The 114,769-nt window shown below is 50.1% G+C and overlaps 2 protein-coding genes across 5 annotated transcripts; one reads left to right on the plus strand and one right to left on the minus strand.

Moving 5' to 3' along the window:
- Positions 1–2,014: 2,014 nt before the first annotated feature.
- On the plus strand, positions 2,015–80,595 carry HK1 (hexokinase 1). 4 transcript variants are annotated; one of them, XM_076010062.1, is made up of 18 exons: positions 2,015–2,034; positions 28,811–28,973; positions 47,527–47,675; positions 52,688–52,807; positions 55,636–55,731; positions 56,337–56,436; positions 56,550–56,733; positions 61,242–61,397; positions 63,340–63,573; positions 66,473–66,777; positions 68,031–68,179; positions 68,485–68,604; positions 70,298–70,393; positions 72,351–72,450; positions 74,595–74,778; positions 76,594–76,749; positions 77,608–77,841; positions 79,674–80,595. In XM_076010062.1, the coding sequence occupies exons 1-18, from the start codon at positions 2,026–2,028 to the stop codon at positions 79,816–79,818; spliced, it is 2,700 nt and encodes an 899-aa protein (XP_075866177.1). In that variant the 5' UTR covers positions 2,015–2,025; the 3' UTR covers positions 79,819–80,595. The 4 variants fall into 4 exon arrangements, with proteins under 4 accessions (XP_075866177.1, XP_075866176.1, XP_012618109.1 ...); XM_076010061.1 differs by lacking the exon at positions 2,015–2,034 and adding an exon at positions 5,196–5,441; XM_012762655.2 differs by lacking the exon at positions 2,015–2,034 and adding an exon at positions 8,611–8,798.
- Positions 80,596–84,203: 3,608 nt separating this feature from the next.
- On the minus strand, positions 84,204–94,420 carry TACR2 (tachykinin receptor 2). The gene is made up of 5 exons (XM_012762658.3): positions 93,657–94,420; positions 92,691–92,885; positions 88,587–88,740; positions 86,716–86,912; positions 84,204–84,788 (listed from the first exon to the last, which is right to left on the minus strand). The coding sequence occupies exons 1-5, from the start codon at positions 94,046–94,048 to the stop codon at positions 84,530–84,532; spliced, it is 1,197 nt and encodes a 398-aa protein (XP_012618112.1). The 5' UTR covers positions 94,049–94,420; the 3' UTR covers positions 84,204–84,529.
- Between the last annotated feature and the right edge of the window lie 20,349 nt (positions 94,421–114,769).

Consider the following 114,769-nt stretch of genomic DNA (forward strand, 5'->3'; position numbering starts at 1 on the left):
GAGTTGATGCTCTTAGTCTTAGGCAGTTGGAATTATGACTCAGGAGCTTGGGAGAGAGACAAGGACCAAAACTCTTGACAAGAGTGATGCTTTGGGCAGTGAACACTGGGACAGACTTACAGAAGACTGAGAGAGGACACACACTCAGCCAGCCCAGGGGAATCAAGCAAAGCCACATGCCTGTACCGGCACCCCAATTTGGGGAGCTTCTGCTTCCATGCCCCACTCACAGCCCTCTGGTCTTGCAAGCCTGCCTCCCTGCTGGGTTTTAGGATACCCTTTATAAAGGGGCCTCTGCAGAGTTGGGATCCACTTGCTTTACAAATCTCACCACCACGCCATGACCAAGTCCCCTGGGGGAAAGGCTCCTCAATACTGGTCCTTGGACCAATCTATGACTGAGGTTTCACTGGAGCTGAGTGAAAGAAGAGAAATAAGGACGGGCCGGGCGCGGTGGCTCACGCCTGTAATCCTAGCACTCTGAGAGTCCGAGGCAGGCGGATGATCGAGGTCAGGAGGTCGAAACCAGCCTGATCAAGAGCGAGACCCTAAATGGAAAGAAATTAATTGGCTAACTAATATATATAGAAAAAATTAGCCGAGCATGGTGGTGCATGCCTGTAGTCCCAGCTACTCGGGAGGCTGAGGCAGGAGGATTGCTTGAGCCCAGGAGTTTGAGGTTGCTGTGAGCTAGGCTAACGCCACGGCACTCACTCTAGCCTGGGCAACAAAGGGAGACTCTGTCTCAAAAAAAAAAAAAGAAAAGAAATAAGGACAATATGGAAAAGAAAATATTTTACCTTGTTGGAACAACAGGGTGGGCTGGAGACAGGCTGCCTTGGCTTGGATCCTAGCTCTTCCGCTCAGTAGCTGTGTGACTTTGAAGAAGTGACTTAACCTTCTTGGGACATAGTCTTCTCATCTAAAAAGGGGGGATATTAGTAGCATCCACCTCATCGGGTTGTTTTGAGGGCAAAACAAGTTAATATAAGCAAAGAATTTATAGTACCACCTGGTATATATAGTAAGATCTACCTAAGCACTAGCTATTATTATTGTAAAGCCAAATGTATTTAGTTTAAAAAGTGATCATTATTTTTACTTCTCTGGGTTAAAATATCTTTTCCTTTGGGAAGTTATGGTGATAGGAGATGAAAATTATAATTTTTATTTATTTATTTTATTATTTTTTTATAGATTTGCCTTCTTCTGCAAAAATTATAATTGTTAAAAAGATCCTTCCTTAGCATTCTAAAACTCCTGAAGGCGCTAGGGGAAAATATTCAAAAAAAAAAAAAAAGATCCTTCCTTAGTAAAATAAAAAATCAGCACTTAATTTTTGTTTGTATGTTTAATTTACTGGTCTATGAAATCCCAGAGCCCTAGTAACCCTGCCTAGGTGTTGGCATGGACTCTCTGCGTGAGAATTTCCCAGTATACCTTGGTGCTAATTCCAAGGGCAGGATTAGAGATCTTTTGCTGGCTCTCTGAGAGCTGTTATTGGGGCGTGGGGGCGGGGGAGGGGGGCAGTACTGGAAAGATCTGTCCCCGGAAACTCGGGGTGACCAGCCAGGTGATCTGAGATTGCTCTGGTCCAACCAGATCTGGGCTTCCTTTGGGGAAGGAGCTGGGTGAGATAAGGAGCTAGTCTGAAGCCTGGGCAGTTGGCAGTCAGTTAACTCTTCTTCCTCCAGGCCACAGTTCACGCATAGGCGGCTTGTCTGGGTCATAGGCAACTGAAAGAGGATGCAACGTCTAGAAAGTGACAGTGTGGGACTGGGCTTTCCTCAGCTCCCCTGAGGGACTGTCATTCCCAAAGGGGAGTAGAAGCCTCTGTAGGGGTCAAGGGAAAATTCCCTTTGCCCTCTGAAGGTTTGCTGAGACATCAACTGACAAAAGGCAGGTTAATAGCAGACAAGGCATACAAAGTTACTAACATGCGTGGGGAGAACCACAGAGTGATTTCCCCAACCCTGCACTGAGGTACAGAAGCTTATCCAGCCTCCTTTCAGAGGAGAGGGGGAGATGGACAAGGTAGGTAACACCGTGGGAGGGGGGGTGATGGATTACTGGGGAGAATGAATGGATGGGGGTGGGGGAACGGAGATTAATTTATCAATGGCTCTCTTTGGAAAGTGAATGAGCCTGGGAGGCAGATATTATCTTGTAAAAGGTCCTTTCTGGTGTGGTCACATTCTTCAGTCTTCTTCTCTGCTTTAGATGATGAGATAACTGGGAGGAGGAAGAAAAAACAATTGTTTTTCTGGGGGGTAGGTGTGTGTGTGGGGGTTCTTTTCGGTTGGTCTTTATGAAGAGAGGGGAAAGGTCTCTTCCAGTGTTTGTTGATCTTTAAGTCTGAAGCCCGGGCAGGCTGGGCTGGAGGTTAACTCTTCTTCTTCCAGGCCATAGTTCTTTTCTTTTTTTCTTATTTTTTTTATTTTAGCGTATTATGGGGGTACAAGTGTTAAGGTTACATATATTGCCCAGGCACAGTTCTTTTTTAAATTTTCATTTCTTTTCTTTCCCCATCCCCTTTTCTTCATTCTTTTCTCTTTTTTTTAATTCTTTTTTTCCCCCTTTGTTTTTGTGGGGCCACAGTTCTTTATGTATAGAAGGCTTGTGTGGGGCACAGGCAATAGAATGAGGATGGGACGTCTAGAAAGTGACAGTGTGGGATTGGGCTTTCCTCGGCTCCCCTGATGACTGTCATTCTGAAAGGGGAGTAGAGTATTTATTTCAAAATATTCTTTATACCAAGGAGCTAGGAATATCTGGGAGTGAAATATTTTCATTTCCTTCACCTCTTTTGGACAGAAGCTGAGAAAGGTGGTCTTAGGGGTCAGGCCCTCTCTGAGGCAGGCCGGACCCTTAGGATACCTAGGGGGCTGGGGCTTGGGTGAAGCAGGAGAGGAACCCAGGGCACAAGATTCAGCTGCAAGATTTAAATCTTGCACCCTAGGCCCCTCTCTTGCTTCATCTTGACCCTGGCCCGATACCCGAGGCCTATTGCCAGTAAATTCCAATCATTAGGAGCTGAAAACTTAAGAGGCCTCACAGGGGCCAGTCAGCAGTGTACATCAGTGAATCAGGAGGGCTGGGCGGGGGCTGGGGCTGGCTCAAGCCCCTGCCCTGTCCAAGGAGGACAGTGGCTGCTCAGCCATAGCTGCCTGTAGCCCTGTGATCACTGGGCCCTAGACCTTAGATTCCAGAAACCTAGATTTTTCTTTTTAAGTTCAAAATATTAAGGAGGTACAAATGGTTTTGGTCACACAGGTCCCTTTTGTAATGCTTGAGGCATGGCCATAAGTGCGCCCATCACCTAAATAATATTCATCGTGCCTGTTAGGTAGGAGAAAGTGAAATTTTCTTTTCTTTTCTTTTTTTTTTTTTTTTTTTTGAGACAGAGTCTCACTTTGTTGCCCAGGTTAGAGTGAGTGCCATGGCGTCAGCCTAGCTCACAGCAACCTCAGACTCCTGGGCTCAAGCAATCCTCCTGCCTCAGCCTCCCAAGTAGCTGGGACTACAGACAGGCGCCACCATGCCCAGCTAATATATATATATGTATGTATATATATATATATATACATACATATATATATATATATATATATATTAGTTGGCCAATTAGTTTCTTTCTATTTTTATAGTGGAGACAGGGTCTTGCTCTTGCTCAGGCTGGTTTTGAACTCCTGACCTTGAGCAATCCGCCCACCTCGGCCTCCCAGAGTGCTAGGATTACAGACGTGAGCCATCACGCCTGGCCTGTGAAATTTTCTAATTTTTAAGTGTCGGTCATATTTATAAAACATCAAATGGGCCACATAAGATGTTGTAGGCTGTGGTTTTAGCCTGGCCATTGCCAATTTATTGTGGGAGGCAGAACTTTGGAAAAATGAAAGAGGAAAGGAGAGGCTGAGAATGTGATTTTTTTTTTCACAACTCCAGTCACTCCAGGTGCTGGGGCTAGTGTCTCCTCACCAGCCTTCTCACACAGGAAGCAGAATTCTCTGCAACTCTGATGGGAAGAAAGTCACAATGAACTTCCACCCCATTGTGCTCTGCATCTGCAGAGCCACTAAGAGCCAGGAGGAACTGCCTTGGGCATCGCATTGCCAAAGACAGGTTGCTAAAGAGATTACAGGCCTATTCATTTTAGAAGTTTCTTCCAGATGTTCCCACGGAAGTTAGGGTCTAACCCAGTGGTTCTCATTCCTGGTGGCATCTGAGTTTCACCTGGGGAATTTTTAGAAAGTGATATTTGGACTGCACCTCAGATCAATTCAGGCTTGGGAGTCAGCATTTGTAAAAGCTCTCCAGGTGACTCTTGTGCAGCCAAGTTGAAAATCATTGATCCAACTAACACAAATGCTAGGTAAGAATCTTTTCCCAGGCATCTCTTCAAAGACAGGCTGTACATGTTAGCCCCATAGTGTCAGGATTCCAAGATATTGCAGAGGTTCAGGCACTGCCCTTATTTTTTCTTTTTCTTTCTCTTCATGAGACCTTAAACAAGCTCTATAACCTCTATACCTTCATTGATTGATTAAGTGTGCATAATGGTATTTGCCCTTCCAACTTCACCATGCTGTTATCAGGAGAAATGAGGCAGTAAGTGAGGAATTGCTCTGTGAACTGTCAATGTTATGCAAACATTATTGCTATTATGAGCGTGCTCCCAGGGGCGGGAGGTACAGCTTTTATCTGGTGGAGGGCATTTCTGGAGTAACATTCCTAGTGCTGTCGGTCCGATGGGAATGAGTGCAGACGTTCTGAGTTAGAACGAGCCTGCACTGTCTTATAGGGGTGTGTGTTTCATGGGGCGGCAGCCTGGCACTATCTGGTCCCCCCCTTCCCAACTTTACAAGAGGAACCACAGTAAATGGGCAGAGAGTTCAGGGGTCTGGAAGGAAAGGGGCCACCTGGAGGGTGAGGGAACCAAGGTCTCCTGTGGGTTGAGGTGTCTTTGAGGGTCCAGGGAGTCATGATCAAGGGTGCTTCCCTGGGCTCTAAGAGCAATGGAACAGGAGAAAGAGGCAAAATAATAAGGAAATGCATGTGGGGATCATTGGTGTGATGGCGAGGGGACACAGCAGTGCAGCGTGGGCTCTGGCATCAGGCAGCTGTCTGATTGGGGCAGATAGGACCAATCCCCCAGAAGACAGTCACTCATATCTGGCAGGCGGTCATGACTCAGTGTTACTTATCTGAGGCCCAGGCAGCGTGAGGGTGTGGGGCGGGATGGACAGAACACTGGCTGGGTGTGAGAACTGGGTTTGAGTCCCAGCTCCAAACTACCCTGACCTGAGACTGGGCAAGATGGCCCACCTGCTTCGTCGTCTCAGGTTCCTTGTCTGGAAAGAAGAGTCTTGGTGTATAGCTAGATGGACTCTGAGCTCAGTCCGAGTTTGCCCTGCCGAAGCCCTGACACCTGGGAGCCTGGGGTGAGTAGCTGTCAGGGAAAGCTTTTCGGGGAAGGTGGGCAAGCTCAGCCTTAGGTGAGAGGGGACACTTGGTCAGGAGGAGGTGAGCAGAGAAGGCAGGACAAGCAAGGGAACATGAGTAGGGCACACATGGAATGGACTCTGGACTCAGTGGGGGCTGAGGACAGTGGCAAAAGGCCTTGCTGTGGCCCCTGGGGTGGAGGAAGAGATAAGTAGGGAAGAGTGGAGTCAGATTACAGAAGGCCTCAGAACCAGGCAAAGATGTTTAAATTAGCTCTCTCAGGAAGGAGGGGGTCATGAAGGGATTTGGGGCAGGGTCATGATATGATTAGGCTGCTTTGTAGCAGGATTAATGTATGGTGGAGCTCAGAATGACTTGGATGGCCAGAAGCCAGGAACCAGGGAGGACAGCTAGAAGGCTCTTTGTTTTTTTTTTTGAGACAGAGTCTCACTTTGTTGCCCAGGCTAGAGTGAGTGCCATGACGTCAGCCTAGCTCACAGCAACCTCAAACTCCTGGGCTCAAGCAATCCTGCTGCCTCAGCCTCCCGAGTAGCTGGGACTACAGGCATGCGCCACCATGCCTGGCTAATTTTTTTAATATATATTAGTTGGCCAATTAATGTCTTTCTATTTATAGTAGAGACGGGTCTCTCTCTTGCTCAGGCTGGTCTCAAACTCCTGACCTCGAGCAATCCGCCCACCTCGGCCTCCCAGAGTGCTAGGATTACAGGCATGAGCCACCTCGCCCGGCCTAGAAGGCACTTACAATAATATTTCTGGCGCGGGGAGATGAGGCCTGTGGGTTGGGAAGCAACAGCCGGTCAGGCCTAGAGACACCTCTCAGGAAACACTGATAGGCCTTGGGGCCTGGTTGCATTCAGGGGGTGGGGAGGAGTGAGTCACCTTGAGAAGCTTCTGTCTCAAAGGCCAGGGAAGAGAAGAAAGCAGAGGGAGCCTTTCTTCCTGCAAAAAGAACTGCTAAGGGGGGCCTGGCTATTACGACTCAGCTTCTCCCTGACTTCAGCTCAGCAATTGTAACAGAGGCTGGGGGCTGGGTTAAGGGCCACACTCCTGCTCCTGATCACCCGCAGGGCTTGCCAGGTGCTGGCTAGGTGTGCCAGAGCACTTAGCAAAACAGAGCTTGCAGCTTTGTGAGCTTGGCAGAATCACATTGGCAGGCCTCATCAAATGGGGTTAGAGAACAACCATCTTGTTCTCATTCACTCAATTTTGCTTCTTAGCCATGGAGATAGTGCAAGTGTTTGATGTGTGTGACAAAAATCTCTCTGTTCTTGGTTTATAATTAGTATCCAGGGGCAGATTCAAGTTTTGTGGGGCTTGAAGCTTAAATAATTTGGGGGGGAGTGTCTTTGGAAAAGAATCCAAATATAAATACACACATAGACAGTTGCTAGGCCCTCCCAGGGCCTAGAAAGGGGGGGTAATGTGAGAGACGCGGAAGCTTTAACCTACCTCATCAGTTTCCCAATAAATTCTATGACAATACCTACCAGTGATTAAGTGTATGTTATGTACAGGTATTTTATTTATAGTATTTCACAACAACCACGGGGTGGGCATTAGTACCTGTATCTTTAGGATGAGAAAAGAGGCTCAGAGAAGTGATTCAGGATGACCCTCTGCACAGGCCATAAGGCAGGGGCGGGCATGCAAGCTGGACAGAGGGCTCTGGCCTCAGGACAGCTGTTATTTGGTAACAGCAGCTGTCAGGCCCCTGGGGGTCCTGAGGAGGGCTGTCCTGCACCTCAGCCATCTCTTCCCTGATGTAGCTGTACCTTTGGTAGGCTTGGCCAAGGCCCAGGGGCTCCGAGGACCCAGGGCTGGGGTTGAGGTTGGGCGGTTTGGACTCTGGTCATCTCAGGGCACCCAATGGTGCAGACTTGGTCCCAGGAATGTGGCCTATTTAGGCAGGGGGGCTACATACAACTGGGGGAGCACCGCTTTGGAGACACACAGACTCAAGCTCTAATCTTGGATCTACAATTTCCTGGCTGTATAAAGCCCAATAAGACTGAGGCCTCACTGAGCTTCAACTTCCTTACCTGTTGAATCAGAATAGTAACCACTTCTTTGTATTTTGGGCTCATTACATGCTATCCTGTAAGGTACTAATAAAGCTCCTGGCGGCGTCCGCACACAGAAGCAATTAATCTGAAGTTGTGATCTGTCCCATAGCAGCATATACACCTCCATTTCCTCACCTCCTCTCCTGGCCACCCGCTCCAACCCCAGCTAACTTCCCTAGGGGAAGTGAAAAAGATAGCATCTGGGAGAGGTGCCTGAACTGTGCCTCAGGCCCCCGTGGGCCTGGATGCCCAAGAGCAAGCGTGAGGACCGCAAGATGGGGACAGGCCGGGGCCTGCGGCCCAAGTCCCGCCCAGCGGGCGTGCGCCCTCAGGGAGTGCCACAAGAGCCTGTGACACAGGGGCGGCCGCTCTGGCTCTGGAGTGTCGCTGTGTGTTTAGCAATAAATATCCGCCAGCCGGAGGTTGGGCCGGTCGGGCCGGGGTGGGTTGATGCGCTGCGGTGAGGACTCAGGTGGGGCGCCGCACTGGACCCGCGGGAGCCGGCAGGCGGGCGGACCCGGGTGCAAGGTTTTCGTAGCCCCCGGGCTCCGCTTCCGCTCGCTTTCCACGCCCACTTCGGAAGCCCCCTCCCAGCGCCTCTCCATCCGCGGGACTCCTGGGGGCGAGCCCTAATTTCCGAGAACGGGCCCACCCCTTCACCCCCTTGGCTGCCCCGTCCCGCAACAAGCCTTCGGGGCCCCTCGTCCCGCCGAGCCGGGCGGCGCCTCCGGCCCACGCCCCGTACCTCCCCGCCGGCGCCCACCGCGCACGGCGCCGCCACCCGTGACGGTGCGCGCCGGAGAGCACTTCCCGCCCCGCGCCGGGTCCCTACGTGGGGGACGTGCCGGGTGATGCCGGACCCCGGGGGATTTCGCTGCGTCGCCCGCCCCCCTTCCGGCGCGGGAGGGAGCGGCCGCCGCGCCCCCCTTCCCCTGCCCGGACGCCGCCGCCCGGCGCTGCAGAGGCGCGCGGCAGCCAATGGGCGCGGAGGAGGTGGGCCGGCTGGCGGCTGTCACCCTCCCCGGACGGGAGCGCGCAGACGGGGAGCGCGCGAGCCGCCGCCACGCCCCGGGCCGAGTGGGAGGAGCCGCGGGAGGAGGAGGAGGAGGAGGAGCCGCCGAGCAGCCGCCGGAGGACCACTGCTCGCCCCGGCTGCGGAGCACCCACCGGCCCCACGCCTGCCGCCCGGCGCCCCCGACCGCCAGCATGATCGCCGCGCAGCTCCTGGCCTATTACTTCACCGAGCTGAAGGATGACCAAGTCAAAAAGGTGAGCCCCCGCCCGCGCCGCCGCCGGCGCCCTGGCCGCAGCCTTGCATTCCGGCATCCGCTCGCCGCCGCCAGCGCCGCCGCCTCCATCCTCCCGCGCCCGGCCTTCGCCAGGCCAGCGTCTGGTTGGGCTGCGGGCGCGGGGACAGGCTTTGCCCTTGGATTCTCCCCAGCATTGTCAGTGTGCGTGTGTGCCGCCGACGGATGGCGGGGCGGAAGACCCTCGAGCCTGGGCTGCTTGCTGCAGTGTCCTTGAAACTGGCCGTGGATGTCAGTGGGTCTCCGGGCCGTGCGGGGAGGTGGCCCGGTGGGGGCCGGAGGGCCAGTCCCCGGGGCCTGTTCGTAAGGGTCCGAGCGCCGTGGGCGGAGGTGTGATCACGGAGATGCTGGGGAGGTGAGCGAGCTGCAGGCGGGGGTGCTGGCTGGAGGCCAGACATCCCATATTTGGGGTTCCCGGCGGAGGACGTCGGGTGCTCTGGAGAAGCTGTCACCTGGGCCCTCCCAGCTGTTGCAGCTGCTCCTTAATCTGAGGACAGGGTGACCGGCCCAGCTTCCCGGAACGGGGAGGGGCGCGGAGGCCGCCGGAAACTTTACTCACAGGCCTCACTTCTGGAGCGGCACGTCTGAATGGAATTTTTTATTCCTCTTGAGCTGTAATTTCCAGCCAGCCCAGGAGCTCAAATACGAGACTCGATCATTTGAGTCGTATAGAGGTCTTGCTGTGGTTGCTTGTGGCGTGCGTATTCTTGCACTTGGACGCATCTTCCTCCCCTGAGGTGTTGGTGCCTTCAACATCTGTCTAGTGTAAGATACTGGCCGCTGGCGGGTCTGAAAGGTATCTCGCTCCCTTCTGCCAGCCTGGCTACCATATTTTTAAAGAAACAGCCTAGCTGTTGGGAAAGATGCCTATTTTATCAGTGCCAGGTCTGACACAGGCTCCTTATCCACCCACCCTGGGTGGTGACGTTATTGCTGGGGTTAGCTGGGATGGACCGACAAAGTCAGCCTGACTTTGGAGTTCAGACAGGGAATGCTACTACCTACAGGTGAGAGGCAGAAGTGGTTGGCCCTGATTTTTCTGCCCTGCACGTCACAGGATGCTCTGTTCTCTTCCTGTCCACCTAAGACGACTGTCTCATCTGGCACTGTAGGACACAGGCCTACTGAGGGCAGTGACCTCATCAAGGTCACCCAGCAAATTAGAGGCAGAGCCAGGGCGGGGACCCAGGTCTCCCAGCTCCTCTACCCTGGAACTTGAATGAAGCTCCTCCTCAAAATCAGCTGAGGGTGAGGGAGGTGCTGAGAGACCAAGCCCCTGGGGACACTCTCCTATCCTGGATCCTGCTCTGGGTGGGGACCAGGAGTGAGGTAGTTAGGAGATAGGCGTGGAAATCTGACACCATCCTTCATGGCTTTAAGTGATGACTCTGGGTTGTTGAACCATGGGACTCACCCTTGCTTCTGCAGAACACAACACGCTTGGAACCGCCCTCTGGCCACTAACCTCCAGGAGCTGTGTATGCCAATATGTGCATTTCATGAGTTATCCTCAATGGTGGTGTGCATCCTTGACGTTCTTCCTGCTGGAGCAGGGAGACAGTCCTCCCAGCATGGCAGGGCGTGCCGGAGCAGGCCTCTTGAAGCCAAGAGGAGTTTATTGCACTCCTGCAATTGGTATCCTCTGTGGCTCGAGACAGCATTCTGCTGGGGGTGGGGCAGGCGGGGCAGGCGAGGTGGGCGGGGCAGGCAGGGCAGGCGGGAGCCTGGATGCCCTTGTAAAACTTAACGCATCCACACCCACCACCACCTGTGTGACTGCTGGCCTCTCACTGGCTGGTGGCCTGTGGCTGCTGAGTTGAGCTGAGGTTGGACTGCACTCAGTGGGACATCTGTTTTATCAGACACACAGCATCTGTTGGCCCTAGAGCCCTCCACTACTGAGGGTGGCCTGATTCACATCTTGCATGCGTTGCACATTCTATCTACCAGGCCCCTGTAGGTATCTGAGTGTGTGACTTCTGATTCAGTTACAGCCCTTCTCATTCTGAGATGGTGATTTGGATATCCCTTTCCTCCGAAGCCCCAGAAGCTTGCTGGAGGAGGGCCTTGAGGCCAAAGCTTCAACCAGATATTATTTGTGAAGGAGATTCTTAAAAACAAGTTACTTGTTTGCATCTCACCAGGACTTCCTGTGCCACTTTCCATGGGGGGAGTGGGCAGATTCCTGCCAGAGGATCACCTCGACCTGCATGGTGGGTTGTGTGGCACTGCCATTCTTGAGTGTGATCCCCAGGAATCTTCATGGGCCACCTGAGGACAGGCACACAGTGGACACTTGCTCCAGTGACCTGGTCAGCTTTCATCACTCCTGGGTGTGCAGAGGCTGGGGGACCACGTCTGCTTTCCTGGGGTCCAGGACTTATTAGAGACTAGCCTTTCCCACCTACCACTCACCATGGGAAGGCTGAGTGGGGGTGCATGATTCCCTGTGCCTCCTGTGGGCCGGGCCCTGCTGCCTGCCACCTGATGGGGATCCAGGGAGGACGTCCCTCCCACCTAGCGTAGGCGGCCATGATGATTCAGTCCTCCAGCCCTAGGCAGCCTCGGGTCTCTGGAGACAGACCTGGTATCCCTCATCCATCTTTGTGCTCTCGGGCCCAAAGGTAGGGGGAGGGAGGGTAGGGATGTTTTTCAATAGTGATCTTGAAAGGGTGTCATTTCTCTCCTCATTGCCTAAAAGGTGCATCAGTAATTCAACCTTGTAAAATACATACTGAGTTGAAAAAGTTCGAATGTCTGACTTCCCAGCTTGTAGCCCCATTTTCCAGCCTGCATCTGCCTAATATTAGTTAGTAGGTGCTGTGAAGAGGGTGTCCTGGTATTAGGCTGAGCTAAGCACAAAACATATATTTTCCTTTCTCTCTTCTAGTGCTTTTAGGAGGAAAAGGAGGCCACGTGTGTGCTTGTGAGGGATTCCATTCATCAGAATCCCAGACATCTGCTAGTTTTGCAACTGGAAGCTGGGTTTTTTGATCTCTAGGTCACTTTTAACATGCCTCTCATTTTGCCAGCTTCTTCTACTCGGTTTTGCCATTAGGAGCCTGGAAGAGGGTTAAGAAGGATTGCTTTGTGCTCTGTTTAGAAAAGGAAGATGGGTCCAGGAAAGTCAGAACGTGGCCTCCCAAGAAAGACTGGACTTCCTTTCCTCTCCTCGAGGCTTGTCAGAATGGTGCACAAACACCAGTGGATTTTCCCAGAATGCTCAGTACTTTCCACCAGCAGGTGAACCAACAGGTGTGATTTGTCCAATGGCTGAACCCAGGAGTTCTTGAGTACTTGACCCAGGAAGACAAGGGAGGGTATGCTCAGCAATTAGAGGGCTGCCCGAGGTCCACTTCCTCAGGGCCCATGTGTATCAGCTGCAAAAGCAAGCATTAAAAAACAAACCCCCAAAATGCCCATTCCTTATTGCTCAGGGGTGAGAGTTAGAAAATTATGAAAAGTGTTTCTCATGCCTTGTGATTCTGATGTTGTACAAATATTCAGTGAGAGCTCCTTGGGGAATCTCCATTTCTATAAACCCTGTCCCCTCTACCTTAGATGTTCCAAGGGTTCCTCCCCAAGAGAAGCCCCATCACTTCATCTGGTTGGATAATTTGGTAATGTCATTCAGGAATAAACTGGGCGGCCCGGGTGGCTACGAGGTGCTCGCACATCTGGCCACACTGCGCACTGCTCCCACGCTCCTGCTGCTCTCCCGAGAAGGCATGGGCAGCTTTTCCCTAAAAAAGACTGATTTGGCGTGACTGGAACTGCCTCTGTGTGTGTCTACAGTCAGGGATTCCTGCAGGATGGAATTAGCCACTGGAGTTGGTGCTGAGCATGCCACAGGAGGCCCCGGGGAGCCGTTGGGTAAAGAAAGGCAGTCATATACCTCCAGGAATCAGCTATGGCCAGACAGCTGGCACCTGCTTATTGATTTGAGGGCCCTTAGAATCAAATCCGATCACCGGAACACAATCATTTCTTTAAAAAATGCTTGAGTCCTTTATTGTGTGCAGAGTACTGTGCTAGGCTGGGCAGCAACCATAAAGCAGGCAGAGATGGTCCCTGTTCTTGTGGAGCATAAATAATTATTTGCTGATATAATATGTGCAAAGCATAGACTCCTAAGAGGGCATGGACATGCAGGGGGGTGTGGTCAGACCTTGGGTGGAATCACTAGCTTAGGAACTGCTCAAAGCCAGGCTCCGGAAGTTAGCTCCTAAAGTGCTTCAGGAAGCTGCCCTCCCCTCCCCCAATCTTGGGGATGTGGCAGACATTATGAGGTAGCAGAAAAGGTGCCTGCTGCCTTCCAGCCTAATAAACCTTAACAGCAAGATATTATGGAGCCACTTAATGCACACTGGGTTGTGTTCATTGCATCTGATTTTAAAGAAGAATAGGTAAAATTTTACTGATGGATAGGTTTTTTTATTTCTGGAAATAACATTGACTTCTGGTAAATAGTACAGATGGGGATATTATATTATATTTAGAAACTTTGTAAGGTAGAGTCAAATGGATAGTAACCAAAATGTGATTTTGCCCTCTCTTTTAATGGTTTGTTGTGCCTGCACACCCTGAGACACTTCATTGGTGTCATATCAGATAGCAATTATATATATAATTGAGATTACATTCTAAATGTTTTATACACAGTGTATATATGCTTTCATTTGATCTTTCAAAAGCCTGGGCAGGTTGTCAGGGCAGGAAGTATTATCCTGTGCTTCCCAGCGCTCCTCCCTCCCCGGGGCATTCTGCTCCTGCCTGTGTACTGCACTGCAGACAGAAGGCAAGAGAGTTTATTCCCCATTTAGAAACAGGGACTGGAGGCCCACCCAGAAGAGATAAGCAGTTTTCCTAAGGTCGGAAAAAAAATCAGGAATGGGATCCAGAGGGCTCTTCTTGCTCACTCTGCTTCTTTCCTTTAGGGGGAAAAAACCCCGTTTTTGTTGATTTTAATGGTTTACCTTGGAACCTGTATTTTAATTCTCTCCCTTCACCCATCGATAAATACAAGAGTTAACTTTTTATTATGAAATATTTGAAGCACATTAAAATACTGAGATTAGCATAACAAACACCTCTGTTTCTACTACTTAGCTTGAGAAATTACAGACATAATTGTAATTTCATCGCAGACACAGTTGAAGCCTCTTTATGCTGTCTGTGATCCAGTTCTCCCCACCAGAGGCAATTTCCTAAATTTGATGTTTGTCATTTCTGTTCATGTTTTTTATGCCTTTATTACATATGCATGTGTCTATAAACAGTATATAGTATTGCTTTGTGTGGGTTTAATCTTTTCTAAATGGTGCTATACTGCATATATTCAAGCAATATGTGGTATTGCTTTGTATGGTTTTAAACTTTTATAAATGGTGCTGTACTATATGCATCCTTTTGCAAGCTTTTTTTTTTTTTAGCTTAATGTTATCTTTTGAGATTTTTTTTTCATGTTGATCTCTGTAACTCTGTTTCATGAATTTAAACTGCTGTGTGCTCTTACATAGCTTAAATATCCACAATTAATTCATTCTTCTTGTGATGGGCATTAGTGTTTCTAATGTTTCAAATGACCAACAACGCTGCAGTGCTCACCCTTCACTACATAAGCAAGTTTCTCTAGCTGTAGGCTGTGTACCTAGGGCTGGAATTACTAGGTGGAAGGGTGTGTGTTTCTTCCCATTTATAAGATTTTGCCAAACTGCCTTCCTCTGTGAATGCCGGTCCACACTCTCATCAGACGTGCGTGCAGGTTGCCGTTGTTCCACGCCAAACCTTGGTGTGATCAAACCTTTACAAATTCGTAATAGATAATTTTTAGAGTCTGTTGCCTCCCTCAGTCATTTCCATTCACATCACTAAGCATTCTAGCTTAGTTTAAAATTAGCCCATTTCCTAATTCACCTTATCAAGCAGAACCCTTGCTACAAAGTCTTGCTGAGTGAAGCTGACAGCTCCATTGACTGCTGCGCTGAAACACTTGCACAGCACTGGGGGTGGCCGTGGGTGCAGAGGAAGCTCACTGTGGCCCCTTGTGCTCCAGCCGCAGCTCCGTTAAACCTTTCTGGGAATTAAAACACTCACACGTGTGCTTTCACTCGCTCACGCTCTCTTCCTGGGTGGATCCCATCCGGGCAGAGCAGGCTTATCAGTCCCCTAAACTGTGCCCACCAGCTCTGTTCAGAGAAAGCGCAAGCCAGCGGCTTCTCAGACTGTTCTCCGTAAAAGGAGAGGGTGACTGTAGCCCTGGGGCAGGGAAAACTGAAATGTGAAGTCGGCGGCCCAGCCCTTCGCAAACAGAAGCTGAGCTGTCCCTGCGTGAGGCAGAAAATGTCGGCTCACGTTCATCTTGAGACAGGCCTGATTGCAGACGCTGGGACCTTGGGGTGCCTTACGAGGAAGGGGCCGTTTGATGCCCACTAGGCCGCCTGTCTTTCCTTTTTCTTAACTTAGGTCTCATTCAATGGTTAGTAGTAGCAATGCTAATTGAAGCCAACGTGGAATGCCCATCACACTCATTGCCAGGCGCGGTGCTGAAGGCATCCTGAGCATTAGCTTGTGTCATGCCCAGGAAGCCCTGCGAGGTTAGTGCGGTCACCACCTCCACGTTCGGGTGCAGACCCTGAGGCTTCCCTAGTGGACGGTAGAGCCAACATGCTGACCCATCAAGGCTGATGGCAGAGCTCCTGCTTTTATTTATTTTGAAAAATTGAGCTATAATTCACCTACTGTGAAACTCACCATTTAGAGCGCACAATTCAGTGGTTTCTAAAACATTCACAAAATCGTGCAGTTGTCACCCCTGATTCCAAAGCATTTTCATCACCCCACAAAGAAACTCTATACCACCCATTAGTGGTTACTGCCGGGTGCCCTACCACCCAGCTCCTGGCAACTGCTAATCTAGTTTCTTTTTATAGATTTGCTTCTTCTGGACATTTGATATAAGTGGAATCATATAAAATGTGGCCTTTTGTGTCTGGCTTCTTGCACTTAGCATAATATTTTCAAGGTTCATCCATGCAGTAGCATGTATCAGTTTTTCATTCCTTTTTATTGCCGAATACCATTCCACTGCATCTGTATACCACATTTTGTGTATCCACTTGTCGGTTGATGGACATTTGGATTGTTTCCACTTTTTGTCTGTTTTAAATAATGTTGTTATGAACATTTATGCATAATTTTTTTTTTTTTGAGACAGAGTCTTACTTTGTTGCCCAGGCTAGAGTGAGTGCCATGGCGTCAGCCTAGCTCACACACAGCAACCTCAAACTCCTGGGCTCAAGCGATCCTACTGCCTCAGCCTCCCGAGTAGCTGGGACTACAGGCATGTGCCACCATGCCTGGCTAATTTTTTATATATATATCAGTTGGCCAATTAATTTATTTCTATTTATAATAGAGACAGTGTCTTGCTCTTGCTCAGGCTGGTTTTGAACTCCTGACCTTGAGCAATCCTTGCCCGCCTCGGCCTCCCAGAGAGCTAGGATTACAGGCGTGAGCCACCGCTCCCGGCCATAAAATTTTTTGTGTAGGCTGGGTGTGGTGGCTCATGCCTATAATTCTAGCACTCTGGGAGGCCAAGGGCGTGGGATCACTCAAGGTCAGGAGTTTGAAACCAGCCTGAGCAAGAGTGAGACCCAGTCTCTACTAAAAACAAATTAATTGGCCAACTAAAAACATATATTAAAAAAAAAAAAATTATCTGGGCATGGTGGCGCATGCCTGTAGTCCCGGCTACTCGGGAGGCTGAGGCAGGAGGATTGCTTGAGCCCAGGGTTTGAGGTTGCTGTGAGCTAGGCTGATGCCATGGCACTCTAGCCTGGGCAACAGAGTGAGACTCTGTCTCAAACAAGAAAAAAAAGAAAAAATTTTGTGTAGACTTATGCTCTCATATTTCTTGGGTATATATGTAGGTGTAGAATTCTGGGAGAGCCCCTGCTTTTCATCACCTTAGGAAAGCCACCTCCATTTGGAAATGGGGAAACTGAGGCCCCTAGATGGTGAAGTGGCTTGCTGATGACCACACAGCTATGAGAGATGGGGACAGGCTACCACATCCCCTGACGCAGAGGCCCATGTCCTTTCTCCCCATATACCCAACTCTGTCATTTTGCAGTTTTGAGAAATAGATCCAAGGAGGGAAAGGCTAGGGTGGTGTGGGGATCCTCCAGGGCCCCCACTCCCACCTCCTGCCCCTCCCCACACCAGGTACTTGCTCATGCTTGGGGCCCTTACCCCAGTTGGTCATAGTTGATGGACCCCTTCCACTTAGAAAGGAAATTAGTCCAATAATGTCATTTACAGTGCAATGTTAGGAATTACCCTGTTTTTCAAATCTCTCCCTGGACTCTTTTCATTTGTCTCCCTCCCTCATCCCTGTTTGCATTTAAAAGAAGACCCCCAGGGAGGGCAATGTTTAACCTGCAAGAACACCTCCCCAGTGCTCCCTGTAAAGCCCACTCTGCCTGCCAATACTATATGCAACTGTTGATTTCATGGATTGATGACACATGGCTTTTGTCTTCACCCAGCCCTCATTTCTCTGGTGTCTCCTGGTACCTTCCAGGACCCTGTCTGGGTAGGTGGGGTGAGCAGAATGGGAGACCCAGGTCTTGGTTGTAATAGAGATACCACCTTACCTTTGCCAACTTCTATTCCATTTACAAAATACTTGTTAGTGAGATTGCTTTAGTTGAATCATTCCAGCAAGCTTGGTGTTTCTTCCTCCTGCATCTTATATATGAGGCAGGTAACGCCCAGAAAGTGGAACTGATGCAATTTTGGTGGCCAGGAAGCAGTAGGCTAGGGTGGGGACAGAAGCCTCCCTGACACCAGCAGACAGCTCTCACTGTACATGCAGAACTAGAACCATGTGGTCCCAGGCTTCAGACTCCCAAAGTCATTGATGGGGCTCAGGACATGCTACCCCCTAATACAGCACCTTGGCATTTGAGAAAACAGCAGAGGCAGGAAGGTCTCTTATCTTTCCCTTGCCCTTCTCCCTTGAGGCAGACCATAAAACCCTCATTCAAGAGGTGCCCACCCTGTACCCAGAAGAAAGGAGTATCTTTATCTCTGAAGACACAGGATTGCAGAGAAGAATCTGAACAAGACTTGCTGAGTTCCTCCCAGTTTATTACCATCAGATCACACACCCTTTGTCCAGTCAGACTTCTCCATGACTACCCACTTCTTCAAACCCGGCATTAAAAAAATACACAGGTTTACGTGTTTCTTGAGTTCTTCATTTACTTCTGAAGGCTCTGGTGTCACATAAAACTTGTTAATTTGTATGCTTTTCTCTTGCTAATCTGTTCTAGGGGCCTCAGCTATGAACCTAAGATGGGAAGGAAAGGTACTTCTTTTCCCCTAGACCGTGTTCTGCATTGCCGCCACCTCCCTGTAGAAACCGTCTTCCCAGGCTCCTGTAACGTGTCTGGAATGCTAGAGCTGTGCTGTCTAGGACAGGAGCCACCAGCCACATGTGCCTGTTGAGCGCTTGACATGTGGCAGTCTGATTTGAGATGTGCTGTTTTTTTTTTTTTTTTGAAACAGTCTTGCTCTGTTGCCCAAGCTAGAGTGCCGTGTGGCGTCAGCCTAGCTCACAGCAACCTTGAATTCCTGGGCTCAAGCAATCCTTCTGCCTCAGTCTCTCGAGTAGCTGGGACTACAGACATGCGCCACCATGCCCGGTTAATTTTTTTCTATATATTTTTAGTTGTCCAATTAATTTCTTTCTATTTTTAGTAGAGATGGGGGTCTCGCTCTTGCTCAGGCTGGTCTCGAACTCCTGACCCTGAGTGATCCTGGGGCCTCCCAAAGTGCTAGGATTACAGGCGTGAGCCACAATGCCTGGCCAAGATGTGCTGTTGAGTGTAAAATCTATACAGGTTTTCACGAACTTCATGTGACAAAAAGAATATGAAATAGCTCATTTAATAGTTTGTTAACAGTGTTATATGTTGAAACAATATTTTGGATATATTGGGTTAAATTTTAAAAATATATACATTTATACAAAAAACATATACAAAGAATATATATTTTTTTGAGACAGAGTCTTCTTTTGTTGCCCTGGGTAGAGTGCAGTAGTGTCAGCCTCACTCACAGCAACCTCAAACTCCTGGGCTCAAGCAATCCTCCTGCCTTAGCCTCCCGAGCACCTGGGACTGCAGGCATGTGCCACCATGCCCGGCAAATTTTTCTATATTTGGTAGAGATGGAGTTTCGCTCTTGCTCAGGCTGGTCTGGAACTCCTGACCTCAAGCAGTCCTCCTGCCTCAGCCTCCAAGAGTGCTAGAATCACAGGTGTGAGCTATTGCGCCTGGCCAGTAAAATATGCTATTAAAATTAATTTCACCCTTTAAAAAAAAACTATTGTTTGATTACTGCTGTCCCTCTCAGCAAAGCTGATACTGCCACATAAAATCAGCTTGCTCAAATTCTACCTTCCTCAATACTGACATATCTGGGTTTATCCTTATCCATAGCAAAGGGGTCACCCTTTTTTAAAATGTGGCTACTAGAAAATTTAAAATGTCTCACATTATCTTCCTACTGGACAGTGCTCTGCCAGACAGTGAAATTACAGCTCGGAAGTATGGACCCCAGAGGCACTCTGCCTTTAAAAGCCGTGGGTTCCTGTGTGTCCTTGGTCCTCAGTTTCCTCATCTGTAAACATAGGAGGCTGGAATCCATTATCTGTCTTCAAAGGACCCCTCTAACTTGAGCAGTGTTGTTTGGTGGCCACCAAGTTCTCTGGGCCTCAGTTTCTTTATCTGTCAGATGAGATGAATGGTTGCTACATTGCTGTCTGCCCACTTACCAATTTAGAGAGTGGACACTTGGGAGGTGTACAGTACTGAACAAATCCAGGTATTATCATTGTTATTCACCCAGAACACACCTGTAGGCGCCTTGAGTAGCCAGGTGGGGGATGGCAGCTTCCTGGATAGCAGAGGGCAGGCAGGCAACCCGATCTCTGGTCCCAGGCGGGGAGCCTGGGTACCGATCTGCCTTTGCCTTGGATGGTGCATGAGAGCTCATGGGTCAGTGGCATGTCCAGCTGCCCTGGCCAAATGGACAGATGAAAATGCCACCACGGGTTTCTGAAATGCCCATGTTCTGAGGAATCCAGGGTGCCCTGGCGCTTCTGTGTCTGCCTTATGTGACAGTGAGAGGGCAGTGTTCATTATTGCTGTTTGACTGATGGAAACACAGAGATGGAAATGACTTGCTCAAGGTCCCGGGGAGGCAGGGCCGTTGGATGAGACTGAGGTCTTTCAATTTCTGGCCCAGCCCACTCCCACCACTGCAGTATCTGCCAGCCACAGCATTAAGGTTTGGTGTCTCACAGTGAAAGTAATAATCCTGTCTTACCGGAAGTGCTGGGGACATTGGGAATGGAGGCTGGCCCCTTCTTAAGCCTTGGACCAGGAAGCTTAGAATTAAGCCTGTTGTTCCTGCCCTGCCACATTCCAGGGCTGCTCTGTTTCCCCTGAGGGACCAGGAACCTCCTTTCTTTTTAGCTGGTTCAGTGTGACAGCTTTGTTCTCTTCCTGGGCAAGGGCTTGGTCACTCTTACCAGGCAGGAAGCTTCTGTTCATGGGTGCAGAGGTCGCCAGGAGAACCTTGGACATGACCTCAAGGCCCTTTGCCAGTCTTCGCAAGACGAGCCTGGGGAATGCTGGGGGGAGTGCTGAATTTGGAGTCATAGCAGGTGCTGCTCTGGTTGCTGGCTGCTTAGGGCATTTTGCTTAACTACACGGCCCCAGGTTCTTCTGTGTCAGTAATGCCCACCGTGCAGATTGTGCGGATTTGGATCAGGGCAGCTCGAAGTGCCCAGCATGGCCCCATCCACATTTTTGTTCCTACAACCTCAGGTTCCTCAGCAAGAGCAGGGATCCTGGTTTCCTCCTGATGTGTGGGGAATAAACAGGGTTGTATGAACAGTGTGCGGTGCTTGGCTTGTGCATGCTGACGCAGAACCAGCAGCTGAAAAGCCCTGAGAGAGATATGTGAGCCGGGAAGAACAGGCTGGGAAAGGAAGCACCGGGCGAGGTTTTCGTGCCCGAGGGATGTTCTCACGGCCTGCTCCTGAGGAGCTCCGCGCTGGACGGGCTCCAGACACGGTCCCTCTGGTGCCATGCGGGTGATTCAGCAATCCCTGGGAAACTTGAATAGGGGTGGGAGAATCCTGATGGTCTTTAGGGCCCCTTGTGTCCCTCTGGGCCTCAGCCACGCAGTGGAGATGTTGCGAGGGGAAGGTGGAGGATAGAAACGTCTAGCTGGGCGCGGTGGCTCACGCCTGTAATCCTAGCACTCTGGGAGGCCCAGGCAGGCGGATTGCTTGAGGTCAGGAGTTTGAAACCAGCTTGAGTTAGACCCCGTCTCTACTAAAAATAGAAAGAAATTAATTGATCATCTAAAAATATATATACAAAAAATTAGCCGGGCATGGTGGCGCATGCCTGTAGTCCCAGCTACTCAGGAGGCTGAGGCAGGAGGATCACTTGAGCCCAGGAGTTTGAGGTTGCTGTGAGCTAGGCTGACGCCACGGCACTCACTCTAGCCTGGGCAACAAAGCGAGACTCTGTCTCAAAAAAAAAAAAAAAAAAGAAAAGGAATGCCTGGAACTCCCCGAAGCTCAGAGAGAGGCTGAGTGAGGGGGTGCTGCTGGGGAAGAAGGGCTGGGCCGTTTGGGGAAGAGGAGTCTCCGGGCCTTATCTGAGACCTCCCCAAGGTAGGCGTCACCGGAGGCCTCCCGCCCTGCAGAGGAGCCACCCAGCCCAGCCAAGGAGCCACCGCGTGGCACCATCTGAGGGCTGGGGGCACACAAAGAGCCCTGGAGCCATGGCCCCTGCACCCCTGGCGCCCACCGTCTAGCAGTTGGTGCAGACCATGTGCGGGTCCCTGCGGCACCTGGGAGAGACACATACCACGACGTGTCCCCCGTGCAGTTGACTCCCACGTAGAGAGCACCTGAGGCCGAGGGGATGCTGAGGAGAGGAGTGGACAGAGTGGGGCGGGGCGGACCATGGCCTGTGCTCTGGAGGTGAGTGGCGAGGCGGCCTTGGGAGGAAGAAGGTGGAACCGGGGGCGAGAGTCTGCGTATTGGCCAAGGAAGCGAGTGGCTGGTGGCGCTGTGAGGAAGGGCGTCTGGGGGTGTCGAGCCACTGTCAGCACCGCCGGTGGCCTGAGGGTGCTGGGAGTTGGTGTGTGCTGAAGGGACCCCACCAGGTCAAAGATGTCTCCCTTGTGGCCAACCTCCTCCTCCCTGCTCAAGGGTGCCGGGAGCTGGCTGCCAGGAGTGGCACGGAAACTGGGTTTCCCTGGCCGCCACCTGTGGCGGTGAGGTGGGGCTGGGCTGCCGCAGGCGCCACGTGCAGGCAGGAAGAGGAGCCGGGAGGCGCTGGGCTGGCACAGAGCGCAGCGGCGAGTCTGGTTGGGCCGGGGCCTTCCGCTTGCTCTGGCTGTGTGAACTTCCTTCCCAGGACTGTGTGAAAGAGGAAGGAGCTATCAGACAGCTTGTAGTGGGGAGCAGGCCTCCTGCAAGCCACGCTGGTGTGGCCTGCTTTCTGCAAGGCAGGGGAGCCCTGGCGCCCTGGAGTGCCCCCACGCCTCCCTCTCCAGGGAGCCTCTGGCCTGGGCTGCCTCTGGGCTGAGGGGAGGGTCCAGGACCAGGCACTGGGAGCTTGGCGTCCACCCCAGTTCTCTCGCCAACTAGCGGGTCACCTTGGTCAGTGGAGGGACCTCCCTGGCCTCTGATTTTCCCTCAGGGGGTTGGAAGCGATGATAACCTGCCCTGTCTCTGCAGGGGGGATGCATAAAGACCAGTGGGCGGACGTCCCGTGCAGAGCAGAGAGGCCTTTCTAGGTCAGAGTCACATGAGCACACCCGTGTGACAGGTGGAAAGACCCAGGTGCCCACAGGATGACAAAGCTGGAAGTCAAACGCAGGTGTCTACATTGCCCTGGCTATGCCCTGTCTTAGATCCAGGCAGCGTCCTGAGGAAATCCTAAGTGTGGCTCTGTGAGTTCCAGCGGTAGATAGAGCCAGAGTCCGGAGGGAAATAGGAAGGTGGACTTAAGGTTTCAAAGGAGAAAGCATTTATGATACAATTCCATTTTTGTAAAACAAAATAAAAACCTCAATCTCTACATGTACAAGGGCTTATTTAGGTAGGAAAACAATCCAACATAAAGCAGGGATATTTCTGGGGAGATTAGGGGAAGAACGCATACTTTTTACTTTTATGCATTTATGTGATAATTTGAATAGTTTTTACAGTAAGTATATATTACTGTTATTTAAGAAAATAAAACAGTGCAAATATTTCAGAGGAATTTTGCTGGACTCTTTCATTCGCCATGTTTTCAGGCATATTGAGCTTTACTTTTCTACAGAATAGGTCAATGGCATTTGTAGTGGATGCATTTTTTAGGTATTTAGGAGAAAGGACTTGGGGACACGTGACTGTGTCACTTAGGCAGGGATGGGTGGGAAGGAAGTGATACTGGGCGCTTGCTTTGTTTTTGGGACATTATTAAAACCTGCCCTAGAGTCCTCTGAGGTGGACATCTCATTATCCCCACCTTAAAAGTGAGGAAAGCAAGACTCAGGTTAGTTAAGTGACTTCAAATGGGATTTGAACCCCGCTTTCTTTTTCCACAGCCCCGTGCCACTCCCACCATGTGAGGAAGAGTGGAAATGCTTAAGGAGAATCCCCACATGAGGGGGTTATAAGGCGTAGAATCTAGACCCAGCTGCCACTTAATAAGCCACAGGACCTGGCATGAGTCATGGGTCTCAGTTTCCTCCCCTAGAAAACGGAGACAATGATGTCTTTCCTTCCTCCTTCACCGGGGTGTAGTCGCCGGAGAAAGGGAACTCACATTAAAGTACCTGCTTCATGCCTGGCGCCCTGCATCCTCGAGCTCATTTCATCTCTGCAAAGATCAAATGGGATAATGTGTGTGAAAGTCCTGTGTGTGAACAGCAAAGCCTTCTGCAAATGTGAGCTGTTATTAGTAATATTAATAAGCATGCAGGACCTATTCTCGGGTCAGTCTCCTTAGGAAAGGGAAGTGAATTTGATGGTGAAATCTCTGCCCTGCCCTTGAGCTAACATCCTTCTTAACCCTTCACGTCTGCCTTTTGCAAGTGAAAAGTGTCTCACTTGGAAAGTTCGTTTTAAAGGCCTGTATGGGCAGCTTCAGTCACACCGGTTGCCCTGCCCTTGGTCCTCACTGGAGAGTGGACGAGAGAGAGAAGGAACAAAATTTTCCATAGCTGTGTCCCCTTCCCCGCAGGGTGAAAGCGCCTGGCTTGGTTACCGGTGGTTACTGGAGCCTCCTGCCACGGCTGGCCTGCTCACTTAGGCATGTCCAGTCTTTTTTTTTTTTTTATTTTGTCCTGCCTTTGTAGTTTAACATGTCCAGTCTTGAATTTGCTTTTTGTGCATGTTCTGTTTGGAGCAGGGGGGGTGGGGCTGGGGTCGGGCACGGAAAGGTTTGTGAGTTTAGCCCAGTGCCAGGCCACTGGGTTCCTTCCTCAGCTGGAGGGCTCTGGGCCAGCGGGGCTTGGCGAGGCTGTGTTCTCTCCACTGATGACATCCTCCTACCTCCACTGGGGTCCAGCTTTGGGAGCTGCTGAGAGCATCATGGCCGTCTTGGTCCACGAGAAGGACAGTCAAGGACGAGTATTTGGATAGTATTTTGGGCAAGAGCGCCTGCCCTGGGCAGCCAAGCTGGCTTCCACCCCTACGGGAGGGGCTCTTCCCTTCCAGCAGGGGTGGACAGTGGCCCTCTGGGCCCCCTGAGGGCTGGGTGGGCTTCCTCGTGAGTCTCAGGCAAGAGTCTGCAGGACCCAGCTTGGCTGTGGTGTCTGGTGTCCTGGTGTTGGGCCCTGGCCCCTCCCCAGTTCTCTCCCAGCCTGACCTGAGTCCCACACTCTCGTGTCAGGCACCACGCTCGAGAAGGAGCATTTGGGGGCTCAGGGGTTCCTATCATGGTCCCTCTGAGCCTCTGTCTCATGATAGATGTCCAGAGACCGAGGCTTGCAGTAGAAGAAGACAAGCTGTGCTGTGCCCTCCCCCATCACCAAAATGTAGGGTGGGGAAGAGATTCTTTGGGACCAGCGTTTGGCCAGAGCAATAAAGCAGCAGTGGTTTGGAGGCAGCATCTTAAGAGAAGGGAGCAGGATTGAGGACATGGGGGTGTGTGTGTGTGTGTGTGTGTGTGTGTGTAGAGGGAGGGAGGGGAAGAGGGGGAGGAACAGACCTGGAGATGCTCTGGAGGGGGACAGACACAGAAAAGTTGGAAGGGCCACAGGCTTCAGCCAAACCCCCGAAGACCAACAGTTGGCCGTTCTTACCAGGTGTCTTGCAGAGATCTGGAGCAAACGGGCGGGCAGGAGTGACTTCCTCGATGCCCTCCCTCCCTCCCTCCCTCCCTCCCTCCCTCCCTCCCTCCCTCCCTCCCTCCCTCTACCTCCCCGTCCATTCTCAGCCTCTCTTTCCTGGTAGATGGGGCCGGGTGCCGCCCAGGGCTGGTCTGAAGGAGCTCAGTGAGGTACTGGGTGCTCTGAGCCCCTAGAACTTTTCCGCAGGTGTCTCTTGACCTGTGCTTTTCTCCAATGTCTCTGCAGTCCTCAGGGTGTGCGTCTGCTGAGAGCTGCCCCAGGTGCCAGCTTGGCTGGGCAGTGTGATGGTTACAGGGAGGTGACATCTCCCCTGGCCAGTCCAGCCCTGGGCCCAGGATCTATGCTGGATCAATGGCCCCTCCTGACCTGCTGAGGCCCAGTGGAGAGAAAGGGCTTTCCTTCGCTTGTCCCCAACGCACACAGGTCTCGGAGGCCCCAGTTTTGGTTCCAGCAGTGTCGTATTTGTATACCACTCTTGGCCCCAGTGTCCATGTCTCTTCCCAGAGGGGTTGTCCCCATGATGACTCATGAACTGAACGAGAGGAGGGAAGCGCCCCTCTATAGCAGCTTGGGGTCAGGCCGTGTTCTATGTCCCCAACCGACTTTTCCATTTGAGCCTCTAGGCTCTATTTGGGTTTGGCTCGGCTGTCCTAAAGTGTTAGGATTCTCGGATCAGAGCTGCACCTTGAGTTAGGCAGGATGGCTGTGGAGCTATGCAGAGCCCTGCTTTTTCTAGAAGCTTCTCCCTGTCCAGCTGGAAAACCTTAAACGGGCTCTACTTGGGCCTGCCCTGTGCGGAGTAGGGGGACCAGCCTTCTCCAAGGGTTGTGGATGATTGTAAGGAGGAGCATTAGACTTGCAGGCACAAGACCTCACTCCCCTGGCTGTGGGCTTTGCACTAATCAGCCTCAGTGTCTGCGTCTGTAGAATGGGGGTTAACAACATCTCCCTGACAATTTCGAAAACTGGACATGAAAGCACTTGATAATACCGTGAACCACAATATAAAAAGTATTCCAGCACCCAGCATTATTTGAATTCCTCCTTTGTACAACGCAACAGGTTGAGTTCCAAAGATCTATCCAACACATCTCCTTTCCCTGGGAAACTCCACACAGTATCAGAGACAGACGTATCAATAAACGGGTGGTCAGGATGTAGCCTCGAGGACGGCTGGAAAAGCCGCATCGCCGGTGCTGCACGGTCTTGCGCCTGGTTCCCCATCCTCCACCCGGCAGACAGCTTGGTCTTTCAGAAACACAAGTGTGCCTTGCGCGGTGGCTCACGCCTGTCATACTAGCACTCTGGCAGGCCGAGGCGGGCGGATCGCTCGAGGTCAGGAGTTCGAAACCAGCCTGAGCCAGACCCTGTGTCTACTAAAAATAGAAAGAAATTAATTGACCAACTAAAAAATATATATATATACAAAAAATTAGCTGGGCATGGTGGCGTATAGCTGTAGTCCCTGCTATTTGGGAGGCTGAGGCAGGAGGATTGCTTGAGCCCAGAAGATTGAGGTTGCTGTGAGCTAGGCTGATGCCAAGGCACTCACTCTAGCCTGGGTAACAGAGTGAGACTCTGTCTCAAAAACAAAACAAAACAAAACAAAGCAAAAAAACCCCACAAGTGTCACCATAGTTGTATTCCGGTTAAAGCCATCCCAAGGCACTCCCGTGCTTTGGGATCCAGTCTAAATGTGTTCATGCACTTTCAGGCCTTGCGTGGTTTAGCCTGTGTGATTGTCCATGAGGCAGGTGACAGGTATGGCTTGGGGGGGAGAGCATGAGGCTTGGGGACCAGAGCGAGAAGGCTGCCCTGGACCAAAATATACAGAAATGTCCTAGGACTGAGGACGCTGCGTCCTTGAGTCAGGACGTGAGTCAGGACGTCCCCAGCCACCTTGAAACATAGGCATGAGATGCCATTCTCAGAAGCAAATCAGCATACACATCATTCAGCCTTGTCCGGTCATAAATCTGTCTCTCGATCCTTCTGTGTGCAAGGCTCCGTGCAGGGGACAGGGGAGGTCGAGGTGACAAGCACAGAAAGCTGGGATCCAGGCCAGTCCATGCCAGGGGACCACTGCCAGACATGCCAGGCCAGACCATGCCCTGAGGGACTAGGACATCATTAGGAGGAAGTGACATTTGATCTGAACCTGGATGGTTAGGTGAGATTTGGGTAGCTGGGAAGGAAAGGGAGGGTATTTCAGGTAGAGGTGATAGCAGAGGCACGAAAGCCCAGGGCACCTACCAGGAGCGGTAGAGGTGGTGTGGCCAGAGTTTCAGAGAGCGGGGAGCCACGCCTGCAGGGTGCGGGTGGCTCGGTGATGGGAGGCAGTGCCAGGCTTTGAACGGGTGGGTGGGGGGATTGCCTAGGCTTGTGCTTTAGGAGCCAGTGTGGCGGTGCTGTGGAAGATGGGTTGGCAGGGGCACAGAGTGGAGACGGAACAGTGTGACAGTGGACGAGTCATCAGTCATCCAGGCGCTTGGTTACCAGGCTTCCTTAACTGAGGGGCGGCAGACAGCAGTGGACACCACAAGGACAGCTCCCGGAGGACAGGTGTCTAGCCCCAGGCCTGGCGCAGAGTAGGTGCTCAGTAAATACTTTTTCGAGAGAATAAATAGGAAGATACCATGAAGGAAGAGTAACTGTTGACAGCCAGTGGCAAAAGGGGGCCTGGGCAGCTTGAGGAGAGTGAGGAACCCAGGAAGAGGAGCGGGTTGGGTCAGTCCTGGTGGAGGGCAGGAGTGGTCTGATTGGGAGTGTGGGCACAGGGGCACGGGAGCCCAGGGGGCCGCCTCCAGACATTCTGAGACTGGGCTTAGGGTCTCTGTGCTCTGGACCTGCTGCCCCATGTTCTGGGAAGGGCTCTAGCACTTGGGCCACCATTTCTACCTTCCTAGAAGTCAAGTCTAAGGAAACCTCCCAGCACCACTGTCTCATGTTAACAATAATAGCAGGTGTTTGTTGAGCACTTACTGTGTTCTGAGTGCTTCTCTATCTCATCTGACCTCACAGTGTCTTATAAGATAGGTCCCAGTTATAAACTCAGTTTTTCAGTTGAGGAAACTGAAATTTCATAGCTGTTAAGCCGTGGAGCTAGAATTCTTAGCCTGTGTGGTACTGCCATCCAGGTGGGGTCATCCAGCCACCTCTCACAGAGGGAAGGAGGCTGAGGGGTTCCTATGATACTGGGGAAACTTGCTCCCACTACGTGCTCGGGGATTGAAGAGTAGCTTCCACGTAATATTCAAGGGTTGGAAAAGACCTTGGAGATGTCTGGCTCTTTTTACAGGCGAGGAGCCAGGGCTCAGAGCATTGCAAGCCTGCTCTGGGTGAAATGGTCGATGGTGCTTGAATGACCTTCCACTGTGGGAAGTGCCAGCATGGTGTTCCCTGCCTGTGGGAGCTGGTTGTCTCTGGCGGGCGGGCGCCTCACCCTGCCTTGTCCCCTCCCCCCGGCCAGACTTAAGCTGATGTGACCTACCTTGGCCTCAGCCTCACCCCCCTTCCTTCTTATCCCTCCCGCAGATTGACAAGTATCTGTATGCCATGCGGCTCTCCGATGAAACCCTGATGGACATCATGAAACGCTTCAAGCAGGAGATGAAGAATGGCCTCTCCCGAGATTTCAATCCAACAGCCACAGTCAAGATGTTGCCAACGTTTGTAAGGTCCATTCCCGATGGTTCTGGTAAGTCTCTCATCTGGAGATTGAGCTCTGAAGCCTGAATGTTTTGTGAAATCATCCTTCTGACATTCATTTGTTCATTCGTTCATTCACCATTGCATTCATTTGCTCTTTTTTTTTTTTTTTTTTTTTGAGACAGAGTCTCACTTTGTTGCCCAGGCTAGAGTGAGTGCCGTGGCGTCAGCCTGGCTCACAGTAACCTCAAACTCCTGGGCTCAAGCGATCCTTCTGTCTCAGCCTCCCAAGTAGCTGGGACTATAGGCATGCGCCACCATGCCTGGCTTATTTTTTCTATATATATTAGTTGGCCAATTAATTTCTTTCTATTTATAGTAGAGACGGGGTCTTGCTCTTGCTCAGGCTGGTTTTGAACTCCTGACCTTGAGCGATCCTCCCACCTCGGCCTCCCAGAGTGCTAGGATTACAGGCGTGAGCCACCGCGCCCAGCCTCATTTGTTCTTTTCTCCATCCGTCCATCCAACATATTTCTACTAAGCATCTACCATGTGCCAGGTACTGTGGATGCCATGGCTGGGCAGGGCCAACCTGCTCTCATTGACCTGACAGGCTTGTGTTGCTTTAGAGAGTATAGTGTTTATAGGTCGTGTGCATGCTGAGTGGGTTGCTTTTATGTGTCCAGAACATGAAGAGCTCCAGAACAAATGAAAGGTTTGTTTTAGAAGAATTCTCTCCATCAGGGCATCAAGGCCTCCCTCTCTTCACTACCCCACATAAGTAGCAATCCTACTGCCCAGGTGGGTCTCAGACTTAGAGGGAGATTCCAGTCTCTATTTGAACACATTTCCTACATGCTGAATCAAGGTAGCTTCCAAAGCAGAGAAATAGAGGAGGTAGAATTGAAAAAAAAAAAAAAATCCTCTTGCTCTGCAACCCTGTGGCTCATGTTGTGCCACATGAAGGGGATTTGGGGGGCTCCCTGAGGATTGTCTGTACCTCATCCCCAGAGGAGTGGCATCAGCGGCTGCACTTGGCAGAGTGGAGGCTGGGAGGGCGCAGCCTGGCCTGCTCAGTGGAAGCAGTTACCAGTTTGCAGAGGTGGGCGCTGTGCCCACCCCAGCTTGCCACGCTGCCCGGAATCCCCCTGTGAGCCGAGGTCTGTGCTGTAGGCTGGGGCTCACCTGCCACCCGAGGGAGAGGATGAGGAAGCCACGTTTCTCTTAGGGTTGTGTGCACACACCCTGTGAGTGTGGCCTCGCACGCTCCTGCCGTTTCTGCCCTGCTCTGGCAGCCCTTGTTTAAAGCAGTGTTTGGGGCATCTTGTTTGTGTGCAGCCTGTAAAATGGGAGCCAGGAGAACTGCGGCAGTCACAGCTGACGTTCTTGAAATTGGGCAAGTGCACGGCTTGTGGGAACAGATGGGCTTCAGCAGGAAGCCACTGGCCTCAGAAGTCCTGAATGAGATTCCAGTAACGATGACGGGCATGTACTGTTTACTCTGTGGCCATGGGTGGGGTCTACTTTGTGCACACACATTGGCATTTATATCTCCCATGTTTCCTTGGCTGTTTAAAAACATACTCCTCCTCCAGCGTTTTGTTCTCTTTCAGGTGTTGGTTTCTACCAATTTAGTTTTTTTTTTTTTTTAATGTAATAGGGTCTCACTATGTTGCCCAGGCCGGAGTGCAGTGGGTATTCACAGATGTCATCATAGCACACTGTAGCCTCGAATTCCTGGGCTCAAGCAATCCTGCCTCAGCCTCCCAAGGAGCTGGAACTGCAGACAGTGTAGCTTTTTAAGAACTACTGAAGAGATAGATTCTGGCCATCAGAGTGACTGGACCATGGTGTGTGCCCTGATGTCTCTGGCTGGGAAAAAGATACCTTTTTAGTTCACGCCTGCTTTTTCCAGCCCTGGATGTCAATGTCACCTGCATCCAGGAGCCCTGGAGCCTTTCCAGGTTTAGCAGAGTTCTGTAGCGGAGGCATGGCTGCCTGCAGCCAGCTGAGAGGAGAGGAAGGTGAGTGTGGGCTCCCCAGGAGAGCACCTCTGGCTTTGCTTGGGAGAGCTGAGAACAATAGCTGATCCCCCAGGCACCTGACCCTGAGTGACTGGCTCAGGGCAGACAAAAGGAGGGAGGGAGGAGCCACTCCCTTTCCTCCGCAACCCTGCTTCCAGCCAGCTCATGTCTGTGTCCCAGGGCCCTATGTCAGCAGGGGGCGCTCTCCCTCACTTTTGGCATGAATCATTTCCAGGATTGAGGGTCTCAAAGTGCAATTCAAGTACAGTAGTAATCTAGCCATTTGCTGTATTAGCTATTTCTCAAAACAAAGCCCAGAACTCATATATATTTTCCAGCCTCCTCTTGTAGATTCATAACAGACATCAACACACTAAAGGCCCTGATAGCGGGCATGGTGGCTCACGCCTGTAATCCTAGCACTCTGGGAGGCCGAGGCGGGCGGATTGCTCAAGGTCAGGAGTTCGAAACCAGCCTGAGCAAGAGCAAGACCTGTCTCTACTATAAATAGAAAGAAATTAGTTAGTCAACTAATATATATAGAAAAAATTAGCCAGGCATGGTGGCGCATGCCTGTAGTCCCAGCTACTCGGGAGGCTGAGGCAGCAGGATCGCTTGAGCCTAGGAGTTTGAGGTTGCTGTCAACTAGGCTGACACCACGGCACTCACTCTAGCCTGGGCAACAAAGCGAGACTCTGTCTCAAAAAGAAAAAAGAAAAAAAGAAAAAAGGCCCTGAGCAGTCCTGCAGGAAAGAAAGCTGTTTAACTTGGCTTAACTGCCTTTTCCCCAAACCTGTTTGATGTTTTTCCTCAACATCTGTTATAGTATTTCATCTATTTTGAGACACCCATTCTTTTCTTTAATTGGGTATCTCTGAAGTCAGTGATATATTGGACAGCAATCACATCTTAAAAATTATTATTGGCAGTGTTTTTTCTTTCTTTCTCAGTGTTACATAAAATAAGGATGTGTCTCCCAGTCAATGGTTTGGATCTTGTTCTGTTGCTCTATTGTGTAGTGGTGTCATCATAGCTCACTGCAACCTCCAACTCCTGGGCTCAAGGGATCCTCCTGCCTCAGCCTCCCTAGTAGGTGTGTGCTACCACACCCAGTTATTTTTTCTTTCTTTTCTTTTTTTTTTTTGAGACAGAATCTCACTTTGTTGCCCAGGCTATAGTGAGTGCTGTGGTTTCAGCCTAGCTCACAGCAACCTCAAACTCCTGGGCTCAAGCAATCCTCCTGCCTCAGCCTCCCAAGTAGCTGGGACTACAGGCATGCACCACTATGCCCGGCTAATTTTTTTCTATATATATATATGCATATATATATATGTTAGTTGGCCAATTAATTTCTTTCTATTTATAGTAGAGACGGGATCTCACTCTTGCTCAGGCTGGTTTTGAACTCCTGACCTCAAACAATCCTCCAACCTCGGCCTCCCAGAGTGCTAGGATTACAGGCATGAGCCACTGGGCCCGGCCTATTTTTTTTCCTATTTTTAGTAAAGATGGGGTCTCTCACTCTTGTTCAGACTCTTGGCCTCAAGAAATCCTCCTGCCTTGGCCTCCCAGAGTGCTAGGGTTGCAGGTGTGAGCCACTGTGTCGGGCCTCAGTGGCGTCTTTTATATTTTATTTTATTTTATTTTATTTTTTATTTCAGCATATTATGGGGGTACAAATGTTAAGGTTACGTATATTGCTCATGCCCCCCCCCCTTGAATCAGAGTTTCAAGCGTGACCATCCCCTAAACGTTGCACATCTCACTCATTGTGTTTGTATATACCCATCCCACCCACCCACCTGCCCGGCACCCAATAAATGTTATTCCTATGTGTCCACTTAGGTGTTGATCCATCAATACCAATTTGCTGGTAAGTACATGTGGTGCTTGTTTTTCCATTCTTGAGATACTTCACTTAGTAGAATAGGTTCCAGCTCTATCCAGGAAATAGAAGAAGTGCTATTTCACCATTGTTTCTTAACTCAGTGGCGTCTTAAATGCAGTGACATGTGTGACAGTATGCTCATGTTGGGAAACGCTGTCATGGAGTTTGTGGAATTGGCACCAGTAGCCTGGGCCCCATGTCTTCTTTGAGTCTCTTTCTTCTCTAGTGCTGACAGGGCCAAGTGTTTCGGGCCTCTCCAGAGCATGGACTAGCATTGAGAACAGAAGGAGGAGGAGGAGGAGAAAGAGAGACCAAAGCCCTGCACCACGAGGGCCCTCCCTGGGTCTGTCTGCCTGCACTCAGGCTCTCTCCCTGCCTTCTACCCTGTATTAATTTCCTAGGGCCGCTGTAGCAAAATACCACAAACTGGCTGGCTTTGAATAACAGAAATGTGTTTTGGAAGCTAGAAGTCCAAAACCAAGGTGTCACCAGCGCCATGCTTCCTCTGAGACCCTTGGTAGAATCCTTCATTGCCCTTTCCAGCTTCTGGTGGTGGCTGACAATCCTTGGCATTCCTTGGCCTGCAGCTACGCCATTCCAGTCTCTGCCTCTGTCATCACGTGGCCTTCTCCCTGTGTGTCTCTGTCTTCACATGGGGCTTTTCTCTAAGGATATCCTCTAAGGGTAAGCCCTCCTATTGGATTAGGGCTTACACCAATGACCTCATCTTAACTTGATGACATCTGCAAAGACCCTACTTCCAAATAAGGTACCAGGTACCAGGGGTTAGGACTTCAATGTAGTATCTTTTTAGAGGACACTGTAACCCATATCACATCCTATAGCCCCTCTCTCTACGGCTCCTCTTAATATTTATGGGTGGGCTCAGTTCATGTGCTCCATACCCACAGAGACATGGCCGTTGATGCCAAGGACTGGGATAGCCGTCCCCCAGTCCAGTCCCTGTCCCTTTGTGACATGAGGTGGTTCCTTTCTTATGTCCCCCTGACTCTGGGCTCCTTTATTATCCAAGAACTAGGAGCTCTCCCGGAGTACTCAGAATTTGGGTCTCCTTAATAGCAAATCCATGGTGCTGTTCCATTTTTTGAAATGTTAATCACTGCTTCCGCTGTAGTAATTAGTCAGCGACAGAATTAGTGGCAATCCCAAACCACGGAAGGGTAAATTGAAGCTCGCCATGGTGGAGAAATGTCCCTGCCCGGTACGTGGTGGTGTGATTTTACAGGCAAAGGGGAAAAACCCTTTCCTTTCTCACTGACCTTGACTCTGGTGGACTGGACTCAGAAAAACTTCTGAAAACATACCTGATAACATAACATTCTGATACATATCAGCTCAATTTTTATTAGTCTTTTTCCTCTTTGGATTTTTTTTTTTAGTTGCTCTTCAGTAATCTATACATTAATTTAAAGAAAACTAAATCTTTTTTAAAGTAGTAAAGGTATGAATAATAAAGAAGGAAAATATTGAAGTCTTTTTTACACTGGTGACTTGGCTAAGTAGAATTCCCTCTTCAAAACTTCTGTAGGGGCCAAGAGAAAACTTTCTCTTTGCCCTCTGAAGTTTTGCTGAACAATCCACTTACAAAAGGCAGATTTATAGGACACACGGCATAGAGATTTATTAGGTCATTTATGAAATGTCCAATTTTGAACAAAAAGTGTGTAGTTTATTTTATCTCAAACAAGAAGCAGTACAGTTAATCAAAGTACGCGCCTAAACTATCGACACAGTTTTGCCATCTTAACAGTGACTTGTTCATGCCGGCAGCAAAGAAGCCTGGAGAGCAAGTGGCGACAAAATTGTGAAAGGTGTTTTCCACAGCTTGTTGATAATTGAATATTTTTCTTTGCAAGAAGTGGTCCAAAGCCTGGAAGAAGTGGTAGTCAGTTGGTGCAAGGTCTAGTGCGTACGGTGGGCGACAGTTTCCAAGTCCAGCTTCTGTAGTTTGAACACCATTGTTTCTTGCGACATGCAGTCTTGCAAGAGGATTGGCTTGTCTCTATTGACCAGTGTTGGCTGCTTAATCACAAGCATCCTCATCGTTTCATCCAACTGGTTGCGGTAGACATTCTCTGTAATCGATTGACCAGGTTTCATGAAGCTGTAATGGATAATACCAGCACTGGACCACCAAATAGATACCATTAGCTTTCTTTGATGAATATTTGGTTTTGGACTGTGTTTTGGCACTTCATCTTTATCCAACCATTGTGCTGAATGCTTGTAATTGTCAAAAAGAATCCATTTTTCATCACATGAAACAATACATGGCTTGCCTTTATGTCGTGACAGCAAAGAAAAGCAAGCTTCGAGATGATTTCTCTTCTGATGCATATTTAATTCATGCAGTACCCAGCTTCTTTACCTTGCCCATTTATTTCAAATGGTCCAATATTGTTGGGATAGATATTGTTGGAATAGTAACATCAAACCTTGCTGCTAATTCACATGTAGGTTGAGATGGATTTGCTTCCACTATAGCTTTCAGCTCATCACTACCCATCTTGGTCTCAAAGGTTGCCAACGGCTCATTTTTAAGATTAACATCACCAGGACGGAATATCTCAAACCATCAACATACTATGCCTGTATTAGCCACGTCCTTCCCCAAACACTTTGTTGATATTTCGAGCTGTCTGCCCTGCGTTGGTTCCATGATGGAGTTCATATTAAGAAATAACACAAATTTTTGACTTATCCATTGTTTCACAGAAATTGCTCTAAAAAAATTTTTAGTGATAACCACAAGCCAAAATGAGTGTTTGAAAGGAGGATGTATCTTCACAATAATAAAAAAAGAAGTGTCAAAGTGAAATGTTAGAGATATCATCTGTCAAATTTTGTACTTAAGGAAATCGGACATTCCATACTTAGTAATCTTTCTTTTTCTTTTCTTTTTTTCTTTTTGAGACAGACTCTCGCTTTGTTGCCCAGGCTAGAATGAGTGCTGTGGCGTCATCCTAGCTCACAGCAACCTCAAACTCCTGGCCTCAAGCAATCCTGCTGCCTCAGCCTCCCAAGTAGCTGGGACTTCAGGCATGAGCCACCATGCCTGGCTAATTTTTTCTGTATATATTAGTTGGCCAATTAATTTCTTTATATTTATAGTAGAGACGGGGTCTTGCTCTTGCTCTTGCTCAGGCTGGTTTTGAACTCTTGACCTTGAGCAATCCGCCTGCCTCGGCCTCCCAGAGTGCTAGGATTACAGGGGTGAGCCACCGCGCCTGGCCTTAGTAATCTAATATTAACACGTACAGGGGAGAATCACAGAGTGATTACCCAAATATTCCAGTAGGGCCCAGAGGGATAGAGCCTATTTTCAGAGGGGCAGGGGAGGTGGAGAATATAGGTAATTGTACTGCGGGGCAATAAATGGTTACCAGGGAGAATGAATGGAAGGTGAACAGAGATTAATTGCCAGTGGTTCTCTTTGGAAATTGAATGAGCCTGAGAGACAGACATTATCTTGTGGTGGTTACATTTTTCAGTCTACTTTTCTGCAATAGCTAATGAGAAACAATTGTTCTCCTTGGAGCGTCTGTGTGGTCTTTATGTAGATAGGGGGAAAGTATCTTTCAGCATTGATTATTCTATAAGGGGCCTTTAATTCAAAGTACTCATTATACCAGGGAGCCTCATTTTGGGGTGAAGTATTTTGGCTTTCTTCAGCACCCAGTCTCTTGGGAACAGCTGTCTCTATGTCTGGCCTTCCTCAGTTGGGAAGCCTCGTTCCCTTTTTTTCTCATTTTCTCATTTATCTCTAAGGTTATCATAAGTACCAATTAGATTATAAGGTTTTTTGTTTTTTTTTTTGAGACAGAGTCTCGCTTTGTTGTCCAGGCTAGAGTGAGTGCCGTGGCGTCAGCCTGGCTCACAGCAACCTCAAACTCCTGGGCTCCAGCGATCCTACTGCCTCAGCCTCCCGAGTAGCTGGGACTACAGGCATGCACCACCATGCCCGGCTAAGTTTTTGTATGTGTATTTTTAGTTGGCCAATTAATTTCTTTGTATTTATAGTAGAGACGGGGTCTCGCTCTTGCTCAGGCTGGTTTTGAACTCCTGACCTTGAGCAATCCGCCCGCCTCGGCCTCCCAGAGAGCTAGGATTACAGGCGTGAGCCACCGCGCCCGGCCAGATTATAAGGTTTTTAAGGGTAGTATTGGCTATTTCATTGTTCTTAGCATAGTCTTTACCCAAAAGAGAGGTTTTTACCTAAAGGAGAAGCAAAAAAAAAAATACCGTGTTTCCCCCCAAATAAGACAGGGTCTTATATTTATTTTTCCTCAAGAAGACACCCTAGGGCTTATTTTCAGGGGATGTGTTATTTTTTTTTTTTAAGTACGGTACAACAATCTACATTTATTCAAATATAGTCAAGTCGTCTTCTTCTGGAACATCATCATAACTCTCCAAACCCCGAATTCCATCCTGAATTTCTTGCTACTCTATTTCCTTTAGAACCATTGGCCCCAATCTCTCATGTCCAGCAATAGAGCTCTCATTAAATGAGCAGCTCTCATCCATGTAACCTGCTCATCGTCTTTACCACTCCTCGACGAAATGCAGACGAAATGCATGGGTTGTGCAGATACGCTGCGTAGCCACGCCCATCACTAGGTCTTATTTTCGGGGTAGGGCTTATATTGAGCAAATGCTTAGAAATCCTGCTAGGGCTTATTTTATGGGTAGGTCTTATTTTCGGGGAAACACAGTATATATATTTGCTAGAAGCTTGGATGTGCCCATTATCTCTGTTCACTCAAAGCAGAACGATTCACAAGGTGGTCACAGTTATTTTAGGGCCCTAAATAGACCTAGTATTGCTTTCCAGCCAAAGGAAGGAAAATATTTCCTTTCTCTTCCTGAGACATTTGGGCTGTTTCAGTTTTCGTATCTGGGAAGATTGTTGGGTTTGTTGAACGTTCTCTCCATCTGTGAAATCTCCTGAATGTCTGGTGTTCTGCTTGGGTTTTTGACAAAAGATGTCAGGTTCTCATCTGGTAGTTGGCTTGCACACGGGAGGGCATGCCTTTGTATCACACATGCGGAGTTCATTCGCTAAGCTGGACTGAGGTAGGCATTTCATGTGGGCAGAGTGCTTATTTGCCCTGTACTCCAGCACAGCCCCGGACTGGAGAGACATCTGTCCTGTGTTTGTTTTCCATTATTTGCTAGTAATGAGTTGACTGTCATTATTAGAAAGTGGAGGGTTGCTAGGGGCCCTTCAGATGTTTTGTTTAACGAGCCTTGTCTTGAAGAGTGGTTCTCCTGGCTTCGGTGGAAATGGGAGTTGTGGGAAGAAGCCACACTAAAAGGGTCCAGTAGCAGGAAGGAAGGTTTGGAACCAGAGATTTGAAGAGGAAGTTGGAAGGAAGCCCACTGCTGCAGAAAGAGGCTGAACCTGAAGTTAAAGGAAAAAATAAAGTAAAAATCCAGAACCCTGGATAAATCTCTGGCTCTGGCATGTATTATCTGTGTGATCTTGGAGAAGTCACCAAGCTTCTCTGAGCTTCCATTTCCTCATTTGTCAAATGGGCATGATAATCCCTGCCCTGTCTGCTTCACGAGACTGTCACCAGGATCAAATGAGAGGGCTTTGGAAACTGCACGCTGCTGTAAGAGACACAGTGGGTTGTCTTCATTATCATCATCATCGTCACTATAATTTAATAATTGACTTAGTAAGAATTCTCTGGGAAGGCCTTTCCTAACCAATGTGGACAAAGGACCCCGCTTATCAGGCCTAAATGTGTAATCCCAGTCCCTGGAGGAAGGATCCAGGGTTTTCAGAACTCTCCAGCATCTCTGTTATGCGCTAGGTAAAGGAGGCAGAGTGCACAGGGGCTCTGTCTCACCCCTACTCTGGCACCCCACCCCCGAGCTAGCCATACAGAGTGTCGGTGAGCCACAGACTGCAGCTCTGGTCCCTGTGCAGTGGGCTGACTAGAAACCACAGCTGTGAATCAGGGAACTGACTTGAGATGGAAAGGGATGATGACAGATCCCTTCTGTTATGAAGGGCAAGTAGGTGTTTGGGGGATCCATTCCCTAATACAGATTATTGAACTCGGGAGCCTTCTGTTGTAGCTAAAAGAAATCTGAACTGAAATTAGTTCTAAAAAAAAGGGGCAATTTGATGTTCCCTTTTTTTTTTTTTTTTTTTTTTTTTTTTTTTGAGACAGAGTCTCACTTTGTTGCCCAGGCTAGAGTGAGTGCCGTGGCATCAGCCTGGCTCACAGCAACCTCAATCTCCTGGGCTCAGCGATCCTACTGCCTCAGCCTCCCGAGTAGCTGGGACTACAGGCATGCGCCACCATGCCCGGCTAATTTTTTGTATATATATTTTTAGTTGGTCAATTAACTTCTTTCTATTTTTGGTAGAGACGGGGTCTCGCTCAGGCTGGTTTCGAACTCCTGACCTTGAGCGATCCGCCCGCCTCGGCCTCCCAAAGTGTTAGGATTACAGGCGTGAGCCACCGCGCCCGGCCTTTTTTTTTTTTTGAGACAGAGTCTCACTTTGTTGCCCAGGCTAGAGTGAGTGCTGTGGCATCAGCCTAGCTCACAGCAACCTCAATCTCCTGGGCTCAAGCAATTCTGCTGCCTCAGGCTCCCGAGTAGCTGGGACTACAGGCATGTGCCACCATGCCCGGCTAATTTTTTCTATATATATTAGTTGGCCAGTTAATTTCTTTCTATTTATAGTAGAGATGGGGTCTCACTCTTGCTCAGGCTGGTTTTGAACTCCTGACCTCAAGCTATCCTCCCGCCTTGGCCTCCCAGAGTGCTAGGATTACAGAGTTGGGAAGTGCAGTTGTGAGTTGACTTCTTTATCCAGGGACGGACTTGTCTTTCTCTTACTTGTTCAGTCAGCCCAACTTTCCTTTGTGTTGGCTTCATGCCTGGGTCACCTCTCCCCTTGCAGTGGCAGAGGTAGCCCCTGTTGCCCAGACTGACATCTCAGCTCAGAGCTGGGCTCCCAGTGCAGAGCAGGCCTTGCTCCCACAATGGGTTTGGCAAGGGCCACGATTGGCTGATTTGGGTCATATGCCCATCCTGAATCAATCACAGTGGTCAAGATGGCTGACTCAGGATGCACCTGGATCACGTGCCTTGATCACGTGCCTGGATCTTGAGCAGGGGCTCAGCCCCACCTCCCACCTCATGGGCCAAAAATAGGAGGGCGGTTATCTAAAGAGGTGCTAGACTTCTGACAAAGCTCATAAAAATCTTGTTGCCCTTACCAGAAGTCATGCCTTGGTGTCCTTTGCCTGGCAGAGGCTAAGACCAGAGAGACCATGCATTTGATCCAGGCATTTACTATTGAGCTGGCAGCAAACATTGATTGATTGCCTCCTGTCTACAGGACTCAGTCCTTGGGGGAGGGAGGTAAGCCTGCCAAGTTGCCTTTGCCTTCAAGTTGCTTATCACCCAATTGAGGAAGATAAGATGTATATACATAAAAAATAATGAGCATCACAGTATTTGCCAAGTATGAGGGAAGGGAGGGGTCACTCTGGTCTTGCCATGGGTGTGACCATGAGTGAATCATTAAGCTAGTTTGGTTGAAGCTTCCTTATCCATAAACTGAGAAGGTGAATTAATATTTGTGCGATGTTTCCTAAGCTGCAAATGTGATTTTTGGAAGAAGAGGAATTGCTATTTCTTTTAGCAGCCACAAAGCACACCTTCAAAGGGAGCCAGGGTCACTGCTCAGGGAAGGATAAGGAGCTTAGCAATCCCCCATGCAACCTCCTCGGGGGCTATTTATCAAGACTCCGCTTAGATACATCAGCCACCACTTGCAGGTGTGTGAAGTGTCCAGTTTTGTCCTGGCATCTCATGGCCACCCTTTCTTCCCTGACGCTAACTCCTGGGGACCCTGCTGATCTGTGCCTGTTCAAGAAGGGAGCAGTGGAGACCTGGAGTGGGCAGACAGTAGCAGGAGGCTGAGATGGGCGGGGGTCTTTCTGGAGTGTGTAATTATGGACAGCTCTGTGTGCCTTAAGACCAGGCTCCTCCCAGATCTGCAGGCAGCAGAGGTCATTTCTCACTTACCCTGTTAGAAATATTTCAGGTCCCAGTTCTCCAAAGGTGCCACCTGAAACCTGACCCCTTCCTAGGTGAGGGGCTAAAAGCTCTTACCTGTTCTGTGTTGACGCCAACACTACCTAAGCAAGAGTTCCTGGCCACCATCCCCAGGGACCTGCTTTCTTTTTGATATATCTGATAATGAGACTTTTGATTGGGCTGGTAACTGAAAAATTTCCCTTGCTTTATTTTAAAGTTATGAGAGAAAGCCAGTGTAAAACATGCAATAAATGTTTATTTAAACATTAAAACAGTAAATAAATTAATTAAATAAGAATAGTACCAAACAAAAAATACCCATCATTTCATCTCAGCATAGCATTTACTTTTGTGCCTGTTATTTCCCTGTGCACAAGTGGTTTATAGTTGTTTACCAGGTTGAGCTTTTACTCTCTTCCTTAAAGAACAAAGCAGAACAAAACCAAGAGCTGCAAGGAGTCATGGATGTTGAAGAGCCCCAGAAAAGAAACATAGCCATCTCTGGTGTGCTGAAGACTCCTCAGATATCATCCTTGTCCCTGAGTTCTATCTAGGAAGCAGGTTTCATGGTTATGAATTTGAGTTTGGGATTCAAATGCTGGCTTTGCCACTTACTGGTTGTGTGCTTGGGCAGGATATCTAGCTCTTCTCTACTTTTACTTGCTCATCTGCAGAATGGGCATCATGACAGTACCTACTTCATAAGGTTGAGTGGATTAAGAATAAAATGATGCACAGAATGCACTTGGTGATTGGCACAGAAAGGCCAGTTGAATGTTGGCTGCTGGTAAAATAAAGTCTTTCTGATATTCTAGTGACTCACCTGCCTGAGAGGAGCCACTGCATACAAATTTAGTTTTTTAACTTGGCAGTAGTGTAAAGTGCCATGGGGCTAGGATTCTGATGGGAACCCAAAGAAAACCCTATGCTGATTTGAACAGCGCATGAAGTCAGGGCCAGCGTTTTTACCAAATCTATGATACTTGCTTCCCAGAATGCTTCCCGGCATTCTCCCTTGTTCTCCTTTTTTTGGACCATAGAAATTAAAATCAGTAGTGTCATGTGATATATCCATATAATGGACATTATTCAGCCATGGAAAGGAATGAAGTACATTCCATGGTACACCATGAGTAAACCTTGAAAACATGATGCTAAGTGGGAAGAAGCCAGTCACAGAGGACCATGTATTGTATGACTCCATTTATATGAAATGCCCAGATGGGGAAACCTATAGAGATAGAAATTACAGTTGGTGGTTGCGGGGGTGGGGTGGTGGGGGGGTGGGGGGTGGGGGGGTGTAGGGAGGTTGGGAAGAAATGAAAGGTGACCGCTAATGGGTATAGGACTTCTTTGGGGATGATGAAAATTTTCTAAAATTGGATAGTGATGATGGTTGTACAACTTTGTAAATATCCTGAAAACCACTGAATTGCATACTTTAAAATGGGTAAATTGGGCTGGATGCAGTGGCTTATGCCTGTAATCCCAGCACTTTGGGAGGCGGAGGTGGGGAGGATAACTTGAAGCCAGGAATTAAAGACCAGGCTGGGCAACATAGTGAAACCCTGTCCCTGCAAAAATAGCTGGGCGTGGTGGCGTGGGTGTGGTGGTGCCTGCCTGTAGTCCCAGCTACTCAGGAGACTGAGGCTGGAGGATCACACGAGCCCCCAGACTTTGAGGTTACAGTGAGCTATGCTTGTACCACTGCACTTAAGCCTGAGCAACAAAGGGAGACCCTGTCTGAAAAATAAAATAAAATGAAATAAAATAAAATGCATAAATTATACCTGAATTATATCTCAATAAAGCTGTTATTAAGAAAACCACCCAACTGATATGTTAAATAATAAGAAATATACATATTGGTGTCTGCCCTAAGTTCCTGGCACAAAGCTCCTAAAACCCTGTAATTTCCTGATCAGTAGGGGCACTAGGAGAATCCTTTGTTCTATTATTTGGTCTTTGACCCTGGTTCCTGACACAGAGCTCCTAAATCCTTTGGAATTTCCTGTTCTAAGGCACTGACACTAGATAGCCTTAGGATGAGGGCTGGTTGCCAGGGGAACCAGCCCTACAATTAAGAGGGTTGGTGCTTTCAGCCCTGCCCCCATGCAGGGAGGAGGGGGCTGAAGGTTGAGCTGGCTAACCAGTGGCCAGTGGTTTACTCTGTTGTGCCTATGTAATGAAGCTTCCATGAAAACCCAAAAGGCCTGAATTCCCAGGGCTTAATGATAGCTGAATGCGTGGAGGTTCCTGGGTGGCACACCTGGAGAGAGCATGGAAGCTTCTCGCACTTCCTCCTGTGCTTCTCTGTGTGCATCCCTGCCATCTGGCTGTTCATCTGTAATATCCTTTATAATAAATGGGTAAATATAAGTAGAGTGTTTCCCTGAGTTCTGTGAGCCACTCTAGCAAAGTAATCATACCCAAGGAGGGGTTGTAGGAACCCTGCTTTCTAGCCTGTGCATGGGACTGAGCCCTCCACCTGTGTGATCTGATGCCATCTCCAGATAGATAGTGTCAGAATTGGATTGAATTAGAGGACAGACACCAAGCTGGCTGGTGTGTTCACTGTTGAATCCGCTGCAGAATTGATTGCCTGCTTGGTGTGTGTGGGGAAAACCTGCACACATCTGGGGTCGCAGAAGTATTCTGTGTTGTGGGAATAGGGAATAGGAAAAACACACTTTGGTTTTTCCTCTGTGTCCCACACAATGGCATAACAGGTTGGTGCTTAAGGAACAATAAGCAGGGGTGCCTTGTATGAATGAATGGACCACGAATCCCTGTGATCATGCAGCCCCAAGCACTTATTCACCTGTCCTGGGTACCAAGGACAAATGCAAAGAATCCTAAATTGTGGTGCTTCCCTCAAGGAACCTAAGAGAGATGATAAGAAGAGTGAAATTCTGTGAGAGTCCTTGGTTTGTTCTTTCATTCCTCTACGTCTTCATTAATTCTGCAAGTATTTATTGAACTTTCACTGTATGCCAAGACACTGTTCTAAGTTCCAGAAATATAGCAATGTGTCAGAGTTAACAGCTTGGTGGAGTCAAATGCAAAGATAAGTCGGCTTTATAAAAGAGAACACTTTTAACAACCTACTTAAAAAGAAAAAATTAAAAATCTCAATGGACCCAGAATAGCTAAAACACTCTTGACAAAGAAGAACAAAGTTGGAGGACTTTGACATCCCAATTTCAAAATTTACAGCAAAGCAACAGTAATCAAGACATTGTGGTCCTGGTATAAGGGTAGACATATATAGAGATCAGTGGAGCAGAATTGAGAGTTCAGAAATACACATACATTTATGGTCAATTGATTTTTATCAAGTGTGCCAAGACTATTCAGTGAAGGAAAGAATAATGTTTTCAGCAAATGTCCAGGGACACAAGATATCCACATGCAAAAGAATGAAGTTGGACCCCTACCTCACACCATATATAAAATTAACTCAGAATAGTCAGGTGTGGTGGCATGTGCCTATAAGTTCTATCTAATTGGGAGGTTGAGGTGGGAGGATCCCCTGAGCCCAGAAGTTTGAGACCAACCCAGGCAACATAATGAGATCCCATCTCAAAAAAAAAACAAACCCCAGTTAACTCAAAATGGATCAAATGCCTACAAGTGAGAGCTAAAAGTAATAACACTCTTAGAAGAAAATATAGATGTGAATCTTTGTGACCTTTGATTTGGCAATGGATTTTTAGATACAACACCAAAGCACAAACAACAAAAGAAAAAAATAGGTCAATTGTACTTCATCAAAATTAAAAACTTTAGGGCTTCAAAGGACACATTAAGAAAGTAAAAAGACATATCACAGAATGGGAGAAAAATATTTGCAAGTCATATATCTGATAAAGGACTTATATTTAGAACATATTAAAAAAATTCTGGTGGTGGCTCACACTTGTAATCCTAGCACTCTGGGAGGCCGAGACGGGCGGATTGCTCAAGGTCAGGAGTTCAAAACCAGCCTGAGCGAGACCCTGTCTCTACTATAAAAATAGAAAGAAATTAATTGGCCAACTAATATATATAGAAAAAATTAGCCGGGCATGGTGGCGCATGCCTGTAGTCCCAGCTACTCGGGAGGCTGAGGCAGGAGGATTGCTTGAGCCCAGGAGTTTGAGGTTGCTGTGAGCTAGGCTGACGCCACGGCACTCACTCTAGCCTGGGCAACAAAGTGAGACTGTCTCAAAAAAAAAAAAAAAAAAAAATTCTTACAACCCAATACTAAAGGCAATGCAAATTTTTAAAACGGACAAAGGATCTAAATAGACATTTCTCCAAAGAAGACATACAAATGGCCAATAAGCACATGAAAAGGTGCTCAGCATCATTAGTCATCAGAGAAATGCAAATCAAAAGTGAAAAGATGGACAATAACAAGTGTTGATGCAGAGGGGAGAAACTAGAAACTTCCTACATTTCCGGTGGAAGTGTAAAATGGTACATCTGCTTTGCACAACAATGGTAATCCCTCAAAAGATGAAACATGGGTTGCATTTGACAGGGCAGTTCTACTAGGTATATACCCAAGAGAAATGAAAACGTGTCCAAACAAAAACTTGGACACAAATGTTCTTGGTAGCATTATCCAAAATAACTAAAAGATGGAAAAGATCAAATTTCTATCAGTGGAAAAATGGATAAATAAAATGTGATATAACCATACAGTATAATATTATTCAGCCATTAAAAGGAATGAAATACTAATAACATGCTCAATAACATGCTTAAAAAGATTTTGCTAAGTGAAATAAACCAGTCACAAAAGGCCATATTCTGTATGATTCCATTTATATGAAATGTCCAGAATAGGTATATGTAAATCTATAGTGACAGAAAGTAGGTTAGTGGTTGTTTAGGGCTAGGGGAGATGAGGGGCTTGGGAGGTGATAGTTAAAGGGTACAGGGTTTCTTTTCTTTTTTCTTTTTCTTTTTCTTGTCTCATTCTGTTGCCTAGGCTAGAGTGCAATGACATCATCATAGCTCACTACAACTTCCAACTCTTAGGCTCAAGTGACCGTCCTTCCTCAGCCTCCTGAGTACCTGGGACTACAAGCATATGTCACCATGCCCAGCTAATTTTTCTGGCTTTTATAGAGATGGGGTCTCTGTATTGCCCAAGCTGGTCTCAAACTCCAGGCTCCAAGTGATCCACCTCAGCCCCCCAGAGTGCTAGGATTACAGGTGTGAGCCACCGTGCTCACAGGTGTGAGCCACTTTGACATTATGAAAATGTTCTAAAACTAGTTGTGGTTGCGTAACTGAATATACTAAAAAACCATTGAATTGTATACTTTAAATGGGTGAATTGTATGGCATGTGAATTAGATTTCAATAATGCTGTCGCAATAAAATAAGATAATAAAGGTCTTTCCTTAGGAAAATGAGATGCCCCAAAGCAGTCTGGCACTTACTGCCACAGGACTGGGGGGGCTGGGGGGGGCTTGGTGTACCACTGGGGCTCAGGGAGGTAGAGGTAGCTGTCATCCCTGGTGTGATACACATTGGGACAGTGGGGATATCACCTTGACATCATGAATAAAGCTAGCAGATTTTAATTGACATGTTTGGGAGCATGTGCAAGGGTAACTAATGAGATACAGAGTAAAGAATGTTTAATGTTGGCTGAATGGTTGGAACCTGCCCGTAGCCACCTCCCTTGGTGTGCTGTTTGGTGGTCTCAGTGTACAGTGTCTCAGCGTCTTGCTCTGTCCCGCTGCGGACGCCCAGGTACTGCACAGTGGGCTGAGGGAGGTCTCTGTAGCGAGCCAGCTTACTTTTATGTATGTGACCAAGAGGGACTTCTGTCAAAAGCATTCTCTGGGTGGAAGCAACGCAAGTGTCCACCAGCGGATGAATAGATAAACAAAATGTGGTTTATTTATACCATGGAATGTTATTCAGCCTTAAAAACGTGTGAAATTCTGATACATGCCACAACATGGATCAACCTTGAAAAACACAATGCCGCGTGAAATAAGCCAGACACAAAAAGAGAAATACTGTATGATTCTACTAATATCGTGGCGGTTACCAGGGACCGTGGGGGAGGGGAAGTGGGAGTTGTTGCTTAACGGTTATAGAGTTTCTGTTTTGGAAGGTGAAGAAGGTTTGGAAATAGTGGTATCTGTTGGTTGCACAACATTGTGAATGTGCTTAATACCACCGAATTGTACACTTAAAAATGGTTGCAGTGGTGAATTCTATGTTGTATGTATTTTACCACCACAAAAAACAACCCTGTGCAGTAAGTGGAGCTCTGGGCTGGCTTTAATTGGTGTCTGAGCCGACACACAAGGAACCCACGGCCTGACATGGGCTTCAGAGGTAGAGTTTTCTGAGTTGAAATGCTACGCGATTTTTATTCATGGATAGCGGTGCTGTTTTTGAAATGGGGTAAGGAACTGGAGAAAGATGGGCTGGGAATTTGAACTTAATTCAGTACTTCTGTTGCCCTGAAGTTGGAAGTGCAGCAGGAGCAGGCAGACAGGGCCTGGACCCTGCCTAGAAGTGGGCATGGCATGTGACCTTCTCCTAACACTGGAATCTGATGTGATACCTGTTGTCTCCCTGAACAGAAAAGGGAGATTTCATTGCCTTGGATCTTGGTGGGTCTTCCTTTCGAATTCTGCGGGTGCAAGTGAATCATGAGAAAAACCAGAATGTTCACATGGAGTCCGAGATATATGACACTCCAGAGAACATCATGCACGGCAGTGGAAGCCAGGTGGGTCCCAGCTCCTTCCGGGTCAGCCCCATCGGGCCTCGCCCCCAGGGCATCTCCTGGGAGCAAACCTCAAAGCGCTGGTGTCCTGAGCCCCTGGAAGAGGGTTGCTGGAAGGAGCCCGTCATAGCTGCATACAGAAAAGGGACTCCGGGGTGCAAAGACGGGACAGCCTGAGTGGGGGCTGGACTGTGCTTGAAGACATGCCCCCCGTCGGGGTAAACTGGCACAGTGGGAGTATCGAGCCCGTGGGGAGGGAGGCCCACAGCTCTGTGGGGTGAATGCACTGATCCCCTGAGGATGCTGGGCTTGGTTCCCCAGCACGGGGTTAGTGGAGCCCTTGGGCAAAAATCCCTCTTCCGTAAGGTCATTGGCCTCCTCACCTGCTCCCCAGAGGCTCCAGCCTTGTCAGGCAGGAGGATTTAGGGTTCACAGCTCTGGGCTAATGGGGGGGGGCCCTCGTTACCTGATTTAAAATAGCGTTGTGCAAGCCCTTGGCACAGAAAGCAAAGAAAGCAGGGCCTTGCCAGGAAAATCACCCCCTTCTCTCACGCGTGTGTGGGGCTCAGCCCCTCCAGGGCCCCACCCTCCAAGGGCTTCCTTAGTTCCCTGCCCGAGGGGCGTGCGCATGCCCAGGAAGGGCCCGTCCACCTGCTTCCGGCCATCCGGTTGTGGCAAGTGGTGAGTCCCTAGCACACTGAGGACCCTGTGGCCCTGAAGGGGCTTAGGCATCCCCCCTCAGGATTTCCGTTGTTTCCAGGTCCCTAAGCCTGTCTGGAAGACATTGGGGGGGAGTTCTCTTCCTCTCTCCTGTAGACGCTGTGGCCTCCCCAGTCATGGCTGCTGTCCAGGGTGCGTACTCAGAGCTTGCCAAATGTTTGCTTTAGGAAGGGCGTGTTCTCAGCGAGGTTTGTGACTAGGTTCTCCGGGGAGCCCATTTGTTCTGGGGTGGATTTTGAGATGAGACCCAGGAGTCTTCTCTTGACTCCACTTTATTCCTGAGTTACCGTGGGTGGGAAGCCATCATCCTTTCCTTATCCGAGGGACAGGGCGAATCCTGGCCTTGAACCTGCTCCCTGGGGTTTGGGTTCAAAGCTTTTCAGTCCGTGTCACAGTGAGCATTGGCAAGGAGCACTGTCACTAGAGCAGGTGAACCACTTTACAGTCAGCCACTGGAACCAGCCACGTCACTACTGATGGCCCTGCCTGAGACCCAAGTCACTGGGCTGGAGAGACTGGGCCACCCGTCCCTGCCTGCACGAAGGCCGCCCCTGGTGGGTCTCCTGGCCGTGCGCAGTTGGCTGTCATGTTGCTCCCCTCAGCAGCCTGGGGTCTGGCATCCTGCCCTTTTGATTTTGGCGGGTTGAGCCACCTAAGCCTGGTGCCTTCAGCACTGGGACTCTCACCCTGTGCTGCGAACATTCCCTGTGCTCTTTGGCTTCACCTTTTAGGAGTGGGTTTGTTAATTAAGGGGGTGCCCCCACAGGTGAACACTCAGCTGTGTTCACTTCCACAGTAACAGCCTTGCTGCTGCCCCCTTCATCTCAGCCTCTGCCCCATCTTCCCCTCTTCTCAGCCCCAGGGTCACTTTGTTTCCTGCTGTCTCTGTTTCCTCCTCGGCCCCCGTTAAGCAGTCTGAAAAGATGATGGTGATGATATAGCATGATTATAGAAAATACTTACCCGGTGCTTGTTATGTATAAGTGATGTAAGCACTTTGTATGTGTTAACTCATTCAGTCATCACAACAACCCTGTGGGGAGGTAGTAGTATTATTCCCTTCTCACAGATGGGGAAATTGAGGCTCAGCTGTTGGATAAGTAGCTCACACGTGGTGGAACTGGGATTTGAACCTAGGTGGTCCAGCTCCAGATGTTACAGTTGCAGCAGCTTGGAACTCCTAGGCTGGGTTTTGGCTTTGTCTTTATTATTTGTTTTTAATTTTATGAGGATGAGGAGAAGGGAGAGAGGGAGATGAGGGAGAGAGGATTGGAAGACAGGAATTGCCCCTCCAGAAGTTTGGGGTTAGGGTAGAAATGACGTTGTGGGGTCCATCTTGCTGGGGTCTCTTATCAGCCTATGGGGTATTCTGGCAAACCAGGGTCCTCATTTGGCCCATGAAGCGACTCAGACTCACTGATTATGAGCAATGGTGAGTTCTTGGGGTTTGATCACAAAGAATTCTCATCTTCTGTGATATGTGGGAATTTTAAAATAGAGAATTTTAAAATTTTCGAACTTTTTATTTGAAATAGTATTGAACTTATAGGAAAGTTTTGAGATAAGCACAGAGAGCTCCTATAGGTCCCCTTCATCCAGATTCCCTCATTGTTTTTTACAGAGGAAACTTTAATAATAATAATCTCTATTCAGATCTCTTATATACGCACGGTGCTTTGCACACGGGTCTTTGATCTGTGTCCTGCTGCTCCACTCCTCTCACACTGAAATTGGAAGCGTATCTTCCCTCTTTGAGTGACCGGAATTTAAAGTAGAAAATTACAAATCTTTAACTTTCTTTCAGTTCTTGCCCTTTTTATTACCAGTTTTCCCTATCATAAGCATTCTTTTTATATTTAACACTGTTAGAGAAAGATTTATTTACCATGTTTGCTAAAAGTGATGAGGCAGAACTTAATTGAGGGAGGGCCATGGACAGAGGTGCAGGGACCACGGCAGGAGGGTCTTGCATTAGGGAGAGAGATGGGACCCAACTCTCCTGATTCCCCAGTGATTAACTATGCCCCTTTCCGTATCTCTTTCTACAAATACACACACACACACACACACACACACACACACACACACACATACACACACACACATTTTCTCTCTCTCCCCTCAAAAATCTCAGCGCAATTGTAAGCGCAATTTTAGAAGCATGAAGCAACATTCTTGAAGCCTCACTTATTTAGTTTTGGGAATTTTGCAAAATAATTGTTTAAGTTCAGAGAGACTAAATCTGTGTGTATGTATTTTTAACATAATGAATATGTTGTCAGGAGAGAAAAAAAATTTTCTTAGACACTACCATTTTGAGTCTAGGGAGGTTGGGTAACTTCCCTTCCCGGTTGATCCCAGATGTAGGTCAGCCAGGGCCAGCTTCCTGCCTCCCCCGGCAGGCTTAGAGGCCTGGGTTGTGGGCACTCTGCAGAAAGGGCCCTTCTCAGTGCAGCGCTCAGAGACTTGTGTCTGGCCTGGAATTGGGGCTGGTTACAGACCCGGTCCATGTGAGCCTGTTTCTGCAGCCAGAGCTCTGCCAGCCGCTCCCTGCCTCTTCCTGCAGAAGCCTCCCTCCTGAGGCTGCAGGGGAGCCTGGAGCTTGCGAGTGCAGATGGCATGGGGCGCGAGGACCGACTTAGTAATGATGGGTTTGTATCCGTGTGAAATATAGGTCGCGGGGAGCTTAGCCGGGCTTCTCCAGGGGAGGTAGTCATGTGTCAACTCAGTCAAGGGTGCCACCCACAGCCAGAGTAAGAGTGACTCAGGGACAGAGGCTACTAAATCAAAATTGATCAGGTTTTCCATTAGCTTGGCAGCAAAGTCTGACTTTAAAGCTGGCTTCAGACACATCTGGGGAAAGATGGGAATGGCAGTAATGGCTTCTGGCCCGTTCTAATGGATGCCCTGCAAGGAAAGCCTTCAGACAGATGGCCTCGTCTGGGAGCAGGGCTGGGGCTGCTCCGTATGAGTGTGTTTGGTTCTTCCAAACACTGCCTTCTGGGCTCCAGGAAGCTCAATGGCTGTGTCAATCCCATAGTTAAGAAAGGTCAAGTGTTGTGACAGTCATGAAAAAGATAGAGAGGGTTACCTAGACTGTGGCGTGCCTGCCGGAAGAGCATGTGTATGCTCAGGTTGCATTAATAGAGGTATAGAGCTAAAGAAGGGAGGCTGTTAGTTCTACTAAGCACTATTCTGATTGGAACACATATATGGAATATTATCTTCAGTTCTGCTTACATTTTCGAGGTGACGGGACTTATTAGGGAGAGCCAAAAAGGTTACCTTAGAGGTAGTGAGCCTCCTGTCATTGGCAGTATTCTGCGGAAGCTAGGGAGCCACTGTTCTGAGCTCTTTCTAGTGGATTCCTAAGAGGTGAGTGCACCTAATAAATCAAAGATATTGTGTCTTAGAGCAGGCAAGCTTAAGATACAACCCAGTAAATAAATTTCGGTATATTCCTGTCATGATGAGAAGGAATGGTCTGTAAAGACATACAACCACGCAGAAGACTCTCATGCATGGAATATAGAGTGAAAGAACGCGGACACCCAAGGGTGCACACTGTCCTATCCCCATTGAGCTACCATAGATAAACAGGCAAAACTAGTGGAGGGTGCTGAAGTCAGGGCAGCTGGCAGGTGCCCCTGTGGGGCTGGGTGGCAGCGGTCGTGACTGCAGGGGCAGGAGGAAGAGGGTGTCTGGGTGCCTCTAACCTGGTCTAGGCACTGGTGGGTGCAGCCTGAGAGAACCCAGAAAATTCTACACTTAGCATGTATGTACTTTTTTGGGCATGCCTATTATACTTCAGTAAAAAGTAAAAATATGGTAGTCTGAGGATTGCTAAGTCGCTCCACTGGGCTCGAGGCTGTAGAGTTGCCCGTGGAGTTTTTGGAATTTAGTTAGCAGTGTGGGAAAGGGCCAGAGACTCCTCCACCTGGGCGGCCGGTGGAGACCCATGACCTGTGCATTATGGAGGGATGAGCTGATTTTCTGTTAGTTTTACATTTTTCTCAGTACCCTAATGATGCCTGTTAGTGACTGCTGAGAGGCCAGTTCTATCTGAAGGTTTTGAAATGCTGTCCAGGAGCTGTGCTGGCCACGGGGTGGCTCTTTTTAAGTGGCTCTTCTCTGTGTTCACATGCAGCGCAGCTTTTCAGACGGGGCCACCAGGTCCCGAGAGGATGGGCACCCCGGCAGGTGTGCTCCTTCCCGTGTTCTCGGGAGGGGACCGGTTACGCTTCTTCCTGAAGTCCCCTTTGTCCCACCTGACTGCCCTCCCATGCTTCCTCCAGCTTTTTGATCATGTCGCCGAGTGCCTGGGAGACTTCATGGCGAAAAAGAACATCAAGGACAAGAAATTACCTATAGGATTCACATTTTCTTTCCCTTGCCGGCAATCCAGAATAGATGAGGTAAGGACATCCTGGGGTTATTGGGCTGCGCAGACACCCCGGGGTGGACAAGCCTGTGAAGCCTTTTTCTCCACCGCGTTTCCCTTTTGCTTGTGGGATGAGCTGCGTGGCCGGTATTGTTAAAGAAATGTTTGTAGAAATTGTGATGTCATGATGTAGTGCTTATTTTTTTTCTGTTACCTTGGTTATGTATGTATTTTTGGAGACAAATCATGGCATTGGTGGCCACCAGGTAGGGAGAGCCTTTTATTACAGTCGAGCAGGTGAAGGAAAGGAAGGTAGGTTTAATGGCGGTGGAGAGAGGGGAAGCCCTTGGCCAGAGGTGCCGTGGTTACCTGGAAGCCATGCTGGTTGCTGCGAATCTGGCCAGGGCTCCGTCCCTCAGGTGCCAGAGCCACCTCTCCACAGCGTCTGCTGGTCAGTGGCTCCAGCTGCACCCACCTTCCTATTTATCATTTGTTCATTCATTCATTCATGACTAATCGTGTGATAGCATTGAACCTCAGAGCACTGTAGCAATACAACATAAATAGTTGTAACCATGTTCTTCTTCTACGTGGAGAGACAGAAGCACAAACAACACACACCTCTCCCACGAATAAACTCCTAATATCAGGCATTCTGCTAATTGACATTATCGAGGGCCCGTCAGGTGCCAGGCTCTGAACGCACACAGTCTTCAAACACCTATGAGTTAAGCGTTTATGATTCCCTTTTCACAGATGAGGAAACTGAGGCTCAGAGGGGCTAAGAACCTGCCCCAAATCTCCCAGCCAAGAGAAGGCAGAGCCTGTGCTCATAACTAGTCCACTTTGCTGCAGGATAGTAGTGTTTGGGCACAGGGCACCTTCCACACTTGCAGGTAGCACCCCTAGGCTCCTTTACCCCTTTCGAGTGAGCACCCTCTCCTGGGCGCTGCTTCCTGCTGCCGGAGCCCTTACATCAGAATCAGCAAGAAGGGGTTTGAGAGCCCAGCAGGCCACAATGCAGCATAGACACCTCCCAGAATCACAGGGCTTAGGAATGGCAGATGCTGGACCAGGGCCCAGGCCCCACCTCCTGTCCAGTGCCCACCCTCCCTCCAACATCTGTGAATGCTTCTGAGATGCTCAGTCTGATCTTTTGTCCTTTCAGGACTGCTGTGGCCACAGGGAGACTCTTGCTTGGGTATCTGACACTGCTGCCCCTCCAAGGTGTTCAGATCAGTTTGGCCTCTAGCACGTCCTTCCCGAATCCTTTTGCAAAGCCTGTTGTCAGTACTCAGTTTCCCTCAGTTTTTGAGACCTCACACCCCGTGGTTGCTGGAGTGTGCATTCAGCAGCCGTTTGCAGAGCGCTGTCGCTGTGCCAAGCGTGGGCTCAGCCCTGGGAGAGAATGGCCCGCAGACGTGGCCTGCCCCCCAAAAGGCGCAGTCTTCCCAGAGGAAGGCATTGCAGGAGCAGGGAGAGAACGTCCTCATGGGCACAGGGGCTTGTAAGGGGAAGCAGATGTGCCTCGGAGGGGGCATTGTGGGCAGAGAAGGAGTCATAGGTGGGGACCCCACCAGCCAGCCTTGACCCCATCCCAAGAAGGCTTCCTGGGATGGACCAGGCCACCTGCCAGGGAGCCAGTGGGTCTGTCCAAGAGGCCTGCACATGCTCTTTCAAGGCTGGCTGAGACCTTCGAGACTGTCTACATCTAGGCCACCTCTTATTCTAGATGAGCAAAAGGAACTGCCCACAAGGAAATGGGCAGAAGGTGTGGAAACAGAACCGGGCTTCCTGATTTTCAACCCCGCCTTCTTCCCACAACTGTTTGGGAAGGAGGAGGGGAGAATTCAGGAGAAGAAACAAGAGTGTCCAGGGGCTTCTGCAGAGCCTGGCTTGGTCAGTTAATGCTGAGTGAAGAACCACAAGTTCTTCACTTGTGGCTCACCCTCAGTGCCTCCTGTAGTCGGTGTGGCTGTTACAGTGAGCAAGGGCAGTGCCTGTGTGGGCACGACCCCCATCCCCGGGTCACCCTGGTGACCCCTGGAGATCTTCAGGGTCTTCCAATGCTGTTACATTTGTAGTGACTTTCCCCAGTCAGAGAAAAATGGTCAAGCATTAATGCAATAATTATTTTTCTATTTTAGCATCTTTGATTATTTTAAAAAATTACAAAGCAACATGCAGAACTAGTGGAACAATAAAATTGTAAAGCAAAAAAGTAGAATTCCTACCCCTCCATATTACCAAGTGAGTCACCATTGGGTAGCTGTCCTTGATGTTTCTCCAAAAATACACAAACAGAGATGGGATCATACTGTACACATGGTAGAGTCACTGCTTACAAACGGGGGTCAAGTTCCGAAGTTGGTAGAGAGGCACACATCTCACATGGAGTCGGCACTGTCCCTGGAATGTCCAGGACCTGGCCCTTAGAAGCTCAGTAGCCAGAATTATCTTAGCATTCTGTCCTCTTTCCAATCTGGCTCCAGCTGTCTCTCCTTGAGGCTGTGCAAGCCGAGGTCTGGTTGGAAAGCAGGGTAGGGCGACCAGGGGTTTCTCCTGTTCTCTTTGTACGCGGGGTCTGGCCATGCAGTCAGATCGGCATGGCATGTGGCACTGCTGTTCCTGCAGCCACCTGCTTTATTCTGGTGTGACTTGGATATTGTGAGCAGGGTCCCCCTTCCCGTGGTACCCCCCAGAGAAATCCGTCGTGTGGGTGAACAGGAGAGGGAACAGGCTCTGGCTCCCTCACCCCGTGTGATCTGGAGGGAGCCACTCGGCCCCTGGAGCAGTGCCCAGGGCCCTGGGGTGCTGGAGGCCTCCCAGCCCGTGTCCAGCCCCGTCCGTGCTCCTTTGCAGGGCATCCTGATCACCTGGACGAAGCGATTTAAAGCCAGTGGTGTGGAAGGCGCAGATGTGGTCAAGCTGCTTCACAAAGCCATCAAAAAGAGAGGGGTAATTTCTCCCGGGCCCTGCTGACCCCGGCGCTCAGAGGGTAGGGGTGTGGGGAAAGGGCTGCGTCCTAAAGCAGACCGAGCCCCTCCCTGGGGGTGGGGGGACTCGGAGAGTGACACCAAGGTCTGAGGACCCGGGCAGGGGTCCAGTGAGGGTCCACAGCCTGGAATGTCAGGGGTGCTTCAAAGCTGTGTTCTCAGAAGTGCTTCTGCCCAAAGGACCCAAGGCTGGGGCAGGGGTCACCTCCTTGTGACAGGAGTGCTGTCACAGATGCAGCCTACCGTGCTTAGCACAGGGCAGGGGAGCCAGCCACACGCAGGCACGGGGACCTCGTGAGAGGTTTATGGAAGAATGTGGCTCCAGGAGTCAAATCCACTCCCCACAGACTCTGAAGCCAGGTAATTAAGGGAAACTGTGAGGTTTCCATGATTTAATCACTGCACTCTGATCCAATTAATTTGAGTACCAGCAGTAATGGGACCAGTACCGCCCACAAGGCGGGGTGGCTATGAAAATGAGAGTGCTTGTGCCAAGCTCTGCTAAGGTCGGTGATCTCTGCTCCCACGTGTGAATGGGCGGTGACACCCCGGTGCCCCTGTCCCCAGGACTATGATGCCAACATTGTAGCCGTGGTGAACGACACGGTGGGGACCATGATGACCTGCGGCTACGACGACCAGCAGTGCGAAGTTGGCCTGATCATTGGTAACGCCCACCCCCCAACCTTGGTGGCTGGTCCCTTCGTTCGGCCAGTGTTTCCAGGAGGCTCAGCCTCCGCTCGCTTGTGTGGTCTCAGCTTCTGATCTTGTCCCTCCAAGGCACCGGCACCAACGCGTGCTACATGGAGGAACTGAGGCACATCGACCTGGTGGAAGGCGACGAGGGCAGGATGTGCATCAACACGGAGTGGGGCGCCTTCGGGGACGACGGGTCCCTGGAAGACATCCGCACCGAGTTCGACAGGGAGATCGACCGTGGCTCCCTCAACCCCGGAAAACAGCTGTGAGTCCTTGGCCTTCTATTTTAGCCACAGAGGTGACTTAGGGGACATTTAAGGAAAGATTTGGGGTGAGAGAGGAAAGGGGCGTGAAGCCAGGTAATCCCAAGCGGAAAAGCCCATCTGGATTTGCATTTTTGTCATTCCTTGTGTGGTTAGATACGTGGCTGTGGAGTTTGTAGCTTAAAAGCACTTGTTAAATAATCTTCTCTTTGTTTAATTAACACGATGGTTGTATCTGTGTAAAACATTTGGAGACTTAGAGCATAGAAGCATTGATGCAGCTGGGTGAGGAGCTCACAGCGAACCCCTCCCCCGAGTGGGGGAGCAGGGCTGGAGTCGAGGGGGGTCTCAGGAAAGAAGACCAAGAGGTGGTTGGGAGCACAGGACCTTTGAGCCTCCTGAAGAAGAAAACAGCCTTAAAATTATCCCTTGCTGCACACACCCCAAATTAATGTTAGTGGTTCGAAAATGCCCTCCTTCCTCCCAAGTAAAGCACAGAAGCATTAGTGTAAAATAGGGTGCAAAAACTACATGACTGTATGCTATAGTCACTAGCCTTGCTGTTCAGGGTGAGAGAGGCCACGTGGAATGTGGGGTGTCACTGAGCCAGGGAGAGTGAGTGTCTGTTCACACAACACATTTATTGAGCACTGATTGTGTGCTGGGCTCTTAGGATCCCACACGGTGCCTGCCCTCCCAGGGCTTACCGTCCACACGGGGAGTGGGCCAGACACGCAGATGTCTGGCGTGCAGAGGAGGGGATGAGCATGGTGTAAGTCATGCAGACCTTAGGGAGGGTGGAGAAACTCCTTCCGTGTCAAGCACAAACAGATGAGTCAGACTTGATAAAGAACATCAGGCTTATACACAGACGGGTTGTTTTTGGACTTGGAGGCTCCTGGCTGCAGAAGTAGGAGAGCTGTCAATCAGGCTAGAGTGGGCATTGCTTTCTTGGGGCCACTGTTTCCTGAAGTGCATGCTCGTGTTTCTCTGTGAGGCTAGCGTGCGCTGAGAATTGGGAGTCCCTGCCTTGTCCCAGAGTGAGAAGCTCTGTTTCTATGAGGGATCCGATGTCCGGCTTCCTCTCTCCAGCCCCTCTGCCCCAGGCTTTAGATGTTCTTGCCATGCACCCGTTTCATGCTGCAGATTTGGTCCCGCCATCTTTCATGTTTAATTCTCCTTCTCCCTCACTCTTGTCTTCTTGGGCTTCTTGCTCTTCTGCTTTCACTGTTGTGGCTGGAATCTCACATCCCTTTTCGCTGTGATTCCTCGTCACATCCTTCATAATGCGAGGAGACGCCTCTGCACAGGACAGCAACAGCAGTGACCACAACAGCAAGCATGGGTGGCCAGGAGAACAACGCCCACCTGGGTGGTGGTGGAGCCACTACGTTTCTTTTCAAGGCAGCCCCCAAACACCTTTCCTTTCTGTTGCTCTGCCCGTCCACAGACTCTCTCAGCAGCTCTAGTCCTGGTTTGCCTGGACGTGGGCCTCTCCCTCCTTTTCTTTCCCTGGGCTTCCAGCCGGAGCAGACCAGCTGCCAAGGGGACTCCTAATTGACATGCACGTCCTTGCTCAAGACTCCCTGTGGCTGACTCTTCCCCTGTGCCCATCCCCCACCACGTCTCGGTCCTGCCCAGGGCGGCAGGAACGCTGTGGCACTGCCCCCGCTGGTGATCTGTGGTGGGAGGTGTCTGCGGCAGATCACGACTCGCTTGATTTCCCTTGAGCAGAGGAGGCGCCGGCACCAGCGCACGCTGCCGGTGCAGGAGCCAGTCTCCGTGGGCCTGGGCTTGAGGAGAAGGTGCGGGAGAGGTGCTGTTGGCTTGGTCTGATGCTCTGATGGGGGTTCTAGGGACTGGAGAGCACAGACCCTTGGCCTAGGGCCTCCTTTATCTGGAAAGGGAGAAGTCAGTATCTATTTGTGAATGGACATCACGTGGAAAAGTGAGCAGGTGATTCTGGGTGTCTCTAGAAGGCAGAGTGAGAAGCAGTGGGTAGAGGTGCCAGGAGGCAGATGTTCGCTCATCCTAAGCGGAATAACTTTTCTTATAGTCACACTGCCCAACAGGGACAGGCTGTCTAGGGAGAAGGACAGGCAGAGGGGATGGGGCTAGGTGGCCGCTGGCATGACAGTAACAGCTAGCATTGAGTGATATTGCCCACGAGACAGGCAGAACCGCACAGTGGTTAGAGCATAACCTCTGGAGTTAGATTTAACTGGGTCCAAAATGTGCATTTGCCTCTTGGTAGCTCTCTCTGTGGGCAAGTTCTGTAGCGTTTCTGCATCTCTGTTTCCTCACCTGTGAAATGGAGATAATGCTAATGTCTGCCGCATAAAGCTATAATGCAAATAAAATGTTTTTTTTAATTATTTTTTATTTTTAATGTTTTTGTTATTTATTTTATAGAGACAAGGTCTTGCTCTGTTGCCTAGGCTGGAGTGCAGTTCCATGACCATAGTTCACTGTAGCCTTGAACTTCTGGGCTCAAGCCATCTTCCCACCTCGACCTCCCAGAGTGCTGGGACTAGACAGACATAAGCTACTATACCCAGCCATAGAAAAGTTTTTTTGTGTTTTTTTTTTTTTGAGATAGAGTCTTCCTCTGTTGCCCCGGGTGCCCTAGAGTGCAGTGGCTTAGTTGTAACTCACTGCAACCTCAAACTCCTGGGCTCAAGCGATCCTCCTGCCTCGGCCTCCTTGGTAGCTGGGACTGTAGCTATTAGCCATGTTGCCTGGCTAATTTTTCTACTTTTAGTAGAGATGGGGTCTTGCTCTTGCTCAGGCTCTCAAACGCCTGGGCTTAAGCGATCCTTCCACTTCCCAGAGAACTAGGATTACAGGCGTGAGCCACTGTGCCTGGCCGCCGTACAAATTAACACATTTAAAGCCACGGTCCCCAACCCCTGGGCGGCAGACCAGTACTGATCCATGGCCTGTTGGGGATCAGGCCACAGAGTTCCATGTCCCCGCTTCCCCCAGTCCATGGAAAAATTGTCTTCCATGAAACCAATTCCTGGCGGGCAAAGGTTGGGGACCGCTGCTGATGTAAAGTGGCTAGAAAAGTGTCAGACTCATAGGAAGCGCCATGGCACGCACTATTAGCCAGACTCGGCAGCACCGTCTGACCTGTATCAGCCTGTACCCCTCATACAGCCTTACAGGGGAGCCCTGTCAGTATGCCCATTACACAGGTGAGGAGACTGAGGTGACCTATTCTAACCGTGGCTCCTGCCAGCTCTGAGATCTGGCTCGGGACGACACAGAGGCTGTTCCCACAGGAAGCTGGGGCGGCAGCCGGGCAGCTAGGTCTCGGAAGGGCACTCTCCCACCAGGTGTCCCCACGTGGTCACGGCGGGGCCGTCCCGTCTGGTTCTGTCAGGAGCGAGAACAATGAGGACTGTGTGTCTGACAAGGCCTGCGCCGTATGTTGATGGACAAGGGCTGGGCAGGCAGGTTCCAGCAGCATCCTTGGCTCCCCGGCTGGCTGGCTCTGGCTGGAACAAATTGTTTTGCTGTGTCACAGCCAGCTCTGGGTTTACCAGCTGGGCTCCCTTGGAGGAGAGGCCGGCCCCTGCCATGTGGACCTGCCTCTTTGGTGATCTGCCCTGCTCAGGGTTCCTCCTGGCCCTGGTCAGCCTGGCCTTGGGGACTGCATCTGGCTCAGATATGGCTTCCTGGCTGTCAGCTGGGCCTTCCCCAGTGTGTGTGGGCGTCTGTCTCAGGCTCCACCTGGCCGCCTCTCCTCTGCAGCGCAGGGCTCCAAGTGGCTGCTGCAGTCACCGAGCTTCATGCCACACCTCCCAGGGGAGGGGAGAGTGGGCTCACTCTGATTGGCCCATGCCTGGACAGGCCAGAGCAACAGGATGAGCTGATTGGCTTTTAGCTCCTCAGAGCCTACCCTGGAGTTTAGAGTGAGATCAGTGGGGGAGGAGTGGGTTCCTAAAGCAAATTCTTGGTCCTTTATTCTGATGCCAGGGAGATGACCAGCGAATGAGGCTGCCTTTCCCTTAGTGAAGACATTTAGTAGACTGTTTCCGGGCCACCTCCCTCCCATGGGGATTGGAGTCTCCCAGAGCGATGGAAATGAAAGTCCTTTAAAAAAAATACAGCATATATAGTTCCGTAAGAGATTGTCATCTCATTTCTCTCTGGGGCCTTCTCGTTGTCATCCCCAATCTAAATCCTAACATCCCCCTGCCTCCAGGCAGCCTTCCCTGCCTGCTCCTGCCCCATTGTGTTCCCCTGGGCTCAGGCATGGGGTTTGGATGACCCACCCTCTCGGGTGTCAGCGTCCCCCCACATGCCCCTGCCCTGCCCATCCCCCCCCTCCCCGCCCAGCATCTTGTTCAATCACTCAAGAGCCACAGCGGGCGAGGCTGAGGGCTTGTGGGAGCTGAGACGGAGCCTTCCTCTCCTTTGTGTCCCTCCCGCTCTCACAAGTTGCCGCGTGCCATGTGCAGAGGCAGGACCAACAAGGGCCGGTCCATGTGCTTTGCTCCTGCAGGTTTGAGAAGATGGTCAGTGGCATGTACATGGGCGAGCTGGTTCGGCTGATCCTGGTTAAGATGGCCAAGGAGGGCCTCTTATTTGAAGGGCGGATCACCCCGGAGCTGCTCACCAGAGGGAAGTTTAACACCAGCGACGTGTCAGCCATCGAAAAGTAGGTACCACCCCACCCCCCGGCTTTTTGGGGGTGGTGGGGGCAGAGAAGAGGGATAGGCCCCTCGTTTCCTCCTGAGTCCAAGTTTGGTGGCCTTTCCCCTCCAGAGTGTCAGGGCTTTCAGGATCAATCCCCCTCCCTCTTAGCTGACCCATCCTGGGCTGGTCTCCCTGCAGACACCGTGTGGCAGTTGAAGAGCAACCTAATTAGCAGCAAACGCTTCATGGACGATCTTCCTGTTTATTGACCAAAGCCTCCTCCTCTCCTACCCCATTGGCCTCTCACACACTCAGGGCAAGACTAGAGTCCAAGAAGAGGGTGATTCTAGCCCAGGGCCTGGGTTCTTGGAATTTCCCCTTGGAATATTATGACCTTCTCCAACAGCTAGAAATGTTCCCTGGCACACAAGTTTGAGAGACATTGGTTAACAGGTGAGCCAGGGTAGATAGACGCAGAAGGACAGAGTCCAGCCAGCAGCCTGACTGCTGCCCTTTGGCATCACACGAGAAACCCAGGATTCTCTGTCGTGACAGTTAGTCGCAGGCCTTCACTCTGAGACAGAAGTAGGTAAACTCTATCCCAGGGCCAGTTTGATGTAGTCTGTGCCTCTGGGTCTCAAGGGCTCTTGTTCTGTGGCTGACTCCCTTGTGCCACCTGGCTCTGTTCCTGGTTCAGGAGGTTGCATGTAGCAATGCAGAACCACCGGGGTGAAGATAAGGGTAGCTTGCTGCCACACTTGGTGCAAGGAGTGCCATTTTATCTCTGCATGAAGTGGTTGTTCCCACTGTTCCCTGTGTGGTCCTGGAAATTGGGACAGAGCCAGCAGCTTTGTAACCCTGGCTCCTGGGAGAAGATGCCCATCGGCTGTCTTTGTGGTTAGAGAAGGCAGCTGCTAGAAGGGGAAAGGGGCTTATTTGGATTAATCCTCTGCCAAATGCATGTGCTGGAGTGTGTCCTAGGACGAATGTCATTCAGGGACAATAGGTGCGGAGCTGTGGCAAGCTGGGAGCCATACTACTGCATCTCCAACCACCTTGTGGTTGGTGGCTGGGAAGGAAGGGGGGCTGGAAGCTCATGGCTGGTCTTGAAAGTCACTGGCAAAGTCAGGAAATGCCTGCCTTCCTCCTGGCCTGCTTCTTTCTGGTGTTGGCTGTGTGGTTACCAGGAAACATTAACTGAGTTAGCTCAAGAAAGCATGTGTATTTATAATAAAGGCCATCTCCAAAAAACCTGTAAAGTACATCCCACAAGGGCAGATGTTAGAAGCATTCTCTAAAATCAGGAGTAAGACAGTATCACTAGTTTCTATTCGACATTATACTGGAGTCATAGCCAGTGTTTTAACAAAGGAAAAAGGAAAGAAAGAAATTAAAGACCTAAAAATCAAAAAGAAGTAAAATTGTCATTGTTTGCAAATGGTAAATGTCCATATTGAACACCCCAAAAATATCTACAGACAGGGAATAGCATAACAGAAGTTACAAAAAGAACTCTAGAGTGAATCCAACAAGAGATATATGAAACACATATAGAGAAAATTAAAATTTGACAAACATCAAGAAAGGAACATCAGCACCTGGGGCCTGGGACAACTCACAGACCCCAGGAGCTGGAGGTTCCCTGCCCGCATGAGCACTGGGCCCTGGGTAGGAGCAGTTGTTCCTCCCCTGTTCATAGGCCAGGTACGTGGTCTTGCTCCTCCCTTCTCTCCACGTGCCTGGCCCGTCGTAACCCAGCCTGATGCAGGTTTTCACTCCTACCCAGTATTTCTTGCAGAGGAGACTCCCCTCCCCCAGGCTCTCCTTAGACATTTGATGGTCTCGATCCCATGCCATGCACACGTGGCGAGTGGCTCCTGCCTTCCCAGGTACCCTCGAGCCTCAGTGCTTTGCCCTGCCTGGTGTGATCTGTAATCTGTAGATATTGGCCTCTGCCTTCCCAGGAACAAAGAAGGCATCCACAATGCCAAGGAAATCCTGACCCGCCTGGGAGTGGAGCCGTCCGATGACGACTGTGTCTCGGTCCAGCACGTGTGCACCATTGTCTCCTTTCGCTCGGCCAACCTGGTGGCTGCCACGCTGGGCGCCGTCCTGAACCGCCTGCGCGATAACAAGGGCACGCCCAGGCTGCGGACCACGGTTGGTGTGGACGGGTCTCTTTACAAGACGCACCCACAGTGAGTCCGCCCTTTGCTGTCATTGGCACTCCACACCCATTTGGGGGTGGGGGGGACGGGCCTTGTCTGGAGGTCAGAATTTGCTCCCAGAAAACGTTTTTTTGGCAGACAAGACGATGCCTAGTTCTGGGCAGAAAAGTCAAGAGTTGCCCATTTGGGAAGTACCGCTGCCAGCTGATCCTGGCTGGTGCTGCTTCTGCAGGCCACCATCCTCCCCCCTCTGCAGAGAGTGTGTTAGAGACACCTGTCACCTGGAGGGCTGTCATCCTCATTATAGATAGCATGGGTCATAGGTGCGGTACCTGCATTCCTGTTTTAGAGGCTCCTGGTAAAATCTTCCACACCCTCAGACATTATTTTTTTTAAACGGGCAATGTTTCCATGCTTGGCGCTTAGAGCCAGCGCCTTGTGAGTTGTAAGTGGTCCCCATTGCTGAGGACAGGCTGGTTCACCACGCTGCTGTCTGGTCCCCATGCCGGCTCACCTCAGCTTCTTCAGAAGGCCCCTTGACCAGTAAGAACATGGCTTGTACCTTTTTAAAAGGCCAAAGGTAAATTGTAAACCTCTATTAAGTTTTTTTTTTTTTTTTTTTTTGAGACAGAGTCTCGCTTTGTTGCCCAGGCTAGAGTGAGTGGCCGTGGCGTCAGCCTAGCTCACAGCAACCTCAAACTCCTGGGCTCAAGCAATCCTCCTGCCTCAGCCTCCTGAGTAGCTGGGACTACAGGCATGCGCCACCATGCCCGGCTAATTTTTTATATATATATCAGTTGGCTAATTAATTTCTTTCTATTTATAGTAGAGACGGGGTCTCGCTCTTGCCCAGGCTGGTTTTGAACTCCTGACCTTGAGCAATCCACCCGCCTTGGCCTCCCAGAGAGCTAGGATTACAGGCGTGAGCCACCGTGCCAGGCCTTATTAAGTTTTAATGATAACTACCTGCAATGGGATTATTTTGTGCAGGACCTCAGATTTTTTCCCACTATGCATGCATGTGCACGTGAAGTAGCCTTGCAGAGACTGTGCCTTCATGCGCAGCTCTGGGGACAGTTCAGAGGATGTTGACTTTGGTTGAAATTGCTCTGTGTTGCTGAGGGGATAGGGCTTGAGCTAGTTAGATGCAGTTATCTGCCAAGTTCACAATTTTGTTTTTAAAGACATTTGTAAAATTCTTGATAACGAAACCATTTCATTAGCCATTTCTTTCTTAGTTTTAGAATTTCTTGGCTAATTTTTAGACAAGAAAGCACAGGGATTTGCAGCATCACTTTAAAATTTTATAGAATTGTGGTAAAACAGATATGCAATAGGTCGTCTTAACCAATTTTAAGTATACAGTCCAGGGGTGTTACGTACATTCATATTGTCACGTCACCGTCACTACCAGCCATCTCTAGAATTCTCTTCATCTGTGGCATCACATTTCTAAAACCAACTTTGATTAAATGTTTCTCATTTCAGAAGTAGTACATACTTGGTATAGACACTTTTCAAAAAGTTACGAAGAGAATAGAAGCCATTCTTTATCCCACCCCTTGGACTTGACCACCGTCAATATTTTGGGGAATTGTGTTTCCTGTTTCCTTTGGCAGCAGCCATGCTGCACTTACAGTGGACCACAGTCCTGTCCTAAAGTCCTCTTCTAGCCACTGAGAAATGTCCAGGCTTTTGAGGAAGAGGGGAGGGCCAAGTGGAAATGCAGAACAGGAGTGGCTATTGATTGAACCCTTCCTGAGTGCCAGTTACTGATTCAAGCATTTTATTAACTCATTTAGTTCCCTCCACATCACTGTCCGCAGACACTGAGACCCTCATTTCCTCCAAGGTCACTTGCTCAAGGTCACCTGATATGGTATGGGAGTGGTAGTCTCGCCCTTGTTTTTGGATCTTTCTTTTTCTTTTCTTTTTTTTTTTTTTGAGACAGAGTCTCACACTGTTGCCTGGGCTAGAGAGCCTAGCTCACAGCAACCTCAAACTCCTGGGCTCAAGCAATCCTTCTGCCTCAGCCTCCCGAGTAGCTGGGACTACAGGCATGTGTCACTATGCCTGGCTAATTTTTCTTATATATATTTTTAGTTGGCCAATTAATTTCTTTCTGTTTTTAGTAGAGATGGGGTCTCGCTCTTGCTCAGGCTGGTTTCGCACTCCTGACCTTGAACGATCCACCTCAGCCTCCCAGAGTGCTAGGATTACAGCGTGAGCCACCGTCCCCGGTCTGTTTTCAGATCTTTCAACACTACTATTGACCACTGTGTTGTATTATCTTCTCTTCATGGTGAAAGACAAAATCTAGAATTTTTTGTGTTTGATGCTCATATAATACTTGGAGTCTTCTTTTTTTATGCGTGGTTATGGGCAAGTTCATTTTTCCCTTTTTATTTTTTTATTTTTTATTATTTGAGACAGAGTCTCACTCTGTTTCCCAGGCTAGAATGCTGTGGCATCAGCCTAGCTCACAGCAACCTCAAGCTCCTGGGCTCAAGCAATCCTTCTGCCTCAGCCTCCCGAGTAGCTGGGACTACAGGCATGTGCCACCATGCCCGGCTAATTTTTTCTATATATATATTAGTTGGCAAATTAATTTCTTTCTATTTATAGTAGAGGCGGGGGTCTCATTCATTCTTGCTCAGGTTGGTTTCGAACTCCTGACCTTGAGTGATCCTCCTGCCTCGGCCTCCCAGAGTGCTAGGATCACAGGCGTGAGCCACTGCACATTTTTCCTTTTTACCTGTCTGCATTTGCTAACTTTTCTACAGTGGATGTTTATGACTTGCATAATGAGAAAGAGCAAGTGTAGAAAATGGAATTAAAGAGTGGAGAGAGACGGGGGCGGAAGGGTGCGGAGGTCCCCAACAGACAGATGCTCATTCCAGCTATGTGGCATGTCTCCTCCTCCCCCCAGGTATTCTCGGCGTTTCCACAAGACCTTGCGGCGCTTGGTGCCTGACTCCGACGTGCGCTTCCTCCTCTCGGAGAGCGGCAGCGGCAAGGGGGCCGCCATGGTGACGGCAGTGGCCTACCGCTTGGCGGAGCAGCACCGGCAAATAGAGGAGACCCTGGCCAACTTCCGCCTCACTAAGGAGATGCTGCTGGAGGTGAAGAAGAGGATGCGGGAGGATATGGAGAAGGGGCTCAAGAAGCAGACGCACGACAAGGCCTCGGTCAAGATGCTGCCCTCCTTCGTGCGGGGCACTCCGGATGGGACCGGTGAGGGCCCGTTGGGGGCTGGCGTGCCTCTCCTGCTCATGCCAGGGCCCAAGTCACAGCAGGGCTGGGCAGAGGTTGGATTTTCCAGAGGTTGGATGTCTTTGCACTGGAGGTGCATGATTTTGCAAGAGCCTGCACTTGAACCTCTGTTTTCCATTTTTATCACTGATGTGTCATGTGTGTGACTTGGCAGTTCTTAAGTCCTGATAGGGTGAGTGTAAAGTGGGCGGGGGCCAACCCACCTTCATGCTACCCTTAGTGGTTCTTATCGGAGCTGAGCAATCTGAAGAGCTTTTTGGGTGAGTCCTTAAAGTAATGAGTATTTATGTCCTATGCATATGCCCTACATGTTAAGTTACTTATTATTGCATTGTAAACCACTCTCAAAGTTAGCGGCTTAAAAAACAGGCACTGTTTGTTATTGCTCGTGTGACTGTGGGTTAGCTGGGTGCTTCTGCTCATCGGGGCCAGGTGTGGTTGACCTCTGTGGGACTCATTCCTGCATCTGCAGTCAGCTGGGGGTCAGCTGGGAGGCTGATGGCAGACGGCTCCCCTTTATACATCCAGCAGATCAGTGTTGGCCGGGGTGCAGGGGTGCCTGGCCCTGTGTCTCATCCTGGTGGACCACCAGGCTGTTGTCGTGGTAGCAGCAGCGTCCATGAGGACGAAGGGAAGACTTCAAAGCGCCTTGGAGGCTGAGGCTGGGGACTGGCTCAGCTTTGCCTCTGCCATTCTCTTTTGGCCAAAGCAAGTCATGCGGCTGGGCCAGATCAAGGGGAGGAGAAGTAGACTCCATCTTTTGGTCTGTTTGGTGGGAGGAACTGCACAGCCACATTGCAAAGAAGGCCCGGTACAGGGAGGGATTGATTGTAGCCATTTCTGCAAATACTTTATACATTGACATAAATTATTAATTTTCATATGAGGTTTTCTAAAACCAGGGCATTGTTGGTAGGCTTTTTAGTAACCCTGGTGAAGTCTGTTTGTTGCGACAGGCAGTTCACCGGCGGGGCCTTTTGTCCTTGCAATATGGCTCACAGTTGGAGGTGGTCAGTGACACGGTGCCTGTGCTCAGTGACTCCTCTGAGCCTGTGCCGTGTGCTGGAGGGAGGAGTCACAGCTTCTCCCTGGATTCAGTATGGGATACCCTTTTTGGATGAGTTCTCCCCTGAGAAGTCTGGAATCTTGGAGTTACTGGCTGCCAAGAAGCACCTAGCTGTTTTTGACATTCTTTATGTTCTTGACTGCAACAGAGCATGGTGACTTCTTGGCCCTGGATCTCGGAGGAACGAATTTCCGCGTCCTGCTGGTGAAAATCCGTAGTGGGAAAAAGAAAACGGTGGAAATGCACAACAAGATCTATGCCATTCCCGTTGAAATCATGCAGGGCACTGGGGAAGAGGTGAGGCAGTTCTGCTGGTGTGTGTGCACACGTGGCTGTGGCATTAGTGGTTATGTGATGACCAGAATCCTCATGTGATCCCTCGGCTGTGCATTTGTGCCCTTGTGGCCCCAGAACATCGGGTACTTTCAGCTATAGCTGGTTTATGGTGCTCCAGTGACTGGGAAGATCCTGGAGAAGGGGCCTCTGTGTGTGTCCGGTGTGTTTGCACATGTGTGTGTTTATGCGTGGGTGCACACATGTACGTGTGCACTGAAAGCATGAAACCACAGAAAGCATGGCTAGTCGTTTCTTTTCTCTTACAGCTGTTTGACCACATTGTCTCCTGCATCTCTGACTTCCTGGACTACATGGGGATCAAAGGCCCCAGGATGCCCCTGGGCTTCACATTCTCATTTCCTTGCAACCAGAAGAATCTGGATGAGGTGAGTGCCTTTCCTGCAGGCCTCAGTCCTGGGGCAGCACTGACTGCCCTGTGACCAGGGAGGGCTGGCTCACACATCACAGTGGGTTGACCCAGGCTTTTTGTTCTTCTTTTATCTTTGAAAACACTGCCTCTTTGGGGAAGCCTGTTCCTCCAGGCTCTTCTGTGTTCCCTATTTCTTTGATTGTTGCCTTGATTGTGGCACATATTAAGTGACTGTGTCTGTCTTTCCTGCTAGTAGTATGCTCCCTGAGCAGCATCCCTTGTCCCCACACGCCCCAGCATAGTGTCTGATCAGAGGAGATAAATGTCTGTTTGGTAAATGGGATGGGCCAGGGCCCAAGATCAGGGATTGAGCATCTGCTAAGTACCAAGTGCTGGGCTGAGAGCTGCAGGTCACAGTGCCTGTCCTCAGGGAGCCCGCAGTTCAGTGGGAGAGCCAAGCCCTCAGACCAGCGCCGGCACTGAGCGGCAAGGGCCGGGGCAGAAGGAACCCGTGCTGGGCAGAGCCACGGTGATGGACCAGAGTCAGGGCGGCAAGATGGAGCCTGTCCTGCTGGAAGAGCTACAGGGAGCTGTGCGTGCCACGGGAGGAGGCCCGGGAGGGGCCTTAGGCCAGGATTTAAGTCTTGATTAACAGCACTAGGATAGCTAGGTAGGGCCGCCTGCCTCTGTAACCAGTTCATCCAGTCATGTTGCTGACTTGAACTTTTTCCTCTAAAGCCCTTTTAGATCTCAGCAGTTGGATCTATATAAGCTTGTGGGTTTTTTTTTTTCTTGGAGCTTTTAAATGTCCAGTGATTTTTGTTTGTTTGTTTTTGTTTTGGGTTTTTTTTTTTTTTTTTTTTTTTTGAGACAGAGTACGACTATGTTGCCCAGGCTAGAGTGCCATGGCATCAGCCTAGCTCACAGCAACCTCAAACTCCTGGGCTCAAGCAATCCTGCTGCCTCAGCCTCCCGAGTAGCTGGGACTACAGGCATGCGCCACCATGCCTGGCTAATTTTATATATATATATTTTTTATTTGTCCACATAATTTCTATTTTTTAGTAGAGACAGGGTCTGGCTCTTGCTCAGGCTGGTCTCGAACTCCTGACCTTGAGTGATCCGCCCACCTTGGTCACCCAGAGTGCTAGGATTACAGGCCTGAGCTACTGCGCCCGGCCCAGTGATTTGATTTTTTTTTTTAAAGCAGTTTGCCTTCACCTGTATTCATCGTAGTGAATACACTCCTGTGGCATTTTTCTCAGCAAGTGTTTTAACTTCAATCCAATGAAACCTAAAATTTACTTTAGGTAGTAACTGTGTCACCGAAACCACACGTTCTTTCAGTTATATTGTCCCCAAACTCTTCTTCAGGGGAACCAGTAGGTTACACCAGGAGCAGCACCAGGCTGAGAATCAGAGAATCTGGGTTCTTGCCCAGTATTGGCATTTGCTGACTGAACGTGGACATAGCTATTGACCTTGATGCCTCATTCTCTCCATCTGTAAAATGGGGATTTATTTCAAACCTCTTGGAAGACAGTAAGGAGCAGAGTTCTATTCATGTTTTATTGGTTTGTGCCTCGAGTGTTGGAACTCTGTCTCCATTTGTTGTAAGTCCTCAGCAGTTGCTAACTCAGAAGGGAGGGTGTGAAATTTTGTATTCTGCCCCAAAAGGTTAATCACACAGGACTCTTTTCATGTTTCAGGGAATCTTGATCACCTGGACAAAGGGTTTTAAGGCAACTGACTGTGTGGGGCATGATGTAGTCAACCTACTAAGGGAAGCGATAAAAAGGAGAGAGGTAACTATTAAAAGAATATTTTTAAAGATCTTGACTGTGCTTTTGGCTTATAAAAATTGTGCTTGTGTGTTGTAGAGGATTCAAACAATACAGAAACATGTGATCTGCATAACAAAAGCTCCCCATTTCCCCACTCAACTGCTGGCAATAAAACTAGGGTTCATAGTTTTGGGTTGTTAAAGGATGGGTTTTTTTTGTTTTGTTTTGTTTTAAGAAAGGTAAAGTCATGACTGTCATACAAATTGAAAAAGAGAGAAGCAGCCCCTGACATCTGGGCACAGCCTGGCACTCTCAGTCAGGCCTTGGCGTTGTCCTGTCACACACAAAAGAATGTCACAGAGTGCACAGACAATTCTTCAGAGTGTAAATGTCATGAGAGCTGCTCCGTGACCATGATGGGGTCAGAAGAGAATGAGACGACTGCATGACCCCATCATATCTCGGGACGTAATCGTAGCATTGCCCCCAATTCCCGACAGCATCCAGTCCAGAGCAAAGAGCTTCTTTCAACCTGCCCCCAAACCACAACACAGACCCGAATTCTTTTTTTTTTTTTTTTTTTTTTTGAGACAGAGTCTCGCTTTCTTGCCTAGGCTAGAGTGAGTGCCGTGGCGTCAGCCTAGCTCACAGCAACCTCAAACTCCTGGGCTCAAGTGATCCTCCTGCCTCAGCCTCCCGAGTAGCTGGGACTACAGGCACAAGCCACCATGCCCGGCTGATTTTTATATATATATATATTAGTTGGCCAATTAATTTCTTTCTATTTTTATGGTAGAGACGGGGTCTCGCTCAGGTTGGTTTTGAACTCCTGACCTTGAGCAATCCGCCCGCCTCGGCCTCCCAGAGTGCTAGGATTACAGGCGTGAGCCACCGCGCCCGGCCCAGACCCGAATTCTTTAATGGTTCCTGTCTAGCACTTCCTGAGAGGGGCCTCGGGTGTCCTCCTGCATCGCAGTGAGTCAATAAGCCCAACTTCGCCCAGCCACGGGTGCGTTCCTGGTGGCCTTTGGCTGGAGGGCACCGGAAAAATATACAGTGGAAAATTCCAAAGATTTTATTGAACTTATTAATTAATGAGGGAATTAGTAAGACATTTTTAGAAAAACAATAGTTCAAATGACAATCTGAAGAGTAGACAGACGAAATGAATGTGTGTGAAAGAGCCCTGAGTTGCACCTGGCAGGGTGTGCTAGACAACAGCTGGCGTTGCCTTGGAAAGATACCTGCTGAGCTGTCTTTGCCCATCCTGCAGCTATCAGTGTTGAGTGTCTACTCTTCCAGCTTGCTTTCCATGCAGGTACCAACACACGTGTGCACGCACACACACACATGCACACACTTTTAAAAAATGGGAATCCTATATATTATTGCAACTTCCTTTTTTCATTTAACATAAAATCTTTTCTTGTCATTACATAGAGACCAACCTCATTCCTTTTCCTGCATGCGCAAGATTCCAGTGTGTGCCTGAACTGTAGTTTACATGACCCCTTTTGATCTATATTTGGGTCGTTTCCTTTCTGGCCACTGCAAGCCATGCAGTGAATAATATCCTTATACATGTACCCGTGTGCTCCTGCCTGGCTAGTTCTGAAGGACAGAGTCCGAGAAATGGATTCCATATTTCCATTTTGCCCCCTGAAAAGCTCTAACTCTTCACACGCCCAAGAGAAAGAGCAGTTTGGCCATTGCCCCTTATCTTCCCTGTTCCTCAGTTCCCTCCGACACTCAGAACCATCTGTGAAATGGGCGGGATCCTTTCCCTTCCTTAGAGCTCAGATTGCAGCTGCATCATTAGTAGCAGGTATGTGGTCAGTGAAGGAGCATTTAAGTGAGAAAGCTGTCTCAGGTGACGCAGCAGTGGCTTTCTGACTGCCATGCAGCGGAGTGACCAGGCAGGACTCAAGCCAGGGCAGAATGATCACATTCCTAAAGGTGTGTCCCTTTCTTTCCAAAGGAATTTGACCTGGACGTGGTGGCTTTGGTCAACGACACAGTGGGCACTCTGATGTCCTGCGCTTACGAGGAGCCCACCTGCGAGGTTGGACTCATTGTAGGTGGGTGTCCTGGAAGGTCTCTCTGCTAGGGGAAGGAGGAAGGCTGGGGTTTTCCTGTCCTCTGTGCGGGCCATTCTGTAGGTCAGTACCGTCCCCTGACCACCTCCAGAGTTCAGTGCTGGGTGGAGGCTGCAGAGTTCTCCAAGGGGCTCTCCACTCCCTGACACCCCCCGCAGTGCTGCACGTTGATCGTGATCAGACTGTCAAGAGCTGAGCCCCGGGAATGAGGCACCCCACAAGGCTCACGGGGCTTGAATGGATGGGGGCAGGTACCTGGAGCTGGCCTGGTCAGCATGGCAGCTCTGTGGGGCTTGTGGGGAGGGGCTCTGGGCAGGTATTGCAGGGGTAGGGGGGCATCTGAGGCTGTAAAGGAAGCAGAGACCACCTCCTCTCCTAATTATGCATGGAGCTGGAAAGGGCCAGGGTGGTCTGGAGTGTCATTTTGCCTTTAGCAGCCACTGTTTGTGAGTGGCCCCACCCAGCAGAAGGGGTGCAGAGGGGTTATCTGTTGGCTCTTCAGACTGTTCCCTTATATTCCAAACACGTTGAGGGGCTGGGCCCAGAGAGCTCATAACTCCTAAAGCCTATTGCTTTGGGCTGTGGGGAGACCGTTTGTCTGTTGATCCTGTTCCTAGTGTGGAGGATGTTGGGGAAGACGCCAGACAGGTTTTTTAGCCAATGTCTGCAGGCTCTCCCTGGGCTGGGCAGGAAGGGGTGGCACCCCCATTCGCTGAATGTCTAGAGATTGGGATGAGGCCCCAGTGGGCCACCCTCCTGGTGCAGGGAAGACCTTTTCACTCACTAGTAAACCACTTTTGGCTTCTGCTGAAATTCAAAAGACTAGGGAGCAGCTCCTGGCAAGGGTTGTTTGGGGCCTGGCTTTAGGGCTTTGTCTCTTCCTTTCTTTTGCTAAACTTTCTCCACCCAGCACCTCCCTTCTTAGGTGTGAACCTGAACTGCCAAGCTAGAGTGACAAAGCAGTTCTCCTCACCTTCCCACCTGGGAGGTCAGGCCCGCCCAGTTCAGGGCTGCCTGATTAGATGTTGCTGCCACCAGGCTCCAGCTACATTCAAAGCCACTGTTTCTTTCCACTGAATGGATCTCTTTGCCCACAACTCCATGAGCAGGAAGCGTGTTTTGGCTTTCTTTGTACTTACCCCCCTTCCATTTCTTGGAGCTCCCCTTCTCTCAGCTTTAGCCTTGGGTGAAGGGAGCTGAGAAAACAAAAAACCAGAAATAATTCAGTTGCACAGTCTTCTAGTTACACTTGAGTTTCTTCCCCTGATGAGAGTTCATCTACATCCCACCCAGGATGGGTGCTCAGGGCTCCAGTCTATTCAGTGAGACCAGGCCAGTCACCTCAAGCTTGGATGTCATGGCAACTAAGATGGCTGTGAAAGTTCCAGAGCTTTCTCTCATTTCTTAGCTCCTCATGGACTGGAACAGCAAACAGTTCATGGCTCTTCCCTCGCCTCACTTGGAGTAACCCTGTTCAAGGGGGTTCAGGAATGGAAATCTGGGGCTCCTCAGCCCCTGGAGAGCACAGACCAGATTGCACGTGTGCAGTTTGTGGTTGCACCCAGAGAAATGTCCCTTTTTTCTCAGGAGAATCATCCAATTTTCATAGGTCTGTGATCCAAAAAAGCTAGGAACCATTGCTTTATAAAGACACCCTTGACATACTGATGTTACTGTCCTTACCTGAACCAACCACCTGTGGGCTTCATTCCAAAACACACAGGAGAGTTTATGAGAATTAGTGTATGTATATGTTTGTGTGCATGGAAAAAAACAGACATTTTTTTGTTCCAGTCTGAATATTGCCTAAAATTCTGCCATTGAAGATACATTATTTTTGAGACCATCTTCTATCAAAATAAATTTAGCCCTGCTAAATTTACAGGTGATCTCATGAGGCTCTTGGTATAAAGTAAGCTGATCAAATGCGTTCTGGGTGATTTCACTCAGACTCTCCGTTTATACTTTGTTTTCTTGGGAAACTTTGGGAAAGCAAAGCGATTATTTTGTTCGTCTAAAAAAACATACCCTTTACCTGTGGAATCCCAGGCCCCAGACCCCAGGCCTGGTTGCAGGACCCCCAGGTGTGGTGGCACAGCCATTCATCGTCCCCTTGTGTGTCTCAGGGACTGGCAGCAATGCCTGCTACATGGAAGAAATGAAGAACGTTGAGTTGGTGGAGGGGACCGAGGGGCGAATGTGTATAAACATGGAATGGGGTGCCTTTGGGGACGACGGGAGTCTGGAAGACATCAGAACAAACTACGACAAACTGGTGGATGAATTTTCTCTGAACGCTGGGAAACAAAGGTAATTCTGCCTGGGGTAGGAGACACCTAAGGTCAGGCTGGGGAGAGAACATTTGGCGGCACCCTGCTGCTTGCAGTGGAAGAAGTTTCTGGCATGAGTGGGTCTGAGCAGAGGCTTGAAGACTGGTCCCTCTGGTTCACTCCTGACCTTGGCTTTGGTCTAAGGATAGCAGAAAACTGGTGGATGGGTCCCCCCCCCCCCCCGAGTGTACAAGATGGCCTGGGGTTGATGTCCTGTCCAGGGGTCTCCTCTGCCCAGGAATATGCCCAGATGACACTTCTTTTGGTGACCTTTTTCAGCCTGGAAGATTCTGGTCTGCCCTTCTTGTTCTGTGTTTCTTCCCCATCAGAATAATGGGGTTGGGGGTTGGGGTTGAGGTGCAGTGGAGGCCGCTGCAATTGTTCTTCCCAGGACCTCCAGCACCCCCTAGTGGCTGTGTGGAGCTTTGCAGTTCAGGTCACAGGGACCATGTCTGAAATGGCGGTATCCACCTTACTCCTAAATGAGATGAATGACGCGTTGTCTCAAGTCCCCAGGAATCAGGCTGTCCTCTGCCATAGCCGGGATGAGTTGGTCCCAGTTGTATCCCTAGGAGCAGAAATATGGGCCAAAGTAGCGGCCAACATGAGTTGTTCCCAGCTGCCCTCAAGGTCTTTGCCTTTTCTTAGTACCGTCTCTGCTAGTACTTAATGTTTTTCTATAAATCAACTTATATTTGCTCGCTTAAAATTAATGAGGGAGGAAAAAAAGGGAGAACCATTACCGTGGATAGGTGGTAATCATAGAATGAATATGGTGTAAAATGGTGCTATTCAATCCTACCCAGATACTGTAGCCTGCCAGAGGCCCTAAATCTAGACCTCCTTTTTATAAAAAGGGAGGTCAGCAAGTGTTGGAAGGGGTTAAAGCCATGTTGGCACTGAACTGAGTTGGTTTTCTGGATCTAATGAGAATGACTGGGTGGGTGATGACAGTTCTGTGATTCTATGCAATGTCACGTTCTTTTAGCCATGGGAAATCCTCTGGAGACCCTGAGTATCTGGATTCCAGTGGACTCTTCTCAGCTTGGAGACACTGGGCTTGGGCGTGTGCCATGGGAGCATTTAAATCCCTTGTTATTTCTTGAGGCAAGAACAGGTTGACCTCATGTGTGCTGTGGCCAGTGTGTTGTAGCCACTGGAATTCTCTTGGCAGTGTCATCTTATCACTGCTCTGTGCGTGACCATGCTGTGGGTGTTTGCAGAACCTTAACAAAATCTAGGAGCTCTCTTGTCTTCTTGTCCCTTTAAGACTCATCCAGTCCTCTACTTACTCAGCTGGCATTTATGGGGCACTGGACTTAGTGCTGTGCCGTGCTGTGCCCTGGGGACTCAGAGCTGAGCTAGACGCACATTCCCTGTCCTGGGGCTGTCACTGAATTGGGGCGTGAGCAGTGAGCTCACGTGCGCTGTGAAGGAGGAAAAGGGTGAAGTGTGGGGGAGCCTGAAACAGGCAGGTAGAACCCAGATGGGAAGGACAATAGGCTCTCGGGAGGTGGTCTTGGGCTGAGAGCTGGAAGTTAGGTAAGGAGGGAGGCTGGTCTTCCAGGCAGACATGAAGGCCAGTGATTTTGTTTCTGATGTGGGCAGGGTGGAGGAGTCCCTGGTGCTTGCTGGTCTCTTCTGGCTCTGCAGGGAGCACAGGGCAGGGCACACAGCTGGCCGCTGATGACACCCCTGAGGGGCAATAAGAATCCCAGAGTGATCGTGAGACCAAGGGCTGACCCTCCCCTTGGCCGCTTTGCATAGACGCCCCACCCCCTTCCTCCTATCTCAGGTTTGAGAAGATGATCAGTGGTATGTACCTGGGCGAAATCGTCCGCAACATCTTGATCGACTTCACCAAGAAGGGATTCCTCTTCCGGGGGCAGATCTCTGAGCCGCTGAAGACCCGGGGCATCTTTGAGACCAAGTTTCTGTCTCAGATCGAGAGGTGAGTGGGTAGGGCTTCCCTGCCGTCCACCCATCCATTAGAGGTCGCCTGGCCAGTGGATTGTGATGGGGGTGGCAGGGACACTCACGGGCATTTTGGCAATTTGTGTGGGGTTTTTCCCTCCTCTGGTATAGGAGGCCCTGAGCATTTGCATATCGCCATCATATAATTGTATTACAAATCACTTTCCTTTTATCCATCCTTTATGTCAGGGCATTGTATTGATTTGTTTGAAACTGCATGTGTAAGTGGTTGTATGAATTGCATTTGAGGAGAGTAAAGGTGCGTTGCAGACACTTGTGTTGAAGGGGCACAGAATCCACCCCCGATTCATCTGAAAGGCAGCCTGGGGTTGCACAGCTTGGCCACCCGGTAGCTGCATGTCCCCGGCAAGTTGTTCTGCCTTCCTCCTACTTCCCTCTTGTGGAGGGAACATTTCATCCTTGCCTTTGCTGTCTTCCAGGGCAAGCTGTGCGAGGAAGAGGAAAAGTGGCTTAAAAAAGCAACTGTGCAAAACACCACCTCATTCTTACAGTGGTCATAATAACCTTACGTAGGCTCTGGATAATAGCTGACAAAGCCTGTGCATTGTTTTTGCCCAGGCAGACCATTTTTAGTATGCACTTCCGTGGCATTAAGTATTAATGCACTCACATTGTTGTGCTACCACCACTACCATCCATTTCCAGAACCGTTTTCATCTCCTCAAACTGCAACTCTGTACTCACGAAACACTGCCTCCCCACTCCCCCCTCCCGCCAGCCCCTGGCAGCCAGCGCTCTGTGAATACTTTCTGTTTCTGTGGGTTGCTCTCAAGGGTCCTGCTTTATCCGGGCCCCTGGCCTTTGTCTCCCACAGCGACCGATTAGCCCTGCTCCAGGTCCGGGCCATCCTCCAGCAGCTGGGTCTGAACAGCACCTGCGATGACAGTATCCTCGTCAAGACCGTGTGCGGGGTGGTGTCCAAAAGGGCCGCGCAGCTGTGTGGCGCAGGCATGGCTGCCGTGGTGGACAAGATCCGCGAGAACAGAGGGCTGGACCGTCTCAACGTGACTGTGGGCGTGGACGGGACGCTCTACAAGCTTCATCCGCAGTGAGTGGGCCTTCCAGGGGGATGGGAGGAGCCCTTCAGGGTTACAGGAAAGCGGGGTATGGGTCCCACCAGCATCTGCCTCCCCAGGGCGCAGCGTCCAGGGGCCGTGGCTTGTCTGGGACGAGGTAGTGAACCGCTCTGGGGTTTGACTGGCACCCTCAGCGAGGCAGAGAAGTGGCTGCCGTTGGCCGGCCTTGGCCAGCACATGGCATGACCTTGCTCTGTGCCTCCTGGGCCCCTCTTAGGTGGGGTGGGCAGTGGGAGAGGGGGTAAGGGTGGCCAGGGGCTTGCCCACCGGCCTGGCTAGCTGTGGCCATGCCAGAGGCTGTGCTTGGTACATGGGGAGGGACAGTAAGAAAGGAAGAGGAGGGCTATTGTCTTGTTCACCAGCAGAAGCAGGGTTTGCCAAGCCCTGGAAGGGCAGGAGCAGTTTGGCCCTGGGCTTTGTGGCTGGGAGGGGGTGGGAGTGGCCTCCTTTTGGTCGCATGTCTGACACCCCACCCCATACAGGTGACCCTGTTTGGGTCTGCTGTATGATCCACTGCATGACTCAAAGCTTGGTTCTTATGAACAGAGCATCCATATTATTTATTGTCTAAACTGTAGTACTTTTGCCAGTGAAAAGGGTGCTGTTAATAATTACTCTGAGACTTATAGACAAGCTGGGACCATCCCAGATAAACTGGGCCGTAGCATCACCCTATGTATTTATTTATAAGCAACCTCGCCCAAAGGCCGTGGCGTGGGATAGGACCATCTCTCCTGCTCCGTCCCACCTCTGTCTCTCCACCTCATCACTGTCCTCACCGTTAAGTGAGCAGCACAGGGGCGTGGCGTAGGGCCCGGCTTTGGAGCCCCCTACTCTTGGATTTAATCCTGGTACTGTCGTTTAGAAGCTGTGTGCAGTTGTTTAATCTCTGCAAAATCCTGTCTTCTTCATGGATGACCACCACTGGCAGGACTAGAAATTAGGTCTTTAAAGTACGGGCCCGGCGAGGTGCCTCACGCCTGTAATCCTAGCACTCTGGGAGGCCGAGACGGGCGGATTGCTCAAGGTCAGGAGTTGGAAACCAGCCTGAGCAAGAGCGAGACCCCGTCTCTACTATCAATAGAAAGAAATTATTTGGCCAAATAATATATAGAGAAAATTATATATAGAGAATAATATATAGAGAAAAATATATAGAGAAAATTATCTGGGCATGGTGGCGCATGCCTGTAGTCCCAGCTACTCAGGAGGCTGAGGCAGGAGGATTGCTTGAGCCCAGGAATTTGAGGTTGCTGTGAGCTAGGCTGACGCCACGGCACTCACTCTAGCCTGGGCAACAAAGCGAGACTCTGTCTCAATCAATCAATCAATCAATAAATATATATATATATATATATATATATAAATAAAGTATGGAGCACCCAGTAGGTACTCAGAAAAGGACTGTCAATATTTCTGAGAACCCGTTGCCTCAAGCATCTGCAGCTTGGCCTGGTCTTTCATTTTTCAGCACAAAATGCAGGCACCTGGAGTCACCTCGTTTAGAGACTACCCGCCACTGGAGGGCTCTTTGGGTGCCGGGCTGTTGATGGGGGCGGGTGGGCTGGGGGCCTCAGTGGGCTGCGGCTGGGGGTGGGTAATGGTCGCTCCAGCGTGGCCCCCTGGACCGACCAGTGCACCTGCCACGGGCTTTTGCCCACATGAACCCACTGCAACATCGAAAAATCCCAAATCAACCCTCACAGGCCGGGACCGTCTATGCTTCAGTGTTTTCGGGTGGGCCTGGCGTCTCCTCCCATCTTCTTGCTCCACCTACCTTCTCTTCTGTTTCTGTCCTCTTCAGCTTCTCCAGAATCATGTACCAAACCGTGAAGGAACTGTCACCGAAGTGCAACGTGTCCTTCCTCCTGTCGGAGGACGGCAGCGGCAAGGGGGCTGCCCTCATCACGGCCGTGGGCGTGCGGTTACGCGGAGAAAAGAGCAGCTAAGAGCCCGGGACGCCCGGCCTGCTGTCCCTACAGCACTTCTCTCTTCGAGCGGCGACCCCTGCCCCTCCCAGTGAGCCGTGCTGGGAGACGCCGGCGCCTGCCCGAGCCCGCCTCGGCCACGACAGGGAGGACAGCAGAATCCAACTAATGGCGCATAATGTAGGGTACAAAATAGAGTGTGTGCTGTTGATAATATCTCTCACCCGGATCCCTCCGCACCTGCCCTTGCCACTCTGCATGATTTGATTGCGACCTGGTCCCCACGTGTGGCGTGCAGTGGCATCCATTTCTGCTGTGTGCATTCATCCAGCGGAGTTATTTATTGGCTCGACGTGGAAAGTCACACCACCAGACAGGCCTTCTGGGTCTCTGCAGCCCGTCCTTGGGGTCAACTCTCCCCCCCCCCCCCCAAATCCCCCCGTGTGAAATGTATTATCACCAGCAGACACTGCCGGGACCCCGCCCAGGGGCATGGCCTGAAGGCGAGTGTGGACATAGCATTAGCCGCTTCCTCCCGTCCCAGCACCCACTGCGGCCTGGCGTCCCGCTGGGATGTGTCAATGCCACTGAATCGTGTGTCCGTGGAAGCAGTCCTAGCCGCGTGTGACAGTCTTGCATTCTGTTTGTCTTGTGGGGGGAGGTGGGCAGTCCCGAGGGAAAATGTCTTGTCTCCATTTGGGTAAAAGGAACCAACCAATGACCTATGCCATCAGCAGAAGTTCCCATCGCTTTCGTGAGCCATGTTGTATGACCTAGTAAACTTTGTACCAATTCAAAGACCCGAGTGGTGCTTCGAGGCTGGGGGTCTGGGTGGGGAGGCTGTCTAGGGGCATGGCGAAAACCAAACGTTGGGGGTTCTTGGGGCCTTCTGGGTGGGGGAGAGAGTTTAAAATAAAGAGTATCATCTTCAGCCGGCAGCCTTGGTTTGGTACGGGGACTTCTGTGCCCTCCCTGCAGAATGTCACAGAAGCAGCCTCTTGCTGTATGTCCACTGCCTGTCCCGCTGGGTCCCTGCCCAAGTCCCGGGTCCCACTCCATGGGGAGGCTCCTCGGCTTCCACCCCAGCTCCTTTAAGAGGGTCAAGAACGGAGGGCCTCTGTCCTGCTCGCTCGTAGCTGGGACAGAGAAAAAGAAAAGGTCTCTTTTGGGTTTAATGAGAGGACACTGCAGTGTTGTCCCCACCACCAAGACCCACCTCTAAGACAGCGGATAAAGCGTGCTTCATTGCCCTTAAAGCGCCCAGGGCAGCAGGCTTGCCGCACTTGCCCACTCCCCGATTGTAACCACTTCGGTACGAGCGTCCACTGTAGTCCACAGCCACAGATGAACGCACACAGCGACTTTAGCCAACAGCCACAAGCTTTTACTTTTGCAGCTTTATCTCTGCAGTTGCAGTGTGTACGTTCAGCTAATAAGTTACTAGCTTACTAGCTAATAAGTTACTGTGACCTTTTTTTTTTTTTTGGCATGCACAATTAAGTATTTAGATTATTAATCTTTTCAGATAAGTAAACTCAATGGAATACTGGAGTGATCCTGATGCAGCCCTCTGGTTTTGGATACTTCCTAGGTCAGGAACTTTAAAACTGCAAAATCAGAAAACTCCATCGCTAAACAAGTCTAATTGTGAGAAAGATCCTTGAGCAAACCTATACAAAAGTGCCTTCCAGGCCGGGCGCTGTGGCTCACGCCTGTAATCCTAGCTCTTGGGAGGCCGAGGCGGGCAGATTGCTCAAGGTCAGGAGTTCAAAACCAGCCTGAGCAAGAGCGAGACCCCGTCTCTACTATAAAATAGAAAGAAATTAATTGGCCAACTGATATATATATTAAAAATTAGCCGGGCATGGTGGCGCATGCCTGTAGTCCCAGCTACTCGGGAGGCTGAGGCAGAAGGATCACTCGAGCCCAGGAGTTTGAGGTTGCTGTGAGCTAGGCTGACGCCACGGCACTCACTCTAGCCTGGGCAACAAAGTGAGACTCTGTCTCAAAAAAAAAAAAAAAAAAAAAAAAAAGGGCCTTCCAGGAATTTCCATGTTTTTAAACTTTTCCTGACATTCTGATTCACAAAATAGTGTGTCTTATCTTTAGGAGCTCTTCAAGTATCCTCTGGGGTGGGCATGGTGGCTTGTGCCTGTAATACCAGCTACTTGGCAAGCTGGGGCAGGAGGATTTTTTGAGTCCAGGAGTTTGAGACCAGCCTGAGCAACATAAGGAGACTTCATTCCCCATCAAATTGGTTTTAACTGATCAACACTTAAGTGCACATATAGTAGTAACAGTCATCGGGTGTCGGGCAGATGGGAGGCGGGAAGAGAGGATGGGTATATTCACACCTAATGGGTGTGGTGCACACCATCTGGGGAATGGACACACTTGAAGCCCTGATTCAGGTTGGGCAAAGGCAATATAGTAACCCAAACATTTGCACCCCCATTATATGCATGTGTTCTCTGTAGACAATTGATGCATGGTGCAATCTATGCAGCATCTTCATTAGTGAGCTAAAAGAGGGTGTAAATAACACCACACTAATGATATTCACAGATGATAACAGATTGGAAACTGTCTCTCTGACACCACTGTTGAGTGTGAAGTCACAACAGGGAGGCAAAATATATATCCACACTGTCTCTTCCCTTCTCGTCTGCACAGAGAGATCCGAAAAGCATCACAGACCCGAATCTGTGACCTTTTAACAAGTTCTTAGTAGGAGTTGTTATAGTTATTTTCCTAAAGCTGCCTATAAAGTAAAACAAGCTTTCAGTGCTTTAAAGCTTTCCTCATCACACAAGAGCAAAACGGATTCGTGGTCAATGCACAGCACAGACTATCGTGCGGACTGTGAGTGCCGGCTGTGGGCAAGGTTTCTCGGCCGGTGAGTGCCGGATCGAAGCGGTTAAACTATCTGACCCCTTTGACCTCCCCCCACCCCCACCTCGAGATTGCTGGCTGTCTCCTGGCTGCTATTTTGGGGTCCATTTTGGTGGACCCCACATCAGGCTGCACTCAGGTGCCCCGAGATGTCCCAAGGCATGACTGCAGCTCTAAGTGGCTCCCCCCAGGCCTGCCCACTTGGATGGGTGAGATCAGAGTCCCTTTATGTGGGGCATGGTGCTGCTGGTGTCTGGCACAGTGGTGTTTGTGGAGAACACAGACACCAAACTTTTCGATGTGTGTAGACCGTGTTACGTGGTTCTGGAGGGGCGCTGAGGCGTGGAGGGCGAGTCGGCGGACAGGGAGAGGTGCACCCTTGGCGAGGACTGGGCCAGGCCTGGAGTTTTCTGGGAGTTGGAAAGAAAGCGTTCTCTGCCCACCAGCTTCTTGTTGCAGAAGTGAGGGCAGGAGCTGCATTGCTGTTTTGTAGGTGGCTTCTGTGTAAAATAGCCGGTGTGGCAGTAATGAAAGTCACGGCTGTCATTCAGTGAGCACTTAATCTGGTCTGGCCTGCTGGTTTGAAGACATCACTGCCATGATCTTGCCAGCATCCCTGTGAATTGAGTTTCGCCATTGGGCTGAAGAAGATGCTGAGGGTCAGAGTGACTTGGCTGAGGACATACAGCTGACTTTTGACTCTTAGTCACCATCTGCACTGGGCTGCATCTGACTTCTTAGATATTGAGGCAGAGAAGCTCTGGGATGACTCACAGCTGTTGGGCTTTGTGAAACAAAAAAGCTGCTTTCATTGTCTTTTGCCTGATAATGAGTCAGTGCCATGGTTTCATGCTGCCCACAGGTATGTTTTGTTCAGCTTACCCAAAATTTGCAAAAATGTGAGCCAAATGTCACAGATCTGGAGGTCTCACAAATTTGGATTACCAGCTTCTCTTGAAAGATTTATATCTGGCGACAACGGGCTGCCATTACCACGTGGCAGCATGTGTCCAGAGCTGAGAAGCTGCTGTCCCCTTTGGATGCCTGTCCACTCGGGTTGCCACAGCCCCCACCATTCCCTGGCACCTCAACACTGAGACTAGAAGTCAGTTGCCTGCTGTCATCACATTTGCAGTCTTTTTTTATACTGGATCCAGTGTACTCATTGGAAGTTGTATGCCCCCAGGAAGGCGTTTGAACATGCAGCTCCTAGGTTAGATAAATATTGGCTCATGCTGTCTGTTCTGACTCTTGTCGGACGCCTCAAAGTGCTCCCTGAGACGGGCGGCTTGAGTCCTGTCGTAGCCAGCATTCTTTGTTGAGTTCCTGGCCCCATCTTGGTTTTTCCATTGGTGTATGGAAGGATGGGGCATAGGCCACACCCTTTCAGATCTGATACTCTTGGGCTACTTCTCAAAGGGTGCTGAGCCTCATCCTGCAGCCAGACACAGGGTGTCAGGGTTCAGCCGTCACCTGTCTTAGTCCCTCTGGTGTTGCTACAACAGGGTACTGGGTAGTGTACAAAGAAAAGAGGTTTATTTGGCTCACGATTCTGGCTGGAAAATCCAGGATTGGGCAGCTGCATCTGGGGAGGGCCCCAGGCTGCTTCCACCGGAAGGGGAGTGGGTTGTGCAAAGAGATCCCATGGTGAGAGAGGAAGTGAGAGAAGGAAACTGAGGAAGCCAGGCTCTTTTGTAACAACCTGCTATTTTGGGAACGAATCTGTTCCCACCAGAGTGAAAGAACGCTGAAGGGTACTAATCTATCCATGGGGGATCTGCCCCCCTGACCCGGACGCCTCCCACTGGGTCCCACCTCCCGATGCTGCCACATGGGAGAATCAAGTGTCAACATAAGTTTTGGTGGGGACAGACCAACCGTATCCAGACCACAGCAGCATCCCGTCTTGGGGACCCCCAGCCTCCTCGTTGGTAGCCTCGGAGGGGGCCACATCCCCAGCCATGAACAGAGTCTCTTTGGTGTGACACCTGTTGACCCTGGCGGAGAGGGACGGAATGTGAGTCAGCTCCAGCTTGTCCTCCTCTGTGGGCGTGACCCAGGGGCAGCAACGGAAGGCAAGCCGGAATCCAGAGCGGAACCTGGGGATGGAGGGTCACCTTGAGCAAGGGCGTCAGAGTCCAGCGGCTGCTCCCCTCCCCCCAGGACACCATCTCCGAATTGTCCCACCCCACTTTGCAGAGCCCACCACGGCTCAGGGGCTCTGGAGAGGTGCATTCTTTAGCGATTTTGATTTTGGGAAACGGCAAAAATATTCTGAAGTGGGTGATTCAATTGAATTAGACTATTTGTTATTATTTATTTTTAAAAAAGAAACCAAGTGGAATTATAAAGAAACAGCAGATTTTCTTGTTTGACTTGTTAACTGGCTTCTAGAGGAGGACTCAAGGAGGAGGCTGTTTGAAAACACTGGGGCTTCGGCAGGGTGGGCGGAAGAAGGATGCTGCCCCAAGGAAACTGCTCTGAAAGAGAACTCGCGTACGGAGCTACCAAGTTTTGGTGCGTTTGCGTATAAAATGGACAGCCTCTCATGGCAGCACTGAAGGTCTGTGAGTGGACCGGAGTGAAGAGGCAGCAGACAGGGCGAGTGGAGGAAATGGGTTGGCGGAAAGAACACTGGCTGCTCAGAGACGAAATGAGACCCTTTGCAAACTGACAGCAGGGAAAAGGACCATATTGTCTCTTCCTGGGCGGTGCAAGGTTCCATGTTCCAGAAGAGCCCACCTTACTTTGGAGTCTTGTCTTGTAGCTCCCCAGGACTCCATGGTGTGGCCCAGCAAGTTTGTGTTTGTGGCTTCAGTGAGTGGCCTCTGCGCCTTAAGCCCACACTCAACTTGTCCCAACCCAAGCTCCCAGTCACCCTCCCCTCCCCCAGCCAGCACGGCCCCTCCCCTGCAGTCTTCCCGTCTCAGCTCCGGACAGCTGACAGGGCCTTCCTTCCAAGTGCCCCAGCAACAGGGTCTTGGGAGTCATCCTTGACTTCCTCTCACAAGCTGCCTCCCCTCCAGCAAATTCTGTTGGCTCTGCTTTAGCTGTATGCAGACTCTGACCACGGTCTAAACCACCCTCTCTCCCTGGGATTACTGCAGTAGCCTCCCAGAAGCCATCTCCGGGCTTCCGCCTGCCTGACATGGCCCAGCTCCTGGACTCAAGCAATCCTTCTGCCTCAGCCTCCCGAGTAGCCGGGACTACAGGCATGTGCCACCGTGCCCAGCTAATTTTTTTAATATATGTTTTTAGTTGGCCAATGAATTTCTTTCTATTTTAAGTAGAGACGGGGTCTTGCTCTTGCTTAGGCTGGTTTTGAACTCCTGACTTTGAGCAATCCTCCCACCTTGCCCTCCCAGAGTGCTAGGATTACAGGCGTGAGCCACCGCGCCCGGCCTCCACTGCACTTCTTGCTGGCCCTCCCTGATGCACAGAAGTACAAGGCCCAAGGAAACCAGATGAGGTCAGAGGGAGGAGTGAGATCCTGCCCCTCCTCCTGGACTGTCTCTGCCAAAGTCACTTCCCAGCTGCCCTGGAAGCCTCTCGAGGACAGGAAACACTGTGATCCTCCCAGGGAGCAACCTGCCCCACCCAGGGCTGGCCCCAGCCCCCTAGAGGGTGCTTCTCCTGCCTAGGGAAGTCCTCAGTAGGAAGCTCGTAAAAGTACTAGGACAGAGGTCAGACCCTCCCTCCTTTGCCTGGCTCTTTCCTTCTTCCCTGTCTGCCCTGCGGCCTCTCTCTGACTCTCCCCTTCCCTGCATCTCGCTGGCCTTCCCCTCTTCTTGTCCCAGATGTAGACCCCAGAAGAGCCAGCAGGAGCAGACAGATGATGAGAGCTATGGCCTGGGTCATGAAGCAAGGTTTTGGGGAGCAGATAGGCCCAGGCTGGAGGGAGGACAGTGCTGTGGGCTGACCATGTGACGGCATTCCTGGCCAGGGAGGGGCAGTGACACAGGCTCAGGCAGCACAGCGGAGCTCGTAGGGGGCCCGGGGCAGGGGAGGGCTTGGGAGGGGCCTCACCTGCGGTTGAGGCAGCAGTAGATGATGGGGTTGTACATGGTGGAGCTCATGGCCAGCCAGAAGAGTGCCAGGTAGACCTGCTGGATGAACTTGTGGCAGTAGATGTCCTTTTGGAAGCTGCCCAGGATGAAGTAGAGGTGGTAGGGCAGCCAGCAGACGGCGAATGTCACCACCACCAGCACCATGGTCTTCACAAACTGGTCCAGAGGGGTTCAAGTCACTGCTCAGCACCTGAACCCCAAGCCCCAACCCTCGGGTATGGGCGCAGGGCACCCTCGGCGCCAGCCTGGGTGGTCAGACCCCTCCTCCTCCTGCCCCAGTGCCCTGGAGCACCTGTTCCCTGGGGGTTCCTGAGCCCCCCGCCTCCAGGGCCTTTGCTAGGTCCCCCTGCCCACACTGCTGTCCTTCCTTTGAAGTCCTTGCTCCTCGAAGCCCAGCTCAATGGCCACCTCCCCCAAAAGGTGACTCGGATCCCTTTATTCACAGCGGCTCTCACTGCCTGGAGAGGGGTGGAACTCTTACTCCTAACCCTGTCCTTAGGGGAGCCCTGTGCCCACTATGGGTTCCCAGGCCTCCTCTCTCTGGGATCTGTGTCTGTCACAGCCCTTCTATCCATGGGCAGTGGAGCTCCAACCAGGGACCACAGCCTCTGCCCAGGGCCAGCTCCACACCCTCACAGCTGTCCTCTGCAGGCACGTTCCTGCACTGCCCAGCGTGCCAGTCACAAAGGGGTTGGGGGCTCCTACACACCCTGATCCTCCTGTAAGGACCTGGGTGGAGAGCCCTGGTGTGGAGCAGATGAAGGGCAGGCCAGGGATGGCATGTGGACACCAGCTCTCCATGAGGGGGGACACTCAGATGGTGTCCCATGTCCAGCTACCTCCCTTGAACTGTCCTGTGAAAAGTGCCTACTACCAGGTAAGAAGCTGGGACTGGCCTGGCTACATTACAAGATGGATCAACCCATTGTCGCCCCTGGTTGCCTGGCAGCAGGGCCTGGGCAAGGGAAAGCCTTGCCTGGGGCAGGGTATAGGTCTGGAGCACAGGACGCTATGTTGGGGACCCTGGAGGGGGAAGGGGGTGCCTGGACAGTGGGGAGAAAGGAGTTACTGGCACTTTGGGGAGAAATTGGAGATGGACTTGATGAAGCTGGATTACAATCTGGTCTCCATGATGTCTGAGGTCTGTAGTTCCAGCATTTGAGGACTGTCCTGTGATTCTATCTGGGTTATAGTTCTGTGGGGCTTCTTAAATTCAACATATATATATATATATTTGAGACAGAGTCTCCCTCTGTTGCCCGGCCTATGTGCCGTGGCGGCAGCCTAGCTCACAGCAACCTCAAACTGCTGGGCTCAAGTGATCCTTCTGCCTCAGCTTCTCGAGTAGCTGGGGCTACAGGCATGTGCCACCGTGCCTGCCTAATTTTTTTCTATTTTTAGTTGTCTGGCTAATTTTTTCTATTTTTAGTACAGACAGGGGTCTTGCTCTTGCTCAGGCTGGTCTTGAACTCCTGACCTCAAGCAATCCTCCCACCTCGGCCTCCCAAAGTGCTAGGATTACAGGGGTGAGCCACCACCGCACCTGGCCTCAACATTTTGATTCTTTAAAAAGTCTTAAGATTTTAGTATTTTATCATTCTAAGATTCTTGGAGGTATCTGAAATTTTGTGGGGCCTTAAGAGTCCTCAATTCCCCTGACATTCTAGGAAGTTCCTTTAACTTTGTATTTGGCCAAAGACCCAAAACAAACCCACCTGCTGGAAGGAAAGCGATCAGACTCTGGCCCCAGGCTTGGCACAAGGGCAAGTTCCCCAGAATCTCCGGGGCCGGCCCCGCCCCGCCCCGCCCCGCCCCGCCCCCGGCGCCCACCTTCTTCTTGGCCTGCAGGTGGCGCAGGTTGGCTCCGTGGGCCTGGTGTCCCGGCACTGCGTGCCTCCAGAGCGTGAGGCCGATGATGCTGTAGGCGACGAACATCACCACGAGGGGCACGAAGTAGATGAGGGCGATCACCACGAGGTGGTACCTGGAGGGAGAGCCAGGGGCCTGCGCAGTGGGCGGCCTGCGGGCGACTCCGATGTCCCTGGAGCCGCCCCCTGCGGGCCCGCCCTGGCCCACCTCCCAAGGCCTTGGTTTGATGCGAAGGAAAATAAAGGCAACACTGGCCAGCATGTGTGCGGAAAGAGGGCTTCCCCTGCGAGCAGGACGCCAGCACGAGACCCGCATCTTTCCATGTGTTAGACATGTGCCAAAAACAAGAAATAAATTGGAAGTAAAAAAGTTAACCAAGCAATACATTTGTTTAAAATTTAAAATGCCATTAAGCAAAAAGAAGGAAACAAAATTACTTATCCCACTCCCACCACTATTAACAGTTTGGCATATTTTCTTCCAGAATTATGTAGAACACTGGTCACCCCTTATTCGGGTTTCATTCCCCCCCCTTTCAGTTACCCAAGGTCAACTGTTTCCAAAATGGGTGAGGACAGTACATAAGATACTCTGAGAGAGACACCACGTGCACATAACTATATTACAGCATATTGTTACAATTGTTTTATTATTAGTAGTTATTGTTGTTAACCTCTCACTGTGCCTAATTCATAAAGTAAACTTTATCTTTGGTGTGAGCATATAGGGGGAAATGTATATACAGGGTTCAGTACTGTCAGAAGTTTCGGGCATCCTCTGGGGGTCTTGGAACAGATCCTACTGCATAGGTATGTGTGTGTTTGTATATAGGTGTGTGTATGTGTACAGATCTATTGGATTCTATATATAATCTGTGTGTGTCTGGATGGGTAGACAGAATGATTGCAGTTAATAAGGCTCAATCCTGTGCCAACATCCTTATCAAGGAAGGGGGCAGTGGAAACGCGCCATATTGTGCATGCGATTGTGCCATCCGCTTCCTGCTAATCCGTGTTTGGCTGGGAACATCATTCGTGCCAGCAAATGCTCTTTCATAAACCTTCGAGCAAACGGTCTGGAATCCCATTGCATGACTTCTTACCCAGTCCCCAGGAGGACACTGGGTTGGGTTGGGGCTTTTCGTTTCCTTTTGGAAAGACAGCGTAAAGGAGCTGTGTCCTCCCCAGGCCCCACGCCTCTGGTCCCGACGGACGCGGCTGCATCCTCTCTGATGAGCTGCAGGCTGGGCACTCACTCCCAGGCAGGGCAGCAGTGGGAGCCCTTGGAGCATCCCGTGAATGGGCCTGAGGCCCCTGGCTGTCGTGTCACCTTTTTCTTACTAGGACCGCTGAGGTGTTCCCGGGTCCCCTCCCCTGCCACCTCCCATTGGTCGCCTCGCTGGGCACTTTTCAAGGTGTGCCACTTCCCCGAGGGAGAGGAGCAAGTGGCTCCAGTAAATCCCTCTCCTAAAGCGCTGTGTCCGGAAGTCCACTGCTGTGCTTTTGGCAAATGTGACAATTATAAAAGGTTTAGGGGCTCCTAGGCTCCCTGAGTCTCACGTAGGATCTAGGTGGAGAGGAGAGCCCTAGAGTGGAGCAGATAAGTGCGGAGGAGGGGCAGTGAGTGCCAGGTGCCTGTCACCTTACAGGGTGTCTGAACCACAAAGACCTTGAGGATCAATCAGGCCACCTGTCTCAGCGTCCAGATGGGGAGACCGAGGCACGGGAAATCTGTGTCATATGAAAAACAGTCTACAGATTTAATCAAGACCCAATTTTCCATTCACTGAAAGTCAGAGCTGTGGGAGTCAGAACAGGGCTCTTGTCCTGCTTCTAATTTAAAGCATTATCTTGGGCAAGTCAGATCTCTCCTTGAGCCTCAGTCTCTCCATCTGTAAAAGGAGGAGGTAATCTCTAAATCCTTCCTTAGTATGAGCAGCACTTCTCTGTGGCCTCATTCCCAGGGCCATTGTGCAGAACAAGAATTCACCCTGGGCTAGGTCCCCACCCAGAGGGAGAGCCGAGGAGTTTTGGGGGTTCACCTTCTAGACCCTGCCAAAATCAGGGACACTGCCCCTAGCAGCCGGGACTGTCTTTTTTGTATTTTGATCTTGGGGGTACGTGTCCATGTTCCTGGAGAGGACATCTTTGATCTCATCAGATTCCTGTACACACACAGGACGCGAGCCTGTGAGGATGGAGCCCCCAGTTTAAATCCAGGGTAGATGCTTCCCCACCTAGGAAAAGCGACGACACGTTCTCATGCATGAAACCAGGCTTTCCACAAATGCCCTAGTCCTTTAAGAACATCGAAGTAGCATCAAGTATGGCTTTCCCTGCCCTCCTATCTTCTCCTGTTGCCTGAATCGGGTTTGGAATTCCAGTCCCCGAGAGCGGGCGGAAGCCCTCCTGTGTTAAGGTGGAGAAACACCGCCCCCCAGTGGCCAGTTCCCAAATGTTCTGCTCCCCACACTTCCCTGCGCCAGAAAGGCGGGCGCATCCCTGCATGGATACCACCTTAGGTGTGGGGAGGGGGAGGGCAGAGACCCTGGGTGGGGCCTGTCCTTGAGACTTAGCCCCTGGGAACAGGTTTCTCAGCCGAATGGCACCTCCTCTAGCACTGAAGGCCATGAGAGCAAGAGCGGCCCTCACCTGGCAGGCGCTCGGGACAGGTGAAGACCAGGTAGGGGAGGGCGTTGGGGGAGGGATGTTAAAGGAGGCTAGTGGTGGCTGTGTTGCCATGGTTACCTAGCAGCCCTCCTCTTGAAGCGTGCACATCCTCCCACGTGGGGCAGCTGTGACTTTGTCGGACTGATCTGCCACCTCCAGGTTTGTTTTCGTGTGTCTCCTATTTAAACTGCCACGTCCTGGGCACCACTTCCGTGCTGGGTGTGATGCCGAGGGCTCCACGTGCGTCATCTTGTTTGTGCTCACAGCAGCCCGTTAGCAAGGTACAGTTACAAATCCCCACTTTAGACATAGGGGAGCATGAGGGTACCCCAGCCAGGAAGGGCCAGGACAAGACTCGAAACTGGCTATGGACTCCAAAACCTCAGTCCGTTCTTTATCCTCTACTAACCAGCGGGGCACTGCTGGGACATCACAAAGCCACACCGGGAGAACCTTAGACATGGAAGCCTGGGATGGAGAAAGGACTTGCCCCAGGTCACAGAGTGGCTGGGCTATGCCCGAGTCCTTCCACCCCTGCCCTCAGCCTGTGGTGCTGCCTCAGCATGAAGCAGACACCAGGCAGCCTCCTGAAAACGTCCTTGGGCCATTTCTGCCTCAATACCCTCACCCTTTGTGGGCTAATCATATAGAGAGCCCTCCCCAAACACACGCCTATGCACACATTCCGACACATGCCTGTGCGCACACACATGTCTACAAGTACACATACTTGCACTGCACACACAGACATAAGTGGGTACAGCGTGGTGGCTCACGCCTGTAATCCTAGCACTCTGGGAGGCCGAGGCGGGCGGATTGCTCGAGGTCAGGAGTTTGAAACCAGCCTGAGCAAGACCCCGTCTCTACTAAAAATAGAAAGAAATTCATTGACCAACTATAAATATATATACAAAAAATAAGCCAGGCATGGTGGCGCATGCCTGTAGTCCCAGCTACTCGGGAGACTGAGGCAGAGGATTGCTTGAGCCCAGGAAATTGAGGTTGCTGTGAGCGAGGCTGATGCCACGGCATTCACTCTAGCCTGGGCAACAAAGTGAGACTCTGTCTCAAAAAAAAAAAAAAAGGATACACGTATCCTTATTTAAGTAGCAGAGTTAGAACATTGGACTTTGAAGAGGACTGCCTGGATTTGAATCCTTGCTCTAGACACTTACTACCTGTGCCTCAATCTTTCCATCTGAAAAATGGGAATAATATTAATACACACCCCATATTGTTAGAATTATGTAAGGTGCTTAGAACAGGCCCACACTTAGTGTTACTTTTACTATATAGGTGTACTCACAGAATCCATGCACACTCACAGACACTGTGCACACACAACACACATGCATGGACATGAAAGTGTGCACACACATGCCCCCAGAGGACTCACAGGAGGAGCGTCTTGCCCCCGCTGTCTTCGGGCCAGGCCACCACACACTTGGTGGCTCCCTGGTCCATGGTGATGGTGGAGTAGAAGCACTGGGGGAAGGCGAGGGCCAGGGCCACCAGCCAGATGCCAGCAATAACCGCTTTGGTGCTGGAGGCTGAGAGCCGTGGCCGGAAGGGGTGGACGATGGCCATGTACCTGTGAGCAGAGGGTGGCGTGAGTGGCAGGCACCCTCCCATCAGCCAGCCACCCCCACCCATCCAACAGCCCCCCAGCCCCAGGCCCACACTCTGGCCCCTTCCCCGCCCTGCTGCTGGTGTCTGCAGATGTCGGAGTCCCGCTCGGGCCTGGCCTGCAGAGAGCCAGCTGGGCTGGCGAGCCTGCAGCCACACAGCACGCTAGAACCCCAGAGCCCAGCCCGGCACCTCAGCCCACCACCTCCCTCTGGGCATGGAATGCTCTCGGATGGCCACACGGAAGTCCATCTCGGGGCCAGGACCGAGTGTCTGACGTTAGCCTGAAGCTCAGCTCCAAGCAGTGAGAAAATAAGCGGCCCTACCATAATTAGATGGTAACTGCACGCAATATTAAAATTCTCCCCTCTTATAATCTCTCTGGAATAGGGAAGCAATATAAGAGATCTCCTGGTAGTGAAAAAAAGACCTCAAAACAAAGATCAACTCCAGAAGGTCCCAAAACACACCCACTCTTCTTTTACAGCCTTGAACCACCCGTCTAGTGCAAAGTCTTTCCTTGGGTCTAACCTTAACTCTGCCCTCTTCGTTGGGTTCCACGGACCCCTTGTCCTCCAGATACATAGTTCTGGATCCTGGCCAGGCCCGGGAGGCTATTCCCTGGGTTCTACCCTAACTTGCTGTGCAACCACGGGCACATCACCAGCCCCTTCTGAGCCCCGGCAAAGCGAGAGGGCCCCCGCCCCCACCCGAGCTCCCCCGAGGCCCCTCCTGCCTGTCAGCGGCGATGGCAGTCATGGAGTAGATGCTGACGAACATGGCGGTGATGGGGAAGAGGTTCTGGAAGTAGCAGAAGGCGCGGCCGAAGTACCAGATGTTGTGGCTGGCGTAGACGAAGTTGAAGGCAGCGTTGAAGGCGGCCATGCACAGGTCGGCCAGAGCCAGGTTGACGATGAAGTAGTTGGTGACCGTGCGCATCCTCCGATGGGCCAGGATGATCCAGATGACCGTGGCATTGCCCGTCACGGCCACCAGCACCAGGGCCAGGTAGGCTGTGGCCCACAGTGCCAGCTGCCAGCCGGGCATGGAGAAGGATGTGATGCCGGTGGTGTTGCTGTCCAGGCCAGACGAGCTGTTGGTGTCGGTCACAATGGCACAGTCCCCCATGGCTCCCTCTGGGTCCAGGACAAGGCTCCCCCCGGCTTGCTATAGGAGAGAAGCCCCTCCGGTGCGAGCGGGTGGGAGTCGGGGCAGCAGATGCGAAGCGAGGCGGTTCAGGGGGCTGGGCCGCGCTACGGCTCAAGGGGGGTGAGCTGGGTTGAGCAGAAAGCCCAGTCCAGAGCCATTGTCATTTCAGATTCCCTCGTCCCAGCCAGGCTTCCCGAATGTCACGTGGAAATCTAGAACTCAGATCACAGTGTCGGAGCAGGAAACGTCCTCCTAAATCATCGGTTCAACCCCTTCCCTGAAGAGATGCAAGACTGCAAGAGGGGACGCCACCGGCCCAGGTCACTCAGTAAGTTGGTGACATGTCAGGACTCGAACCCAGGTCCCTCCTAATGCAACTCAGGAAACATTCCGGATCAGAGGAGCGTGCAGCGGGAGTCGACTGCGCAGCAGCTGTCTCTCCAGGATTTGTGGCGCGGGGCTGGGGGCCACGACGTGCTCACGACTCTGCCAGCTGCCAGCTCTGGGCGGCTGCTTCCCCGCTGCTCTCCGTGCAGGGCAGGCGAGGGCCTTGGCAGAGGTGCTGCCCACTCCCGAGGAGGGGCTTAGGCTCCCGCCCTTGTCCCTCCCCCTGCGTGGATGGCTCGGCCTCATCTCCCGAAAGATTTAGGACTGGCACTGCGGCAGGGAGAGACCAGGGGAGTGGGGCTGGCACGCCGCAGGGCACAGTCTTTGGCGGGTGTTTACTTTCAGCCCGGGGCAGGAGCAAAGTCTAAACAGTGATTCCGAGCTCAGACTGAGTTTGAGCTTGGCTCGGTGACTGCAGGCAAATTAACCTTTCTGAGCTCTGGCTCCCCCATCTCAAAAATACAGGGCAGAAACAGTGTGCATCTCACAGAACATCTGTGAGTTTAAAATGAGATAATGTGCATGTATTTAGCACAGGGGTTGGCATATAAAAGCCATGCCAGGATTTGTGGCCCCAAGGGAGGACCCCCCCATAAACAGCTCAGGGCTCTGTAGGAGAGAGAAGACAGAACCCAGAGAATTTTTTTTTTTTTTGATTGAGAAAGGGCTCGCTCTTTTGCCCAGGCTGGAGTGCAGTGGCATCATCATAGCTCACTGCAACCTCCAACCCTTGGGCTCACGTGATCCTCCTGCCTCAGCCTCCCGAGTATCTGGGACTAACAGGCATGCAATATCACACCCAGCTAATTTTTTAATTTTTTTGTAGAGACAGGAGTCTCACTATGTTGCTGAGGCTGGTCTCAAACTCCTGGCCTCAAGCAATCCTCCCATCTCGGCCTCCCAGAAGAGGTTTTGCTGCCTCTTCTGTGAACCCCAGCAAGGCTGGAGTTTTAACCCCTAAGAAGCTGTTCCGGCTTTGCCCAAAGATAGACCTGCTCTTGGTCATGGACGGCGTGCACGTGTGTGCAGCTGTGATGGTGTTTCCGAGGGACTGTGTGTGTGTGTGTGTGTGGCTGATGTGTGCAAGCTCACAGCCACGCGTGAGCCTGTGCACACCTGTTGGTGTGTGTGCCCTGAAGGCAGGGCACCAGGAAGCCCCGCACAGTGGCCTCCTGGCCCCAAGTTTCTGCCTGGCGCAGCCTGGCTTTCTCACGGCTGCGCCCCCTCCCGCCAGCCGCCCTGCGGCTTCTCCCCCCACGCGTCATTTCCCCCCACGTGGCCTCCGGCCTCCTTGGCCGAGCTGGGAAAGACCTTTAAAGGTTTCCAGTGTTGAAAAGAGTATGCTGCCTGCGGAATCCCAAATCAAAACAATGCTAAACTGTAATTCAGGAAACTTAAATGTATCCTGAAATCAAAGGAGCTTCTTTCTAGGTTTTCTGATCATGAACTTCTGGCTAAGTTCATCAATGATCAATATTGAAATTATATCTATTGTGTGGAGTCCCTGCTGCGCTGACGTGCTAGGTCTAGTGGGAATCCCGCCCTTGCCCTTGGAAAGGGGGTGCTTCCCGGGCCCCTGACCCTGCTGTGGGTGCATGTACTGGGGGGCCCTGGGACTCTCGCCCCGCCCCAGAGCCAGCTCCGGACAGAGCTGGCTCCAGCCCTGGCCCAGCCATGGGGCAGAGACCTTGTCCTCTCTGGAGCAGGCCACCATCGTCTGTTTGGACTTTGGTCCCTTGCTGAAGGGTCTCTGTCTTTGATCACTCAGTGGTGGCAGCAGCAGCAGCAGCAGCAGCAGCAGGACTTTGGGGCTTGTTTCTGTCTCATGCCTGTCTGGCCGGCATCCTACAGGGCGAGATGTGTAGAAATAAGAATGTAAACACAAGACAACCTTCTCTCTTTTCTGTCCTGGCCTCCTACTCCCAGGCAGCTGGAATTCGTTGAGCGTTAGGTGCAAACACAGAGCAGGGCTGGGGTGCCTCAGAGGGTGTCACCAGTCACAGAGGCCCAGAATAGTACAAGCTCCCCGACGCCACCCCCAACGTCCCACCGCCTCCACTGTATATGTAATGGAGATTATATTTTGGAGCTATTAAATCTGAGTTTTTATTTCCTCCTTAAATCATAGCTCTTGCAGCTTTCCAACTATGAGCCAGAAGGCTTGTAGCCTTGTGGAAGGACAGGGTGGGGCCGCCCAGGACAGAGGCGTTAGTGATCAGCTTTGCTGCCCAGAGCTGGCCTCCTGAGTCCGTAGCTAGACCGTGGTCTTGAAGGCCAGTCTTCGTTAAAGAGAATGAAATATTCTAAATTCCTACAGCTCCTATGGACACATCAAGATTGGAGGGTTTGGCCAGGGGCGGTGGCTCACGCCTGTAATCCTAGCACTCTTGGAGGCTGAGGCGGGCGGATTGCTCGAGGTCAGGAGGTCGAAACCAGCCTGAGCAAGAGCGAGACCCCGTCTCTACTAAAAATAGAAAGAAATTAATTGGCCAACTAATATATATAGAAAAAATTAGCCGAGCATAGTGGTGCATGCCTGTAGTCCCAGCTACTCGGGAGGCTGAGGCAGGAGGATCGCTTGAGCCCTGGAGATTGAGGTTGCTGTGAGCTAGGCTGACGCCACAGCACTCACTCTATCTAGCCTGGGCAACAAAGTGAGACTCTGTCTAAAAAAAAAAACCAGATTGGAGGCTTTGCTCATCAGAGTTTGTGTGTGGGATGTCTGAGTGAGGCAGGAAATGGAGGGGAAGGGCTGCCCCATGGCTGTGGTCGGGACCGCTGAGCCGATGGTGCAGGTTGGGGACCTCCAGAAAGCAGGTGCTGCTCCGAGTCTAGCGTGCATGGGGGCTGTTGAGCAGGGAGCTGCCACCGGAGTGGACGCCTGGGGAGGGCAGGGAAGGAGGGATGAAGGACGGACGAAGACGTGGAGCTGGAATGCTAGCCCCACAGCAGCCTGGCGGGGCCCCAGGGCCGCTTGGAACTAGAATGGGCCTGTGCTGGGCAAAAGTAGCCCGGCCTTTATGTCTCCACATTGGTCGTTGGATGTGGGCCACCCCAAGGAGGAGCGTGACCGTTGTCAAGGCAGCTGTCCTCGGCTGAGGCCAGGCCTGCAGGGGGTGACAGCTGAACCCTGTGCTTGGACAGCACGCCCAGCAGCTTGGAGTGGGGTCTGGACGTACAGGACAGCGTCCACCCAGGCGGAACAGCAGCGCCCCCTGCCGATGGGCGTGTGCTCGCAGGAGCGCCTGGCTGATGGCTGGAGCTATGACCTCCAGGCTAGACGCTTGGAGACTAGGGTTGGGGGCAGGATTCTTTTTCAGGGAGTTGGAGGAGAAACAGGTGGGAGGAGCTGCGGGGTATGAGGGGAGTGGGCTCCAGGAAGCACTGTGGGTTGGGTGCCCCTTCAACAGTGTCTGAGAGGCCGGGCGAGGTGGGTCACGCCTGTAATCCTAGCACTCTGGGAGGCCAAGGTGGGCAGATTGCTCAAGGTCAGGAGTTCGAAACCAGCCTGAGCAAGAGCGAGACCCCATCTCTACTAAAAATAGAAAGAAATTATCTGGACAACTAAAAATATATATATATATATGTATATATATATATATAAATATTAGCCAGGCATGGTGGTACATGCTTATAGTCCCAGCTACTTGGGAGGCTGAGGCAGAAGGACTGCTTGAGCCCAGGAGTTTGAGGTTGCTGTGAGCTAGGCTGATGCCACAGCATTCTAGCCCAGGCAACAGAGCAAGACTCTGTCTCAAAAAAAAAAAAAAAAAAAAAAAAAAACAGAACAAAACAGTGTCTGAGAGATGCCTTTAGAAGTTGCCTGACTATGTGTCTGGCCTGGAGGCTGCTCTGGGTCCTGGCTTCAGTGGGTCACATACAGCATGACGGGACATTGGGGCTGTGGGTCGCCTAGTTGCCAGAGTGGTGCCAGGAGGTGCCAGGTGGTGGCAGGAGGTGGCAGAGGACAACAAGGACAATGTAGTGCGCTTTTTATCCAGCTAAGTGAAGCCAGTTTAAAGGATCATCCTTCATTCTAGGACTATGCACTTCCTGCTTTTGGGGGTAAAATGTCCTTTTGTGAAATAATGGTGATGGCAGATGGTAGTTGCTAACCTGGGTTTGCTTTTTCTTTAAAATTCCTTACTTGGTGGAAGCGCCCAAGAGGGGAAGGGCATGACCAGATCCCATCCCCAGTGAGGGGGCCACAACCCCAGTGGCTTCCTTCTGTCCTGTACAGCCTCTACTGGTCTGTCAGCCTCTTCTCTCTGGAGGCCCATCAGAGCCACCTGTCTGGTCACTTCCCTGTCACACCGAAGAGGGGCTCTTCAGGGCCTGGATAGTGTCTTGTTTGTGTCCAGTGTCTAGGAGAGTGACCAGCTCCTCATCAGTGTCCTATAAATATTGGCTGATTGAAAATGATATTGAAAATTATCATTTTCAATAAATATTGGCTGATTGAAAATGATATTGAAAATTATATTTTTTCAAAATATTGAAAATCTGACTTGAGTGAGGGATGGGAAACCATATATATATATATATATATATATATATATCATCTATTTAGATCTATTTCACATAGACACAGATATGAAAGTTTTAAAGTAATGGTGGGATTTTAGGCACCTTTGAGTGGGCAGGGCAGAAAATGCCTGGCCTGCTGGCACATAGTAGATGCTCAAGAAATGTCAGAAGCATAAATGAATGACAAATGATGAGTAAAGCTTAAAATATCCTGTCAGGGTTGAAGGGGTAGCATTCTTATTTTCACAGGCCTGAAAGCGTAAGGTAAAAGAACATCTCGCCAGCCTGGGCAACATAGGGAGACCCTGTCACTATAAAAACTAAGAAGAAAAACAAAACCAAACAAAACCAAACAAAAAAAATCTCTTCATAAGTTGAGCAGGGCTTTGGAGGAGGATATCAGGGTCTCCATAGCATTACTGGATCTATTCCTCATAGATAGCCCCCCTTTGTCCGTAAACCAGAGGGCCCTGGGCCAGCCCTTCAGGAGATGAGTCTGTGGCCCGGGCACCAGTGGCCTAGAATTTGAGACCTCGGCTGGGAGAGGGAGAGGCAGCCTCTGCCAAGAGCTGGGCTGCTGCCGACTTGTTTAAACACTGAGAGCGGGCTGGGCCAGCGCCTCGCCCTGAAAGCCTGAAGTTTATCTAGCTGCAGAGGAGAGGCAGGAGAGTTTACATCTCCCGTGGTCCTGGCACACACAGAGCTCTGGGCTCTTAAGACGTGTTCATTTCTCAACCTCGGGCTGCGGTAAAAGCTGCCCATCTATGGCTGGCGGAGGAGGAAGTGGGTGAGGCTCGTCTTAGGAGGCGATGCTCTGAGAACTGCTTGCTGGTTGGGTAGCAGGGAGTCATCCCAGAGCCAGCCTGGGTACTGCAGACCGAGGGGACTTGGTGTCTGCCCAGGGAGTTGGCAAATGTGAAAACAAGAGCTTGGACGCAAGTGAGGACAGGGGTTGGCAAAGGCTTGGCCCCTCCGCTGAAAGGCTCCAGTCCTGCCCCTCGTGGCTGTCTCTCGCTGAGCAGGTACTCCGACGACCAGCCTAGAGTTAGCAGAAAGGCTCACATCTCTGCTTCAGGAAGCTCCTGGCCAACCTAGGGAGCCACATTCCAGCCTTGCAGGGAGGACTCACCGTACCTTTCTGTTCAATGGGCGACGCGTGAGCTTCCAGCTTCAGAGGAGGGAGGAAGAGGCCTTTGGGAGCAGCAGAGAGTGAGGAGGAGGGCTGAGACTTGAGTGGCTCCTGGAGGTCATGGGGAGGGAGACATGGGAATGAGCCCTGCTCCTGAGAGGAAGGTCAGAGCAGCCGGTGGAGCCAAGGGTTCCTGTGGGAAGGGACGGGAGATGCAGCGAATGTCAAGCTCAGTTCCCAGCCCCAGGGGTGCAAGAAAGGTCCTTGTTCTCTGAAAGTCAACCTAATCTTGACTCTGAGTTTCCATCGTGTTGAGCTGGCAGGGAAATCCAACTCCTTACTCTTGGGATCTCACTGCCCACCTCTGGGGCTGTCTGGAGTGCCAGCTTCTGGGCCTCTGGGGTGGGGCCTTTACTCGTTAATCCACACAGGTCACCTTGGAGAGGCCTGTCTCCCTGTTTCTGCAGGGTTCTTGAGGTCGGGGGGAAGGACACTGTTGTTTCTGAACCAATCTTGTGGCCTAGGAAGTCAGGGCTCAGCTGGGGATGGGGTCCTGGAGGCCCAACTTTCCAGAACCTTCCACCAAGACCATCGTGGCCATTCCTCCCAGGGCCCTGCTAGGGAGAGGGACTGAACAGCCACTTCTCCTGGCCCCACAGTCCTCCCTTCTCCCTGCCTTCTCAAGGAAGTCCTGCTTCTGTAAAAACTCAGCCGCCTCCCCCTAACCCCACCATCCTTCATGCCCTTTCAGGGTATCTTTGATAAGATCCAGAATGCTGGCAACCAAAAAAAAAAAACAAAAAAAACCCCACACACACACAAAAGCAAGAACAACCAAAATACCCAACCAAACAAAAATATTCTTCTTTCTTCAAGGACATGGAGATCTTTAATCTTCAGACCTCACCAAGAAGTGACAAAAATATTTGCATTCCATCCTTTCAGTGTGTCCGAGAAAGGCAGGGAAACTAAACTAAGTTTCCATATTAAAGCAGTCGGACCATCCATCTCCTGCCCCAGATGAGGCTGGAGGGGGAGAGTGAGGGCTGATGGGGAGAACCTGAGTGCCCTTTCTGGAATACCCTGTCTGAGGTCACCACTGGTCCTTCAAGGACCCTCAAATGCCACCTCCTGGAGGATGCACCAACATGTGACATTTGGGCCAAATGGCCTTCATTAACGTCACGCTGGGGTGGTCCACTCAAGATCACCTGCAAAATATTTTTCTCCACTCACCTTGTCGTAGGAGAGCAGAGCCTGAACCTGTTGCAGACTTGGCTCTCGTGGAAATCACAGGTGATTGGCCCTCACAATGTCACTTTGGGTTACTCAAGTTTAATTACACAAAAACAACACCAGGAAGCTGAGAGATGCGAAAGACCCCCCTAACCAATGGAAAACAGGGATGAATTATGGTGTTATGTGCCTTCGACTCACGCTGGAATCCCACCTAGTTCTTGCCACACCTTGTTATAAAAATTTTTCATCCAGCCAAAAATGTGCCTGGACCTTCTGTCTATGTCCTCCCAGTCCCGGTCACCATGAGCATTAGATTTGCCGCAGTGGCCTGCTCACCACTCCCTCCACACCATTCTCCATGTCTGTCCTCACTGACTTTTTTTGAAAAACACAACCTGACCAAGTACCTCCTGCTTAAAACCCTTTAGTGACTCTTCATTGTTCTTAGGATGGAGAAGAAAATAGCCCCACTCTCCTACCAGCAGTGACTGCTGACTGTCTCTCAGGAACCACTTTCCTCTTCCTTTTGGAAACAGAACCTCCCTCACTGTCAGCTGTCACCAGCTAAAGACTATATTTCTAAGACTCTTTCCAAGCTGGCTGACGTCACATGACAAAGATGTGGCCAGAGGAATGTGTGCAGAAGTGATGCCTGCAACTTCAAGGTCTCATCTTTAAAGAGGGAGCTGATTGCCCTTTACTCCCTTGCCCTTCTTTTTTTTTTATTTATTTTTTTTGAGACAGAGTCTCACTTTTGTTGCCCAGGCTAGAGTGAGTGCCATGGCGTCAGCCTAGCTCACAGCAACCTCAAACTCCTGGGCTCAAGCAATCCTTCTGCCTCAGCCTCCCAAGTAGCTGGGACTACAGGCATGCGCCACCATGCCCGGCTAATTTTTTTTCTATATATATTAGTTGGCCAATTAATTTCTTTCTATTTTTTATAGTAGAGACCGGGTCTCGCTCTTCCTCAGGGTGGTTTCGAACCCCTGACCTTGAGCCATCCGCCGGCCTCGGCCTCCCAGAGTGCTAGGATTACAGGCGTGAGCCATCTCGCCCGGCCCCTTGCCCTTTTTCCTACCAGCTGGGCAATGGCTCCCTCCATGGCAACAACAGGAGCTGCCATCTTGAATCCACAGAGGGAAGCCATGTTGAGGAGGGCAGAGCCTGGGAAGGCCCAGGGCTATTACTGAAAAAGAAAAAGGAAACAAAACCAAAAAAACTTCCCTCTTATTTGTGAAACTGTATTTTGGGATCTCTTTATTACAGCATTTAACCATAGAAAATCACTAGCCTTCAAGAACTTCCTTGACTCTTATATAAGTTAACTATTTTTGTTCTACGTTCTAGTGGCATTCCTATGCTTTTCTTCTTTTTAACATCCTGCTCCATCATACCCATTCAGAGTGTTTTTCCTACCATGCTAAGAAATCTGAAGCTAGGAATTGTGTCTCTGTGGATTACCACCCTTGCCTCCCTTTCCCCCACTGTGATTGGCACCAAGTGTGTGCTCAGTGATACCTCGTGATTAAATAAATGAATGTAATCCTGTAATCCTAGGACTTTGGGAGGCTGAGGTGGGAGGATCACTTGAGGCCAACAGTTCAAGAGCAGCCTGAGTGACACAGTGAGACCCCCATCTCTACAAAAAAATTTAAAAATTAGCCAGATGTGGTGTATGTATCAGTTGTCCTAGCTACTTGGGAGGCTGAGGTGGGAGGATAGCTCCATCCCAGGAGTTTGAGGCTGCAGTGAGCTACACTCCAGCCTGGATGACAGAGTGAGACCCCATTTCAAAAAAAAAAAAAAAGAATGGTTGGGCAAATGAATGAACACACCGAAACAACCCAATGTGATATTAGTAAACTTCTTTGCTGTAAGTAACAGTGACTTAAACAAATAGGGGCTTATTATTCTTATATAATCAGAAGTCTGGAAATAGGCGATTCCATGAGAAATAGCTCAACGAAATCAACAGCTCTTTGATTTTTCTTGACCTTTTTCTCATGGCCCCAAGATGCCTGCACAGCTCCACGGATCATGGCCTTACATGACAGCACTCCCACCCCAGGAAAGAAACGAATTCTCCTTCTAGGCTTCTCTCTTCTTGCCAATGAGGAAAATCTTCCCCAGGATTCCCCCCAACGATGTCCCTTCCATCTCCTTGGCCAGACTAGGCCACATGACCACCCCTAGCTGCATGGGGAGCTGGGAAAGGGAACTTCCTCCTTCTTCAGGACCCCTCTGGGTTTTGTCACTAGATCCTGCAGGAAGAAGCCAGTTCTAAGAGCCCTTGCCCCTCCTTTCCCAGCTGGTCTCATTTGGGAGGACAATGGGATATCAGGATGTGGTCGAAAATCAGTGGCCTTGCTGGAGAATGTTACTTTCTATCTTTTGAAATCCTCTCCCTCAACTCTGCCCACGAGCTCACCTGCTTTGGTACAATCAGTGACTGTCATCTCTGTGGTCGCAGCAGAAGCTGCTATTTACTGAGCACCAGCCGTGTGCCTGACAGCTGAATGAGTTACACGACCTCTTTGTGCTGCTTTTCCCTCACTGGTAAAACGGGGCTATTTGTACTATTAATATCTCTCAGGGTGGTTGTGAGGGTTAAATGCAAAGTGCTCAGAACAGCGCCTGGCACAAAGGGCTAAATAAGTATTTGCTGTTGTGAATTTATTATATCCCCATTTCCCAGATTGGCGTATATGCTTAGGAAAGTTAAATAAATAACTTGTCCAAGGTCACACAGCTAAGGGAACCAACAGGCAAAGCCTGATCTCTCTGACTCCAGAGCCCAAGGCCTTCCCTTCCTTCTCTTACTGCTGGGCTCCTCTGTGACTGCAGTTTCACCTGAATGTCCCAAGGGTGGATGTCTTGCCGTAAACCCAACTGATTAATTCACGAATCCACCTCCTCCTGGAAGCCTCCTGGGGCTCTTGCTCTCAGCCCCTCACTGGCAGTTGGAAGGCCCTTCTGGAGAACATGGGAGCTTCCCCTTGTCTTTTCTGGAAGGCCAGGAAGGTCAGGCATTGTGATCAGCAACAAAGACACTACCTCAGCCCTCCAAGGATGCTGAACTCCAGGAAAGGCCCTCACTCAAGGTCAGACAGCCAAGTACTAGCGGAGCTGTGGCTGGAACTCAGGCATCCAGACCCCCTGTCCCATGGCCATTCTCTGCTCAGGGCTTCCTCCGTGTGAGCACTTTGCAGGGACAGCAGCTCATTCAAAGGCGACCCTTCTCACAGTTTGGCCAAGAATCAGGTTCACCTGGGAGATCCTGGCCTGAGCATTCAGGAGAGACCATGTCTTACTCAATCCCTGGCCCTCCACCCCCTACTCCTGCTCCTGCCTGGGCCCAGCCTCAGGCCCTGCAGAGGTGGCAGGCTGTAGGCTGAGTGCCTGTAATACCAAGATGGCAGCACTAGGGGGCGGCCTTGCTGCTTTAATCCTTGGGACCACAGGAGATTGAGAAAGGCTCAGTCAGAAGCTACTATTTATTGAGCCAAGATGATTCATCATTTCTAATCAGCATGTCTTCCCGTGCACACCACATTCTTCTGTGTTCTGCATCTCAGAAAATGGGCCAGATCCACCTCGTTACCTAAGCCTGAAACCCGGCACCTCCATCAGCTTCTTCCTCCCTCACTCTCCCCACTCTGACCCACTCCTGTGCCTTCTTCATCCTGTATCTGGGCCCGTCCATGTCTCTCCTTCCCACTGTCCTTCCCCTCTGACTCCCAGTTCAATCTACGGAGAGCCACAGGCTCCTGCCGCAGGCCCTGATGTAGGCCAAGGGTTCCAGAACATTGGAATCACCTAGGGAGCTTTGAAAACTCCAGATGCCCACGGCACACTTTAGACAGATTAAGTCAGGATGTCTGGGCTGGGAGCGAGGCATCAGTACTTTAAAAAGATTCCCCAGGCGGTCCCAGTTAGCAGGCAAGTTTAGGCACCATCTGCCCTGGGTCTGAGACCCTCCTCCATGCCCTTTAGCCTGGGCTGCCCTCGCTAATCTGGCAGGACTTCGCTGCACTGCTGGACGCAGGGAGCTAATGAACTGTATCCACACTCAGCAAGCGTGTGTTCCTGCTTACTCTAATGTTTGCCTCTCCTGCCCCAGCCGTCAGCCCTTCCTCCACCTAGAGAAAAGCCATGTTCCCTCCTGCATCTCTGTGTGAATGGAGCAAATCTTTACAACATGAGAGGTAAGTTCTGCTCTTCTTAACAATTTTGAATTTTGCCCCAAGCTCTTATTTTTACAGTTTATCTGTGTATAGTGTTTAAAGCACAAAGAGACGTATTTTCTCTTCAAATGTGGATATAAACATAAAGATGCCTGTTCTTCATCCTCTCAAAGACATTTTGCCCTATTTTCTACTTGGAATTCCCAAGCTGTGGCTAATTCTTGCCCAGGGGCCCTGAGACTGTGGAAAATACCACAAATGCTTATGGTTTATGGGAAACCAAAACCAAAACAATTTTTAGCCAAGAGGTGAAAGCAGAGAGCAGATGGGCTGAGTTAACCTACAGGTGTCTGTGGATTGGGGTGGGAGTAGGGTCCTGCCTGTGCTGAGGTAGCAGGTGGGGAGTGAACACCTGGTCTACCTGGGGGCGTAAGGGCTGGAGCCCATCCTTGTCCCCTCTTGTAGGGGTTGTACAAGTCAATGCCCCATTCTACACATGAAGAAACCTCAGACTTAAAGGCTTAATGAATCACCCAAGATCCCATTACTAATAAGCAACAGAGGGAAAATTCAAACTCAGCCATAAGTGACTATCCACATTATTTCCATTACATCAGGATGAGTCAAAGTTCTCAAGCTGCTTTCACTTCACTCTTTAAATTTTTTAAAATTTAATTTTTATTAAAGTAATATATAGTTTAAGAAGTCTGGCTGGGTGCAGTGGCTCACATCTATAGTTCTAGCACTTTGGGAGGCCAAGTGGGAGATTCCTTCAGGCCAGTAGTTCGAGACTAGCCTGGGCAATACAGGGAGACCCCCATCTCTACAAAAAATTAAAATATTAGCTGGATGTGGTGGTGGGTACTTGTAGTCCCAGCTACTTGAGAGGCTGAAGCAGGAGGATCAATCAGGAGTTTGAGGTTGCTTTGAGCTATGATGATGCCACTGCACTCTAGCCCAGGCAACAGAGCAAGACCCTGACTTAGGGAAAAAAAAGACATCAAATAATATCATAAAACTAATAATCATAAAAAATAGTTCCCTTATAATATTTCTCTAATCCTAATTCCTATCCCTAGAAGCAACTGATTTCAATGATTTTAGCCATTTTCCTGGAATTTATAGCCATATGTCTTAACATAATAAAACCACCATTTCTTTTACTTTTTTTTTTGAGACAGAGTCTCGCTTTGTCGCCCAGATTAGAGTGAGTGCCATGGCATCAGCCTAGCTCACAGCAACCTCAAACTCCTGGGCTCAAGCGATCCTCCTGCCTCAGCCTCCCCAGTAGCTGGGACTACAGGCATACGCCATCATGCCTGGCTAATTTTTTTTCTATATATTTTTAATTGGCCAATTAATTTCTTTCTATTTTTAGTAGAGAAGGGGGTCTCACTTTTGCTCAGGCTGGTTTTGAACTCCTGACCTTGAGTGATCCACCCGCCTCGGCCTCCCAGAGTGCTAGGATTACAGGTGTGAGCTACCGAGCCCAGCCCCCACCATTTCTTAATTTGTAAGTTTAAGTGATTATCTTCATTTTTGGGTGGGGGGATATATATATTTGGCTGATCTTTTTTTTCTAATTTCTTAAATTGAATGAAACCATACATTTTTAGCCTCCCATTTTAAATAAAAAAGCATTTAAGGTCACTACATTTCTTTTGAGTACAGCTTTACTATAGCTCATAGGTTTTAGCTGTATTCTTTACTTCATTACTTCTTAGAAAATCTGCGATTTTTACTTGCAAGTTTTTCATTGTTCTTGGAGTTATCTTAAAAGAATGTTTTATAATTTTCCAATAGTTGAGAGAATTTTTTGGTTAAGTATTTTCCTTTTGATTTCTAGTTTTATTGGTTTATAATCAGCATATACTGCATATGAAATCCCAACTTTTCAGAATTTATTAAAGTTTCCACCGTGGCCAAGTACATGACTAATGATGGTAAACTTTCCACGAACACATGAAAAGGATGTATATTCTGTATTTGTGGTGTTAAAAATTCGAAATATGACTATTAAACTGAGCTTGTCAATTATGTTATTTAATCCTCTGTACATGATTATTCTTTGCTGACTGGATCAAAAAAGTTTTAAAACAAGTATATTAAAATGTCTAACTATAACTTATTTTGGCTTTTATGTTATTTGGTACATAAAGGTTTGAGGCTTTTCCACAAGTTTTTTAATTTTATTTTTTTGTAGAGACAGAGAAACATCACTAGATTATTGCCTGGGGTAGAGTGGCATGGCGTCAGCTTAGCTCACAGCAACCTCAAACTCCTGGGCTCAAGCAATCCTTCTGCTCAGCTTCCCGAGTAGCTGGGACTATTGACATGTGCCACCATGCCTGGATAATTTTTTCTATATATTTTTAGTTGTCCAGCTAATTTCATTCTATTTTTAGTAGAGACGAGGTCTCACTCTTGCTCAGGCTGGTCTTGAACTCCTGACCTCGAGCAATCCACCCTCCTCGGCCTCCCAGAGTGCTAGGATTACAGGCGTGACCTCCTCCCCTCCCCCCCCATAATCCATTTAAAATTTTCTTAAAATAATTGTATTGTATATATTTAAGATATATATTATAACATGATATGGGATACATATACCATAGGCAGTAAAAAGGAACCCATTTTTTTTTTGTGGCAAGAGCAGCTAAAATCTCATTTAGTATGAATACCATACATAGTACAATTTTATTACCTACAGTCCTCATGTTGTACATTAGCTCTCTAGATCTCTAGACTTGCTCATCCTACATATCTGCCACTTTGTATTCTCTGACCTACGTCTCCTTCCCCCACCCCCCTGCCCCTGGTAACCACTGTTTTATTCTCTATCTCTGTATATTTGAAATATTTTTTAAAGATTCCACATATAAGTGAGATCATGTAATATTTTTCTGTGTCTGGCTTGTTTCACTTAGCATAATGTCCTCCAGGCTTATCTTTGTTGTGGCAAATGGGAAGATTTCATTTTTTAGGGCTCAATAATATCCCATTGTGTGTAGGTACCAGTTTCTTTATCCATTTGTCCTTTGATGAACACTTAGGTTGTTTCCACATCTTGACTATGGTGAATAATGCTGCAATGAACATGGGGTGCAGGTACCTTTATGAGATGGTGATTTCATGTCTTTGGAAATGTGCCTAGCAGAGGGATTGCTATCACAGGGGAGCATCCATCTAGATTTAACTGTATCTATTGCTCACCATTGTCTCCCTCTGTCTTCCCCCATCTTGAGATCTCTGCTGATTTACGTGCCATTTGGGTAGCGTACTTCTTGGGATAGCCTACTTAGGTCCGATAGGTACAGGCATAGTATTCTCTCTGAGACCTTGCATGCACAAAATTATTGTACATTACCTTCAGGTCACTGATATCATGGCGGGATATACATTTTTAGGTCATGGTTATTTCCTATCAATAATCTAGTGATGTTGTTTCTCTGTCTTCCAGATTCAAGAGTTAAGAATGAAAAAAATCAGGTCGGGTGCGGTGGCTCACGCCCGTAATCTTAGCACTCTGGGAGGCCAAGGCAGGAAGATCGCTCAAAGTCAGGAGTTCTAGACCAGCCTGAGCAAGAGCGAGACTTTGTCTCTACTAGAAATAGAAAGAAATTATTTGGACAAGTAAAAATATATAGAAAAAATTAGCCGGGCATGGTGGCGCATGCCTGTAGTCCCAGCTACTTGGGAGGCTGAGGCAGAACAATTGCCTGAGCCCAGGAGTTTGAGGTTGCTGTGAGCTAGGCTGATGCTATGGCACTCTAGCCTGGGCAACACAGTGAGACTCTGTCTCAAAAAAAAAATAATGAAAAAATCTAATGCTTATCACATACTCTTTTTTTTTTTTTTGAGGAATCTGTTATTTCTGCTTGAAGATTGTAGGTTTTTCTTCTTTACCTCTGTTTATCTTTAGGAAAATCTAGGAATTTATCAATGTATACCATGGCTATAAAAGAGTATCCATTTCATTTAAATTTGCTTGGTACTCAATGAGTCCTTTAAATTTGAAACACAACCTTTCCTTACCACAGGGAACTTCTATCATTTCTTTATTACTTGTCTTATTAGTTTAGGACTTTAAGGTACAGTAATTGAGTACAGAATGACTTGAACAGGCTGGGCGTAATGGCTCACGCCTGTAACCCTAGCACTCTGGGAGGCCAAGGTGGGCGGATTGCTCGAGGTCAGGAGTTCGAAACCAGCCTGAGCAAGACCCCGTCTCTACTAAAAATAGAAAGAAATTAATTGACCAACTAAAAAATATATATATATATACAAAAAATTAGCTGGGCATGGTAGTCCCAGCTACTCAGGAGGCTGAGGCAGTAGGGTCGCCTGAGCCCAGGAGTTGGAGGTTGCTGTGAGCTAGGCTGATGCCATGGCACTCACTCTAGCCTGGGCAACAAAGCGAGACTCTGTCTCAAAAAAAATGACTTGAAGAAACAGGTGCTTATTTCCCTCACTTAATAAGCCCAGATACAGGCAGTTGCTGGCTTCGGTTCAGTTGTTCAACAATGTCAGGGATTGGGTTGGCATCTTTTTGACTCTCTGGGCTTCTCCTCTGTGTTCACAGGATTTCCGGGGCAGCCCCAGGCATGGTGTGTGCATTCAAGGCAGGGAGAAAGGAGAAACAAGTGCTGCACCAAATGCATATGCATTTTATATTGGAAAAACCCAAAAATCTTTCTGGAGGGTTATGTCTCACTGGCCAGAACTGTGTCATATGTCAAGGGAAGCTGTTAAGTGTATGTCACCCTTCTAGCCCCCATACTGAGGTCGGAGAAGGGAGAAGGCAGCGGGAACGTGGCCGAGCGAGTCTGCCCACGGCACCTGCCACGCTGCTCATCCGGGACCCGGCCTCCACGTCTCCTGTGTCTGCCTTCCTATGCCTGCCTCCCTGTGTCCGTGCTCTGTGTCGTGAGAGGACTTTTTCACATCATCTTCCAGACCACCGATTCTCTTCTCAGCATTGGCCGGCCTCTACTGAATTGTTATATTCGAAAGTCATGCTTTTTAGTTTGCATGAATCTCTCTGTGTGTGTGTGTGCTCCGATCACATCTTCTGGAAAGTTCCTGTAAGCTTTTTCCCCTTTTGTGAAGTTGTCTTCTGTCTCCCTCATCTAGGCCTTCCTCCTTCACATTACTGAGTCCTCTTAAATGGTGATTTTTCTTTACTTGCATATATATATATAAATATATATTTATTATTATTATTATTTTTTGAGATAGAGTCTCACTCTGTTGCCCAGGCTAGAGTGTTGTGGCGTCAACCTAGCTCACAGCAACCTCCAACTCCTGGGCTCAAGCGATCCTCCTGCCTCAGCCTCCTGAGTAGCTGGGACTACAGGCATGTGTCACCATGCCCGGCTAATTTTTTCTATATATTTTTAGTTGGCCAATTAATTTCTTTCTATTTTTAGTGGAGATGGTGTCTTACTCTTGCTCAAGCTGGTCTCGAACTCCTGACCTTGAGCCATCCGCCCGCCTCAGCCTCCCAGAGTGCTAGGATTACAGGCAAGAGCCACCATACCCAGCTTACTTGCTTATATCTTTTCCCCCTTGGTCCCCAAAGGGTCCCGGGTGCTGCTATTTCTAGAGTAGAGCCAACCCAATAAGTGCTGGAAGATCCTTTACTTTCTGTTCTCCTGGGCCTACAGCAAGGGGAGAGCCTGGCACACAGTCACTCCTTCACTTCTGTCTATCCCAGGTGTCCCCAGGTGCTCACTGGCCAGCTGGGATCCATCAGTCCACAAGTGCAGGTCCCCCAGGCCCAGAGTAGTCAGCTGGGCGGAGAAGGCCCCAACGGCCACACTCAGGTTCCACTGGTGGGGTCACCTTCAGGGGCCAGACATTGCCTTCCACATGATGCTGAAAGGAGGATGGGACTTCTCTCCCGCCACTGGTCCTTAAGCTCTAGCTCAGGACAGGGATGCCCCGAACCTGGTCCTGCCCTTGGGATGGAGGAGCTCCCCTTGGCCTCAGGTGCCCTTCTAGGCTGCCTGGTTATGTTACCCAGAGAGCGGGTAGACTGGCAGGGCACGGGGGTGAGGGACAAGGGCAATCAATGCTGGGCTAGTGGGGCTTCCCTGGAGGCATTCCATCTGTCAGCAGTTAGACTAAATGAGATTAGTGGTTGCAAACAGTGGGTTGTGACTAGAATTAAAACAAAAGGGATAGTATAAAAAACATAAGAATGCAACCCACGGTAAATGTGAGTTTGTTTCAGGCAAGTTTAGCTCAGTTGTGTGATTTGTATGTACGTTAGGTTATAGTATCTATTTTTGGATAATGTTTAAAATGTATGGGCAATGCTAAATTAGAGGACATTCTGGTGGCAGTCGATTTGGCTTTAAATCAACTGCATAAAATTGGAGGAAGATTAGATCTTTTACGAAAAGAATTCCATGACTCTCTCTACCCCCAGCTGACTTTAATTACCAGGTACTCTCCCAGCATTTGTGATGTACTATTTTTTTTTTTTTTTTTTTGAGACAGAGTCTCACTCTGTTGCCCAGGCTAGAGTGCTGTGGCGTCAGCCTAGTTCACAGCAACCTCGAACTCCTGGGCTCAAGTGATCCTCCTGCCTCAGCCTCCCGAGTAGCTGGGACGACAGGCATGCGCCACCATGCCCGGCTAATTTTTTGTATATATATTAGTTGGCCAATTAACTTCTTTCTATTTATAGTAGAGACAGGGTCTCGCTCTTGCTCAGGCTGGTCTCAAACTCCTCAGCTCAAACGATCCTCCTGCCTCGGCCTCCCAGAGTGCTAGGGTTACAGGCATGAGCCACCATGCCTGGCCATGATGTACTATTAATATACACTAAATAGCAGGTTAAACTGCGAGCTCACACTCATAGTGCATTCTTCTACAGCCCCCCTGCAATGGTCTTTCCCCAGCCCCTAGGAATTCAAGACTAACCTGGTTTCTCTGCAGTTGTGAAATGCTCAGGGCTGTTTGCTCTGGCAGAGTATGTGCAAGGTGCGTAGAGTGGTGGAGACCAGCCCCAAACTCCAGGCCTGCAGGGATTGTAAAGAGCCGTGTGACTTCGGCACCAACTCTAAGACTACGTCTCCTCCTGAGTAAAACAGGGAGGACCCTTCTTGTCTCATCTTCCTGGCAAAGTGATTATGATGATCTGTGAGAGAGAAAAACACTTCAGTCAATGCATGTTGGTAACAGAAAATCATATTTTGCTGATGGAGGCCTTTCATTTTGTCCTGAGCAGGGCCGAGAGGGATTTGGGCACGCGAGATAGAAAGTAGGTGCTGTGGCTGAGCTGAGCTCAGCAGACAGGAAAGAGGAAACTGAAATGCCCCGAGGGAAAACATAGGAAGCAGGAGAAAAAAGACAGAAAGTCTGGGGGCAGAGAACTGACCCCTCCCCAGGACCCGACAAGATTTTTGTCACATGCCTGGGTGACTGGATTTCTGGTGGGAGCCCGGGGAAGGACAGAGTTCTGCAGTCTGATGTGGGGCTGCCAAAACAGTCAGCCAAGGGCCGCGGGGACAGCTGACTTGGGTCATCCCGTTTAATGGGCACCCAGACAGCATGGTGGGGCTGGTGCTAAGGCCATCCCTCCTGCCTCGTAGTGCCAGTGAGCCAGTGGGAGGAGGGCACTATCCGAGTAAATCTCAGAGTGATTAGCGCTCTAATATTCGGGATGAAGGTGCTCTGTGGACTGTAAAGTCCACACTCTACAGGCTGCTGGGAGTCCCATGGCAACCAGCGCACGGCAGGACGCTGGCTTGTGAACTGCCCTGGCATGTACCGGCAGACGCGTGTGTTTCCAGCATGAGCCTTCCGTCCCTTCTCCTGCCCACCTGCCTCTATAGCTACAGGATCAAGTCCGTGTCCCCCCGTCTCCCACGCCCAGCACCCTCAGACTGCCCTGGAGCCCAGCCAGCTCCCCTTCCCCAGCAGCACCCTGCCTTTCCCAAAGGAGCCGCCTTGCCCTTCCAAGCGACAGGTGGAGCTGCTTGAGCCAAGATACCCAGGCGCCCGACCACTCCCTGCGTGAGTCACGCAGGCCTGGCCCAACATCCCTTCAGCCCATGCTCCCTGGCTGCTTCCCCGGAATGCCCGGCTGAACCCAGGAGGTCCATCTCTGTGGGCAGGCGGCTCGGAGACTTTTCTTCTGTGAAAGCCCCGTGAGACCCACCTGGGGTCTCCTCAGCTAGAAGGGCCCCCTCTCCTCTGGGGGTGAGAGGCGTGAATGGCATTCTCTCAGCCTGTCAGCCCCTTGGCATTGGTCACTTAAAATAATCTATTACTAGGCCGAGCGCGGTGGCTCATGCCTGTAATCCTAGCACTCTGGGAGGCGGAGGCGGGCGGATTGCTCGAGGTCAGGAGTTCGAAACCAGCCTGAGCAAGAGCGAGATCCTGTCTCTACTATAAATAGAAAGAAATTAATTGGCCAACTAATATATATAGAAAAAATTAGCCGGGCATGATGACACATGCCTGTAGTTCCAGCTTCTCAGGAGGCTGAGGCAGGAGGATTGCTGGAGCCCAGGAGTTTGAGGTTGCTGTGAGCTAGGCTGACACCACGGCACTCACTATAGCTTGGGCAACAAAGCAAGAAGACTCTGTCTCAAAAAAAAAAAAAAAAAAAAAAACCAAGAAAACCTATTACTTAATTGGAAGATGTGCAAAGGATAAAAACAGGAAATTTATAGAACTAAATGAATGGCTAGTCAACATGTTAAAATACACTCGATTTCACTAATCAGGGAAGTAAAAATATTTTTTTTTTACAAAACATTTTATAGCCAGGTGTGGTGGTACACACCTGTAGTTCCAGCTCCTGGGGAGGCTGAGGCAGGAGAATCACTTGAGCCCAGGAGTTGGAAGCTGCAGTGAGCTATGATCACACCACTGTACTCTAGCCTGGAATACAGAGGGAGCCCCTGTCTCTTAAAAAAAAAAAATAGACCTTATTGTGCAATATGGCAAACACAAAGAAGAGGACAGAACACATAAATATATAGCCCTGAGCAAGGTGCCACTCCTCTTTCAGCTTGAGTTTCTGTGTCCATTCATGCGGGTGTTGGACACAATGATGTCTAAAGATCCTCCCAGCTCTGGGACTCCTTGAATCATCACAACTGTCAGTCTTGGTTTTCTGCTAATTCCCTCGGTGACCTGGGGAAATAGTCTAACCTCTCTGTTTTCTCATTTGTAATTAAGCATACAAGCACCTGCCAACCTGCCTCACAGCAACGGATC

This window comes from Microcebus murinus, chromosome 14, assembly GCF_040939455.1.
Source record: "Microcebus murinus isolate Inina chromosome 14, M.murinus_Inina_mat1.0, whole genome shotgun sequence".
Lineage (NCBI taxonomy): Eukaryota > Metazoa > Chordata > Mammalia > Primates > Cheirogaleidae > Microcebus > Microcebus murinus.

Excerpts from the sequence above, each read along its gene's own strand:
- HK1 (XM_012762655.2), top strand. The coding sequence starts at position 8,736 with ATGATCGCCGCGCAGCTCCTGGCCTATTACTTCACCGAGCTGAAGGAT. Across the intron at positions 47,676-52,687 it reads TGCACGGCAGTGGAAGCCAG|CTTTTTGATCATGTCGCCGA; the intron begins GTGGGTCCCAGC and ends TGCTTCCTCCAG. Across the intron at positions 66,778-68,030 it reads GGGCACTCCGGATGGGACCG|AGCATGGTGACTTCTTGGCC; the intron begins GTGAGGGCCCGT and ends TGACTGCAACAG.
- TACR2 (XM_012762658.3), bottom strand. The coding sequence starts at position 94,048 with ATGGGGGACTGTGCCATTGTGACCGACACCAACAGCTCGTCTGGCCTG. Across the intron at positions 92,886-93,656 it reads ACTGCCATCGCCGCTGACAG|GTACATGGCCATCGTCCACC; the intron begins GCAGGAGGGGCC and ends CTCTGCTCACAG. Across the intron at positions 84,789-86,715 it reads TACTGCTGCCTCAACCGCAG|GTTCCGCTCTGGATTCCGGC; the intron begins GTGAGGCCCCTC and ends CTCCATCCCCAG.